Raw genomic sequence first — 119,107 nt, 5'->3', positions numbered from 1 at the left:
GGGCCGCTATTGTTGCTGAAGAGCGGCAGCAGAAGGAGGCATCGGAGTCACCGCGGCGGCTAGATAATGCTGCGAGACAGACGAAAGGCGGGAAGGGAGGGGGCGGGGCTACGGCGCGGAACGAGTATGCTGTCGTCGCGGGGTTCGGAGCAGGATGGAGGTAGTACGGAGTAGGCGTTGCAGTGAACAAGTTTGGAGCGGATCGAGGTTGGGCCGGACCCAGGCGGGATGTGCTGGGGCCAGGGGTGTGGATCTTTAGGGGGACTGTGCGCCAAAATGAGCGGCTAAGTTCACTTTAAGGATTCGAGAACCTGAATTGTCGTGTCTGAAGAATGCAGATCGGGTGACAGCCAAGAGGCTATGCGGGAGCGGCTCGCATGCCTGGAACGCCCGGAATTGAGCGACTTTCAAACCTAAAACCAGTTTCTGTCCTGATCGTGGTGTTGCGCTCGCGAAGGGAAGTCGGCGGGCACCAGGTTGGGTCCTGGACTCTTTGGGTTGTGAACAATACATACAGAGGAGGAACCCGCTAGTGGGGCTGTCTGCAGCATCGGTTTACTTGTACTGTAGTTATGTACGGACGTACTGTAGCAGATTATACATGGTATATCTTACCGGCTTAGTTACTCCGTACCGGGGTGCCAAAACGGACCACTCGGGCCAGCTCCGGTTGTCTCGACCCAACCCCTGCCTTAAGAAAGATGTCACGACTGCAATTGTGCATGCATCCTAGCACGTGGTTCTTCACTGCGTTCATGCCTTCAGGCCTGTTTCTGGTTTTGGTTTGTTTGTTTGTCTTCAACTGTCAGATTCAAGCTGTGCAGTTACGTTACTACTAGGGAGTGCTGAGCTGCCGTAGAAGTGCCCAACAAAGCACCTTACTCGTAGTTTGATATTTGTGGGTCCCACGTTTCGAAGATAACCATGGCGGAACGACATGCCTTACGTCACGGGTATCGTTTCGGTGATAGATTAACCCCAATAAGCATGCCTCTGTACACTACTATAAAGTTAAAGCATGTCTGCCCCGAGTTCGTTAAAGAGGGCCGCTATAAGACCACGGAACGTCCGGGTCTATTTACCTCGGCAGCCTTGAACCGTTGCACGATCGATAAGGGAAGGTTCACAACTCAGGAGAGAAGTAAAAAGATCTGTCCCTCCAACCTCTTCCCGCCCCTCTTTTCCCCCTAGTCCCTTCCCCCATTAGCTCCTTTCTCCCCGTCGCCTCGTACCACATCACTTTCATGTCCCGACTCCCGCCTCGTGCTCCCCTTCTTCTGGCTCCGCGAAACCATTCCCGGAAAGTACCTGGGCTCGTGGCCCGATAGGGAATGCAGTGTCGGGTCAGCAACAGCAGCGACGCCAGCGGCAGGCGTCCCTAGGCCCGGCGATGGGGCCAGCGTTAAGGGGCTACCCGCCGCCGAGAGCTGCGTCTGGCTAAGCGACATGGGTATCCCCGTGAGCGCGGGGCTGCCGATGCCGCCGGCTTGGCCCTCGAGGGCATTCCTCGTTGTCAAAGGGGCCGTCTGTTGCTGCTGGCGCGGATCTGAGATAGGCCCGCCCGTGGAGGCGGTGGCGTGGCCTTGAGTGGTGGGAGCGGGTGAGCGGGGAGGCAGGCCCGTGATAGTAATGGGGTCGCCGGCGACGGAGGGCGTTCCGCCAGGGGCGGACGTGTATCTCTCGAGTCTTAACAACCATGGCGGTCAGTTGATTATTGACCATGGCGACTCAAAAACCAAAGAACAGCAACACTTACAATCTACGCTCCTCCATGAGCGTCTGGTACCGGAACTCTTCCCTCCGATCCGGGACATTTGTCTTGACCTGGGTGTTGCCGCTGCGGCCGGGCAGGTGGAAGTTTGGGCCTAGCCACTGCTGCTTGATCGAGAACTCGTAACCGCTCTGCTTGACCGAATTCTTGGCCAGCTCGCACATATCGACAGAGCTCAGCTTGTAGATCTGAGCGGCGACTGCATACTCCTCAATCAACGGCTCCTTGGTGAAGGCGAACTGCAGCGGGTCGTCCGTCGACAGCGACACGTTCAGCCCGCGCTTGAAGTACTGGATGAACGGGTTTCGCTCATACGCCAGGAACAGCGCGTTGTTGCTCAGGGGCGACATGGCGATGCCGATCTGTTCGAGGTAGAAAACGTACTGCAGCAGCGGCACCTTGCGCAGGAGCAGGCCGTGGCTGATGCTGTGGCAGCACAGCGCCGCCACGGCCAAGTGCTCGCTGTCCCCGGCCTCGCCGCAGTGCGGGCGGAGCACAAACGTGTTGAACCCCCTCTGTTTGCGGAAGTGGTTCAGAGACACCAAGTTGGCATAGAGGTAGTAGATCCAGTAGGTGTATGGCGGGTTCTGCTTCGAATCCCAGACCCTCGGCACCGGGAACTTCTTGAACAACCTGCGCTCAACCTTGCTCTCGTCATCGACGCTGTCGATGCCAATCACCCGCTGCAGGAAGATGTGGAGCTTGGGGTGGCTACTGGGATCCTTGGTGACCTCAAAGAGCGGCTGGAAGATGTTCTTGATGATCTGCTCAAACGTGTCCATCAAGCCACTCCCTTTGTAGACGTCGTACAGACGCGGGATCTGGATCAGCCAGCGGACGTTGTGAGAGAAGATCTTGTTGTCGACAACCCAGGCCGCGAGCTTGTCCCACTCGTCAAGAGCTTTGCCGTAGATGGAGATGCGCCACTCGACCATCTGGTACTTGCTCGACTCGAGATCGGCGATGACCTCTTTTGTAATCTCGGCCAGATACCGACCCTTGATGAAGTTGTCCGTCTTGAGGAAGATGGTCCGCAGCCGCGACTCGCCGATCGGGTTGTACTTGAGGTTGAACTTGTCGAACCGATGGAACGAGTCCTTGTGGGCGTGCATGTCCAGCGTGTCGATGCTGAGATCGTAGGCCGTGAGGTTGATGCTCTCAAACACCTCGGCCAGCGTAAGGTGCTTGCCGTCCCGAAACAGGACGATCTCGTCCGGAAACTTCTTCATCTTGCTCTTGATGAAGCGAAGCAGGTGCTTTTGGTTCATGCACGCGGAATGGTGAACGTGAGTATCGACTTTCCTGACGTTGTAAAAGTCACGGTGTGGCACCTTCTTGCTGTCGGCCGTTTCCTGATACTCGTTGAGGAGGATGTACAGGTTGAACTTGCCTTCCAGGTACTGCAGGCGACGGAACGCAAAGCTCTTGCTGGGGCCATCGGACGAGATGTTCAGGACGTCTTCCAAATCTAGATAGTACTCCTTGATGGTCGGCACCTTGACAAACGGCGTGTCTGCCTCTTCCGACTGCTGGTTCTCGTAGACCTGATACACTCCCATATCATCCATCCGGAAAGTCATCTCACAAGGTCCCGGCACGGGCAGCAAATCCTCCAAGTCGAAGTCCTCGCCAATGTCCTGACCCGGCTTGCGTTTCTTGGCTTTAGACTTGCGTGGTGCACCACCCCTTTGATCAGACGCCTGCTCGTCGGGACGCTGCTTATCAACGTTCAACACCAGACTGTTCTGCATGCTGTTACTGGCGCTGTTGCCCCCCCGGGCAGCCTTCTCCCGATCCTCAGTCCATGCCGGCTCTGGAGGAGGTGGGTAGATGTTCCAGCTCGGATCGTCCTTCGGATTATCGAAGGGTCCCTGGAGAGAGAGCCGGATGTACTTGTTCCGGAGATCCAGAATCTTCTTGATGTCCTTGAAGATGGTGCTCAGCTCGGCGTTGATCTGGGGGTCGGCATCCAGGTAGCTGCTGTTACCGAGACCTGGAACTCCGTCACCCAGGAGCATCTGCTGATGAAGGGCCGCCTCTATTGGAGTCCCAGCGACCGGGCCGGCGCTGTTCAGTTGGGCATGGCTGCCGAGGCTGGCGGCGTTGGCTGCTCCAATGAACCCGGGTTCCTTCCTCAGAGACTGATCGGGCACGGACTCCGGGGTGGCAGCAGAGCCGATGTCTGACAGTTTCAAGTTGCTGAAACTGCGTCCAAGGTTTGAAGAGAGGTCAGGGGACGGGGAGGCAAGCCCGCCGGCCGCGAGAAGCGGGCTGCCCTGAGGCGACATCTGGGAGAGTTGATTAAGCTGGGTACGGCTCTCAGCCTGGCTTCGCTGGTAGAACAGCTTGGCATCGGTCTGAGTCATTTGCCGCTCCGTAACCATGTCATAGAAGGCGGTTTTTGGAGGCATGTCTCGGGGAAGCATGCCGTCCTCCATTTCGAGTTGGTGCCGCCCGCGGCCGTCATCCCGACCTGAACCGGCCTCGATGTGACCCTCGTCAGATCCGTGGGACTCATGCCCGTCTAGCTCGCCCTCGGATCCTGTGTCACCCTGGTCACGGATCCCGTACTCTTCATTGTCCGAGTCGAGTTCTGGCATTTGAGTAGCTGTGATCCTGGGCGACGTCGAGTTTGACGACGGATCATGCAAGTACGGGTGTTCTGGTTACAGCAAATTAACAACGTGTTCCCACGAGGGAGATACCGCGAGGGACGAGATGCTGTCGTGTCGCAATCCGTCGGGTGTCGCAGTATTTCAGCGTTTTTGGTTGGTTGGTTGTGTGTGGGCGGGAGGGACAAATGATGCAGTGAGTTGCTATCAGTGGTCGATTCGAACTCACCAGCCATGATTTGTTGAGGAAAAGGAAAGGACAATCAAGCGTCCCTAAAACGGCAACGTTGAGAAGACTTGCGATAAGAACCTTGATATTAGCTGACACTCTTGGGAAAAGAATAGGTATTCCAGGTTAAAGTTGAACTAGTCTCTTTCTTCGTCGAAGTCAGAGTCATCATTTCGAAAAGACTATTCAAAGAGGGTCTCAAGGATGGTTGGGCTTTCCTAAAGCAGTCCAATGCAACCTTGGCACAGTATACTAGCTACTGGCGTTAACTAATCCTGCATTCTTCCGTTGACAAGGTGCTAGTGGGCTGCACCGTCTGGCTGGCACAAGAGCCCGGAGCTGGCCGCTAAATTCGTTGCCAAGCCCGCTAGGATGCGCTTAATTCAGCGCCCTTGCTGAACGAACAAAGCCCACCTGCAGTGACAGTCCGACCCTAACCGCGCGAACTGAGACGTTGTGCCCAGGAACCCCTGGTGAGAGGCTCATTCAGCCTTCCAATTCCGTACTGTCAAGCCGGGCCGACCAATACTGTGCATACCCCTGGGAATGATAAACGAATCGTTGAACCATCTATGAAGAGGCTTTTCTCGTATTGTATGCTTCCATGAAATATGTACAGTAGAAAGCTACCCTGGCCAAACCCGTTCCATCATTTGGCCGCAGCTCTTCTCTGGGGCGGCTTGCGTTTCCCATCCAGAGAATACAAGCCTCCGGCAAAGAAGACGATAACAGCGCCGATGAGGGTTCCCGTCGCCAGTCGGTTCCCAAACAACCATATGCTCAACAGCAGGCTCACCAGCTTCCGGATATTGAGCACAATGGTGACGGTCAAGGCGGACGACGCCGCCGCCAGCAGGTTCACACCCCGGATGCACGCGTACTGTGTAAGGACGTTGAGCACAAGGTAAAACAGCTGACTCGGGATCTGGATCATCTCCAGGCCTTCATGAATGGCTGGCGACAGATTGGGATAATCCTCTTGGGGGGGGACGGGAAGCGCGAGCGGAGGACTGTTGGCAAGCTTCATGAACTGCTTCGTCAAGGACGACAAGAAGGGTAGAAATAGCGGCAGCGATAGAAGATGAGAGTAGAAGAGATTTTCCTTCCACTGCGGCCCGTAGATGCGGTACGTCTCTTCTGTGTAGAGGCCCATGATGGCCGAGAGAACCTGCGCAATGAAGAGTATGGCGAGGCCGATGCCGAAGCTTGTGCTACCGGTCGACTTGCTCGAAGATGACCCCTGGTGCATGTCAGCCTCTTTTTCGTCGTTGCGATTGCAAAAAAAAGCGGTTCCAAATACATACCTTGGTTTGCGCATCGGACCAGGCCGCAGTGATGACGCCCACGGTGAGCAGGAGCACTGCGATGACCTGGATCCGCGAGTATTTCTTGCCGTACAGACTCCCTGCCAGCATGGTGGTAATGCTGCCTCCAGACCGCAATATGATATGCACCGGCACCGAAATGTCGTAGCTGAACGCGTGGTTATTGAGCACGTTGATGCTGAAGAACAGCACAATGTTGACGAGCCAGCGACGGATCGGGACCTTATTCGGCTTGAGAAAGAAAGGCGGGCGCTTGGGATCGAACTGCGACGGCAGCCCGATGGCGGCGACAAAGAGGAACTGGACAAATGTCAAGAGGGTTCCTGTTGGCAGCGCCCTATCATTAGCCCGCTAATGCTCCTCTCTCCGGCCCCCCCCCCGGCGCAACAGAGGGGGCGCTTTCGCGTAGGTGCACGGCGCGCTTCTGAAGCCACACACGAGACAAGACGTACCGCTCGCCGGTTCGACCTGGATGATGGATTCGAGCGCGAAGACGTTGGAGCAGCAGCCGCCGAAGATCAGCGACAGCATGGCCCCGATGGCCAGCCATTGCGGGATGGTCTCGATGAACACGCGGCCAGCCAGAGCCATGGCGCGGCTGAAGACGGGTCGGTTGTCGTCGATGCCGTACATCTCGGCTTTCTCGAGCGACGGCGCCGCATTGATGACGCGGGGGGATGGTACCGGCATGGCATGCGTCTTGTCGCCGCGATCTTTGCTGTTGGGCGGCGTCTGTTTGTGCAGCGCCGGGCGCCGACGTGCTGTCATGGCCAAGGGGGGGATGTGGCGCGGGGGCCTTCCGCTTCCTAGTCGCTACGGGCACATATAAAAATTGTCTAGGAACCAAAAGTACCTACTGCTGCGGGACGGGCAAAGGAGCGGTACCCAGTCTTGCCGCAGGCACGGAAAACAAGGACGAAACTCGGTTTTCAGGCGCAACCGAGAGCCAAAAAGACGGCCAGGTAGGAAGCGGTCGGTGCCCACGTGGTGGAATCGGACGAGCAGATCGTCTGGTCGTAGCGGGGCTTGGACGAGGCAAGAGATCTGCCCTTGCGTTGATAAGCACGGCGGGAAATCTCAGAAGAGCGAGTGGCCGCAGTGTAAGCTGAGTCTTGCACGGCCCGTCAGGCAACCAACCGCCCGAGTCAACGAGTTAAGTTTCGCGGCCGAGGTTCGACAGCGGTTGCACAAGCAAAAAAACCAAAACGAGAAAAGAGCAGTAGTGTAAAGGTTCGAACAGCGCGCCAATCACTCCCTTATGTGGCGCTCATCTTCACAGGCGCCCGTGCAGCATTTTTCACATGCAGCTGGTCCCAAACGCACAGGGCTACGTTACCTTCCAGATTTCGAACCTGCCGTCGAGACTTCCATGTGGCCACAAGAAAAGGACAGCTGGTGGAGATAGACGCGGTCCACTCTAGCATCCATGAACGGGCGGCGCCTTGTGAATGTGGAGTGCTAAGATTGCGAGAGGACCCTGCTGCCGGGCCACTCGGATGACACGGAATGGCGGATGGGGCGGGAGGCATGGCATGGTCATTTTGCCGGGCCGGAATCACTCTCTGCGCGCCCTCCACTAGTTATACTACACTAGTGTACTGTGTCGGCTGTGCCGACTCCGTGACTGCCAGGGACGATTTTCCAGGTGGGGATGCAACTGCCGGGGTTCACCTGCCCAAACCTGCATGTCAAGATCTTGCTTGAAGCAATGCTTCCGTATCCGGATCTATCTCAGGTACCGTGACCTGCTGCGGAGATTACTTCAAAGTAGGGCAGTAGGTACGGTAGCTTAGGCAGTCCGGTTACTCTGCACGACAAGTCACCTCTACACTAGGTAGATAAGGTACCCTACTGCAGGAGGTACTACTGGAACATACAAAGTGGTTACCTGACATGTGAGCATCGAACTTTCGGTTTCTGCTTGATAGCGCACACCTTACAAGTATGATGATCTCTGCTTAAAAATGGCGCGGCTACCTGAGTGTACCGAAGGTATTTTTGTAACAATATGATTTCGGCCATAGTTGGACAATCAGGGTATCAAGCTCTGCTGCGCAGAGATGCACCCTGCAAACCTGCATGCGTCTCTCTTGCAAGATGGCAGCACCTGGAGGCTTGATCAACCTGATAAGGGTGGAAGGCTCTCCTGGACGAAAGGGGATATACTCTGTACCTGATTACTACTAGGAAGGGAGTTCTAGTTTCGCGCCTCAGCAGGCTGCTGGCTTTCAACCCTAACCCTATTTCTTTACTCTCCTCAGCCCCACTGGCAAGCGGGCCGATGTGAGCAGCTCGCCGACAACACAGGCACATCCGCCGAGTGGGAAGATTGAAGCCGTGATCTTTGGAGTCGCCAGGTCAGTGTGGCCCGCTGACTCGTAGTTCAACTCATTAATTTGCGTCGGAAGTTTCATTTTACAGGAGCGCTCATTTTCCCCTTTCCCCGGCAGCCATGAGATGAAACACCCATCATGTTCGTATTCTTCCCCATACTCTCTCTCAGTCAAGAACCCCCCCGACTCACCATCAAGCGCGAATTGCTAGGACCGTCTTCGCCCTCATTATCATCAACAAGGCGGGTGGCCTGATCTACAACCGGACCTTCCACGAGGGCGGCCTCAATAAGATCAGCACAAACGACTACCTTGTCCTGGCTGGCACGTTCCATGGGTATGATGAGCACTCAAGCCCCCCCCCCCCCCCCCAAACTTTGTGTCTCGCTCAGAACATGACCACTTACCTCCCCTCCTCCCAGCGTCCACGCAATTACGGCCCGTCTCAACCCTCTGAAGTCCGCAAACACGGGCAACCGCTCCTCGACCTCCTCGGCCGCGGGCGGCGGATCCCTCACCCGCCCAGAACTGCCTTCCGGCCTGGAGGTGCTGGAGACGGAGAACTTTCGGATGCAATGCTTCGCGACGCTGACGGGCACAAAGTTCCTGCTTTTCACCGACACGACTCAGGCCAACGTGGAGCTGACGATGCGGCGCGTGTACGATATGTACACCGACTACGTCATGAAGAATCCGTTTTACCAGCTCGAGATGCCCGTGCGCTGTGACCTTTTTGATCGCAAGCTGGGGTCATATATCCGGGAAATCAACAACAGGTAGGACCTGGGCCGGATCGGGACGGGATGGTAGGGGTAGGCAGCGGGGGTGCGGGAAGATAAAGCGCGGAGGACCGGAAATGGGTTTGGGGGAGGCATGGGAGTTAGCGGCGTCCGTTGTCATATATAGTAAAGGGCTACGAGACCGCCCCGCTGTTAATGCCAGGCATCGTCTATGCTCTACAGGCTCGGGGACGATGAGAGTTCGAGCAGCCCACCGTCTCGTCAAGTGTCCTCCCCCACAACTCGACCAAGACCGCCCGGCGACCTGTCTCACGAAGTGTCCATCTTGTCGGCATCGTCCGATTTGCCTCCTTTATCATCGTCCTTCTTGCTGCCGCTCGGCTGCCCATCCTTATCCAGCAGCGGCGCAGACTCGCCCTCCTCCTTGACGGATTCTAAGCTGTTCTTCTTGGCCGCCTCGGCTTCCTCGCGTGCCCTTTTCTCCTGCCGCGCCTTTTCCTCCTCCATGCTCATGCGCAGCGCCAGCGCCAGCTCGGGGTCCTGTGTCGGGTCGACGCCGAACGGGAAGTCCTCGCTCGAGCCACCGGCATCACCACCCAAGCCGCCCGCACCGCCGGCGGCGCCCTCGCCGAGCAAGATCGGCGTCGAGATGAGCTGGTCGCTGAGCAGCCTCGAACTGGGCGGAATGACGACGAGGTGCGACGAGTCGGTGTTGCCCTTGATCTCGCGGTTGAACGCCTCCAACTTTGCCTGGTTCTCCTCGTCCATATCGCCGAACAGCACAAAGTCGACGCTAATGGAGAACTTCTTCATCTTCTTAGCAAGGACGACGAGCTCCTTCTCGCCTTCTTCAATCGGGGAGCAGACGAAGACGACGATGCGCGCCCTTTGGGACTTGTTCTGGCGGTGCTTGAGCGCAAGCTGTTGGGGTCGCGAGTTAGCCCGGGACTCAAGGGAACGAGACGACTTGATCGGAAACGCACGCTAGCTACTTGTATTCCGGTAGAGAGGTGGGCATTTCCCCGGATCTTCTTCTTGGTCTGATGCAAGCCCTCCAGGATCTTGCCTTGGTCCGTCGTGAGGGTCGCCAACACCTCGGGGCCCTTGCCGCCCATGCTCATCAAACCGACCGACGACTCTGGGTTGCCCTGGACGACGTTCTGGAAGATGATATTCACAGCGTCGCACTGCGCGTCATAGCGGGTCGGTGTGTAGTCGCCATTCCTGCTGCTCTCGCTGTTGTCTACCACGATCATTACCGCCTCGAGGACCATCTTGGCGAGCTGTTATCGGTATCCGGAGAGACTCGCTGTGAATCGATGCGCTGGTATGCTCGTTGGAATTGTCGCCCTTGGTCCGTGGAATTCGTGGGCGATGGATCGGGTCGAAGCGTTGGTCCGTTGGTGGTTTGAGTGTTGAAGCGCGGGACCGGAGCTCTGTTGCGTAAGGCGGTTCAGCCTGGTCTTGGCTGACACCCGATCGAGAAGCTTCGCACTGTGCTGCAGTCCAAGCTACTGTGCAATCCGTACAGCACAGCAATCAACTACACTAACCCATAGCTAGGCGGAAGGCCCCACACTACGGATTAACTAACAACTCAAGTACGGAGTAACTAGCTGGTTAATGAGAACCCCCGGCCAAGCTCTCAAAACAAGTGGCCCCGCCGGCGCTTGGTTTGTTTACTTTCAGAGACGCGGACCACTCACGTCACTCAGCGCGCACTACTTTCCCACAATTCGTTCTCGACTCTGCACTTTTTACAACCTCAATTCGTTTCTCGACCTCGGCAGGACTACGCAGCGCTTTGAAGCAGGAACTAATTGCCAAATTCAATTCTGCTATCATTGGGTCTTCTGCGCGACTTCATCACAACCATGCAATCCGTTGGCAACAAGAAACGCAAATCGGATCAGTTGGATATGTCAAGCGACAACCAGCACGTGGTCAACATGTCGAGTCAAAAAGGGGCGGCAAACGGCGGGAGCGGACACCCGCAAGAGGGTCCTCTGAAGAGGCAGAGGGTGGGGATTACGCTTGCGCAGAAGCAGGCGCTCATTGACAACCTGCAGCTCGAGAGTATGTTCCGGCGCAAAATAGGTGATGGTGGAAAACGGGGTTGCTCACGGGTTTCGCAGTCACCGAGCGCACCCGCAAGCTCCGAGCAAACTACCACATCCACGCACAGAGTCTCCGTACGCGGATCGAGATTCGCGTCAACCGCATTCCCCTGTCTCTGCGCAAGCTCACCATGGGGGAGCTGTTGGAGAGGTATTCCGAGAAGTCGCAACAGAGGCCAAACTCGCATCCGGAGTCTGTTAGGGGCCCGCCCGTGCCCGCGAAAGATGTGCCATCCCGGCCACCGACGAGGGGAACGGCAACCTCGGCGCACCCTGTCAAGAGGCGAAGGTATGTTGGGTTCGGGGGAGAGGACACGCCTTGCGCTAACCGTCTGGACAGCCATGAGATCTCCGGCGGAGATAAGGAGAATGAGGTGCAGACTCCTCAGAAGAAGATTCGCCCGCATCCCATCACAACAGACATTGCGCGCAACCCAGCACAAGTCTTGTCCCCTGCCCCCTCAAACTCCTGGTTTGCCCCCCGGACGGCGGCAACCCCAGGCCGGCCAGGCAGCACGGCACGCCCGCCCGTGACTCCCGGTCGGGCGGTAGCGGCTACCAATATGCTTAACAAGACGGTCGACGGAGCGCGGTCGACCGCGCGCCCCGCCACGGCAACAGGAACGCGCAAGGCGCTCGCCTCCTCGACCGGGCCGGGATCAGCTACAGCCACAGCAGCGTCAGTAGCAGCAGGGTCATCGTCGTCATCAGCAGCAGCCGCTGCCGCCGCTGCCGCCGCCGCCTCCGCGCGTAGGAAACGCGGCGCCACCGTCACAGCAGCCGTCAGCGTGCACCCCAACCCCCCTTCCTCGGCCTCCCGCCCTGCCACGCGGACGGCTCGCCGTGCTAGCGGCACCAGCGAGTCCAGCGAGGGCAGCACCTCGACGGTGATCCGAAAGCGGCCCATGACGGCGCCGCCGGGCGCCCAGCCGAAGCCCCCGCCACCCACCCTGCAACAGCAGTCCGGGGCTGCGTCGACGGCAGCGACGAGTAGGCGGACCATGGTGGGAACTGTCAAGAAGAGTGTCGCGGGAAACGGCCAGGGGAAGAAGGCGGTCCCTGCTGGGAAGGCTGCCGCCGCGAGCAACGGAACGGGGACAGGAACGGGGACAGGAACGGGGACGGGGAGGGTGTTGAGGAAGAGGCCATGAGCCTCCGTTGTCTACGTGGTTTGTTTTGTTTTGAGGTGGAGTTTGTATCATTATTATTTTTTTTTGGTGCAGTTTGCCAGCACGGGCTTGTGTTCTTGGCTTTCAACTGGTTGGTTGGTTCGGCGTTCAGGGAGGATATCATCCCGACTGTGGTGATTTGGAGTTCGTTCCGGCCATTTCTGTAGAAGGAAGATGCGCCTCCCAAAAGAAACCAAAGAGATTTGCTTTTGTTGTGTCTTGTGCTCCAATTCTTTTGCATCCAAACGGGCTGTCTCCCGAATTTTCAGTGGCGTGACCTCGTCATCCTCGCTCGATCCCTAACCCGCAGCAGCCTTCTTCTTCTTGTCCTCGACTAATTCGATATTGTCCTCCGGAATCTCCTTGTACTTCTCGAGCAGGAACTCCTCGATCTCTGCGCTCACGTCGCCCTGCACCACAATTTCCTCCCCACCGCTCGGCACCTTGGTTACGGACGCGCCAGTAGCAAACTTCTTCCCGAAGTCCTTGGCCACCTGTTTGGGTTCTCGGTCAGTACCACCAACCCCTCATTGGGACCTCAGCGGAGGGGGGAAGCGGGGAGGGAAGAAGTAGATGAAAAGAAAGCAGGGGATATCGGGATCAACCTTCTTCAGATCCAGCCCAAAGGCCTCCAGCCCATGGACGGCCGTGACGTATTTGCGCTTGTTCCGCTCGATCCGCTTGATAGACACGATGCTCTTGGCCCGCTTGTCGGCCAGCTTCTGCTCGGCTGCCTCGGCCTTGGCCGCCTTCTTGGCCGCGTCCTTGGCCGCGCGCTCCTGCGCCTCCACGGAGAGCGAGGCTGTTGCTGCCTCGAGTGCTTCTGTACACGTCGGGGGACGGCGAAGGGCCGTGACGTTAGACTCGCCGTTGTGGTAGGGAAGCCGGGGAAGAGAGAGCCGGTTAGAAGGGCAGAAAGGGAAGCACAACGCACCAGGTGACCATATCTTGGCATACAGATCGGGGTGGTTCTTTTCTAGCCAGTCCTGACACTTTTTGACGGTACCGCCATATTCGCAGTACTAGGAGGCGGTTGTCAGAGCTCGATCCCGACGCAGCATTTGTTTTCTTTTTCTTTTTTTTTTTTTTTTTTTTTTTTTGGGGGGGGGGGGGTAGAGGGGCGCGAATGTGCCTCGATCTCGGTGGATGCTGACTTCGGGGTTCGTACCTCAGGTGGCAGCGTGCATACTAGTTGAAATGGGAATTAGTTGCTGCCATTTCAGCCTGTGGTATGGTATGAATGTGCATTAGGAGCAGGCGGCGCGGCGGTTTGTGGGTGATGTCACACAAAAGCAGAGAGTGTTTGTACGATCAAAACGGGAAGGACTTACCTCCGCAGTAGATCACCTTGCGACCGACTGGCGCAGGCTCATCCATGCCTGGGTATTGATCTTCAAGCTTGGCTTCACTGGCCCCAAGGTATCCAAGAGAGTAGTATTCAGCGCGTGTTGATGTCGTCCCTAGTCGCGAGTCCAGTTGAATATTGGCCGCGTCGCGCCGTGATGCTGGCCTGCCCCTCCCCTGGAATTGATTGCGGGGTTCCGTTGCTGGCTGCTTGATGGCGGGGCAATTCGATCAGTGTCTGTTGCTTGGGCGAAGATCGCTGGGGCCAATCAGCAATTCACAAGCCCCAGAGTGGGTCAACCTGCCACGGGCTTTTCGAAAGCTGCAACGGCGGCAAGCGGGCGCTTGGTTCGTTCCCGACTTGTCAACAAGCTTTGCTGTGCGAACACGTCGGCGCCACGCGGCTTAGTTCGAGTCAAGCCCAGCGCGTCGCCATCAACAGTGAAACACCGTGGCTATGGTGCGTCATGGCTGTTACCCCGTTGCTTGCTGCGGTTGCTGGCGAGCTTCTTCCGCCGCTCAAGCACGAACTGGCGGCACTTGGTTGGTCATCATGCTTCTCGAGACTGTACTAGGATAGCATCCTGTTGAATGTCGCCTTCTGCTAAAAGTTTCTATCAAGCCAGCAACCATCAGCAGAAAAGCACTGGTTAGATCAAGCCGCTGCAATCATGGGCCTGAGGCGTTAAGATCTGATACACAAAATTGCTCGGCCTCCAGGTGCTGAATATTTTAATATTTACCACTGCATAGAGCAAACACACTCGACTACGACGGGTCGGTGAGATGCAACGTGAGGCAGAATCACCGGTAGACGCTGGCTCCCATGAGCATCGTTTGCTCAATACAACACTTCTTCGGCGTACAAATTCCGGAAACAGGTTGGGGCGCAAGGGCACAGCGTCCGAGGTTGGCCTGATGTGCGGCTGCAGCAACCGATCGAGTTCAGGATCGACGGACGGCCCGCGACAACCGCAGCCAATGCTTCCTGCCTATGAACTACACGGTATTCCGGACATACGAGTATGTGTACGTCCGTATATGGATGTCCAGTACAATACGGATTACGGCACTGAACGAGGAACCCGGTTCCCTTGACGGTTACATTGGATGAACTGCACCACGGTCCCCTCGGCCCGCGATGCAAGCTAATGTATCGCCTGCATTGGCTCGTCCCCGAGATTGACATTTCCGATCATCGCATCCTGCTCGCCGCTGGCTAAGCCTTTTTTCAATGCGCCAGTCAGTTACGCGTGTGCATGGAGACCGACGACAGCGACGGAATGTGTGGTTCGTCTTCTTGGGACGGCGAGCCGGGTCCATTCAATGGCAGCAGCCGCCCGTGTAAGCGCCCTCTCAACCTCCCACATCTGCGCCGGCGGCTCTCATTGGCCAACCATCTAATTCGTGCACCTCTCCTCGTCCCATGAGAAGTCGGTTGGCGCGCGCCTCACCCTCGCATACCACACACATCGACTCGCGGTTCAGGCTGTGCCACAGCTGATTCGCCAGCTGCGCAGACTCGCCACCGTGATGCTGCCCGGCTCATCGCAGTGCTCGCTCTCTGTGCGGCGTCCCTGCATACCGCCCGCCACCGCGCAAGCAGCAATGCTGCTCTCCGCTGCCCTTCAGTCACATCACACCAAGCCTGCGCGGGCCCGGGGACAACGGCATCTGCAAAAAGGCGGGAATTCTGCAGAGCCCGGCTTCTCCTTCGTTTTATATCCCTTCCAGTCACCTGGCTCGGCCGCGGTCTGGCTTCCTCCTTTAGTTATCTTCTCTTCTCCCTCCCGCCTGTCGCACAGCTTGCAACAATAGTGCTTCGTTGACCGAAGCCGGTCCTGTCGTTTCTCCTCTTCTGCTATTCCTCTCTTCTTCCTGGTTGCCGTTGCATTTTTGGGCGCAGGCCGTCTTCCATCTTACTGCAGTGTCTATTTCCGTTCGCGTGTGGCGCCGTGTCTTACTGTCTTGTTCCCTTTTTTTTTTTTTTTTTTGCCTTTTTTTTTTTGCCAGAGAGAACGAACCATGCCCGACCAGCTATTGCTGCCGAGAACCGCGTACCGACCGCCCTCCCCGCTGGGACGGAGGAGGATGGCGCAGACACTTAATCCTATAATGGAGGAGCCCGAGGATACAAGAGACTCGTTCGTCGAGCGGAGGAGGAAAAGGCGGTCCGTCGAGAAGATCGAGCAGTGGCTTTCGCCAATGAGCGACCATTTTCCCACACCGAGAGGCCAGCACTTCCTTGCGGCGCCTGTCTTACCGGCCACCCCCTCCTGCGTGTCGAGCGACGCTGAGCCCGAGCCCGAGCCCGACCTCGACAACGACGACACCAGTTCCCAGGCTTCCTCGTCGATCCCGTCCCTTCAGTGGAATGGCCATAACAACAGCAGCAACCGAGACAGCATAATGACCGACGTGACCGAGTTTGACGATCTTTACGATGTCTCCGATGACGAAATCACACGAGAGCAACGTCTCCAACCCAACGGTAGCAGCCGCCAACGAAGCTCCACGAGTCTCAGGAGAGCCTCGCGGGCGTCCATGGGACTGTTGAGATCCTTGGCTCCCTTGGTGATCCCTGAGGAGCAGGCCCCGGCAGCAGCCAAGAAGCTGATGTCGCCTATCCCCCCGACGCCACCGTCTGCTGTTGCCATGTCGCCCGCCGTCAAGAGCTTTATGGAGTTGCGCCAGGCTCAAGAGACTCCCCGTGTCTCGGCACCGCCTTCCCTCGACGGGAGCATCAACTCGGAGGAGATGGCCCAAATGTCTGCTCCCCCAACGCCCTCGATCGGTGCCCAGGACAACCAAGACGAAGAGTGGGCCGGAGTCCACCTGCAGCCCGGTGCACTCGAGACGCTCCAGGCCCTCTCTGGGAGCGATGCAGAGTACGAGGAGGAACCTGCTCAGGTTATCGAGGTACCACAAGAGATGACCCAAGCACGTCAACAGCTCCCCCGACTCGTTACCGGCGCTGGCGTCGACAGGGCTCCCTCACTCCGACACTCCCTGGTTGGGCTGACAAAGCTCGAGATACCTTCCCCGGGTGGCTTCTTTTCAGAACTGTCATCTGCCAGCCGGCGGACCTGGAATAGCCAGCCAGAAGAGGCCAACCCACCTACTTCGACCACCGCCGAGAACTTTTACAAGACCCCCTGGACAAAACCCGCAGAGAAGGACCCGCCGCCGCCACCACCACCACGGCCCCTGCACCTCGACGACCTTCCAACCGCCATCGTCGAGCGCGTCATTGAGCTTCCCCTGAACAACGATTCCGGGGATCCACCGACGGCCATCCGGGAGCAGAAAACTCCAGTCACTGCTCTTAGAATACCGCCTACTCCGAAACAGCCCGAGGCACCGGGCTTCGGCGCAGCAGCTGAGGAACCCCCGTCTCCTGCCGATGTCGACGAGATCATCGCCGAGTATGATCCTGAGTGCGTCGCCAAGAGGGAGGAAAATGCACTGTCGCACATCGACCGCACTAAGATGTGGTTGGCGGCACAACGCGCCTACCTCCAGGGTATTGTAGGCTTCTCAGAAGAGAGAGAAGCGTCCGAGGAGTCTGAGCCTGAGTCCGGGCCGCACGTGGAGTCCGAGGGGCCATCCGTGGTCGCCTCCCCCGAACCTGAAGGAGCTGAGCCCAAGAAGAAGAGTGTCCGCTTCTCCGAAGTTGTAGCCAAGAAGGATATCCCGCGCAGGTTACCTTCCAAGCTCGCGCGCCAAGAATCTTCCTACTACCGGGCTTTCACGGATTACTCTGTAAGGACTTGTGCCCCGGATGTCTTCATCCACCGCCATACGCGCTTCGAGGCCCTCCAGGCCCAGCGCGCCTGTCTGAGGGATGCTCACCGCAACCAATTGCTCGGCAAGTTCCAGCTGTCGGTGGTGCCCCAGTCGGCAAAGAAGCGCATGAGCGCCAACGTTGTGCGTGGCGACGATGTAGTCGTCGATGATCCCGAGAAACTTCACGCGGAGAAGGAAGCCGAGGCTCTCTCGCAGATGCGCATGGCTACCTGGCATGTCGCCGCCACCAAGCTCCTCAACGGCGGCCGCCTGATCGCCGCCCCCGTGGGCAAGCGTCTGGGCCGCCAGAGCTACATGGCCACCCGCCCCGACGGCACCAGCCGTGACCGCGCGCGCATCCTCGATCTCGGAGGACAGGGCACCTGCGACTGGGCCTGGCACGCCGCTCTGCTGTATCCCAACACCAAGATCTATACCGTCACCACCAAGGCCATTCGTCAGCTCAGCAACAGTAACATCCGCGGCCCGCCCAACCACCGCCAGGTCGCCGTCACCAGCCTTGCCAAACTCCCTTTCGCCGACAACCAGTTCGACCTCATCTCGGCGCGCGAGCTGCACGCCGTGCTCAAGCTCTTTGGCGAGCACGGTACCGACGAGTGGGATGCTTGCCTGCGCGAGTGCATGCGCGTTCTGAAGCCCGGCGGCTACCTCGAGTTTACCCTTCTCGACGCCGATATCATGAACGCCGGGCCGCTCGGCAACGCAAAGGCCGTCGAATTTCACTTTGCCCTACAGACGCTCGGCTACGACCCCAACCCAACCCGATCCTTCCTCGGCCGCCTCCATGCCGCGGGCTTCGACGAGATCCGTCGCGCGTGGGTGTGCCTGCCCGTCGGGCCGAAACACCCCCCGCAGTCCGTCTACACCACCGCTAGCAGAAACTCGACAGCGTCCTCCTCCTCCTCCTCCTCCTCCTCCTCCCCATCATCATCATCCGTCAAAATACACCGTCTCGAAGCGATGGTCACCGGCTCGACCGACAACATCGCCGCCGTCACGGGCATCGCCGCGGGCTGGAGCTGGGAGCGGTGGCTGCTGCGCGCCGAGATGGAGAGGGCCGCCGGCGAACTGCGCCTGGCCGACACCGTCACGCCCGGAAGGGCCATGCGCGAGGCCGGCAAGATGATTGCCGACGTCCATTCCGTGGTCGAGGAAGGGCGGAAGATAGGGTCCTGCTTCAGGATGCTGAGGGGTTATGCGCGCAAGCCGGGGCCGGCGCCAAAGGCAACAACAGCAACAAGAACAACACCAAGAGCGCCGAAGCGAGTGGAAATGGAAGAGGTGGCAGATTCCGGTTTTCTGGACCGGAGCGGATCCATTCGGATTTGCTTAGACACCGAGTCTTTAATGTGAAGATGCATACATGGTGGCGGAGATTGGGGGGGTTGTACAATGGGATATCCTAATTCTTCTCTTCTTTTGTCTTGAGCGAGCACAAGTCATTCATAGGCTTTTTTTTTTTTTTTTCAACTGTCATACACAACATTGGATAGCCATACACATCTCCCTGAAGTTTAAAATCAAGGTTGATACCGCGAGATATCGCCCTATAGCATTGCATTAACTGGTGTTGCGAGTTCTGCTGCACTCAGTCGTTGATACAAGGAGCTGTCGATCAGCCGCATTAATATCTTTTCAATTCTCTTCCCGTGCCTCTGTAGCCCCCCCCCAAACAAAAAAAAATAAAAAATGAAACAAAGGCCATTCCTAAAACCAGGCACAGACGTACCAATCGGACAAGCGCAAGTGATTGCGCATAGCCCATCCATCGAGCAATCTAGTCAACTCCGGCCCCTTCCCCTCATATCCACCTCATGATGGGAAAAAAACATCATTACCTCCAACCCCAGACCCAAAAGACTAAACGCCCAGGTATATCCCCATTCATATGTGCACCTTCATCTTCATCCAAGTTCTGCGTCCTCTTAAATCTTTCCTAGTCCCATAAGTCAGACATGCTTGGGTCTGCACCTCCATGACATGCGAGGCTCAAGAACTCGGCAACAAGAGTAACTAACACTAATCTGGATCATTCCGAATTTTTTAAAAAAATGAAAATAAAAATATAAAAGGTGAAATAAACGAGGCAGTCCACGCATGTATGCTTGTTGTGCACGCCTGAAACGTAGGGAAACCAAAGTGAATAGAACTCGAAGGTCATTGATCATCAGGGCCCTGCCTCCTCGACTCTGCCCAGACCTATCAATCAAAGCAGCAAAATAACAGAGGGGCAATAGCCTGGCGACGGCATCATTGTGAGTCGGTATCCATTACATCTGGCGCCGGCGAGCCAAGTGTCACTTCAGGACGCAGCAGCTGGTCGCGTTTGATTTCTGGCATGCCCCTATGGTTTAGAGGCGGCTGATCAGGTTCCTGCGACTGTGTCTGGTTACCGCTCTCGCCTGCGCTGGAGCTCCGGGATCTTTCAAGATCTGTGGCTTCCTCCTCATCCCGATGAGAGACGGTGGTGGCGACGGCGACTTCGATCTCGGCTTTTGGTTCCGGCTCCGAGGATGTCGGCTCGAGGCTGATATGCTGCTTCTCCTGTGTGTTGGAAGAAGCGGAGCGGAGGGGTGGGATTGTTGAGTTTGAGACTTGTCGCTCAGAACGCTGTTCTTCTGGGCGTTGTTGCTGTTGCTGCTGGTCTTGCTGGTCGATTTGCATCGCGTCCTTGTCGCCCAGAAAGGCACCAAGGTACTCCGGTTGTTGCTGGGTCATGCTGTGCTCGCGGTCCATGGCGTGTGCTCTCCCCATGCCGACATCCTCGTGGCGCTCCCGCGAGTTCGTGGGCTTTTGGGAGTCCCGCGTTTCTAACTCCATGTCAAGCTCTTTGCCCTTCTCGGTGCTCGCAGTCGTCGGGGTCCTCGTAGAGTCCTTCCTGGTCATAGAGCTGCCCCTTCCGCTGCCGGCTGTCTGGGGGGTGGAGGGAACGATAACATTCAGCACGCAGTCGTCCAAATGTTCGTAAAACTCCTGTGCCGTGCCAAACTGGCTCTGGCAAATGTTGCACTTTGCACCGGTGCCTCCAGCTCGTCCGGCGCCCGACGGAAACACCATCTTCCTACTGTTGGGCGGAGTCTGTTCGACGTTATGCACCGCCGTCAAGTGGCGCTTGAATACGTCCGCTCGATTGAACGCCTTCTCATACGCGGTTCCGGCTCCCGGGCAAAACGGACACACCATGGTTCCCTTATAGTGCGTCAAGGCATGCCGGTTCTTGTCATACTTGCGCGCGAATCCCTTGATGTGATATTCGCAGGTTTCTATCGGACACTTCTCGGGCCGCTCTTCCATGTGGGTTAGCATGTGGGCCGCTAGATCCTTGAAGACTCGGCCGCATTCCGGGTGGGGGCAACGGCTGCGAGCGGAGGAGGATGAGGAAGATGGCGGCGCATGGGGCGGCTCGTCGGCCTTGAGAGTCGAAGTAGGTGCTATAAACGCTCCCTGGGAACTCTGCATCATTATCGGCGGAAGGCTAACAGAATTCACTCGGTCGACGGAAGGTGCCAACAGTGGCGGGCCCTGTGTCTGTTGCGGTGCGGCGGGGGCTGGTGCGAGACGTGGGACGTCCGGGACGGGAGACCGTCGGTGCGGTGGCGCGACGAGTTCGTGGACGGCCTTGTAGTCTTGTGCTTCGTCGTCGCCGCTCGAGCCATCGTCTTGATCTTGCACGTCGATCGATTGTCGCACCTCCCGCATCCAATCCTTCAGGATGGACATAGGAGGCCAATCTCCGCTCGCCTTGCCGCCACGGTGAGGGTTGAAGTGAGCTCTTCGGAGATGTGCCGCCGCGTTATAGTAAGCCCCGTACCGCTTCTGGGTCACGCATGCCTTGCACTTTGCCAACGGTATAACCGGCTGCGGCGAGCCGGAGGGATCCGGCGGTTGCGTACATACCCATCTCTTGACCAAAGCGGCATGCTTCGCATCGTTGTGTCTCCTCAGCTCATGCTCGCCACGGAACCCTTCCGGATACTCGTTGCACTTGGTGCAGTAGACTCGCCTCAGTGGCGGTCGTTGGTAGGAGGCCCGCATTCTCGGTGTGGGGACCGGGGACGTCAGCACACGGCTAGGTTGTCTGCTGGAAGTCGGGCTCTCGGCGACTGTATGTCGCCTCCCTGGATCTATGGTTTGCGGCGATGCGAGCATCCTTTCGGGCTCCCCCTTGAAGACGTACACCTCCCTATCTGGTTGGCCCGGGGGCACTGCGCCCCAGCTAGTGATGAGTGGCCGCATGTCGGGCAGCGGTTTCCTGGGTTCCTCGGCCGTCCTGGTGATTGGAGGGAGGACAAACGATCCCTGCCTCGCTGGCGGCCGTGGCTTGATGAAACCGTGATAGTAGATGGCCTCCGTCTCCCCGGCGCCGAGGAGCATGAGAAAGTCCTTGGATGATGCGATTCCACGCTCGGCCCATGCGCTCCTCCCGAGAAATATCCCCACAGAGAGGAGCAGCTCACGGTCATCGTGACCGAGCTCCCTATCCTGACCATCTAGCAGCATCGGCGTGCACCACGCAAAGACGCTCACGAGAGCCTTATAGACGGCGTGCATGGCTTGTATATTTGCATGAGAGGGCGAGTTGAAGCGAAGATGCGCGGCCCTGTCAACGAGGATGGTCTTCACTACACTGAAGATGCAGAGGGCAAAGAAGCCAGCCAGCCAATGCTTCGGGTCGAGCGTGCCGGGCCGCGCCAGGAGGCTGTCAAACGACTGCAGAAACTGGACCACGCAGTTGTAGAGCACGTGAAAACGCCCGTATGAGTCGGCATCGTCGAAAATCACATGAGGGGCGGGGCTATTTGGCTCAGGTTGGATGGCGGGATCGGCTTGTTGGAAGTCGTAGAAGAGCGTTTCTCGAAGCAACAGCTTGGCGCGGTACAGGACCGGGAAGTTGGCGAGTTCGGACTCCCGGCTGTCGGAAAGCAAACCGGTAATCTTCAAAAGCTGCCAGAAGCTGTACATGGTCTGCTTCATGTTCCAACTAGCTGCAAGGACATTGAGTGTCGGCGGTGGTCTTTCAATAGCATCTTTGCGAAAGGAGGCCCGGCTCGGGTTGGATGGCGGCAGCATAGCAAGGTCTTCAGTCCACCAGAACCCGTCGTCGAAGTCTAGATGGGTCTTGACCATTCTCGAGATCTCTGGCGGAACAACAAATGCCTTCTCCAGGAAATCGTTCACGTTGCGACGGACGGCGAGGGGCGACGTCATGGGCGTCTGGGCGCGGCGAGGAGCCATAACGGCTGGGTGGGACCTGGTCAGCAAGAACGGACGGGATCGCTGAAGGGACAGGGACGTTTACCGGGAAGCATGATATCAGCAAAGGCGGTGAGGGGACCGCGCTGACAACCAAGGGTGTCCCAAAAGTCATTGCCGGGGGAGGTTGCGGGATCGGGACAGAGTCTACAGGGGTCGTTGGAGTCGCACTACGAGTGTCAGCGGGGAGGGAATACTTGAGACTGCCAGATCTCCTACTCACTGGTCTCTGCAGTACCCTGCAGCGCAGACAGGGGCCGATCTCATGGAGGAGGCGGAGTTCCCCGATGGACTCGAGGCGAGGCTGTCCCACGCGACTCCGCTTCAGGGGCGGCAAGAGCGGGTCGACCTCTGAATCAACCGATCCACGGGGCTTGGGGGGATGTTCGGGAACAAATGAGTAATTCTTCAGCGAGTCCCGATGGTCCTTGACGTGGCCGCCGGTGGCCAAGGGGGCCAGCTGGAGACTTGCAGCCGGGCGGGGGAGGTAAAGAGGGGGCGAGGTCGTCGGTTTGCTATAGTCGGCGCCATACGTTCGGCTCGAGTGCTCGCTGAAGGATAACGGCGGCGTGCCTCCGACGGAGAGCCCCGAGTCCCTCTTACGGGGCATGACATGCTCCTTGGAGTGCTGGTCCCTGTCGTCTCGATGGGGATAGCCGTAGATGTAGTGCATGCACCGGTCATCCCAACACTTGAACGAGTGGTTGTTACGGAACCCGAGCGGTAGACTGTCTTTCAACCGCAACGCCCGGATGACTGGGTCGTACTGGGCAAAATTTCTGTCCAGCCAAGCAGCATATCCTTCAGGAGCCTGATCTCGGTGGTAGTGATGTTTCAAGGGTTCGAGGAACCTGGGGTCTTGGAGGTCGATGCCTATCAAACGGGAGAGCATGAGACGGGGTGGTACAGTGAGCAGGGAGCGAGGCTTGCGGCTTACCTTGCTCAAGGCAGGCCACCTCGATGCACTCGCACTGATACTGCAGCATCCTTGCCTCCTCAATCTCCGACAGCGGGGTGATGCTGCCGGATATGTCTAGGTTTAAGAGGATTAGACCGAGCGGGACCAAGCAAGAGGGGGTTAGAAGAAGGAGACAGCGCGAGAAGCGAAGGGAACAAAGACTTGAAGGAAAAACTCGGGCGGCTCACGGTTGTCGTCAGCGTATGCGCGAAGCACGCGAAGTTTGTGACGGAGCATTTCGAGCTCCAGCTTGATGTTGGGCCCATACTTGTGGGGCAGGAGGGCGGCCAGTCTCGCCTGGATCTCGGCTTGCTGATCCAGCAAATGCTTAATGGTGGGCTCGAGAGCCGGGTCATACTGCTGGGACAGGGTGGTGGGGGTCGGCGGCGGCAGGGCATTGGAGCTGACGGGCGCGGTCGCGACCGGAGAAGGCGCCGTTAACGGGTCGCGGTCCGGCTGAGAGGACCGGGCTGGCATGGGAGGCGGCAGCGGCAGGGCCGGAGGTGCGAGGTTCTCGGCAGCCATGGCGACCTAGCGTCGCCCGCGGGAACGGGGAGGCGTGGCGGTAGACCGGTAGGGAGACCGCGGGCGCGGACTCGGGCGCGGACTCGGGCGCGGGTGCAAGTGCAGGTGCGAGTGCGGTGGCGAAGGCGAGGGCGAGTGCGGGAACAAGTGTCCGGGGCTGGGCAAGGGCGCGGTCCGGCGTGGCACGGCACGGCACGGCACGGCACGGCACGGCGGCAGTACGAGATCGGGATCGGCCTTGATCTCAGTCTCCGACCGTGAATGACGAGCCCGAATCCAGTCGTGCGTGCGCGCCGGCTATGCGCTCGGCTGTCGGAGGCCCGCGGCGGGCGCGGGGACGGGGACGCGGACGGGAACGCGGACGTGGCGGCTTGCTCGCCCACCAACCAGGCTCCAAGAGGTTTTCCTTTCCTTTCTTCCGTGCATCAACGACAGGGACGATCTCGGGCCAGCACGCACGACATGGTAAGGGCGCGCAACTCAAAAGTTGGAGGGGGTTTTGCAGCGCCGAAATGCATCACAAGGCCATAGTGCGGGGCTACGAAGGGGCGGTTGTTCGCAGCTCAATCTTGAGAAAGGGCTAGCTCAAACGGACCTGGAGCGAGCGTTGGAGCGGTCCGAAGGCCATGAAGGTGTGAGCGGCGACGAGAGTGTCTGGCGTCGATTTCTGGGGCAGTGGACTGCGCTCCTCACTTTTTGGGGAATTATTCGACGGCCAAAGGGTCAATTGGAGAAGAGTGGGGCACTACCTACCGAGACCACAGGACTTGCAAGGCCTGTGGGGACGGAAGGCGTGAGAGCGCGAGGCGGCAGGAGCCCCATCCGCCCCATGTGCCAAAAAGCTGTCGAGCTCAAGGCCCGGCCACCGCCCGCGAAGTGACCTAGACCAACGACAGAGTATGTATGTACGGATGTCGCTACCAAAAGAACTGGCTCACCGCCTTTCTGCACGGACCATGCAAGGTCGCTAAAGTTTTAGAAGGTATCTTCACTAACAATCGGCCACAATGCCTAGACTTTAGTAGCTATAGTGCTTTGCCCCACTGTACTTTATGGTGCTTCTAGCATTTTCATTCTGCCGGTCAAATTTGGCGGTGAGCCAGTTCTTTTGGTAGCGACATCCGTACATACATACAGTACCTACCTGAGCCCACACCGCACCTGCCCATTTTTCCGCGTTGACTGGGATTCAACAACGGCGAGCTCTCCCAGCCTACACAGTAGGTTCAGGGATGTACTGTATGGAGGAAACTACATACCCAGGCTGCCAGGTAACCTGGAAGGCACTACTGCACTACCTGACCTACTCAGTCGGTGCACGCAGCGAACTAGCGCAGCCGCGCTTGCTGTTCCCGCCTGAATTACAGTAGTAGTTTGTGATTTCCGTCCCTTTCTGGGAAAGTTGCCTCTGCCCAAGATGCTTCGCACCCTCCCACTACACTGCACTGCACCCCCCCAAGCACTCCCCACGGCACCACGCAACCCGACTCGCAGCCCTCCTCCCGCGGCGCATCGAGACATCAGCGCCCCACAATTCTGGATGAGGCATAAGTCCGCACTTTACCAAGACAGGCTTAGCGCACTGCCCTAGACCCGCAGGGTCTCGAAGACCGTTGGAAAGTGGAACTTGGCCGGGCCGCTGTGAATGAGTGACAAAACCAGCGCGCGTACGGAGTTCAGTGGTTGGATGGAGGGCGGCTGTAACGAGGCCGTCCCACATCCTTTATTATTATGATTCCTTTGACACAGTTTTCCGCGGCTCCGTATCTCTTGTCAACCCGCTTGACCGCTCGACTCCTTTCTGTCCCCCGTCTTTTGATTTTGCCATCGATAACCGCCGCCGAAAAAAAGCTTATTCTCTGGTCCGAAACCATCATGACATGCTTCGTTCCGGCATCGCAAACGGGCCGTAGACCCCGCGGTACCTCCGCTCAACGGGCATGGGTATAACCAGCTCGGACCGAACGGGGGCAAAGAGCTGCCGTCATCGCGACCAGGAGGATGCAACCTTCACCTCACAAGCAGCTCGGACGACCGTCTCCTCAGTCATCAAGGGCGTACGCCGATCAGCCAGCAGCTCATTCGCTCCTGGGGCCATACTTGGTATTGCTGCGGGGACTGATTGATTGAAACGAAACCACGGCATCCCGCTTCATCAGAGAGTCAAACTCCGCCGTAATCCCGTCTTGGTCTTGGTATACTCCCCTGCCATCAAAGGCCTTTTGTTGGGTCTCTCGACTCCAGGCTCGGACCAAGCCGTTGGGGGCCGACGATTGGTCATGATCTTGCGCGGCCCGCTTTCGCGACGACGTCGTTCATGCTCTTGGTCTCGGTGCCCTGGACGTGGTGGACTCCACGCCTTTTCAACAGCGCAACATCGGGCGTAAACCGTGATTGGGGGTACCCACTTGCTCTCCCCGCCCCGTGTCTTCAGCCTGGCGTTTGCAGCTCCTGCAGCTCGGAGTGACCCGCATGTGTACGACCAACTCCCATTGCCCGAGCACGGCATGGACAAACACCGGCCAACGGGGCCGCATGAGGAGCAGGTGTCTGAGTAAGATCTCGTTGCGAATATGCTACGGTCAAACATGCCTCACTAAACCAGCCCGCCCAGTTTCAAGCAACTGGAGACGTGCCCGATGCTCGTGGCTGGCCAGTGTCTGACAATCTTTAGGGCGGTGGCTTGACAGGTCCAATTGCGCAAACTTGTTGTTGGAGAGAGGTTGCCTCACAGAAACTGGTTACCCCTCCTCTGCAACTGCTGCCGGGAATTGTCGCAATCAATGTGACTGGAAGCTTGCAGGTCGGTGTCACCGGCGCCCATCTTCCAGATCAGCAGCAACTGACAGGTGGGGATCAGCGACCCAAGGACGCGACTCTAGCTTACATCTGCACAAGCTCTTGTTGACGAGCTGCATATCAAGAGAGGGAGCCAATGTGCTCCGTCGCTCCGACTTTGGGAAGGCGCTTGTCCAAAATCCCACCTCGTCTCACTCAAGAAACCACGCACGGCCCCTCGGTTGATGGCGCACGAGGGGGCGCTCGCAAATCGCAGACAGCGGCCACCCTCCATCACAACCAGCCGGCTCTGGCGCGTTATCAGCTCGCCATCTTGATGCTCAGTGGTCGGGTCAGGTGCGGGAAACAATTTAACCCTTGCCCTTCCGGCCACCCCTCAGAGCTCGGACTTGCGCGGCCCAATGAGCCTTGCGGCTCGGGCACTCTCGTCTGGCTGATTGGGCGCCCACACAGCCCATCTGCTTTGGGATAAGACTAGGCCGCCTTGCTCCTCAGCCCTGTTCAGCCGGTTCGCCCTGTCCTCTTCTTTCGAGCGCTCGCAGTTATAATCCCCTGTCCAGATGACGTAAAGGTTGAAAATCTTGACGTTCTCGTGCTCCATGCCTGTTGTCAGTTTCCATATAACCTCGCAAAATTTTTGGTTTCCTATGGCTTGTACCTCTATCGCAGCCTCCTACTCCCTCTAGTTGTTGTGGCGCTCTTGCCTTGGTGATGCTACTTACGCCAAGTGTAGTCTGAAAAGGGAGGGGGGGGGGGGGAAGGGAAAAGGGTTTGGGCGTTCTGGAACCAAACTAGCTCTCGTCGCCGCTTAGGCAGCGGTACCTCCTCTCTGCAAGAAGCTCTGTACATACGTGTACGTGGTCATTCACACTTGGGATACGCCTATCTGTCCTATCTGTGGAATGAACATATATAAGTGAGCCGTCTAGTTAGCTTCGTTGCAAGTGAAGGCGTGTATACATGAACCAGGAATCTCTGTGTACAGCGACAAATGGTTGCCAGCATGTCTTTCCCTGCGCCCTTTCTCGTCCATCATAGCCTGCCGGTGGTTGTCATGGCCGTCATTCTTGTCTGGGCTGCTCTAGTGCTTGTGCCCCGCTGGCGCAGGACAGATCCAGCGAGTATGTGCCTACGTTCCTCAGCTGCTCTTTTCTCCTCTGTCGCCCTGAGCATCGTTGATCTCCTTCCTGCCCCCGCTTGCTTCTGCCTCGTCTCTCTCTTATGCATTTGAAGGCTCCCATGTTTCCGCTTTTCTCTTTGTCCTTCCTGTTCGCCCTCGTACCACCATCGCAGGAAACTCGGCAACTAACACTTCCCTAGCACGCAGCCTGACCCTGAAGCCGCCCTTAGCAACCGATCTTGTCGTCTCAAGACCACAAGGCCCGCCCGAGATCACGACCGCAGCGGCGGCCACCCAACCGATCCCCACTCCCACTTGCAACCCCCACGCCCGCGACCGCACTCATGCTACCAACGACACCAGACACAGTCACTCCACCACCTCGGCTTTCAGCTTCGGATCCTCCTCCCCGGACTCCACCCGAACTCAAAGCCACCGACCCCGAGTCCGACCAAATGCCACGGGAAAGGCCATGTCGGTCTTCCCTTGGCGCTCTCCGCCCTACAGCCTCGCTCTGCTCCCACAGCACCATCGCCTCCGCCGCCCCCGCCGCCCCCGCCGCCGACACCTCGTCCGGCGGCGTTCAGGCACTCCGGCGGCAGAACACTCTGCGCCCGGAGCTGTGCTTGTCAACAAATCCTGTAACGATGACCAACGAGGGCAACGACGGCGGCTCCGGCTCCGGCTCCGGCGACTCGGTATTCGCCCAGAAAGGATTGTCATCATCATCATCATCATCGGCCGCCGCCGCCGCGGCGACCGTGTGGTCACGGAGCGGGAGTGGGAGTGGAAGCCCTGACGGTGACGGGTCGGCTGGCGGCGGCAGGGGCTCCTATTCCGAGCAGGTGCTGCTTGTCGGGGTAGGCGGCCAGTTCTAGCTCTAGCAGGCCCTCTCCTCCCCCCTCCCCTTTTTTTTTCTCTCCCTTTTCCTCTCGCCGGATGAAGTCGCTGGTCTATCTTGACCTGACTTGGTGGCAGCTGGAAAGCGTTTGAGCTGTGCCGCGGCGAGGGTGGTGGTGATGTTGGCGACGGTTGTGGTGGTCGCGGCGGCGGCGTTGAGGTAGAAGTCGGGGCTGCGGACATTGTGGTCACCGAGAGACGATTACCAGAGGGAAAAGGAGAGAAGAGAGAAAGGAAAAGAAAAGAAAAGAAAAAGGGGGGTTGGGAGGCGAGGTAGGTAAGCAAAAGATAGAGCAATGATATAAGGCAGTAACCACAAAACCAACAACTTTCACGAAGACATATGTGGGAGTGTGGTTTAAAAGAGATGACAGGAGGAAAGAATAGAAGTACGGGGCGTGAGACTGCTTAGCGTCTCAAAACAAACAGAAGGTTGTGACGATCGAGGCGAGTGAAATCTGCTAGCTCTCTGTCGGCTGAATCATGCTTGTTTAATGGCGTGCTTGCTGGGCCTCGTGTGTTTACTGTGCACAACATCATCATGGTTAGATGTGTAGTGAACATACAGTTCCGTCCCAGTTGCTCTTTACACAACTGCTTACCGGCTTCACCTCTCCTTTACGAGGCTTGTCAAAAGGACGGTCTGTCTGAGGCTCTCCTGACGTTCAGCTTTGATATGGAAGCGAAATGGCTGGTCGAGAGACTCTGGAACATGTCCTTGCTTTTAAGTGAAGAACCTATGTTTGTCAGGCTACCCCTGAAAGCTCGTGGGATTAGGCGCCAGACGCTCCCAGCGTATCCGGGAGAAGTGTTGTACCAGTTGAGCAGCCGAACCTGCTAACGTTGAAGGGAAAGCTGGGAGCGTCTGAGACGGGGTTAGACAAGCAAGACGATGGTGAAGGGCTGCTCAGGTCTCAGGTTCTCCAAAGTCGTGAGCTTGAAAGTGCCTTCATGATCACAGTTTCCCGGCAACAACAACAACAACAGCTCTACTCGGACGAATGAGTCCTGTCTCGGTTTGAACCATGACACTTTGATACATGGGACTTGTCGGTTGCGAATAATTGGCTTACAGGCAGCGCATTTCATGATCAATACAAGATACATGCTCGGGGTCGGACGATTGGACCAGTGGTCGGATGGGGATGCGCGAGAAGAGAAACCTTGAACCCTCCGTGAGAGGATTAGGGTTGCCTGGATTGAGAATTGGCAGGGCAAGCGAGTATGGCAATGTGGCCGGTTAACCATAGGAAAGCATCACAGCGATGCGCTCGGAATTCCCTCAAACGTACGGCTGGATAATCTAGCAACTAGCAATGAGCAATCACCGGACACGGAGAAGAAGGAGTCCGTAGATGCGGCGCTGGCTGCATAGTGATGTTTTTCGAATGAGGAGAGGAGAGGAAAGAAACAGGAACTCTTGCCTCGAAAAAATTTCGTACTAAGCAGCGAGGAATCGGACACAGTGCGGGTGTGGTTGAAACTGTTAATCTACATACTACATACTGTGTGCCAGCCGTTTTCAAAAGAATGGCGCAAGTACCGAGGACCGATGTGAACATACCTGACGTATCATGTTGTGTACTCTACGTATCGTATTAGAAATTGTGCTGCCATAGATATGCACATATGGTGCGACTGATCAGTGCCGGGCGGACTTGACGTTGCCAGTAGCATCTCAACGCCCACAAACACAAGGAAACGGGGGATCAAAGGGGTACAGAAACTGACCAGCAAGGCAGGCAGGCTACACTAATCACTTTTGGTCTTGCTGCACAGTGACACAAACGGGCCCTCTGTATTCTGTAACTCTTCAATGTGTTCCCTGATCCGCGGGCCGTACGGAGAACCTTGATGGCCGTGGTGCCCGGTACCTTATCTCCACCCCCCCCCCCCCCTTTTCCACCCAAAGCTGCGTTTTGAATAGTTATTGCGTAGTGGGCATTGGGCATAGAACAGAGAGCCCTTTGTGGGCTCTGGAAGCAACTCGTGATTCAGATATCACAGCTTAGTGGTCAGCCGCAGGGGTTCTCGCTGTGCATTCGCATGCGTCACCGACGCTGATGCAGCCGTTCAAACGCGGACAGCCCTGACTAGCTGGAAGCCGCCACAGCGTCATCTGAATCGCCTGAGCAGTCCCACCCGACCTTCCGCCGGAACCGACGGGAGAATTCCTTGAGCTTCGGTCTCCAGTTGACATTAATGCTGAACTTGCCGAGATTTTATCGTCTCTCTCTCTCTCAGCTCCTTTCATAACATTGCGCCCGATCGGGCCCTTGAAATTGTTCACAGCCATGCAGAGGTGCAGCCTGCAGTAGCGACGGCTGAGTCCCTTTCTATTGGCGCCTGGACCGCTTGCATTCTGCCGGCTGCATGATGTTTGTTGGACGCCTTTTCGCTGGGGTGGTACTCTGGCATGGCGTCATAGGCGGACCCCTAAGCCCCGCGGCAGACGGGAGCGCGGCAGCAGCGCGCTCTGCCCCGCGGAAGCTGCACGGGAGGTTCCTGCACATCACGGGTGCGTTCTTTGCTCCGACTTCCTCCCCGTTCCATCGCACGAATCGCAGACTGACGGCGCCCTGGGGGCTGCGGCAGACATCCATCCCGACGAATACTACAAAGTGCACTCGTCCACAGATGAAGATGCCGCGTGCCACAGGGGCAAGGGTCCCGCGGGACTCTACGGCGCCGAAACGACGGACTGCGATAGCCCCTTCTCCCTCGTGAACGCGACCTTCGAGTGGATCGAGGCGCACCTCAAGGACACGATCGACTTCGTCATCTGGACAGGCGACAGCGCCCGCCACGACCGCGACGAGAAGCTGCCGCGCAAGGCCGACCAGGTGCTTGGCACCAACGCGTGGATTGCCGACAAGCTCGCCGACCTGTTTCGCGATGGGAGCGGCGAGGGCATGGCGGTGCCAGTGGTGCCGACCTTTGGCAACAACGACATACTCCCGCACAACATCCTGCTGCCGGGCCCCAACAAATGGCTGCAGCGATACGCGCACATCTGGCGCCACTTCATCCCCGAGGAGCAGCGCCACAGCTTCGAGTTCGGTGGCTGGTTCAGCGTCGAGGTCATTCCTGACCGCCTGGCCGTCTTCAGCCTCAACACGCTCTACTTCTTCGACCGCAATGCCGGCGTCGACGGTTGTGCGAGCCCCGCGGAGCCCGGGTACAAGCAGATGGAGTGGCTGAGGGTGCAGCTGCAATTCCTGCGGGAGCGCGGAATGAAGGCGATCCTGATGGGCCACGTGCCGCCCGCGCGGACCGAGAGCAAGAGGCTGTGGGACGAGACGTGCTGGCAGAAGTACTCGCTGTGGGTGCACCAGTTTCGGGACGTCGTCGTGGTCGGGCTATACGGACATATGAACATCGATCATTTTCTCATCCACGATACGGACGACATCGACATCGCAGCCCTGGCGGGTTCGGCTGAGCTGGGAGTACGCGAGGCGGAGGAGGAGGATTCGGAGGACGAGGGAGTGTCGGTGCGGTCTGCGTCCAATTACTTATTGGAGTTGCGCGCCGACTGGGCTAAACTCGCGCCACCGCACAAAGCCGGCAAAGGGATAGATAAGGTGGGCAAAGGGAAGAAGGGGAAACATCCGCAGGACCCCTGGGGCGAGCAGTACTTTCTCTCCCTGGTCAGCCCTAGCGTTGTGCCGAATTACTTCCCGACACTGCGCGTCCTGGAATACAACATCACTGGTCTCGAACACGCCTTGTCGTGGAAGGATGCGCCCAAGAAAACCATTTCCCAGAAGACTGCGGACGAGTCCCGGAAACACCTCGAACTCCGCGACCTCCTTATCGACAATGTCGACGACACGGACTTCGGGCTGGAAACTAACGACACAGATACTGCCGGAAAGAAGCACAAAAAGAAGAAGAAGAAAAGGAAGCACGGCAAGAAACCGCCCTCCAAAGGCAAAGACCCCAACCTCCACGTTCCCCTCCCGCCCTCGGAATCCGCTCCTCCGGGGCCAGCCTACTCCCCCCAGCCGTTCACCCTGACAGGGTACACGCAGTATTTTGCCAACCTAACACACATCAACAACCTGAACCTAACCGACCCTTCTATCTCGTCCCCGAAATCCTCCCATCAACGTACACGAAAAAGCGAAAATGACGATGAAGGAGAAGGGTTCGGTGGAGACGGGTGGTGGGATTGGGACTGGCTCAGGCGCTGGAGAAAGGGCAAGCACGGCGGCAAGAAGCCAACGCGACCGCCGCAGCCGCGCGAGTTTGCGTACGAGGTCGAGTACAGCACGTTTGAGGACAAGGTGTACCGGCTGGAGGACCTGACGGTGAATAGCTGGGTGGAACTGGCGTATCGGATGGGGGCTGCTTCGCGGGAGGTGTCGGGACCCGACGTCTACGGGGATGACGGTCCTGAGGAATGGGAGGAGCTTCGGGAGGACGAGGACGGGGAGAGTTGCGAGAGTGACGAGGACAGTGAACGAGATGACGACGACGTTGACGACGACGATGTTGATGATGATGAGGATAGCGAGGTAGAGGCAGAGGGGAAGAAGAAGAAGAAAAAGAAAAAGAAGGGAAAGAATAGAAAAGGTAAAAAGGGCAGAAAGAAGAAGGGAAAGCCGAACAATACGTGGATACACTTTCTGAGGCACGCGTTTGTCAAGACGATGGACGAGGACGAGCTGGATGATCTCGCATGAGCGGACAGCGATAGGATGTGATTATTTTTTGGCTATGTACAATACCTAACCTGACCTGGGAGGATATAGCTAGGCATCGCTGGCGTTGTGCTCTCAACGAAAGGTCTACAGAGTCTTGGGAGTTTTAAGAATAGAGAACTTAGTTCCCCTGGCGGGTGAAGCTGTGGCTGTCAGGATAAACAGACTAGAGTCTAATCAAATGTACACGATCGGGTACGTGATCCACCGCTGAGAGCGGACTGTTATCTCGGACCCCTCCGCATTCCGCGCAGTGGCTGAGGTGGGATAAAACAGTGGAGAGGTTTTTGGCTCTGTTGAGTGCTTGGCACAGGCGATTGTATTCGTACGGGTTACGGAGGTACTGTACCTAGGTGTTACACAGTAACGTAATCCGTACTTTTTAATATGTTTCACAAGCTCGGGTGCCTGGGTGCCTGGCCAATGTGCCCCCGGCGAGCCCCTGAAGAGCGTTACATCGAGGTTAGGTTAGTTAACTTATGGTGTTATCTTATCGGAGCTGCTTACTTCCCCATCCCAGCTTCTATCCCAAGTTCCAACCCAAGTTCCAATCCTACATAATCCAATCCCAGGTTCAATTGCACTCCCAACCACACATGGCTACTCTGTAAGCCAATGCCTTCCCAACAAATGCTATCGTAAAGACTTTAATCCTTTTTTTTTGTTCTTTTAAGTACCCCGAGGAGATGTTGCGTTCCCTCCCCCGTCTCCGTCTCCGTCTCCGTCTCCGTCTTCCGACCGGTCGCCGTCTCCGCCGCCGCCGCATGGCTACTCTCGTCCTCCTCCCCCTCGTCCTCTTCCTCGTCCTCTTCCTCCTACCTCTATACGCGGTCTACAAGCCGCCCTCGCCGCTCCTCCGCTTCCTCTCCCACCGCTGGACCGACGTGCTCTTCCGAATCTGGCTGCCTCCGTCCAAGCCGCTGGTCGCCCTGACCATCGACGACGCGCCGTCGGATCACACCCGCGCCATCCTGGCCGCCCTGGCCGCCAGCGGTGCCCACGCCACCTTCTTCGTCATCGGCTCCCAGGTCCCCGGCCGCGAGGACGTGCTGCGCGAGATAGTCCGCGGCGGCCACGAGCTCGCCAACCACGGCATGCGCGACGAGCCCGCCCGGGCCCTGCCCGAGGCCGAGCTCGAGGCACAGATCTCCCACGTCCAGGCCCTCATCGAGGCCGCCTACGTCGCCGAGGGCAGGCCGCCGCCCCCCGCCGGCAAGGGCCGCTACTACCGGCCCGGCTCGGGCTTCTTCAGCGAGCGCATCCGCCGCGTCACCCGCCGCCTCGGCTACCGCGTCGTCCTGGGCAGCATCTACCCGCACGACGCCCAGCTCCCGTGGGCCTGGCTGAATGCCAGGCACGTCCTGAGCATGCTGCACCCGGGCGGCATCATCATCTGCCATGACAGGAGGTCCTGGACCGAGCCGATGCTGAGGAGGGTCCTGCCCGAGCTGAGCAGGAGGGGATTCCAGGCCGTTACGTTGACCGAGCTGCTGAGGGAGGTGACGGGGTGACCGGACACCATGGGAGAGGAGGAAAGGATCCCGATGCGTTTGGAGGCTCTGCTCCCAGTCTGAAGGCTGCCTGCCCTGGCCCGCCCGGGAGGGTATGAATGTTTACCAAAGCCCCAGCTCACTTAGCCCCCAGGCTCGAAACGCCGGATGGCAAGATCGGCGGCAAAAGGAGAAACATAATAAGCCTAGGTCACGCTGTGGCCGTAAGTAAGTGACGGACGAAAAGTCCTCTTCAAGTAACAGGCCGAGGGGTGCCAGCAGGAAGCAGCCAAATCGTGATTGATGGAAGAAAACGGCTCGCTGCATATCAAATCCAACCATGGCGATGTAATGATATGCAGTCGGACAAATGCGAGAGCGCGTGGCCCCTTACTTTGGCCGGACCGGCCCCTTGGCCAGGATCTCGAGTATCTTCTTGAGTGGCAGCTCCGCCTCGGGCGTGCAGAGGTACAGCCTGAGCAGCCGCCTCTTGCGCGACCATGTCCAGTCGACAGCCGGCCGGCCGCGTCTCCGGGGTGATACTCTGCCGCCGGGAGCGACACGCGGCCCGCTGGTTCTGCTCTCGTTGGATCGGTGCATTTTGGGGCAGGGTGAGGATTGCATCGAGCCGAGCCATCGGGGTAAGGGCGTCTCAGGGGCTGCTTAAAGCCCGAGAAACGGTTGCCGGAGTATCACATTAATCGGTCCCGTCGGTCTGGGGGTCCGCGCCATGGTTTTGTTTGTTGGATCGGTGTCTCCGACTCGAGCTGCATATCCCACCACATTGGCTTCCCAGGCTCAATCAAGCATTCCCGTTAATTGAAAGCGTGAAAGACGGGTTACCTTCCCTCAGAAAGAAACGTCGGTCAAAGCCAGTTATGTTCCCCCGCTCACGCCTCCGCCACCTCCCCAAAAAAAGAAAACAACAAAACGGTGTTTCAAGAGCCTTTGTAGCTGAAGCCTTTCATACATTGCACCACAGCCTTCCTTCCTCTTGCGTCAAGGACAGAAGCTTCTGTGCAAAGCTTCGAGTCGGAAAAAAGGCCGAGGCGCCTACGTTATTCATAGCTCGACGCCGTTTGCTTCTCTGCGGTAGCCTCCGGAGTCTAGATCGACCACTCGGAGGTGTGCAAGCGGGCCCCAGCCCGAGCTGTCTTGCAAACATTCAAGAAGCACTGAAACGCATAGTTAGACGCCACGGCAAAGCACGCAGATGGTCAACTTCCTCCGTAAAGTGGCAAGCCGCATCGGCCCGACGGCGTTAAGGTGGTGCTGTGCGGCGGCACCGGGCGAAACCGAATGGAGACGGCATGTCCTGGCCAGACCCTGACACCAGGATCATCGACTCGATATCTCTCTAGAACGCACACGAGAACAGGGTAGTGGGGCTCTTTACGGAGCCTCGAGCGCCCTTGGAATGACGCGAGCGACTAACTATTAGTTACTGGATGCCGAGCGATGGAACCACCCCGCGCCGATACTGTCCCCGATTGAAATCCTCCCCATTTTCCTCTCGGTTATAATGCCGGCATAAGACAACAGCGACAGAGAACAACAGCAATCTTTGTCCTTGTTGATAAGCCGCCGGGGTTCTTTCTACCTTGCTGACCCTTCTGAATATTTTTTTTTTCTATCATAAGGCTAGCTGCACGAAAAAGAGACATGGTCTCGAACAGCAAGATCGAGAAGAAAGCGGACGGCGCCAGTCCGGACCAGCTCACTGCCGCTTTCGGCAGGCAGTTGTCGTTGGCTTCCCGCTCCATTCACGCAGATGACTACACCAACACTCATGTAGCTGTGGCGCCGCCCATGCACGTCTCGACAACCTTTCGGTACCCAAGAAACCCTGACGAGCTGGTTCCCTGGTCCGATGTCGACGTGAGTCCCGCCCTCCTTCCTAACCCCCAGCCAAAACTTCCCGACGTCTCTCGTCTCTCGCTTCTCGGGGGCGCAGGGTTGCTAGCAGCTGGCTGACCGGAGGTTAACACCATCCTGCAGCCCGACGACTGGGAGGACTTTTACATCTACTCCCGTGAGAAGTCGCCAAACACCACGCGGTACGAGGCCATCCTCAGCTCGCTCCTGGGCGGCCCGGTCGTCTCGTACGCGTCCGGGCTGGCCGCCTTCCACGCCATGATCGTCTTCCTCAACCCCAAGCGGGTCGCCATCGGCGGCGGCTACCACGGCTGCCACGGCATCCTCAAGATCATGAAGAAGCTCAACGGGCTCGAGCAGCTCGAGCTCGAGGACGACGCCGACCTGGCCAGGCTGCAGCCGGGCGACGTGATCCACGTCGAGACGCCGCTCAACCCGACGGGCGAGGCGCGCGACCTGGATCACTACCGCCGCAAGGCCGACGAGCTGGGCTGCTACCTGACCGTCGACGCCACCTTTGCGCCCCCGCCGCTGCAGGACCCGTTCCGCCACGGCGCCGACATCGTCATGCACAGCGGCACCAAGTACTTTGGCGGCCACAGCGACCTGCTCAGCGGCGTGCTGGCCATCCGCCCGGACCGGGCCCTGCCCGCGGACGGCCGGCCCGGCTGGCTGGCCGGCCTGCGCGAGGAGCGGCTGCACCTGGGCGGCGTCATGGGCAACTTCGAGGGCTGGCTGGGCGTGCGCAGCCTGCGGACGCTGGAGCTGCGCGTGCGGCGGCAGAGCGACAACGCGGCGCGCCTGGTCGGCTGGCTGGCCGAGCAGAGGCGCGCCGGCGGCAACGTCGTCGCCGACCTGGTCCGCCAGATCCGGCACTCGTCGCAGCAGCCCGAGGCGGCCGACCCGGACTCGTGGCTGTCCCGCCAGATGCCCCACGGCCACGGCCCGGTCTTCTCGATCCTGCTCAAGTCCGAGGAGCACGCGCGCCGGCTGCCCAGCAAGCTGTCCCTCTTCCACCACGCCACCAGCCTCGGCGGCGTCGAGAGCCTGGTCGAGTGGCGCGCCATGAGCGACTCGTCGGTCGACCGGAGCCTGGTGCGCGTCAGCATCGGCGTCGAGGCGTGGGAGGACCTGCGGGACGATCTGCTCCGGGGGCTGCAGACCCTGAGCGAGGAGCTGAAGGATTGAAGGCGAAGGACGTATCACTAACATTAGAGATAGAAGAAGAAAAAAAAAGATAGAAGGAGAGAATTGAGGAAAAAGAAACGTTTAAAGCGATTGGCATTGCCAATGATTAACTTTGTAACTCGTCATTACTTGCTACCATTAAGTCGTGATATATATGTGCGTTTGTGTGTGTGTGTGTGTCGATTCGTCCAGGGACCAGGCCCAGTCCACCATGCCCGTCATGACGGCGCCATGGCGCCCCCCCTTATTCCCTGCGTTGCAGCCGGAGCGAGGGAAGAAAATAGAATCTCAAAATCATACCCAAATCGCTGCTCGTGTGGCGAGCCGTGCAATGTATGCAATCCGCCCCTGGACCCCTTTAGCCAGAGCAGAACGTCATAGCCGGGTGGTTCCCGTACTGCATGTACGAAGCAGGGCCATCCGCCTGATTCCCCGGGCCCCCTTTGTAGATGCAAAGCAGCCTCCATACCCAACAATAAACACTCCGGGAGCTTGAAGAGGGAAGGAACAAAAAAAAATCCTCAAACCTCGACTTCCTTAGCCTGCAACCCCTCCAAGCCGGGGGGAGCAGTAATAGCAGCGGCAGGGCCGTCCAACCGCGAAGCAGCCGGCATGACGCCCAACTCGGCCCCCTGCCCGCCGCTCTGCGCCCTCTTCCTCCCGCCGCCGCCGCCCAGCCCGGGCAGGAGCCTCGACACGACGGTGCCGGTGGTTCCCCCATCCGCGGGGTCGTCAGCGCCGTTTTCGCCGACGCCGCCGCCGTCGCCGCCACCAAACTTGCCAAAGAGGAAGAGCCCCTTCTTCCGCGCGTGGGGAGCTTGATGCGGTTGTGACTCGGGCGCCTGCGGCGCCTGCGGCGTCCCGCTGGCATCTCTATCATGGGAGAAGAAGAAGGAACTCCCCTTCTCGCCACCGCCGCTCCGGCCATTCTGGTCACCCAGCCCGACGTCCTCAAAGCTCGCCCCATCGCTGCCGCCGGCGACTGCGGCGCTCTCCTCGGGCGTGGGCGGCCCCCGCCACCGGCGCGCGTGCTGCTGCTGGTGGTGGTGGTGGTCGCTCAGCGGAGAGCGGGGCGGGAAGCGGGCCGGGCGGAGGGTGGCCGAGTCGAGGGACTGCCGCGCCATGACGGCGGCGTTGGTGGTGATGGGGTGGACGACGGGGCTCCTGGCACAGATGTCCTGTCGCGCGCGGCTTCTGTCAGCGTTTTGATCGAGAAGGTACAGAGAAAGAGAAAGAAAAAAGGGAAAGCATACAAAAGACCGCCGGTACGAATCGAACGACTCGCGCGAGATGGGAAACTGGTCAATCTCGCCGCTGTCTCTGTGAGCGAGACTGCTGCTCCTGCGGCTGGACGTGCGCGATAGGTAGCGGCGCGGCCACGAGGCTTCTCTCTCAACCGGCGACGGCTTGAGGTTCTTGTTAGCACCTCTGAAACAGCGCGAAATTCTTTGATGCCGTGGCGCCCCCCCGGGGGGGAATGCAAAACAACTTACTGGAAGGTAGATACCGCTGTCGTTGACGACTGTAATCGAATGATTCCCCCAGCAAATCAGCCGTCAGGTTCCACATACAACAGTCTTGCAGTCGTCCAAGGGCGAATTGATAAACGCTTGAAGTATTCTATGAAAAAAAAAAAAAAAAAGAAGAGACAAAAAAGAGGAGGTTCGGATTCCGTATAAGCTAGACCTACCACTCATCTTGTACTCGCCCGTGTCATGACTCCTCCTGCCGCTGCGGATGCTGAACGCCGACGAGGCCTTGGATCCGACAGTGTCTACCCTCTCGAACCCGGCGGTGGGCGCGGCGTCCGCAGCAGTGATGGTTCCCGCCGACGAGCCGGGCCGTTGGTTCTCGTCCTGAACGGCGGCGGCGGCGGTACCGGCACGGCGTGCGAACGGGTTGCGGATTGGCATTGTCAATCAAAGTGCCCCGGGGGGGGGGGGGGGGGGGGGGGGGGGGGGGGTGGGGGGGGGGGGGGGGTGAGCGGGGGTGTGGTTTGGTTAGGTGCGCCGAAGAGGATAGTGTAGTAAGCGCTGTCAATATGCGGTGTTTGAAACAAAAGCAAAGAGACAAGCGACTGCCCCAAAACTCTCCAGGGGGGGGGAGTAGGGGGTATCCGGGGTGGGTTTATGTATGTATGTATCTAAAGCCTGATCGGACGACTTGCAAATACGGAATAAGTGGGATGAGACGAGATGAGAGGGAGAAAAAAAAAGGGAAAAGAAAAAAAAAGGGAATCAACCCCGGTTCCCTGGATCTGGCTCGGTGGTCTAGCCAGCAGATTCGGCGGGAAAGTGGCGCCAGAGGGGCTCCGGTTGGTCCTGTAAGAGTAAGTAGCTAACGAGCAACCCCCCGTACACCGTAGGTACTGTATGTATGTATGTACAGTACAGTACACGCTAGTTAATGGGTCAAGTGCAGGTGCGTTTTGCTGGGTTTGCCTAACTAGTTATTCCAAATCCTGCCCACACCGGCACCGACCGACCCAGTTTCCCGCCACCAAGGAGATGCCGCCCGCCAGGGCGTGGCCGGCAGCTCGGCTCGGGGACGCTCCCCTTCCGGATCGACGAACCACATGCGGATGCGACGAACTCCGCTGCGTCATTGACTCCACTCTCGCCCATTCCCTCATGGCCCCTTCTCGCCCATGTGAGAGGGAACTTCTCAGGGCCTCGGTGTGCCCGGTTGCTGCAGCGCCACGTCGGGGTGCAACTGCGCCCAGATCTTCTGCCCTTCTTCTCGTGCCTGCGTACTTTTCCAGGTGCGATCCCGAGCCCTTGGACATCCATAAGTTGCGGATTCGATACGAGTCAGAAGATGGTTTGCCACCACGCCGGTCGAGCTTTGGGATCGCAGCAGCTAGCACTCAAGCCGGCGATCGTCGAGTGCACCCCGCAGCTCCCTCGAAACTACCGGACAGCCCCGAGATGGGGAAGACGGGCTAGCGGGGCCTCAAGGCTGGGCAATTCTGGAGTGACGCATCCGAGCGAAACAAGGACTCTCTGCCGAGAGCTCGATCGGCTAAAACGCCCCGACGCCCGATGCAACAAGGTCAATCAAGGTGAGGTCTTACGAAGAGTAGCATTGGTTCGAATCGAAATCATCCACCCTGAGTGAGTGTTTTCTCCAGAAGACGAGCCTGCCAAGTTCATCAAACATGTTACTGCGTTAACTGCGTTGTCGCACCCCAATCCCCCCAGCGTCCCTTACCAGCGGCCTATTCCGAGTCGCTTGCCTCGCTGCTCGAAAAACCGTTAAACTCTTCCTCCGACTCGTCCTCCGGCACCCCGGCACCCGAGCCCTCGGCGCCGTCATCCTTCTCATCCGGCGCCTCGTCCTGCTCCTCAATCTCGAACGTGGCGCTAATGTCCCACCGGTCTCCCTTGGCATTGGCGCTGACGTACTTGACAAAGCGCAGCGTTCCGCTGTCGCGGAGGACGATGGTCATCTTGTTCCACGCCGCCGCCTGGAAGAACAGGATGTTGTCGTCGTCGGCGCTGCTCTTGTAGATGGCCGCATCCTCGTCGCCGTCGTCGTCGCCCGCCATGTACACTTCGTGACCGCCGACCTCCCCGTCTTCCTCCTTCCCTTCTTCTTCTTCTTCTTCTTCTTCCTCCTCCTCCTCCTCCTCTACGTCCTTCTCAACGGCCTTGCCCTTGCCCTTGTCCTTGGACTCGCCGTTGACAGCAGAAGCGGTCCCCTTCTTACCATTCTTGCCAGTAGTCTTGCTGCTTTCCTGAGCCTCCTCGGATTCGGATGAGGCTTCGGAGCTGCCGCCGTCGTCATCTTCGACGTCGCCCCAGCCGTCCGTCGGGGTGAGACCGATATTGACCTCGAGCCTCGGCTTGCCCTCGTGTCCGGTCGCGAGCGTGTAGTCCTTGCCGCGACGGAATCTCCGCGCAAGCACGTCGTAGCTCTCTATGCGCGAGCGTGTCGCCATCTGCAGCCAGAGGCGGAATTGCTTGGACGGCAGGAGGACCTCGAGAAGTTCCTGTAGCGGCGACGCCTCGAGCTTCTCCGGGCCGGGCTGCAGGAAGAGATAGCGGTGCTTGTGTGGCGGGCGGGCGACCTTCCACGGGCCCTTGTCGATCTCCTCGCTATCCTCGGGCAGCGGCTGAGCCTCCTGGGATTCGACATACTCGCGCAGCTTGGCGGCGAACTTGGGATGCAGGATGTCCGACAGGGTGATGCTGAACTCTTCCTCAAAGTGGTCGGCGACCCGCTCGATGGTGTCCGGGGTCAGGTACGTAGGAGCGATGTACTTGAGGAGGAACTCGAGGTCTGCCTCGTCCAGGGGGAACTCGTCGCCGGCCTCGCCATCGCCAGGCTCGACGGGAACGGGCTTCGCCCGGGGCCGATCGTGCTGGTCGGGGTTGCCCTGTAGCTGCATCAGGCCGCTCTTCTGGGCCGCCCTCTCCTCGGCTCCCTCTACGTAACCGTCCTCCCCGACCTGGGGGATGTGGAACCAGCCGCTAATGGCCATGCGGATGCGTCCGCCGTTCTTGTCGAGCTCCTCCTTGGAGGAGGCATGGTAGACCTCCTCGACGTCGTGGAAGGACTCCCCGGGCTGCACCGCGAAGAAGGAGAGCTGGTTCCACGCCGGCGGGATGACCTTGACCACGTCCGGCAGCGGGGTCTTGGCCACCTCGCCGTCCTTGCCCTCGCGGTCCACCACGGGGTAGAGCCGCAGGGCGCCGCCCCACTCGGGCTGCCAGGGCGTGTCGGGGTCGGTCAGGTACAGGATGTAGCTGACCTTGCGAGAGCCGATGACGTCGTCGTGGCACAGGAGGTAGCAGCCGGGGGTGTAGACGTTGATGGCCATGTCGGTCTTGCGCCCGCTCAGGGGCCCGCAGTTGGTGATGTGGGAGACGTAGTCGCGGAAGGTCTGCGAGTAGAGGGCGTCGCGCAGGGCGAGAAGCGAGGGGAGCTTGGAGAGGGCCTCGTCGTCGAGGCCGTCCAGGTTGGCAAGGTCGCCGCTCTGGTGGATCTTGTAGATGTCGGTCTCCTTCGGAGTGAAGTGGACGTTCGCCTTGATCTCGGACCGGACCTTGCGCAGGAGGTCGTCATCGATCAGGCCGCTGATGACGCAGTGCTTGTAGGGACTGGACGACGCGTACTGCGACGTGTACTTGTCGAGGACCTCCCTGTCGAAGAGGCCCTTCCGGAAGCGAGCTTTGGCATCTTCTCTGCTGAGAGCTGCTGCGCGCGTCAGCAGAGTTGCGCCAGATCAAGGCTACGTACGAGGGGAGGTCCATCTTGAGTTCCGTACTGTTCTTGGGTCGCTTCTTGGCCGGATTCTTGCCGTCGGCGGAGCCAGCCGCCTTTCTCTTCATTGTGAATTGTGTAACCTTTCGAATTGGCCGCGGGGCGATTACCAAAGACTGTCTGGGCGGGCGGGATACCGAGAGGAAGGAGCCGTAGAGAAATGGGCTGATCCCGAGTTGAAATATTGCGGTGTCGTGTGGCAGAATCCGCTGAATGTGGGTCCCCAGACATTTTTTGCTTCCCGCACATTCACGCGGTGGACGGGGGTCCCTGTGCGGATTACACCTCCTCCAGGATAAATAATCCTAGTACGATACATGCCCCATAACTAACGCAAATCAGAAAAGTAGCCAAGAAGTCTAGGTACAATTAAAACAGTAGAAATTTCTATAGTACAGAAGTATCAATACCCAGTCTCCCCCCCCTGGTTTTCAATTACCTTTGCAAGCCGTCGGGGCATTGAGTGTGCCAGGCACTGAAGAAACTCAGGGGGCACTGCCTCCCACGCCTCCAGAACAGCTAGTCGAAGCCCTGTAAGGCTCAGCGATTGAACATCGTAGCGCTGTTCAAGCCAATCCTTCATCCAGTGCTATACATTCTCAATAGGGCTCAAATCTGGGCTTCGAGCCGGCCATTATAGGACCTAGATTCCTCTACTCGAAAGGATATCCCTTGTTGACTTGGCTACGTGGGGTGCTGCATTATCTTGTTAGAAGACAATATCACCAACCTCCCCTTAAACCTCCATACAAAATGTATAGACCAGAGGGACAATGTGATGTTGGTATTTCTAGGCTATGATACCCCCGTACTCCTTCTCCCAGAAGAATGAGGGCCCCTTTTTCTTACCTGCAAATGAACCCCAAAACATCTAGCTATATAGCTTTTTACGGATAAGTGCCCAGGTCTCTGGATCTTCTATCTTATGTATCGTAACCTATTGCTTCCACATTGGGTTATTCGTTGCCCAGGTTTCATCAGAAAAGAGGACTGTCTCCTAGTCCTGTGGCTAAGGACGTAAGGATAGTTGCTCGCGTGCGAAGGCAAGTCGGGCATCCTTGTGTTTGACCGTAAGCTTAAGTTTCCTTGATCGTATTGCCCTTTTATATCCTATTGAGCGTAATGCTGTCGTGATTGCCTGTATACTGAAGAGCTCAAAACCAGGGATATAGTACCGTAAATCGGCCTATGGAAGCTTTCTGTTCATCGGATCGGTACGAAGGAATTCTTCAAGTCGGTTCTTCTCGGGGGTCTTCAGAACAGGCTTTGCCCCCCTACGGTTCCGTCGGGGGGTTAGCGGGCCAGAAAGAGCATCTTAAACTTGGTGGTATGTCTTGCCAGTCGCTTGAGCAATACTCAAGTAATCCATCTTGCAATACTTGCGAAGAGCGCGTATCTCGATCTTTTCGTCCCGCGAAAGTGGCGTTGAGTGCCGTATATGTAGATCTGGGCCAGGGTGCTTGATTCCGGTCTTCTTGACTTGTAGGTAGTAGAATCGTTGCGCGGTTGGCGAATCGTATATATCGCTCTTGGAGTTAAGTAGAGTATAGATATCCATGTTGAACTATAAATATTAGCTCAAATTCTGGCTCAAAAACTGGCTCGAATACTGACTTGAATACTGGTTCAAAAGTGGCTCAAAAACTGGCTCGAATACTGGCTCGAATACTGGCTGAACTTGACTGTGTTGACTGGCTTGGTTTGTCTGTAGATACGTCTTTGTGGGCTTGTTCTAGCTATTAACCTGGGGATTTTATCTGTAAGTACCTTTGTATAGAAAATTATTAGGAGAGTGACATGGTGTGATAATTGTGTAAGTGGCTTGCAGAAATACGAAGAAAAGTGGGGCAAGTATCGCACTAGGATTATTTATCCTGGAGGAGGTGTACTGTGTACTCCGTAGATGGGCTCGTTTGGCGCACGCTAAGTGGATGGATTGCACCCTACTTAGCATGCATGGACGGATAACCCGCAACGATGGACATACGGACTTGGACAAACGCATGTCAATTCTCATCCTACTAGCGGCCGAAACGGCGACACCGGCGAGAGGCGAAGCGCTCACAATGCACGCCGCTTTAAAAGCGCCTGGTTACCTGCATAGGTATGCCTTCCAGCGACAATTGGACGCCAACGCGCCTCTGTGCAGCAGTGGATCTGAAGAAGTCCGGGCCGTTTGCACGCATGCTCAGATGCGAACCGCAATCACGCGGTTGCCGCCAGTCGGCCAGTCGGCCACGCTGCTCGAACAAAAGGGACGCAGCTGCGGCAGCGGCTATCTACCTTAGCCATCAAATCAAGGCTGCAGGAGCAGTTTTACACCCCGTGTCAGGACGAAACTCACCAATCTGATACGGAACCCAACCTACTTGCCGACAAAGCCGGGAGCTTGATTTCTGGACGCCCCTATGCTCTCAGCTCGCACAAAGACCAGTCTGCCAGCTCGCCATGTCGATGATTATGACGGGAGCTGGCCGGACCGCCACCCGCGTACTCGGACCCTGTCTCCACGCTTTCCCCGATGCCGTGGGTCCCCGCCCGGCGACCAGGTTGCTTCGGCTTGGAAACCCGTCATCCGATCTTGTCAGATGTATCCTTTTCGGCAACCTGCCGGCGCACTATTTCCTCCTCATTTCCCCCTTTCTTTTTCTTTCTTTTTTTTTCTCCCTCTGTTATAGTCCTTACTCCTGTTTCTTTCCAAGCACCCTAATCGGACGTGGTCATCATGAGTTCCGCCCTGGACATGAACGCGGTGAGGGGAAGCTTCCCCGCATTGGCCGGAGAGCAGGTCTACTTCGACAATGCCGGTGGAAGCCAAACTCTGGGGGCGGTTGCTGAACGGTATGAAGCGCGCTGCGGCCGGGAAGCCGGGGACGCCGAGTTGACCAGGACCATCTTAGCATCCGGGACTACCTCCTCAACACCAATGTTCAGCTCGGGGCGAGCTATGACACGGGCAAAAAGGCCACGGAACGCTATGACGCCGGTTATAGAGCCGCAGCAGAGTTTATCGGAGCCTCAAGAGAGGAAGTCGGTATGTGCTGCCCCTCTTTCCAGAAGACGGCCCGGGGTGTCGCATGTCATGCTCACAAGAAACTTCCCCTTTTTGTCCCCTCTCTCCCCTCCAGTGCTCGGCCCATCCACGACCCAGCACTTTCGCAACGTCTCATATGCCTTGAGCTTCCGGGAGGGCGATGAGGTCATCATCTCGGCCATCGACCACGAGGCCAACATTGCTCCGTGGCTGGACCTAGCCGAGCGCCAGAAGCTGGTGGTCAAGTGGTGGAAGCCCAGTTCGACCGCCACCCCTGAAGCCAAAACCAACCCGAAACTGCTCGCCTCGGACCTGCCCGCCCTCCTCACCGACAGGACTCGGCTCGTCACCTGCACCCACGCGAGCAACATCCTCGGCACCATCCACGACATCAAGGCCATCGCCTCCACCGTCCACCAACACAGTCCCGAGGCCCTGGTATGCGTCGACGCCGTCGCATACGCCCCGCACCGCAAGATCGACGTCAAGGACCTCGGCGTGGACCTGTACTCCTTTTCCTGGTACAAGGTATCATCCCTTTTTTTAACAAAAAAACAAATTTCCTTTTCTCGTCCATGTTCCCGACTGTTTTTCCTTTCCCTCCTGGCGTGGAATGTCTACCCTGTGTAATACAGACAGGAGGTGGGGGGAAAGTGAGCGGGGGGGGGAGAGGGGGGAAAGAGAGGAAGAATCTGTTATTGACCCGCATCAGGTCTACGGCCCACACCTCTCCATCCTATATACCAGCCGGCGGGCCCTCTCGGCCCTCCGCTCGCTCGGCCACTTCTTCAACCCGCACGCCACCGCCGAGAACCGGCTGGGCCTCGCCGCGGCCAGCTACGAGCTTGTCCACGCCCTGCCCGCCGTCACCGCCTACTTCTCCTCCCCCTCTTCCTCCTCCTACGGTGGTATCAACAACGGCAACGACGGCAACGACAAGTGGGCCGCCGTGGCCGCCCACGAGGAGGCCCTGCAGGCGACGCTGCTGGGCTGGCTCGGCGCCCGCGCCGACGTGACCGTGTACGGGGAGCGCTCGGCCGACGCGGCCGCGCGCGTGCCGACCGTCAGCTTCACCGTCCGCGGCCGCGGGTCCAGGGCGGTCGTCGAGGCCGTCGAGGCCGCCAGCGGCGGCCGCATCGGCATCCGCTGGGGCGCCTTCTACTCGGAGCGGCTGGTCAGGGAGGTCCTGGGCCTCGCCGGGGAGGAAGGCAGAGAAGGAGTGGTGAGGGTCAGCATGGTGCATTACAACACGAGTGAGTCGATGCTCTGTTTTCTTTTGTTTTTCTTCTTCTTCCCCCGTTTTCCTTTGTCTGTGCCGGGGCAACAATGCGAGTGAGATCGCAAAAGACTGACAGTAGAGTGTAGTTGACGAGGTAAAGAGGTTGATCGCCGTGTTGGAGGAGGTGCTGGGAGACGGGAAGTGAACGAGTAGGTTAAATGTGCGAGGAGGAGGAGGGAGAAGCAAGTTGGTCCGGGGGCGCTGTTGCGCGGCGGAGCGGAAGTGAGCTCGCAGGTAGTGTTGAGACTCATGATGACCTTGAGGCGAGGGTCCGTTGATGACCTGGATTCTTGGATTTTACCCTTGCCACCATCAGATCAAGGCCAAATGGCTTGCCAAGCATCGATAAAGTGTTTATGCCGCTCGCAGCACCAGATATCTATCAACAAGCAGATCTTTCGCTTCTTCTCACATGTATGTACAGTAGACAAATTCACGCTCATCCAAGCATTCTACACCTTCTCCCAACCTACAACTTCTCGCCCCTCTTGGCCACGGCCTCCCGCAGCAAAGAGATTACCGCGGCCGGATCCTTAGCCCCGAACACGGCGCTCCCCGCAACGATCACGTTCGCTCCGGCATCCGCTGCCTGGTCGATGGTGCTCGGCCCCAGCCCGCCGTCGACCTCGATGTTCAGATCCGGGTACCGCTGCCGCAGCGCTTGCACCTTGGGCAGCTCCGACGCCATGAACTTCTGCCCGCCGAAGCCGGGCTCGACCGTCATCACCAGTACCATCTGTAACCCCATGACTTTGTCAGCGTCCATCCGTAGCAAGCAATCAAGGTCGGTGCCGAGTCTCAGAAAACAGCAAATCAGAAAAACACCCACATCTGGCCGCTCCGCCGGGTCGGAGCTATCCAGCACCTCGTACAGCACCTCGGCCTTGGTTGCGGGCTTGATGGCGATGCCGGCCAGCATGCCCTGCTCGTGGATGTAGCGGATCAGCTCGCGGGGGGACGTCTTGAGGTCCGAGTGCGCCTCGGGGCTCTCGGCGGCGGTCGAGTTGATAGCAGCCTCGTAGTGGAAGCAGTAGAGGTCGCAGCCGGCCGCCTTGAACTCCTTGACCCATTTCTTGGGCTGGTTGGGTGGGCAGAGAGGGGTTAGCTTTGGTTGCGGTCCTAACCTGACTGTCACCTGACAGGGACAAGTGACTGGAAAGAGAAGAAATTGCAAAGGGGAGGAAGGGAGGGGGGAGGAGGGGTGTAAAGACGAGATGAGAACGCACCTCTGCGATCATCATGTGGCAGTCAAAGGTGCCCTTGCCATAAGACTCGGTTGGGCGGTCGACGTGCGAGCGGATCTTAGCGACCACGGGGGGGCCAAAGGTGAGGTTTGGGACGAAGTGGCCGTCCCTGACAACAGCTGTGAGTATCGCGTATCCGGCTCGTGTTCCCGGGCACTGTCCAGGCGGGCGCTCGCCGCAACCTACATGATGTCGACATGGAGCCAGTCGGCGCCCCGCTCGATCGTTCGCGAGCATTCCGCGCCCAGGTCGGCAAAGTCCGCCGAAAGAATCGACGGAGCGACAATCGCTTTCGGTGCCATCGTGCCTGCTGCTGTTGGCGTGCTTTGAACGTTCGAAGAAGGGAGCTAGAGTTGGGACGAGAAAAAAAGAAAGGCTCTAGAGTAGATCAATCTAGTAAAACGCTCGAGCTTCCATCCAAGGACCCGAGGTTTAGGGATGCTTCCATGGCGGGGGCGGGGGCGGGGGCGGGGCCCATTGACGGGGCTCGGCCGGGGGCTCGCAACACTGCACCGACAGATTACACTAAACCTCATTAGGGGAGCGGCGATGCTTGGCGTGGGGCTTCTCAGGGTAGCTAGGTTGCAGCCGGCTTGGTCCTGACATCACTCAACCCTTTTCTTCCGTCAAAGCTCCCCCCAACAAACGACGGGATCACGAGATCTCGTCACCGCGTCGAGATCATCGAAAACTCAGCTGCACAGCTTCGACATTTCAATGAAGCAACCTGCCTGTGGACCCAACCGTTTATAATGACCGCGCGTAAACAATAAAATAATGGCTTCGTTTCTCTCGTACGTGCCGCTGGTCAACCGACTGGTGGCTCCTCGCGATGAGCCCACGACGATTTCTCTGCCGCCCGTCGAGGTGCACGCCCTCGAGGGCAAGAAAGACAGGAGGCCGCGCACGCTCAGGCACCTCCTCAGGGCAAACCACATCAACCACTCCATCCTCTACCACGACCTGCAATTCGACAACCACTTGCCCCACATCCTCTGCTCGGCCTACCATCTCGGCGCCACCCCCGAGCAGCTCTACCACATCTACGACGTTGAGTCCAAGACGCTCGAGCCATGGACGGACTCGCCCGCACAGATTGCCGAGGACGATTGGCGGGATTTCCTCGGTGACAAGCGGTACCAGCGCGCCTACGTAGACTTCTTCGAAGACGCCCTCGCCATGAAGCACGCCTACAACTGGAAGGAATTGATCGAGAAGTACATGTTCGGGGGCGATGAGCCCCTGGTCAACGGTCTCGTCGGCGGCCGTACGCTCCAACCCTTGTTTTCTACAGCTCCCACATGAAAGCCGCACCAGACCGTATCGCTAACTAATCCCTCCCTTTCTTCTACTCCTCTCCTCTCAGTCGGCCATCCTCTAATCCACCTCGGCTACGCCTACGAGTTCGACAGCCGAGAGATCGCCACCGAGGCCCTCGGCTTGGCCGCGACTCAGTACAACTTCTTGCACAGATACATCGACGATCCTTCCTACACCCGCCCGGCCCCTTTCTCTTCCACATCCCCACTCGAGCTCCTCGACAGGCTCGCCTCGGACACCCGCTTCGACGGACTCTTCCGGGAGCCGGGCTATGCCAACATTGAGCCCCTCTTCCGCGACCACGAGGACCTCTTGCTCGAGTACTGGAACGCCTGGGACCTGCGCCCGTCCGGGTCGGGGTCCGGGTCCGGGTCCGGGTCCGGGTCGGCGGGCGGCGCGAACGCGGACCCGCCCGCCCTCTTCCGCGCGTCGCAAGAGGCCGCCGTCGCCCTCCTGGTCGCCACCGTCCGCCCGGGCACGCACGCCTACAACTTCTTCCTGGTGCACGTGCTGACCACCAGCCACGCCGTGCGCATCCTGCTGCCGGTGCTGCCGCCGCGCTTCCACGTCCCCGTCGTCCGCCAGTGGTGGCTGCTCGCCCTCGCCGTCTACGTCGCCGTCCTCCGGCCCCGCATCGACCCGGACTACGTGCCGCGCGACCTCAAGGGCAAGAGCTGGCGGTACGTGGAGCAGCGCGCGCTCGCCTCCGAGTGGGCCACGGATGCCCATTACGTCAAGGGTGAGTCTGTTCTTAATTCTCTCCTTTTGTTTTAGCTCTTCTGTCGGTAGATGTGCGGTGCGTTATTCTTGCTGACATGAGATGGCCAGCTATCCGGGCGATGAGGGAGGCCGCGAGAACGTGGGGGGATGTTCACGACAACTATCTCGCCGCAGCCGTGCGGTTTGCCGATGACTTTGAGGGTTGGGTGCATTGAGCCCCTGGGGGCTGGACGGGAAGACGGAGACTGGCAGGTGGAAGCAAGACAAAACCAAGAACGGGCTGGTTCCAACTGCTCTGCTTGGAGATTCATGGCGGGAAGGCCCAAGTAGTGGACTCATCTGGTTGCTGTTGGCCAAGGCCACCGTGCTTGCAGGTTGCTTGTCGTGGCAGCTGTGTCCGCAAACAATCCGCATTACTGCCGGTGCTTCGTTCTGTTTCCCGTTTTATTTCTCTGTTTGGGCTGACGCCGGAAGCAGAGATGCTTCTTTCCCTGGCGAGAATGCGCGGAACGAGCAACACCTCTCTCGATTGTGTAATTATATCTACGACTTCTGCTGTTTTGGGTGTACGAGATTGTATGGATGTACGATGGTTTGGTCTACCAACAAGGCAAAAGCAATGGTATCTTTCCACCTCTGACTGGGAATCTGGTGTGTCACCACGGTCTTATCTCACACATGTACACTTCGCTGCAAGTCTTGCTCCTATATCGACAGGATAGTTTCTGGGTGCTCCCTGTGATCAGCCAACACCCGGCTTCCTACCGCTGAGGAAGGCTGTTGCTTGAAGCCTGCAAGCGGTTGGTGACACTGGGTCGCCGTTGGTTGGAGCCACAACCACTGCGACTCCCTCCGTAACAGAAAACCTTCACTGCGGCGTCTCTTTATTGTATGGTTTGGTCACCGAAAACCAACAAATGGCGCCGCTCCCACTTGTCTTGTCGGCAGTTGGCGCATTATGTGGCTGCTGCTGCTGTTGGGTTGATTTTGGGGGCCGTTGGACTTCGATTCGCAATGCACGTACATCGGAACAACTTCTTACTCTATAGATACGGTCACGTCCTGCGGCGACGAATCAGCCGAGTCTGGCCGGTTCTGGCGCATATCAGCCATCATCATAACCGCTGTTGCAGAGAGGATGGTCAAGGTCTGGCGTAGTGTGTATGTCCCGCAGAAACACAGCAAGCAGCCTAGGGCCGGAAAGGCTGTGCCGTCCAATAATATCTGGAGCGGCAAGACAGGGAGAAAACGGGGCAATACACGCGGGCAGCCCAGGGAGGACAGAAGGCCGAGAGAAGACAGACAACAAACAGACGTGTGCTGGGAAACACCATGTCTGGCATGCCTCGGTCCTCTCCTTAAGAGTGATGTTCTCCGGTAGGAGGTCCCTTCCCCCTTCCATCATCCCTCCCTCTCCTCCGAGCAATGACACGGTCTGCAATCCCACTCTTCTGTCTGGAGCGCGTGTGAGAAGATCTGCTGGACCGAACACCAGCCATATAGACGAACACCTTTGAGGAGCGTAGCAAGAACCCAGCCGCCTCACCCTGGCTTCTCTTCGTCTCGTTGGCTCGGCGAAGAAAGAACGTTTTCTCCGGCGTTAGGGAAAAAAAAAGGGGAGAGGGGTGTAGTGAGTGAGGAGAGGGTGAGGGGCCGCAGTACTCCGAATCTTCTCGGAACTTCCGTCTCCTAGGAGTCCTCCTAGTATAGGCTGACGAGAGAGGCGTTTGAACGGGCCAGCCTTCCTGTCGACACCTGTCCCGCCGGTCGATCCCTCTTGGCACACAAGGCAGGAGAGGCCTGTCTGTTTCCCGTCGAGCTAGGCGCCTCCCACGCGGGTCGCGTCTCGGGTTGCCGCTCTCGACACACAGCCACGCAAGGCCCAGGATGTTCCGCTGACGGAGGAGGAGGTAGATTCCCGAGTCTGTCTTGGTGGCCCAGCAGAATCCAAGGGGTCCCCTCCCCCTTCGCCCCCGTGGTGTCGAAGTTTTTCTGGAAGACGGATCATCGTCCACCGCCGCCGGCGCCGCCGGTTGGCTGTAACTTTAGTTACGCCTCAGACTCGTTCATTGCCGACTTGAAACAGTGCCAACTGCAGACTGTTAGAGAACAACTGACAAACAAAAAAAATAACAAGACAAGACAAGACAAAAAAAAGAAAGAAAAGAAAATTAGCTCTGCCACGGCCCACACTTCAGAAAGGCAACAGCATGCTCTCGGAAAGGTTGGTCCCGACCTGGTGTTTGTTGACAGTGGTCCGCGAATCTTTGCAGGGGAAGAAGAAAAGGGTCGCGGCGGCTCCGCTATTCGGAAGGATTGATTCCTCCCGCACCCTGTTTGTACCCTGCCCTGCTTCATCATTGGCTCTAGAGAAACGGGCGGTTGGAACGGTGCGGCTTCTTTTACAGGATTAAGGGGAAGATACGATCTCAGAGAAGTGGTGGTCGTCATGGTTCGGGGCAGAACGAAACCGAAGCCATCGCGCCTTCTTAACCGCGTATTTGACCGCGTATTACTATACGGAGCATGCTCCCCAACATAGCATATTCAAGTTTCCTTTTTTTTCCTTTTCCGAAAATAGGTGTGACCCCTGAAATGACAACTCAGTCACCATCTAGCTTGGATAAGAACAGAGGACATGCGGGATATTGCGTGGATGGTTGTAATGTGTATGAGAAAGGCGGAGAGAGAATACTCAGATACACCAAGGGATCACGAGTCAAAGAGTCATTGTGGCCGGGTTTGGGCGCCCTTATAGCCCACCATTCTGGCCGTGGTTTCCTAATGGGAGCCGGTTCTCCGTTTTGGTTCCGATAGTCATCCAGTTTCTCCCGAGTAGGTTTTGTTTTACTTATTATTACCATCTTTCTTCTTCCCGTCCTTGACCTTCTACACCACATATTCCACCCCGATTATAAGCTACACAACAGCGACAAGCGGACTGAAGTGCCAATCCCCGGTTGGGAACAACCCAAACCGTAGTCGAGACTGACTAGCGTTTCCAATATGATCTTGGCTGGCTGGTTGCTAACCCCATTGCAATTAACCGCGCGTGCCAAAACTAGGTCAGCCGCTAGTTCGGAAGGTTATTTTCTTAGTAGTGTACCTCTAGGTGGTCCGGAGTCGTTGCAGTATATGCCGAGCCCACCTGTCCACCAGGTCTCGAATCCTTCGAGCCAGGGGAAGCAGGGACAGTAGGATTTGGGGCGAAATATTTGCGGGAGGCACAGGATGTAGCAACACGTTACTGAGTTAAGTCTCTTCAGAACGAACAAAGGCCTCAAACAATGTGGTGCGAAAAATCAGAGGAAGAAATAGAGAGATAAAAAAAGAAGATCAGCAGAAGTTGAAAGCTACCGGACGAGGGTTACGTAGTAACCTGGAAGAGGGGGGGGGGGTTCCCAGAGTTGTCAGATGTTCTGTCGGCAACAGTTGCAGATGAGGACTCCAGTCGAGCTGCGTTTTGGGCTTGCCTTCGCCTTCTGAAGTGAGCAAAGGTGATAGATCTGTAAGTGTTGCGCTTCACGCCGCTCCTATGCCCTCTTGGTGCTTGATCAATGGCCGTACGGTAGTAGTCTCAGGCAAAATGCGCCGGAAGGAGCTCGCCTTGATGGGCACATAGGGAGGCTAATCCCGTTTGGCCTGAGGAGAAGAACATATGACTGCAGCAGAGTGCCCGGACAATCATTGCCGAGCGCCGCATCTATCCACGCACCAATACCATACTTCTTTGCTTTGCCTTTCCCCTTGGCCCCTATTCAGTGCATGTATGTACAGAAACGGTGCACACCTACCGTGAGGTGGTACCATGACAACGCGTCATTCGCCTCGACCAAAGATGCTCTGACGGCTCGCTTGTTGTTGCCACGGACTTCACCGCGGACTTCCCCGAAGTTTTATTCTGGAAAACACACACATTTGGCGGGCCCAGCCTTCGTTTCCCAGGCCAATCTCTGACACTTGCCATGCCCTCCTCCAGTCCCTCCAGTAGCTTCGCCCGGAACCCAGCTACACGCTCGCTCGGATTGACCGTCAGCCAAAGATAACTAGAAAAAAAATCCGTTCTGTCGCCGGCCTCGCCGACTCGCTGCCGGCTTTGTGACAACGATGATGTGAGGATAACGCCGCCCTCACCCCCCTTGTCCCCTGTTTCCTTCTGGAACGCTCCCCACGCCGCGCCGTGCCGCGCTCCTGCTTTGCCTGTCCCCAAACAGAACATGGCTCGAAGCGCGCAGTGAACCGTACGGTGTACAGATACGGCAGGTAGGAGATAACGTACGCAACCTTGTCTCCCGTGCTCATCACACCGATCTTCTCTCTGGAAGAAGGAAAGAACGATGGAGAGGCAGAGGAAAGAACACCGGAAGGGAGCAGGCCAGAGAGTGATATAAAGAGACAACAAGAATCGGGGAGGTCGGTCTCCGTTGGTCTGCAGGTTCGACCGAGATGCGCTGGGTTTGCTTGTTCGGGAAAGAAGCTTAAACCTTTCCAGTATTCTCTCTCGGGTCTTCCTTTCCTTCCTTCCTTTTTGGCCAGGGCGAGGAGGCAAACGAATCGGGAAAGTACTTCTCGGCCGAGAGCTTAATCCCGCGAGAAACCTCCCGTGACGAACTCACTCACCTCAGTAGCACCTACACAACCCTCGGTCCCGAGAGATATTATCGGCATGGTGCTCTTGCAAGGACGGCTGAACCTCGGGACTGCGTCGTTCTGCGACAAAAAAGGATAGAAGGGAGGAGAGAAACGAGGGGGAAAGGGGCAGAGAGCGTGGACCATTGCCTCTGTGGCCGCGAACGCGAACAGTGCTCGTGATTGTCGCAGCGGATAGATCGCCAGGGATAGGATAGGATTGCCTTGCAATCTGGCTACGTGCACTACACAAGTCCAATGCTTTCTTGGAGAGGGATACCTAGTCATGTGCTCTGCCAAATCGCAACGTTCGCATTCACCGATGGCGTCGTGGCCCTTGCTGAATGCTACCCAGTCGGTTGTTTCATGACCCCTTACGTGTACTTCAGAAAGCTGACGGTAGAGGGCGCAGCCAACCCCGGTTTGCGGGGAGGGGAAGGAAGACGGTTGGGGAACGGGGTTAATCCCGTTTCCCGCCTCGCCGCGCGGAGAAAGCGTGTTAAGATGATGTTGGATGAGGGGGTGTGGTGCTTGACCACAATTTGAGAATCGAAACAAACACACTGGGCAGATCTCGTAATCTGATAAAGCCAGTAGCGGCCGAGGCGGTAACGAGACAAGGCCATCTTCCAACGCAAAACACCTCTAATTCGGACCAGGTGGATGGTGCACAGCAGCATGCTGACCGTTCCTAGCGGCAAGGCAGTTAAAACGCGTTGTGGTGGGCTCGGACCTGGTGAGATAAGCACTATGCCCGCCCCCCCCCCCCCCCCCCAGGATTTATAATTGTCGCAGCTCGACTCAGACCAGGCGGATATACACTTAGAAATAGAGTCAAATCATGATAACAGGAGTGACGTCCGTACAATCACTGGGCTCTCTCCGTCTGACAAAAGGGGCCAGATTGCAATGCCAAGTCCTTGATGGCCTGAAGATGCTTCGGCCGAAGCGCCGGCGTGTTGGGCTCGGACTCGACCTGGTACCAGCTCGGACTTCGATTGACGGTCAAGACGGCGCAAAGCCACTGCCTGAAACCAGCCAGCCTCTTGACCAAGGGCACTCCCATATATCTGAACATCCATAGGTGTATAAGGAAGGTATATTAATGTGTATAATAATATAAGTATCTTTGTATGTGAGGACAGTGCGGATTACTTTGTTCGGTAATCCGTACACTTGGATGGCTCTGTTTTGGAATGGCCGAGCCCCGCCCGACCGCTGCAGAGCGGATGATTTCGGTGATGGGGTTCGGCGCGTCGAATCTTCCGTACGCGAAGAGAAGCAGGCGGGTTTCAGGAGATTCCGCAGCTTTGCCTTGGTCCTGAGACAGCCAAGGTACTATAGTATTTGATCTGCCCTCACCTCGCTCCAACCAAGATGCAAGACCGGATGGTGTGGATGGTTTTCACCAAGCCCGGCGAACCCGGATGTGATGCTCGGACGACTTTGTAGCCCGGCAACACGCCCACCACGGCCGGTGCGGCATCGAGATCGCCGGCGACATCTGGGAAACTGCTGCGTCACAAATGACAGAAGGTTACGGATGGCGACTAAGTGACTGCAGCACATGCATATCAATGGCCACGGATGGGGACGGCTGATGGACTGTGGAAGTACGCAGAGCCTGTTCTTTGGACGCTTTAGGCTCGTTCGTTGACCAGCCGACCGAAGGGGAGAAGCATTTGGTCACTCTTCCCGAGTATGGCTCCTGCTGCCCTACAGGGCTATAGGTAGGACTGTGATTAAGCTTCTGACGCCGGCCGCGCGGGTCACCGGGCAAGAAAGAGCATAGTGTTCGCCTGTTCAGCTGGCCGCCGAGGTGGTCGTGCTGTGGTGCTTTCTGCCGGCAGGCTATGATGGAAGCCGTGCCTTGTGGTCCTGTCGTGTAACCAACCTATCGACGGTACGGGTATGATAACCATAACCCTCATCATGCACACCTTATGGGGGAGGAGGAGGAGAGAAGGAGAGGGAGGCGCGCGCAGATGGGCCACGCGGAAGGGACGGAGATCATGTTCGCGGCGACGTTGAGATTCTGCTTTGCAGCCCCGGGCCCGCTTCTCACTCCTTCTTGAGCGAGAACACAGGGTGAGATGCCGTCATGCTCAAGGCGGTTGCGTGCCACAGATCGCCGACGGAGCCGTTGCGTTACCGTCGCAGTCAGTGCGGGGTGTCGGCCCCGCTTCCCACCGCTGTCTGCAAGCACTCTGCAGATTGATGCTACTTCGTTGCTGCTAGTCTACAAAGTAGGGTTCAAAAAGTCCGCCGTAGCAAGAGTCGGTGAAGCTAACAAGCGCAAGCGATAAGCGGCGAACAAATCACGGTTTGGCGCGACTGGGAACCGCGCACGCGCCAAGTTTTGCTGGCAGCTGATACGACCGATAATTCGTGTCAGCGAGCAAACCCTGGGCTCGCCCATCTGGCTTTGCCACTTGGATACTGCTTTTCGTGTTTTTCAGTCTATGCATCTTTGATGCAGGCGTGCGGCGCTGAGCGTGCGGAGAAATGACGGTCTGTCACGATTCGTGCTGCGCCATCGGACCGAACAGAAGCATAACTGTGTATGTGTAATCTGACGAGAGACCTAGTGCTCGCCTGAGAGCGTAACTACCGTTGTCGATGGCGGAGGCCGATTGCCGGGCACTGCTGGGTCACGGGGCTTGCTTCAGGTGAGCGCGGCCGACGGGGGCCAGTGAGACAGGCCGTCGTTGTTGAGGAAAAGACGGCAAGAAGAAGAAAAGTTCCCGCCGAAAATGGCTAGGCTCGTCGCCAGTCGAACCTCCACTAATAAGGTCAGGAGTCGTCAGCACCACAAAGCAAGACAGATTTGACGAGCCAAAGAAGGCAATTGGAGGGCTCGAAGTGAGGAAATGAAATGAGAGCGACTGGAAAGGGAATCATGGACTTCCCTGTTTTGAAACCACAAAGGCAAGAGCAATCGGGCTACGGACCGGTGAGTTTCTGCGCACTGCAGTTCAAAGCTGGAATTGAATTTTGGGCTTTTCGCGAACGCTGAAACTAGCACCGGAACCGAGACCATCTCGGATCCGGAAACAATGGAAAACCGCTAGCCGTCACTTGGCAGCCGGATCGGATCCAATCGGAAGTATTACAAGCTTTTCAAGGCTCACGCCATGCCCGTCCCGGAAAGCCCACTAAACTTGATTGCCCCCACAGTCCGCTTACCTTGGCGGCGGAGTTGTCGGAGGTGTGGGAACCCTTTTGGCCGCGCTTGCACACTACACTACTTAGTGCATAGTTACACTACGGAGACTTGCAACATCACGGGATATGTGTACCGAGAGTACGTACATACATACACAACACTACGCAGTAGTTAGTGGAGTGCACTCTCTGCGCTGCACCTTGCGCGGAGTCCTCCACAAAGCAGATCGCGCACCCGCGCAGTAGGTTGCGTTCTCCTCGCCGGAACTCGTGGGCGATGATCCCGCGGAATCTAAGGCTCGCGATGCCTCACCACCTCGCAAGTACTTGTAGAAGCAACAGACCAATAGATGCACAACTTCATGATGATAAGGAAGATGGTGGTTCAAAAAGTTCGACCTCGGGCGTGCCTTTCGGCCGGAAGCCGCCCTGAAACGCGCGCTTGATTCGACGGTCGGCGTTCGCGAGGCTAGCGCCATGCGTTCAACGTGCGCGTCTGGGTGTCTGGATGGTGTGTGCTCAGCTGCAAGAGACCCGAGGCCAACTCGCCGCGGATGCCATTGGACTATTTAGCCGCCAGAATGCAGCCACCACATGTGTATGCGACGCCGCACACCCTCTTGCAGACGCCATGCGGAGAAGTTGGAGACGACATGTAATTCGTGGTTGTAGGTCAGCCCTGCGGAATGGCCGACAGAACCGATCGAAAGGGTCCCTTCTTCTTTGGGGGAGGAAGAATTGATTGAGTGAGGGGGAAAACCGCTGTCCTCACCCGCTCGCGCCCCCTCGCTCAAACCAGCGGGTGCTGGCCGTTGGTGAATGGGGCCCTGCGGCTTCCGCGGTCTGAAGCCAGCACAGCCATTGAGTGGGCGGCGCAGTGTCTGTTTTCAGCAGATAAATTGGCAGGCGCGATGAGCCGTCATAATCCCAAGATATTGGGTTCTCACTGGCGCCGTCCATGCCGAGTCCGATTTGAGATCGGCTTCCGGGACGGTGCCAAGTTGGTGGCTCAAGGGTTGGAAATCCGTACACTAGTGTACATTGTTAGTGTACATCGTTTGCCAGCAGGCAGCAGAATTAAAATGCCGCTAAACCCCATGAGTTGTGGCGCCCCTGCACCGGCCCTGTCACTCGCAGAATGGGAATGGGCTGAGGCTCCATCTGTGAGCTCATCTGGGGCGGGCCGGGGCCCACCCAAACCGACTTATTTGCGAATACCTCCACGGATACGCCGTTGTGCGGTGCCACATCCAAAACAAATGCCCGCGCCCCTGGTTCGTGTGCACCAGATGCGGCACAATACCCGCCGAGAGGTTGGCGCGACTCTCGTCAAACGAGAACCCACTGCTTTAGTGTAAGCTGTTCGCTGCAGGTGCTCTTGTGGCGCCTGGAGACTGGAAGAAGCTTCCACTTCCGACCTGAGGCTTGTTTTGCTGACATAAGGTAGTTAAGGCAGGCACTTACGTTGATAGATTAGGTTTGTACGTATTGTGTCCTGAGCGGTGATTGCATGTACGTATGTACAAGTACCACATACCGTCAGTTATAGCGTACTGTGTACTGTGGTAGAAACGACGCTAGTAGCACGGGGTACTCGATGACACTAGCGCGGTCCAGTGGGTGCCCTGCTGTACCGGGAGCACGGTTGGGGGGGCCGTAGTGCAACGTCGCGGTCCCATGGCGATGGTCGGTGGCTTGCAAGTCGGCCGATGAATTAGAGCGGGGTCTCTGTTCCTGAACCTTGACCGCGTATCCGTATCCCCACCGACAGCTGGAAAATGAGTCTCGCAAAGAGGAAGTACGCAGTACGCTCCATACCAGGATAACGCCTTGAAGCAAAGCATGGAATATGGCGGCCCCTTGCACACATCAGCCAATCAGTACCTCCTCGCATTAGACGGCGTAGCATCTCAGCAGCTTCTGACTCGCTTTACAGTGTACACACTAACCAAGTTCCAGCAGCCACACAGTGGAGTGTGCGCGGCAGTGTGGTATCGGATCTGGTTTCATCGACTTCTCGAGTTAGCGAAGCTCAAAGGGGCGGCAAGACCAAGAGAGCAAAATCGGCATACTCTGCTTTCCCTGGGTTTCCGATGGTGAAGTCCAATTACGATATGTGTCGTCTCCTCTGCCTTTGGAATGTAGCTACAAGTGAGCCTTAAAAAACTCGGTGCTTCTCCGCACCTGCCAGGGCACCGGTCCCCCAGTTGGGCTCTCTCAGCGACTGCGCCCACGTGCTTGATGCGACCCGGCCGCCCTTTCCCCGTCCACTCCCCCTTCCCCGTGGCGCATTGGGCCTGGTCCCGGGAGGAGCAATAAACGGCGGATGGCAAGCGCTGGCGCTACGTGAGGCGTGTCAGACGGTACTCGTCAGGTCATTGGGCATATGCTGGGACGTCGATGGATGGGTCATGCATGTGCTCAGCATTGAACGTTGTCTGCGGTATTCTCAAGTCTTTCCGTGTTAGGAAGGTCGACCACTCACTTTTGCTCGGATTTAGCTTAGTGGACTGAACGTGGAGACCTGACCGTTCAAGCTCCAAGCCAATGCTGCACCGTCCGTTGTCCGGACCGCGCTCCGTCGCCAACCACCGACGTCCCAGCGTTCGTCTCCATGTCCACTCTCCCACGGTATACCACATGTTGTTGATCAAATCTCGGTTTCGCACAAAAAGCCGTCACGAAAAGGCGCAGCCAGTCTCGTTCAAGAGGTCGATATTGTAGGCTCCCCAAGATACAGGCGATGGTGACTCCAGGAAGTTCAGTAGCAGCGGAGTAAATGAAGGTGCCTTGGGAGGGGCAGATTCTCTGTCTGGCACGCTGTGCCAGAACCTGGCAGTCGCTGCTGGCTTCCAGAACAACGGGAGAAATTGCCGACGACTACACTACAGCAACGCCAATGGCAGAGCATTATCAAAATTTGAGTGCTTGGCATTGCCTCGACTTAGCCGTCAGGGTAACCCAAGGTGTCGACGCTCGGGGCATCATTGTGCGCCTCTGCGTCCGGGGTTTCTTTCTCAGCGTTCACCTCGGCGACGTTGCTTTGGACCTGTTTCAAGCGCACCGCGCCAAAAGAACCCCTGGGCGCCCGGGGAGACCGCACTACACTACGGAGTAGTTACTATGTAGCTTCGCGGAAAAGTCGCCGCCTAGTGTGCACTCGCTGCGCCTACCACTACCGCTCAGGAAAGAAACGCGCGGGCCCTGTGTTGTGACTTGGGCCGCTTGCCGCCACTGGCTCGTGCGCTGTATCCACTTCCCGTTGTGGGTGACTCGTGGGCCGGATAAGGAGAATGAACTTCTTTGCTGATACGGTAAGTACCTGACCACGGTAAATATTCGTAAACAGAAGCCATGTGCTTAGCAGGTAGTTACGTCGGGATTAGTTAAGAGCAACCCGACCCGACGACAGGGTATGGAATCCTTCGCCCGCGCCAATCTGGCAAAACCCGGGCTTCATTTTCTTTCCAACCGTACAATTACCCTCCGATTGTTTTGCTCGCCTCCCGAAATGAGTTGATCGCCCACCTTGTGCCTAGCATTGTGTGAGAGGTAACGTTAGTCCCTTTCCCTGTTTATCTTCGTACTTGTATTCTGCTCGCTTCTTGGGTCCCAAAAACGCGCCCCAACTCAGTTCCGTTGGCGCCCTGCCTTCTGGGGTACCTACTCTGCCTTGGGTAAGGTACGGAGTAAGGTATGAATGTACTGTACCTCTTCCCAGGTTTCCACACAGTACCACCCTTCCCAACTACCAACACAACGTTGGTTAGCGTATTTCTGGGCCGCCCCCAACCTGCTTGGCGACCCCTGCTGGCCCCCAATCCTGCACCGGGAAGCGACTGCCCCTCATGCCGTTCACACTTCTCGATCATTCCCTATCCGACCGAATGAAGCAGCTTCTCACAAGGCATTAGGTGCCAACGGCCGGGAAAGGGCCATGAATGGTGCTGAGATCGCTGAGATGTGATGGCACGAGCCAACACCAGCCGCGAGACTAACGGCGAACAGCCGCGAGGGGACGGTTGGACGTCGCTGACTGATCGCTTTTTACGCTTCTAACGTTACTGGGGATCACACACACTCCCGAGTTTGCGCCAGGCTGTCGGAAAAACGGCTGAGAGCCGCGCCATCCCTGTGCGAACAACGTGCAACACTTGGGGGGGGGGGGGTGGGCGCCAGGGTTGGAGTGACATTTTCAGAGGTTCCTCTTACCGCTACCGCCACACGCCTGTCCCTGTACTTCCTGTTCGGCCACGGCACATTCGACTTCACCTGTTCCAAAGCACAGCGAGCGGCGCAGCTGTCCACCGCGAGCGTGAGAAATGCTGGAGCCTAAGAGCAGCCACCCCCCGCCACTCCGCCGGCCTTCGCCCATGTTCCTTTCGTTCTAGGCCAGCGCTCGGTCAACAGCCTGCTATGCTGCTTAAAATGTCGAGTGACAATCAGTGGACAGCGAACAAAGCCCCTGGACCGGAGTTGATGTACGTACTCGTCCGCACCTGATTCATCAATACAGCATTGCTTGTGCTGCTGGTGCGACTGTCTCCCAAACAGGCGAACCAAGGCGGACCCAACTTAGAAAGCCTGTGTATGTACAATACTGTACTTGGCCGTCTGCGAGATAGCGCTGCATCATCTACACACGCTATGATGGCCGACCAGCACCACTGTGCCCAAATCTTCAGGTAAGGCCGTTAAAGCCGCCCAGACAACGATGGGGTTGGGTGAGGAATTGCTGAGGGGCGTGGGGAACCACCCCCCGGGTGGCCCTGGACCCCCCCCCCCCCCCCCGTTACAACGCCCAGTCCAAAGACCCTGGCTCCCTTGCCCTCTCTTGTTGTCCACTTACATGCATGTTCCTTTGACGGCCATACACACTCTATTTCCTCTTCTCTCCACCCCCCCGGCTCGACTAACAAGGCTGTTGTTGTCTTTGCTCATGGCCCCTCCCCTTGCACCCACAGCACCACCATGGCACTGTGGGGATGTACTGCCTCTCTGGACTTTATAAGCTTAGCTCGCCCGGAAGTGTCCCTCACGACTTTTGAGGCTGAGATGCGTTTGACATCAAGCTACTTGACCCCAAAGATAGATCTAGGGTGTCGTGGACATCTCGTTACCTGGCCGCCGCGTTTCTGATACGGCTCATCGCCAACCTTCGGCCCATCTCTTATAAGTCGTCCCACGCCTCCATTCGACGACCATCCCTGACATCACTTAACCGTCCACGTATGTACCTCTCCAAAAGTTCTTCCCAGTCCGCCAGTCACAGCACATACGCCCGCCGTCCCAGGGGAAGAAGAACATGGACTCGACCTGCACAAGCCAGAGCTTCGACGACAGTTGCTCACGCACACCTAGGTCCAGAGCCGGAAGTGGAGTGTTGACGACGGAAGGGTTGCTACAGAACCTGCATCTCGCCGAGACGACATCACTCGAGACCGCGTCTTACATCACCAGCAGACCTCCATCCTCTCAGGGGTTGGCCTCGCCGGCATATCTCAGCCCGAACTTGTCCCACTCGCCTGGGTACCTACCTTCTCTAACCCAACACCAAACGTCCTTTTCGCCTCTTCCATCTGAAGCGGCGGCCTCGGGCCAAGAGTGGTTTGAGACGGAGCAGCCGCAAGTCCAAGGTGCGCCCCTACTGAGGCTACAACCTGCGTACGACGAAGCCGGAGCGTCAGCACCATCACCTCCGCTGCCCTCTACCGAGACAGAAGCTATGAGGTAACCACTATTGCCTGGACTCTCCGGACTAGCCCTCTCTCCCTTTGCTTCTCTTCTCCACGGCTGCTGACCGAGGGAATAGTACCGTCGCCGTCTCGTACGACCCGGCGTTTACCATGGCCACCCGATCATCCTTCACCTGGCCAGGTACGCTTCCCCGCCGCCCCGACCCTCCCGGGGGTCGCGCGTCACATTTGTTCTGCTTGGCGAGTTCCGTGCTCAACAGTCACCAGTGATGGAATCCAGCAGCGGGCTCATGGCCCCCCATGATCTCGGCCCCTACGGCTCAGACGCCAGCCTCACCTCGCCCGGCCATTCGCGGTCCGTCACAGCAAGCCCACCTAGGACGGCGCTCACTCCGGAGCAGAGGGAACTGAAGCGACAGCGAGACCAGGCACGACACAACTCCAAGATTCAGGCCCGCTCGAGGAGGACGGACAGCGTTGCTTCTTCTTCCTCCTCGGTCTACTCTCCACCCGTCACCCTGGCCGACATGACGAGCGGTGCTGCGAGCATGCCCGTCTATACCACCACCTCGCCCTCTCAAATGCCCCTGCTCGCCGAACCCACAGCGCAGCAGTACCTGCCCCCTTTCTCGCCGCCGCTACAAGACCAAAGCCAGGCGGCCATGTTCACAAACCCTTACCCGTCGCAATCTTACCTTCCCGACTACTCCTATCCGCCATCGACAGCGCCAAGTCTTCCGTCCCACTATGGGTACGTTATTTTTTTCTTTTTTTTTCTTTTTTTTCTTTTTTAATTTAAATTATTTATTTTATTTAGATCGATGTCTATCTATATAAATATGCCCCTGCCCAGTCAAGGAAGTGTTCCCTTGAGCGCTAACATCTGGAACCCTGGTAGCAGGCCACTCGTTCAGGACCCGAACCTTGGGATGTACCCCGTTCCCCCAGTTCTTCCCCCGGGGCCCCCAGACGCGAGCAGGCAAGTCAGAGTGGTGCACAGCCGGCCAAAGCCGCAATGCTGGGATCACGGCTGTAACGGGCGGCAATTCTCGACCTTCAGCAACCTCCTCAGGCACCAACGAGAAAAGTCGGGGCAGACGGCCAAGGCGACGTGCCCATACTGCGGCGCCGAGTTCACACGGACGACGGCGAGGAACGGCCACGTCGCCGAGAAAAAGTGCAAGAGAATGAAGGAGTCCCCCAAGCAAGATTGAGGGCCCGAAAAAAGGGAGTTGAGGAGGAGTGAGGAAGGTGAAGGGAAACAAAAAAAACTCTGCACCCCCACCCTCCTCTTTTTTTCCCCCTCTTTTTTACTTTCTTCATTCCAGTTCTTTTTTCTTCTATTTCTCCCAACATTGTACAAACTTTCTACATGGGAGATATTTTATCTCGGCCAGCCGGTGGGCTGCCTTTCGCTTCGGGGGAAGTCGTCTTTACTCGGTTTTGGGCTCTACTGCTAGACTTGGATGGTTCGACATTGACTTCATTCAGTTCACGGGGGATAAACATGGGAGCCAAAGGAACATGTCACTGCAGGCATATTGGGGGCAAAAATTCGCCGCTTGTTCATATTTGCTATTCTTGGTTTTTCTCCGCGGATACCACGGCGTCACGACTGGGCATTGGGGGAAATGGGTAGGATGAAGTATCGTTATTAAATTAGTCAATCAAAATTCATTGACGCTGTAGAGATGAGCATTTCTCAAGGTGCTGATAGATAACCTAGGTACCTAAGGTACTAGATATGTACTTTCGAGTACGACTAAGTCAAGCCAAATGGCCTAAATCAAGAAACGTGGAAGGAGCAGGCCTGTGTTGTTGGTTGTGCTTTGCGGGTTTACCGTGGAAGGGCCTCGAGATCCCGGCAAGAGGTGCCTGCCCTCCCACACAGTTCTGAGAGGAGCCACAGATTCGCATGATTTCTTCTCGAGGCCCGAGGATTCTCAGGCCTATGTTAGGCGCCTCGGGCACCTCAGGCATCCCATCGGACTGATCAAGCACCATCCGTAGGTCACCTTCACACCAGACATGCCTGACAACGGGGCCGTTTGCTTGAACGTGCTCCGGATTAAAGGCATGTACGTACATTTTACCAACATACGAGAAGAAACGACCCTGCTAATGCCTGGTGAGCCCGGCGATGATGGCTCGTCAAGGAGCTTCTCTCGCCAAACGCTTCCTGGTTCTCGAGGTGCCGTGATACAGAAACATAACCTAACGAGGAACGCATTGGCGACTTGGGGTGGTCACATGAACCCAGTCGAGACAGCGCCGCGCCACTCTCACGATTCTACGGGAAGACAAGCTTGAAGATCGTCGGTTCCAAACACCGCAACTTCTTACCAACGAGTGGCACTTATCGCTACGCCATATGCAGGGACCACGTCGGAGCGAGCGACGTCGCTTCAGTGCTGCCCACGTCATCCTGCTGTCTCAAGCTCTTTCTTGATTGGGATACTACACCAGATTTCTTTCTTTGTAAGTAAAGTGGCCAGAGTCCAAGAAGCGTTACAATGTGCATGATACAAGGATACGCTGGTGTCGATCCGGGGGGCACAGAGACAAGACGCCTCAGTCGAGGCACCATCGTTAGTTACCCCGTGTTGAAGTCGACATTGTGAAGAAGAGCTTGAGTGCGCCCTGCCGAATGAGGCTCATCGGGAACCGCAGGGCTGGGAAGGTCGCATTGACCAATGAGGACTGAGAGAATGCTGTTGACTGAAATCCGCCACCAAACAAGGCCGGGCAACTTCTGTTTCAAAGAAAAGCACTTCATCTCGCAAAAGCAGCCAGATCTCTGCAAAGTCGACCGTGCGAGCAAACACAGCCTCGCTGGAAATAGCACATTGTCTTGGCTCAGGGCTGCCATGGGTCGGTTCCACTCATCCCGTCCAGTTCGGCAGGTACCTTACAACAACCGTACTCAAGTGGTACTCGAGCAGTATTCGTGGTACCTGACCTCGACTACGGAGTAGTAGGTTTAAGTTGTCCGGGCAAGAAAATCAGCCACTCACTCTCTGTTTCTCGCCGAACCTTCCGAACCTTCCCCTTCAGATGTACCTACCTTTTTTTTTTTTTTTTAGGCCACATGTCGGAGCGCCTCGTCAGAGCAACCAACAGTGCAGTATGTATGTACGTACATATGGTACATACATTATCTACTATGTACCTTAGGCACGGCAGGTTAGGTAGGTCAGGTATGCATGTACTCTCTCGTTCACCGTTCAGCATACACTAAGAGACGCTCGGGACCGGCGCGGAGCTTGTAACTCCGCCCCGGCACTCCGATCAATTCCCGTCTCGAGAGCCGGGTTTAGTGCCACCGCCGGAAATCGCGATTAGGGGCAAAAGACATCCCGGCAGGAGGACGAGAACGCCCATTGCTTCTACGTCTGGCGTTGATGCTGCTTCTGGCGGAAGAGGCGTAGTTGATTAGGTTATCCGCTTCAAGATGAGGTCTTATCAATGCCACAACCATCACGGCTTGCCCCGGCACTTTAGCTATCAAATCTCATTTGACTGCGCTAACTACTCCGTATCCCGCAGCGTTATCACACAAAGGAGAAGAGGGGGGGGGGGGGGGGAAACGAAGATTGCTGTTTTCAAGCAAAGCCAGGGCCAAACAAAGCTTCTATTCGCACCGAACCAAGACACTGTCGGGGCGCTTCAGGGTACTGTCGATTCGCGTGTCGTGCCACAAAGACAATTTCTGAGACTCGGGTGGAAGATTCCCAATAACTACGGTGTCATGTGCTTTTATGCCCGACCATGCCTTGCCAACATGAACTGACTTTGCAAACTTAGGTGGTCGGCGCTTTCTGCAGTAGTAAACTAGGGTAGTGTATTGAGTGGTGTTAGGACTCTTTTGTGTGCGGACCCATACAGTACAGTAACTACTACGGTAACTGAGGTAAGTACGGATTTCGTTTCCTTGACACTACACTACTAGCGCACTGGGCAATCCGCACCAAGCGGCCGTTTCTCTGGGGCTGGGCGCTTTTCGGTTGGCCCAAATTTGCCCCCACCGACTAGAAGATTGCAGCCCCCTCCCGGGGCGCCGATCCCAACCACTCCCATGGACTCGGATCGATACATCCATGCAGGGAGCCAAATTTGATTGCGCACGGCCCAGCTGCAGCGTTTTCTTGGAACAGGGGGCAGGCCCGCGGCCCAGTGAGCGCCGACCACAATTTGGTTGTTACGCGCAAACCTGCTAAATGCCCTCAACAACGCTACCGCTGAGGTTGGCAACGAATTAAAGAGGCACAGATAACCGGTGTGTGATTGACGGGTTACAGTATGTACATGCACATGGACGTATGTAGTGTACGGATTACTCCGTGCGCGGTACGCAACCAACTACTACTTGTAGGTTCTACACTCTTCATCGACTGTGGTCAGAACTTTGAAACATGTGCCAGCTGACTCGAAACAACGGGGACAGCTGCCGTGGCTTCTCTTCCGCGCCAGCGGGAGGCGCACCCCCTTCTGGAAAGCCCGCGCCGTAGTCGGGCGTCTGGCGTCCGGCCTCCCGGCTCCGAACCCAATCAGACAAGAGCGGCGGCGCCGATTTGGGATTGCGTTTCCCAAGGCGGTAGCGTAATGCAACTGCTTGTAGTATCGTTGCGCCTCTCGAGAGCTGTGCAAAGGAGAAAAAGACATATCATGTGCCACCCGCAGCGATGTTGAGCTGTTCCCGCCCCGGTCAACCCCTTTCAGTAATGGCCGGCAAGCAAGCGCCACTCGGGTTTCTCGGCGACTAGACTACTTACGTCCGAGGCCGTGGGGGACTCGAGAGTCGTGGTCAGTGGAATCCCCTCTGGTCACAGAATATACACTACTACACTCCCTACTCGTCCTACGTATTTATATGTCTGTAGTTTGAAGATAGAGACAAAGTGTGGTTTGAGTGTGTGTCTACGTATTGCTAACACTATACAGCATAAGAAAGGGGGTCGAAGCCACAGGTATGAACACGGTAGGATTCGGCGCACGCCCTGAAATTACGAATACTACACAACGGCGCATCCGAGACACATAACAATCGGCCACATGCACTGGGACTACGCTAGGGACTACGGGCTAAGCATGGTATCACCTTGGGGACCTCTCTTCCAGCCCGTTATGTCCGAGTGGCCGCCTCAAGATATCCGTACACGTACTCCTCACCGTTTCTCGCCACTCCGTGAACTCCGCGTCATCTAAACATTCTCTTGGATCGGCGATACTGCCCAAAGACCGACGACACTCCCTCCTTGTTGGTGTACGCTTGATAGTGGGCATTGGAGATCAATGATTCATGAGCGAGCCGACGGTTCAGGACGTGGTAGGGGAAGGGAGTTGCCCAACAAAACGAGCCTGCGCTCCATACTGGATCCGGCAAGGCTGCCATTACCTAGCTACCGCAGTAGTTATAGTCTACGTCCGTACACTAGTGTGGTGGAGTGTAGTGTAGTGGAGGACGGGGATGAAGCGGAGCTTTGGCCGGCGTCTGTTTGCCGGGATTGGCGGGACCGGGACCGGGACGGGCGGGAACCGGGGACCGGCGGTTTTTTGCATTCCTGGAAAATAACTTATAACGGAAATGAACCCCGGAAATAACACCAATGCTTCGAGGTTCTGGATGTGGGCTGCGGCGACCCCGTCTCCGGTTCACCACTGGACTTCAAGTTGCACGGAGATATTGTATGTACGGAGTAACTACTGCGTAGACTCTCTACGTATTGATTCCAACTATAGTAGTGTCATTGGATTTGGACTGATGCAGGGCCTTGGGGTGCCTTGGGATGGGCCTCTGTCGGCGTTTCGATACCATGTTTGGTCAAACATGAATGAACAAAATTACCCGAGGTAGAAATGTTGTTGGGGGCAGAATATTTTTTACCTGGTGCCAACGCAGTCACAACTTGCTGTGTTCAGTTACAGTACGGATACTCTGTAGGCAATATGCAAGTAGACGGACCTTCATGACTCAATGCAGGATTGCATCTACTGAAGTCCGTACGGAAGGACCCCATGTGCGGGTTTGAATTCCCCGCGCCAACTCACAGGCGCGCGTCACCGCGGCTAATTTGTGGTTGTGAATCGCGGGTCCTGCAATCCAACAAGCGCGTAATCAGTGTCCACAACCATCGAGGAATTTTGGGCTGCAAACTTGCAATGGTCGATCGCCCCATTGGCCGCTTCCGCGTGCAGCTTGAATCCTGCGAGCGCCTAACCTGCGCAGTACTGTGGTAGCCGTGAAACCATCGCGGCAGCAGGTGCGTCCCAGTAATACGGATGTCACCTTGGCCGCAGCTTCCTTTCAGGCATCCCTCCCGCATCGAATGTTCCACGAGAGTAATGACCTTGTCCTGATCTTCGCTTCCCTTCTGGGGTAGAGCTGCTAAACACACGACCACACCTACGCTAAGCATTCGCACAACACCACCACAACCACTACTCCTACTACTAGGTACCACCACCACCACCACCACCATTACCGCCACCTGGTCCGTCGCGGCAAGCCGAAGGATCTGGGGAGAAGCACACGCCACGCCGTACTCTAGGCATTATTCGTCATTCAATTCCGCTCCGCCCTCCCCTCCCCCTCCTTTGGTTGTTGCGTCGACGCTGTTCACCCGAGTCGGACCGGCAGATGACTCGGGCCTGTCAGGACTACGACGCTGCAAGGTACTGCGCTAGTGCGGCGCAGCAGTCAGTTTTTCGGTTTCTCCGCGCATCGACACCACTACACAGCAAGGCGGGGCCGCGTCACTTGGCGGTCAACAGACGCCTCAAGCAGAGCCCAAGCGAGGCGAGGAGGACCCGGACGACCTGGCACACCACCACGTGCCCCCGGTCGCTCCCGACTTTGTCAGTGTAGTGCAGGGTCGCCATCTGGGCCGCCGCTCCAGCCGCCCGCCTTTAACGCCAGCGTAGGTCTGGGTCCCACGGTACGTGCTAGGACAGCTCCCACGCGACTCAGCGCACACTCGGCGTGCGGAAGATCCGACGCCTGCTGACTGGCCCAAACGATCTGCCGGTGGCCTGATCTGCCGGCTTGGAGGGCAAAGCGTAAAGAAGGAAAGTGGCTGTTAGTGAACGGCAGTACTAGGTCCACTGCCCGGCATCCGGCGCGTGGTGACACTCGCGACATCCAGACGGCTTCTCCCAGCCCGCGCTGAGCACACGCCAATAAGACCATCAGCCTGGGGGTTCAAGAAGCTTGGAAAAGGGGGGGTGTCTTGAGGTGGTGACGCGACAATGCCGGCTGCTGTAGCATCCCACTGGAGGGAACGGCAACAGCGGGTGTTCCAGTCCGTCTTCCAGACGGATGTCGCTCAGCCCACGCCGCAGTCTACAGCAAGCAACCTGTTTCCGGAACTTGGACAGCCATGCGACAGACCCGCCGCGTCCTTGCTTGATCAGCAAAAACATACCTCCTCAAGCCGTGGCCACCCTATCAGAGAAGAAGGCTCCTTTCAGAGAAAGGTTCTTGATCCCTCCCTTCACACAGCCTCGCAGCCACCCCTTCCCTCCGCTGCAATAGCAATATCAGACGATCAGGCAGCTTATGACCGCGCCTGGCACATCGTAACCGCCAACATCGCCCTCCCATCATCCGCCACAGCCGACAACTCGTTCCGCTCCTCCCCGATCCCCACCACCACTACCACCAATGCCATCAGTCCTGCCCCTGAGTTGCAGCAGCAGCAGCAGAAACAGCAGCAGCAGGCATCGTCCAGAAGAAGACGCGGCCGGGACCGGGACGTTACCACCTCCACCTCCGCCTCCGCCTCCTTGGTTCCAGACTCAGGCCTAGGCAGCAGTGACTTCTACGAGGCCTTTGCCCTCCTCGTTAACCCACGCGCCCTGCTGCCCCATGCCACCCGCACCGACGACATCCTGGCTTGGCACGTCCGCAAGGTGCGCGCCCACTTTGCCCAGCACGTGATCCCCCTTTTGGCGGGATGCGCCGATGAGGTCGGTGATGGTGTTGATGATGAGTCTGGGGATGGCGATGCCGGTGACAGCGAGGGGCAGGGGGGGGAACAAGGCAGGGTTCAAGGCAGCCGCCGTCGGCAGATGGGGAGGAAAGAGAAGGGGAAGGGGAAGGGACATCACTACGAGAAACACATGGTGATCGTCATGACCAGTATTCGAACGCTCGAGTCTGCGCTACGGCTCTATTTCTGCGGCATGGACCAGCTGTTGTCGGGGTTTGACCGCCTAGCGGATATCGCCCCGGATGCTGCTAGGGAAGCCCAGATGATCAATGCTCGCTTTCGTCGGGACCTCCATGCCCTTATTAGTGGCTCGGTACCGAAGGGATTGATGAGGTCTGTCAAGGCCGTCCTTGTACGTCTTGCAAGCACGATCCTTGGCATTCCCACTCGGGACGAGTCTCGTGCGGATGGCGAGCCAGCAGCGCGGCCGGCGGCCCCAGGCCCGGACGACTTAAAAGTCCAGGCCGCCAGGGAGCGGCTGATTGAGCTGGTCCAGCAGCTCCGCAACGTGGGTTTGACTGGCGAGCGCTTCCAAGTCTTGTTTGCGGAGGTCATGGACGCCTTGATGTCCGAGTTCGTCGTTGGGGCTTACGCGGGTCTCTGGTCTGCACCTGACGCTCGCTCGTCCTCCGCCACCATGGACACGATATCGCGGGGCGCCGCGCAATCTGTGGCGTCGCCCTGCATCGCGTCTCTCAGCGACTGGGTCGAGAACCACTTTGCACGACTGAGCTTTGAGGTGCTGGCTTGCATCGCGGTCAACCCCCAAGGGACGTTGCCAGTGACCCTGGCCGACCTCAAGACATACCAGTCCCTGGCCCTCGGCCGTCTGGCAACTCTGCGTATTAGGGAGTTGTTCGACATCGTCTTGGCGTGGCCGGAGTCGCGCCCGGCGCTCGACGACCTTCGTGCCACTGTTACGACCTCCACTCGCCGGAAGCAGTTAACGGATAGCTTCTCTCGCGATCTGCAGACACGTCTGCTGCATCCGGGCTGCAGCACGCTCGAGATCCTGCGAACCTACATCTCCATCATCCGTACGCTGTACGCTCTCGACCCCAGCAAGGTGCTCCTGAGCCGGGTTGAGCCGGGTCTCCGGCTCTATCTCTGTCAACGGGAGGACGCTGTTCGCGTAGTTGTGGCAGGCCTGCTCGCCAGCCCGGAGGAGATGCGTGAAGCGAGGAAAGCAAGGGAGGTCCGGAAGGGGCAGCGCGAGGACACCCGCCCAGACGACGCCGCTGGCCAGTTCCACGACCTCGAAGAAGCCGCCAACAACCCCTTCGGCACTTCGGGTCCCTTCGGGGCCACTCCCCGCGAGCAGACTCTCGAAACAGAGGTCGCCTCCGGTTATGCTACAAAAACAACCTCAGCTCCCGCCAAAGACGTCCGCCACCCGACAAAGCTCGTCGAGCTCGCTCTCTTCCTCAACAACGACCCGTCTATCCAACCCCAATCCCGCCGCAGCCGCGCCGCACCAGCACCATCCTCCGACGATGCGGACCTGGATTGGAACGACCTCTCCTGGTTGCCCGACCCCATCGACGCTGGCGCAAACTACAAGCGGCCGAAGCGCAGCGAAGACGTGGTCGGCACGCTCATCTCGGCACTCGGCAGTCAGGACGTCTTTATCAAGGAGTTCTCCGCCGTCGTTGCCGAGCGGCTGCTGGCTCCGGCAGACGCCGAGCAGCGCTTTGAGCAGGAGCTACGCGTGCTTGAGCTACTCAAGCGCCGCTTCGGCGAGGCCAGCCTGCAGGCGTGCGATGTCATGATGCGAGACGTGCTCGTTGACTCGAGGAGGGTGAACGCCGTCATCTCTGGAGGAGCTGGGCGTGCCGCGGCTGCGCGGAAGGGGAGGGAGGCTGCTGCTGCTGCCGGTCCTGGCGCGTCCACGGGCAGTGGAGCGGGCCAGGAGGAACCGGAATATCATGCTCGGATCCTGTCGAGGCTGTTCTGGCCCGGTCTAGAGCGAGAGCATTTCCTGCTACCCGCACCTGTTGTTGAGCGGCAGCAGAGGTATGAGGCGGGGTACGAGGCGCTCAAGTCGCGGCGGAAGTTGACGTGGTTGAATCAATTGGGTCAGGCGAGGGTCGACATTGAGCTGCGGGATCGGACCCTCACGGTGGATTGCAGCCCGGCCGAGGCGACGGTTGTGTATGCTTTCCAGACGGATGACGGTGCTACTGGCGAGGATGGTAATAATGATGATGCTGACGATGGTCCGGTGGTGCAAAAGTCGGTGGAGGAACTCTACGAGCAGCTCCAGATGGACGAGGATCTGATCACAGCTGCGCTGCAGTTCTGGGTCGGCAAGGGCGTCCTTCGCCGTGTCGGGGGAGCAAGCAGCAGCACTTACGCCGTCGCCGAGACGCTCAGGGAAGAGCCGGACCCTGCTGCTACGGCTGGAGGCCCAACCACCGAACCTACCGCAGCTGATCATGCCATGGAGGAAGAGCCCACTGCTGCCACTGCGGCCTCCAGCCAGGCTATGTCGGCAAAGGAGCGCGAGCGCCGCGAGATATACTGGCGCTACATCCAGGGCATGCTTACCAATGCTAGCGCGACTATGCCGCTCACACAGATGGCGATGATGATGAGGATGCTGATTACCGACGGGTTTCCCTGGAGCGACGAGGAGCTGCAGGACTTCTTGGCAGAGAAAGTTGCCGAGGGGCTGATGGAGCTTGTTGGGGGAAAGTATCGGCTTGTTAAGAGGTGAAAGCCCATACGCCCCTCTTCGTCGGGCTAGGAGAGATTATCCTGCCACCCTCCTTCGGGGGCGCTTTCTTTGCATGATGAAGACTTATCCAATGTATGGTCTACATAATGATGACGATGGCGGGTAGCACTACGATCACAGTCGTCAACAGGTACCCCGTATTGCTCAGCTGTACGATGGCCAGGTGTTTTTGTAAGAGATGAACCCGTTGATGGCATCCAGTCGATAGCCTGTCTGGTTCGGCTTCAAATACAATATACATCCGGGAAGTGCGGCGACATTGATATTGACGAAGCAGCGAAAACCAGCTCACACAGGCTTTCATCTCGCCAGATGCGTAGATCTGGTGACACTTTCAATACGATGAGACACCCATCAATGCCGTTAGATGGGCCGGCTCTCTTGGATCCTTTGCGAACTCTGACCTTTCAGATCCGGAGCCCAAAACTGTCGTAGCTTCGCGCCCCGAAAGATGTCACCCTCGTGAACAGCAGGGCGGCAGCGAGTGACGATTCCGGACTTGGCGAGGGTCTCGCATGACTGATGGTCTCTTGAAAGATTTAGGACATGTCCTCTCGAGTGATATGCTGCTCTTTTTTTTCTTTCTTTCTTTCTTTCCTTCCTTCCTTCCTTCCTTCTTCTCTCTTTATCTGCTTCACTTTTGGCTTCTCTCATTCCTCGTCCGAAGGCTCGGTGAAAAGGAAGTAGGCCGCTCGACTAGATCAAGGATGGACAGAGCTGGGTGAAAAAAATGACGTCGGTGTAGGGGCTCCCGGTGGCTCATCGTGCAAGGGCCAAGCCGAGTTGAGCAAAACTAGCGGCCCCATTAGTTCGCGGCGATGCTATCTCATAAACTCCACCCGGCACTTGCCCCCATCTGATCTCGGTCTGCTTCGCGGGCTGTTGTGCAGAGGATAAAGTGATTTTAACCAGGTGATGCTCGGGTTCGAATTTCTGGATACGGGGCCGCAGCCCCTCGCCTTTCTCTCCAGGATCCGGCGGTGTCGTAGATTGGCAGCAGCGGGACGGCGGACCCCTCTGCCGATCAAACAGAAAACTTGAAAACAAGAAGGGGAAAAGAAAATAAAACTTATTTGCTTACCATAATAAGCTCTACCGTGGTCGGCGTGATGAAATGCAGAGGCTCGCTATTTGGGCGGAAACAGGCCTGGGATTGCAGTAGAGTGTGCTCGAGTGTCTGCGGTAACTGACGTCCTTGGGGATTCCCCCCCCCCCGCCCTCTTCCTTCCTTTTTTCTTTTTTCTTTTCTTTCTTTTTTCCCTTTTTTCCTTTTTTTCTTTCTTCTTTCTTACCCCTCTTTTTGCTTGTCGAAAAGATTGCATGATGGTCCCGTATCCGGCGCTAGTCATGCCCATAAGGGGTTACTGTCCAAGACTAACTCGGTCTCCATACGGCGTACCACGGCCGGGACGCTGCCTCCGCGGAGAACCGTGGAGCCAGAGGCAAAAAACTCCAAGTCACGGTTCGACGGCAGGGGTGAATGCAGTTACAACTTAAATGTATATATGTACATTACATACATACGACGGTAATGGAATGAACCAGCACCCGTCCAGTCCAGTCCCGGTTCGCGATTCCGTGGATCCGCCGGAGAAGAGGACCGGACCTGGCTCCACTTGTCGCCGTCCCCCAGGTCAGCCGCCAGAGACGGAAAGTGTCGGGTCGGATTGGCCGATCCGGTGCCCGAAGGATTGTTGGGAGGGTCTCCAGGCCGAGCGCTTATTGGGACCCCGAGTTTCAGGGCCGAGTACCGCTCGAGTTGACGGGACATGAGAGAAGCGTCTGTTCCGCACTGTGGCACACGAAGTTGGACGGAAAATACGGATTACACGGCAAGTTGTCTGGCGACGACAGGGGGGAGAGAGGGGGAAAAAAGGGGGGGGGGCGCGCCAACAAGAATGCTGTCATGGTGGTTCTTGCGCGGAGGGGGGCGGGTCGATTCCGTCAGGTGTTGGCGTCATGAAATAAAATAATAATGATAAGTCGCGGGTTGCGACGAGAAACTGGCCGGTTGCACATCATTTTCGAACCACTGGAACCCTTTCTCCAGTCTCTTTCTCTTCCTCTCTCTCTGTCATGCCACCACGCAAATCATCCCGTGACGAAAGGGAGCGAGGCTCCGATCCAACCGCTGGGTGGTCTCATTGCTTTGTTGCCGAGAACGACGGGCTGATGCGCTACTCGCTGCGGGGATGCGGTGCTGGCGTTGGGTGGTGGCAAAGACAGCTGAGGTGCCCGAAGACATTGGTGTGGTTCCAGGTCGTTGGATGGTGCTGGGCCAGACCGAAGAGGGGAGGAAAGAGGGGGTGTGATACCGTGCGATGTACGTCCGTACTCTGTAAATATGTACGTATAAAAAGGTAATACATGATTCTCCCCGCGGGACTGTTATAACTAGGCCCCGGAATAGGAGCGCAACGAGTCCTTTCAACAACCGACTCGGGCAACGACGTCCCCCCTCTCTGTGCTCTCTGTAGCAGTGAGATTTGCGCTTTGGGGCCGATATTTGAGAGCCAACCGCCCGCAGTTGGGATCCGACTCCCGCGTGAATTGCGTCCAGGCAAAGAGCATGCGCCGCCGTCCAAAGGTTTCGGCACGTGGACGTGTGTATATAACTACATACGTGCACAGTAAGTCGCCTGGTGGCTGGCCGGGGATGTTGAGAAGAAAGGTTGAGGATGGGCGGCGAGCTTGAACTATGCCAGACTCGGTACTGGCACTCGTTTCTGCTTTGTTTTAATGATTTTATTTTTACTATTGTGTTTCTTCTCTATTATTTTCTTTACTTATATTTTTTGCTGGTATCAGAAATCGCCCGCTGCTGCAGCGTTGGCCAATGTGGTGCCAGGCAGGAACCGGAGCCAGCAAGCGTAATCATGAAGTAGCCATGATCAAGATCTCCTCTGCACGCTGGTCATTCGCGTCGCCGATGGGACCACCGCTCTCAACCCGGATTCTTGGTGGCCCGGCCGCAGGCCCCGTCTGGCAGCTTAGAGTTGTGTTCTAGGCCCATCAAAGACAGAAAGAGAGGGGCTGCGGAGGGGTAACGTTGTCGTGGTTGGGTATGAGCACCAAACGAATCAGTGGCAGCACAGCGCTCCCATCGGCGCCTGGGCACAATCCATTTTCTGCAGCGCACATCCCCATGTTATGTCAGCATTTGGTACTGCTTCTGTCTTGACTGTGCCCATCCTTCTTGCCTTGTCCCGGAGTAAGTTTGAAGCCCGAATACCAGGTGCGTCTTTCGTCGTCATCATGGAGGAACGGACTCGAGCTTGTAATGGCGTGCCGTTATTTCATCATTTCGAGCAGAGGAGGGCGATCAGCGCCACGATGTCGAATGCTTGAGCAAATCAAGGCAACTCGAAGCTGCTCAGATGGTCCACCCAGCCAAGAATCACAACTCCATGACAAGCTTCAGATTGAACACCCTGCAACTTGGGTAACAATACGTATGTAACCTGTACAGTACATGCTGCCCTGTAATAGCTGCTCTGTAAGTCAGGTACTTCGTTCAAGGTATTTCAGGTCACCTGAACTCCACTGGTGCAAACCATGGGACAGCTCCAGAGCAACCTGCAAAGTCGCGAGCCTTCCTTGGATATTGTCCGAGCCACCGTACATGAAGCTGGGATTAGTTTCGGCTAACGCGTGGGAGTTACAACGCTGGGTCCTCGGGACAAAAAGAATAACAAAAAGACGTGAGCCGACAGAATCTGCGGGCCTCGACAACCTCAGAGGCACGAAGTCGAATAAGAGCCAGACGCCTCGGCCGTGATCATAATCTGTCCAGCATCGCACATCGGCGTGCCGTGAGTAGGGGAGGGTACTCGGCAAGGCCGGAGGAGGAAGCTCCAAGGCGCCAGTACGCACTTCGCGGTACACATTACACGTACAGTACATACATACCTTACATACATACATACATATAGTACGTTGGCTTGCGTTGATCGGTCGAGGCTGAGTTCCTTTGGATCACGGATCGCGATCTTGTTGAGATGATCGAGGAGAAAATTCTGCTCGCATAGTCCCGATTCGATAAAGCATGATCGGGCAACGGATAGTCGGATGTTGGATAGGGATTTTTGGGGTCAAAGATGGGTCTTGGAAGTTGCCTGTTTTGGCTGGCTTGTTTCGTCCTGCAGAAGGAGCAATGCTGTGATCTCGGAGAGCCCGATAATTCTGGGCAGCTGCAGGAGTTAAGGCACTTGCCACAATTCACTCCTCCAACTCTTCATAGGGAATTAGGACTCCAGCTCGTTATACAGGGCATCTTTTGAAATTCGTGGCAAATCATGGGGTGCTTTTCCCCCTTCAAATTCCTCCGAAAGGCTTGGAGCCGGAAACCCTGAACGCTCGTAAAGTCAACCTTGGGAGCCCAAGAACCCCGGCGGCAGCGTGGCGTCCAACTTGGTCTCTGAACCGATACGGAGTACGCACAGCAACCTGTGAAAAGTCCTTGTTGCCCCGTTTATCAACATCTGTGGTCCCAGGGCTTGTCAGCACTCAGCCCACATTCGACGCCCCCCGTCCCACGCCGTGCTTAATAACACGTAAGCTGATGCTGACGCCAATACCAAGTTTTTACGCACTCTACCAGGCATGCGTATGGATACTGTTCCAGTTACCGGCTTACACTAGGGCAAACACAGCATGAATGAGTGTATATGGCAGATGAAGCACACGGAAGCCCGGAAGCGGTCTTCCCTGACGGTCTTTCCTATGATATAGTGCTCTTAGGTACGTACTGTATGTATGCACATACCGTAGTAATCCGTACATTGCGTTAGGCCTTCCCTTCAAGGCGTTGCAGCTATGGAAGTGCCCTCCAGGGGCGCCACCTCACAGCAGCAAGGCCATTTCCGTCGAGTCGCTGTTAAGACAATAAAGACGCACCATGCCTGTTGCATCCCGGCTCCTCTGGTCTCGCTTGCCCCTCCCGCCCAACGCACCGCAAACCGCAGTATCCAATCCGACAGGCGATGCAAGTCTTGACCAAGGTTTTTTTTTTCTTTTCGCGTTGGCAAGTGACACGTCCCGGACCGCAACCACGGGCTCTCTTTGTGAATCGAAGCCCAAACATGGAACCCGATCGAGAGAAGCAGGGCGGAACACCGGGGGAATGCAATGGGGATTCCAGGCGGGGTGCAAACGCCCAAACATGTCGGGCGACGACGCTGAGGGCCCGCTTCAAGATTCCGTCGCCTTTTATCCACGTTCGATTTGTCCACGAGAACGCGAAACGCAGGGCGGCCCAGCTAACGTAGCTTGGGCATGGCCGACACCTGATTCCGGAAAGGAGGCGCCCGTGATGGGTGACCTAGGGAGACAGGGAGTGAGAAGCGGCACACAAAAGAACCGACGCGACGATCAAGTGGTTCAAGGTTACACCACCTGGCAATACGGTAATTACACGTTCTCCACTCGACCCGCCTGAGATCGCCCCATCATGTTGGCATCGCCTGAAACGGGGAGTGCCCCTCTGGTGCATCCATCCAGCGCGCCCAAGGCCGTTCCAGGTGCGTTTCGTTCCTTACTCGGAGTGTATGCTGTACGTGCATACAGCACGTACCTAGTGGCTCCAACGTACGATACCGGTACCTATCACATCACCCTTTCGCTATCGTAACAGCTGGATAGGTTGGGTTGGGTTGGGAGGTACGCCAGTAAGGTAAGAAAGAACCTACCGCAGTACTGCGATAGGTTACGTAGGGATTGCCGAGAGTAGCTTGCTGTGGCGCTCCCACTGGTCGCTGCTCTGGCAGCTTCGGTCTTATTGTTCATGTATGTATTCCGTACATACAGGCCGACGCCACACGAGCAGGAAACACAACCGGGACGGTTACATAGGTAACTATCTTCTCGCTTTACTTCGCTACCCTCGCGCCTCGGAGGCTGCAGCTGGGTGGCCACTGGGGCCGTCACTGAACTCTTCTCACATCTTTACGAGCCGTGTCCCCCCAAGTCGCTCGTCGCATTCTCCACCAACGCCGCAGCCCGCGGCCAGCGGTCACCCCGGCAAGCGACGCGAGACCTGGGGAGGATCCCTCGAGCCGTAATGGCTGTAACCCGTAATATAGAGCGCCCCAGGGTTCAGTGGCTGCACCTCGCTGCTTGTCGGTGGCCCAAAGCGAGTTGGCTTTCGGAACCTTGGAGAGTTGGTTGCGGCTCGGTGACCTGGTTGTGAACGGGGCCTGACTTGAGTGAGATGTGAGTGCCTTGCTTTGCTCCGCCCTGGGCACCCCCTCCTCCCCCCATGCTTTTCCGGGCTGCTTAATGATACAAAACCGACGCCATCCCCCAACCTGGCGTCTTCCTCGTCTCTTTCCCTCCCCCTTCCCGCTCCCCCCCCAGTCACTCTGGTTTTTTTCTCAACACATCGCCCTCTTTCCCTTGCCAAGCAAGTGGCCCTGCACCACGTCCCCGCCCTCGGCCGGCCATATCTTATCGGGCGTTTATCATCACCATCCCCACGTTCACCGAAGGACTCCCGAGCAGGACGGCATCTAGTGCGGAACAGGTCAGGGGAGCTCATTTCTCGAGAGAGATCGTGTGGGTTGAATGAAAACGTAACAATTTGTTTGCTTTTTTCTTCTTCTTTCGCTTGTGCTTCTGCAGCCGTTCTCTGGAGGCGTGGCGTGGGCTGCCAGCTTCACCATCGCTCCAGGCGGCGGATCAGGGAACGGAAAGTCGCCTCAGTGGCCCAGCAAGCGGATGCACCGAAGCTGTCGGACCGTCTCGGACCCCGAGTCTTCTCTCTTGTGTTCCGGCAATACGGGTGCTCCCACTCTCCCTTCGATCCTCGACCGACCGTCAATCCCAACTCTTTCTCCGCACGAGTGACTCGGCTCAGGGGTTCGGTCGTGGAAGTGATTGGGCTTCTACTAGGAGGCAAGGCGGGGGAAAGGGTGCTGACCCGGGTGCTCATTCGCCGTGTACGCTGCGCACCGCCTCGTCTGCTCGATATCATTTAAGACAGGACGACAGGAGGCCAGAAACAAATGAGCCGGTGGAGGAGATAGCGTCGGAAAGGAGCAAAGGGAGCATCACATTCTTGCCTGTCCTGTCCGTGCAAGCGAGAACGCCAAGGAGGACAACAGGAGCCGAGAACGACGGCAGCAAAGCGGGCCAGATCTTTTCTGCGGGCAGCCGCAGTGAACCGCGGTGACAGCAGCTCAGCCGTGGACTGGCCGACGAGAGAGTACTGACTGGTTCTGGGGAATCTCGGCCCAGGGCGAAGAGAAAGGCCAGCCAGCAGCTAGTTTGCAGCTAGTTTGCAGCTAGTTTGCAGCTAGGAGAGATTGGGTTCACCGACCGTGTCCGCTGGAATCACGAATCCCAGGGACAGTCACTATGGCCGCCTTGGACCAGATGGATTTCCTGATGCATCAGGCCGACCCTGCGACCAGTGCGGCGCCAGGCTCAGGCTTCCACGGGCTACCGCAGCACCAAGGATGCCCGTACTTCCGTAACCAGCAACATCTCAACGGGTCGAGCCTTCCTCCTCCGCACTTTGACCCGAATTTTCACCCCATGCCGCACCAGCTGCCACACCTCTCACAGCTGTCACACAGCACAGGGCATCCTTCCTCCGCCCAGAGTCGGCCATTTCACTCACCTGTGGATGAAAGCCGGGGAAGTCGCTCGCAGCAGCAAGAGCAACAGCACCAGCAGCAGCAGCAACCTCAGGCCCAGCACCAGCCACAGCTCCAGTCCCAATCACGCTCTCAACCACAGCAGTCGCAGCAACCTCAACAACCACAACAACCACAGCAGCAGCAGCAGCAGCAGCAGCAGCAGCAACTCCCTCCTCTCCAACCACCAACTCTTCCGTATCCGCAGCCCTATTCACACCCGCATCACTCTCACTCCCAATCTCACCCGCCTTACGATCCGGTGCACGCCGCCAGCGCCGCATGGTTCCAGGGTTCGAGTCAAGGCAGCACTTGGTCCGCTCCTCCCTTCCACGCCCATCACGCGCCGGCCACCCAACCGCCACATCTCAGGCCACCGGCCGCTGAGGCGCACTTTGGCGGTCCCGCAAGCGGGTCAGGCATTGTGCAACAAGGCCCCGTCGGTCCAAGCCAGCAATTTCTCCCACACCACGATCCCTACTCGCCCTTTAGTTTTCCCGGATTCCACCGTCCCGTGACCTACCCGCGCTCATCGATGGTCCTCCCGACTCCTCCGCAGCTCTCCGGCCACCAACAACACCAGCAACACCCGCAGCACCAGCAGCAGCCAACCAGACAACAGCATCACATGGACGAGACCCAGCCAAACCAGCCAAACCAGCCAAACCAGCCAAACCAGCCGGGCCAGGCTACAAACACTCACTCCCCGCAAGCTGCCATGAGTAGCGACCGAGGCGCCCCTACGCCGGGTCGGAGCGCATTTGCGCTACCGTCCCTCAGCCCCAGCTCACATCAGCCTCCGACAGGTTCGCAGCCGCATCCACAGCCAGCTGCTGCCTCGCGAGAATCGAGCCCGCATGCCTCGGTCGCCGCAGCTGCACCAGCTGGCCCAGCCAACCGTACGCCCGTCTTCCGACATCCGGACGGGCCCTTAGACACGTCCAACCGTGGCGGACCTGCAGAAGGCGGCCCCTCGTCGGCGGCTCCCGCGCCCCAGCTGCCGCCCCCTTCAGATTTCCCGACCACGCATGCTAATCAATCGGAGGGCTTCTTTAGAGCCACGCAGCGGACCTTGCCGCCCGGCCCTGGTCAACCACCACTCGGTTCTTCGAACAGCGCCGCTCCAGGCTTTTCCAGCCGGCGCCGCCATAGTCTCGCGCGCCGTCTGCAGCAGTCAGACCACGATAGTGACGAGGATCTGGGCTCGTCGGCAGACGAGGAGGAGCAGATGATGCGTTACATAGACGAGTTTGGCGTCAATCCAGCCCACTTTCGCTCTCTGATGGCCGAGGACCACATCCGAGCCACCCAAATCATCCGCGGCCAGTTGACCAACAAGCGGGTGGCGTCTAGAAGGGCTATTGCCCAGCTCCAGAGTGTCGAGCTGGACAGCCTGCCCGAGACGGAGCGAAGTGAGTCTTCCTCGGACTACCTTCTCCCCCCTCATCATTCCCTTTCCGCCCTTGGACGTTTGCTAACGCATTCTCCTCCGCAGCGTGCGTCATCTGCTACAACGACTTCGGCCAGAAGAGCCCAGAGGGCGTGATTGAAGCCCCGTTGCGTCTACCCAAGTGCCAACATGTTTTTGGCGACCACTGTATCAAGAAATGGTTTGAAGAATCTGACAGCTGTCCCTACTGCCGCGACAAGGTTCCATCGGAACTGCAAGTCGTCCCCGGCGTCCGGGCTTTCCACAACATCTTCCGCATGCGCAACCGCATCTCTGCCGGAGCCGCACCCAATCCTAAGTAAGTGCGCATCCGCGCCCAACCCCCCCCCCCTTTTTTTTTTTTTTTTTTTTTTTTTTGCTGTGTCAGCGATCCTGCTCACACCGGATAGCGATGATTCGATTTTCCGCCTCATCGCGCACCAGGAGTATCATGAAACCGCCGGTGGCCGTCTTAGAACCCAACGGGAGGGGGCGTCGGACACCACGACGTCTACCCCGAGACCCCCTCAACGGAGATCCCCTCCCTCGGAGGCCGAGAACCGGAGGAGAACACGTGTCCGTCATAGCAGCTTTCAATCCGGATACCCCGTTGGCTTGTATGCCAGCCCCGCGGCCAATCGTTCCTCGGCAGGTGCCTCGGCACCGGCGCAGCAGAGCCCGACCCGTGAGCGTGTAATGACCCCTAGCCATTTCCATTGGCCTGGTCTGCCTGCGGAAGGTCCGGATATGTTGCTGACTCGTTACCTTGCCGGACAGTTCCTGCCGGGCACGCAGCGCTACTTCTACGCCCCTATTAACCCGGCGAACCCCTCCAACGCGACCCTCCAGCACGACCAGCCCATGCCAAATACGAACCCGACTTCCTCGGGACTTCGAATAAGCAGTGGAACCCCCGTACATAGTTTCCCAAGCAGTTCTCAGACGTACTACTCCAACATGTCCTTTGGCAATGCTCCCCCAGCTACGTTCCCGCAGCAGCTGCCGCCGCTCAGTGCGTCGGGTTTCCAGAACCCCGCGAACAGCGGCACCGGTGTTCCCAGCACCGGTGGTACGGAGAACCAGATGCAGTAGCAGGGCAACTGGGACACAACACAGCAGCCCCCGGACGCTGGGTTCCAGACGTGTACTTTCGGACCAGACGGGGGTGTGCTTCATCGGCGAGAAATCCTGCTCCGTCAGGGGTTGGCTGGACGCCGGCTGCTTGAGCAAACGCTGCAATTTCCTACAGGGCGAACATTGAGAAGGGGGTTAGGAAACGGGGACGTTATACGGGAACAGCGGTCCACCCTGGCACCGCAGACCTTGGTTATGAGTGAGGAGGATGGAGACACCGTACAACAGAGGACTTCAGCCTCGACACCCTGGAACCCTGGCGCGAGTTGGGAGGTCGGGAATCGAGCGCCGCAACAGTACCCTGATTCCACACCGCAGAGCGGCTTGGAACAACAGCCACAGCGGCAGACTTCCAGATTTTCTCGACGAACAGAGAGCGGGAATACGCTGCAGTAGGATGGCAGGAGATTTATCCGGTTACCCGGGAGCTGCACCACGCCCAACAACTTTCAGTCAAGGGATAGGGAGATGCCAGACTGGGACGATCCATTCTCTTAGGACCGAGGCTTACGGCATGGCCGACTCGCAAAAAAAGATGGTCACCTTAGCATCGCGAGAACAAATCATACACAGCACTGCACTGCACTATAGACCGCTTGCTTGTTCATTTTCGGCAATTTTCCGTTTTCGCTCTCGGCATCTGGCGCAGGATTGATGGGGTAGTCAGTCAATTGAGGATTGCATGGATGGTATGAAATGAACAATAATGCGGGTCCGGCGTTTTTAATATGGGCGTTTTGTTTGCGGGTTTGAAGGCAAGAGGTTTTAAACCAGACAGCGGGAAGAAGGGGGAAGGATTGCCTTGCGGAGGGGTTCGAGTGGTGGTGCCTTTTCTCAAGCTGAACCCGGCTTCGACCCTCAGGGCCATGGCTCGTTCTGGATGCTTTCCACTGTTGCCATGACGTTGACCGGGTCTCTTTCTTTCCGGCCGTTAACTTTCAACACATGCTAGACCGTGGTAGCGGCACGATTCGGGTCTAAGCTGGGAACGACAAGTGAAGTTCTGGAACAGAGCGATGGAGAAAAGAACACAACGTTCCGAGTCGATGACCAATCTCCTGTTAACCGTCAAGGTGGGCAGCAGTTGAGGGTCTTCTGCCGCACGCGCACCATCCGCGCTCGCCCAGCTCCTGGTTTCGCGATTTGTTACTACGTGCCATGATACGGCGAGGGGAGGATGGGATAGGCTGGATAGATTGGGTGTGCCGACGCCAGACAGACAGGCAGGCAGGCAGGCAGACAGAGAGACAGACAGATAAGCAGACCGAGCGATGGGGCAGACGAACGGACGGACTTGTGAGACGTGAGACTGGAAAGATACTGCTCAGCATGCATGCACGAGTTGAATCTAGCTTGAGGGCTTGCATTCTCTTTTCATTTTTTTTTCTTTTTGGCAGCGAAGAGGTACCGGTTTCCGCACGGGGGCCTCTTTTTCTAGGTAGTTCGCCGAGCGGGAACGGGAAATACAATAAATGAGTCGCACATGTTAGGTGTGTTCCCTCCACCGCTGCTGCTCAACGTGGCCGCTGGTTGCCACGATATAATCCGCCCTGACCTACTGCTATCCTCTAGGTGGAGCTGACAATATCATGCATGTTATGGTATTATTACGGGCGAGCAGTCGGACAGATAAGCGTGCGAAGGTAGTCGAGTGGATGGTAAGAACGAACATCGCTGCGGGCGGCATATAGTATATTTTACGTAGGAACATGCACTTTGTATGTCTGTAGGTCTGTTGATTTTTGTCTTGTTTGCGTGCGTTCAAGCGCGCGCACACACAGTGAGCTGCGACCGCCCTCACCCACTTCCGCCGCCCCCGACGTCAATCCCGCTTGTGCTTATACGATCTTGAGCCGTTGGCCAACGGCATTATGTATGTATGTGTGTAGCACAATACAAGAAATGGACGATTGCCGTTTGCTTTCCCGTCTTGTACGCTTTCACGTACATGTTGCTCCCTAGGTTCTCCCCCTCTGCCCTTCTCACAGACCGGGGAAGGGTGGAGGTCAAGAAGGAATGGGACATGTCTTGTAATAAATGCTTGATACAAACAGCTCAGGGGAGTAGATACACAGACATCAACCATCACAGCTTCGAGTCCCTGCCTCTCGCTGCACCACCGCCACCACCACCACCGCCGCCGGCACCGCGAGCGGCCTTTGCGCTCTGCACCAGCTCCCATGCGAATTCGGCCAGCGGGTTCCTCGCGTCGCCGTACCGCCTGGCCTGCTCGCTGCTCGCCTGCCGCCCGGCCTGACGGGCCGCGATGCCCTGGCAGATGGCGGCCAGCCGGAAGATGTTGAAGGCCTGCGCCCACTGCAGCTCGCGGCGCCTGTCACTCAGGTCTTGGGTGGCGGCGGCGAGGGTCAGCTCGAGTGAGGAGTCGCCTGCTTCTCCCGTCGAGGAGGAGGAGGAGGAAGAGGGGGAGGAAGAAGGAGAAGAGACAACGCTGAAGTAGAGGGTCGTGATCTCGTCCGGGGTGGGCAGGCCGCGGGTGGCGCGCGGGAGGAAGCCCGGGTGGACGTTGACGGAGCGGCGGGGGTCGAGGCGCGCGGTGAAGTAGGGGGTGAGGAGGTTGGAAATGTCAGAAAGGGGATGGCCTATTGTCGACATTTCCCAGCTGTGTATGTTGGGGGGGGGGGGGGGGGGGGGGGGGGTTTTTTTTTCGGTGGGGGGGGGGGGGGGGGGGGGGGGGGGGGGGGAGAGATGTGTTAGTTTCGCGTACGGGGCAGGTGGGTACGGACGAGAGGGAGCGAGAGCAAGGAACTTACTCGAGAATGCCGATCACGCGGGGCTCGGTCTTGTGAAAGACAAGATTGTCAATCTTGAAGTCGCCGTGGATGAGGGTGCCGCGGTCGGCGGGCTGCTGGCGCTCGTCGGCAAAGAATTCCATGAGCTCGGCAAAGTGGGGGAGTTGGCCGACGGCCTCGCGGGTCTCGACGTCGCGGACGGCGGCCTGGGCGTCGCACACGGCGCGCCAGGTGTTGACCTGGCGGGTGTAGAAGCCCGTGGGCTTGCCGAAGTTCTCGAGCCCGACGGAGCGGGGGTCGATGCGGTGCAGCTTGGCGAGGGTGCGCACGGCGTCGGCCCAGATGGCGCGGCGGTGGTCGGGCAAGACGCTCGGGATGACGGGGTCCTCGAAGATGCGCCCGTCGAGGAACTCCATGATGTAGAAGGGCGTTCCAATGACGGACTCGTCCTCACACAGGCAGTAGGCCTTGGGCACGGGAACGTCCGTCTTCTCGAGAGCGTGGATGATGCGGTACTCGCGCTCGACCTTGTGGGCCGTCTTGGACACGAGCGGTCCTGGCGGCTTCTTGCGGAGGACGTAGCGGGTGCCGTCGGCGGCGGTCAATTGGTAGGTAGGGTTGGACTGGCCAAATCCAAACTGCACACAATAGAGGTCGCGTCAGTCGAGCGTGTTCATGCCCGAGGGTCAAAGGCCTGTCAAGAAGTCCGCCGTTGCCCTGCTCACCTGCTTGACGTCCAATGGCACCTCGATCAGGGGCACGTTCTTGGAGATCCATTTCTCCAGAGCCCGAGTATCGATGGGCTGGCGCACCCGTCCGGCCATGGTTGCGGGAATTCTGGAAAAGAGAAATTCTGGAAAAGAGAAGTTGGGGGGAGGGTGGGGGGTGGTTTGGGGTGGCTCGTCCGGTAATGAGTCTCTGTTTCGATGGCAGTGTTGTGGAGGTGATGGTGGTGTTGCGGTTGTTGATGCTTCCTTGTCGCTGAATGCGTCGGGATATGAGCCGTCGGCCAAGTAACAACAGCCCCGGATTTCAAGGATCCCCGCCACCACTTCACCACTTCACCACTTCTTGGTTAGCCCTTTCCAGCCGCAGCCACCAATGACAGCGGCCGCCTTGATGCCAGATCACAGCGTCCAAGCACTTTGCGCAGAGCCAACGAGCGCGCAGCTCATGGTGCTCGATCCGAGGCCGAGGCAGGGCGGTCTGAGTGTTGCCCTGGGAGCCGCGTCCGAGCCGAGGTTTGCACGGATCTCTCTGGGCCGAGAGGCGGTCGCGGGTTCAGTTTCCGACCCCGCACGGCAGGGCCCGCCCTGAACCCCGTCTCTGGCAATCGAGCTTCTCCATCCTAGCTACTAAGTAATCCGCACGGAAACACACTGCCGAGTCCTCTCGGCCAGAGAACAAAGGGCCAAGCTGGGACCTAGTGGCATATTCACGGTGGAAGGCTCTTCAAGTGCTGCAATCTGAAGGTCTAAAAGGGCAGTGAGCGAAAGTAACCGTGCAAGCTTTGGCGGCATTCAAGGTTGGAAAAAATGGTTGTGAAGAAAACAAAGAAAATTTGTTACGATGAATTCTTAGCCTGATAATTAAATGAATTCAAAGACGGAAGTCGCTGTTGTGTGTGCGAAATGGAGGTTGCGGGAAAAATAAAAGTAAAGAAAAGAAAACTGCAAAAATGAGAATCGAATCTGGGAGACCCAGAGAGGTGGTTCCAAAGATTGGGAAATGGAGTATTTTAGGCCAACTCACGGTCACATCCGGTAAAAGGCAGGAAATGAGTTCGGTCTGAGCGGGCCTACTCCAAGTTATCGGACCACAAATCTAACCTTATAAAGCTCTCATCCTCCACTGAGTGCCGCTTATCGTTATCTGTTGTTATCTTATCAGTCACCAGACTACCCTGTAGCCATCAGGGTTCCCATTGACACTCGGGCAAGAGGGTGCGGTAGAACATCAATGCGACACATTTATCAACTGACAAGGCATTTCTATATCCAAGCCGTGTATGATTATTTCCCGAACTTAGTCCCTACTTCCAGCCTGGATTCGCCAGCCCTCGCCCGTGCCCAGTTCGCCAAACCAACGCCTTTTGATTTTTCAACGCCATACATACTTGGAGTCTGGAGCAAGCGGTGTTCGCCAAGAATGATGCATCCCATGCATGACCAGACGCATCTGTTCCTAATCATCCTCAATATCATCATCACTAATCACCAGACTCTGCATGGGCAGGCCGGGTTCCTCCTCCCCCTCATTCCTTCCGCGGCCCGTCCTGCCGCTCAGGATTGCGCCGAGGCCTCTCCTTTTCCGCGGAGAACCCTCTTCCGTAGGTTTGTCTGTGGCCCAGGATTCGGCCAGGCCGAAGCTGCTACCGCTCTCCTCGTCCGCCGCATCATCCCCCTCATCCTCGCCCGCGCCGAGTGGACCAATTCCCTGGAAGGAAATAATCTTTTCGAGGTCTCTGATCTTCATCGTGCCAAAGGAGCACCGCTTGCCGCGCGCAATCTGTGCCATGTATGGCAAGCGCTCGAGGAGCAACTCCTGTCGTGCCGCATTTCCGAGTGAGAGGAGCGGCGGAGGATTCGTCTGAGCCTGCCCGCTAGTTTTGCCCACCTGATGCGCCGTCGAGGACGCCGGGGCCTTGCTTCCGAGAGCTCCATTGCTACCGCCGGCCTTGCGAAACGCAGAGGACCCGTCCCTAACAAACCCCTGCGAGTGTGTCGATGACGGTGGACCAGGCGCACCATCCTCCCCCCTGAGCATCTTGGCCGCCCACAGATCAACTAACCCCTCCAGCTCCTCCTTGGTGCGCCACAGCTTTAGGTACGTAGGGTAAAACATCTTGAAGGCGTCCCCGCCGCGGCCGGCAGGGTGGCTCTGCCGCTTCACCGGCGACGGCAGCGAGAACAGCAGCCCGCGGACGGCCACCTGGAATGCTATCTCATCCTGCCGCAGGATATGGCTGGCCGAGTCCTTGCCCGTGTAACCCCCACCAAAGCCCTTTCCGCCAAAGAAGACATCCCAGGACGGGCAGAGCAAGTCGCTCTCCGAGAGGTAATCGAGGCAGCCGTTGATGTAGTCCAGCGAGGAGTTGGGGTCGAGCGGGCCATTTCGCTCGCAGGAGAGCGCAAAGTTCTCGTGGAGCGCAGATATGAACGTGTGCGTATCGGTGCCAATCTCGTCGATGAGCGTATCGACAGAGACCTCGGAAGGTTTAGGGCGGGAGAGGTGTAGCATGTAGTCCGGAAGACTCTCGGCTGCTGCTTCGACGGAACCCGCCGGAAACTCGCCACCTCTCTTGTTGTACACGACCTTGCCGACCGCGTGGAAAATCCCGAGAGTGGCTTCTCGCTGCGACACCAGTTCGAGGCTGTCCTGCTCGCCTTTCGTCATGGCTGGGACGCCCTTCGCTCCTCGCTTCGGCTTGATGAACGCAACTCTAGAGCCCCAGTCCGCCTCGTCGTCGCCTTTCAGGCAAAGGAACTCAAGGGACGATATCGCATTCCGGATATCCCCAATCTCGCCTAGTCGCTGAAGCACGAGAGGCCCAGGAGTCCGTCGCCTGCCCGACTTTCGAGCTTCTTTCTGGACCACCAGCTCCAAGGCTTTGGCGAGAAAAGTCGGGGCGATTGGGTTGAACTCTATGACACCCGTTCCCGGATGTCTTAAGATTTCGGGGCCGAGCAGCCGGTGGGCGGTAAAACTGTCTGCCGAAGCCGATGTCGTGGTAAGCAGCGTCTCCGATATGACCATGACGATGGGCGTGACGGGCTCCGAGTTGTAGCCGAACCCAAACCCAGCCAGTGCCGGCGTATTGGCGGCCAGAAACTGCAATATCGCATTTCGGAACCCCACCAGTCCACTTGACGACCGCATGAATGTGTTCGGAAACTCTTCCACTAGCATCAGCCTCCTCTCTGTTGCCTTGCCCGCCCCATTCGCAGCGGCGCCCGAGGGCGGCGGCGGCGGCGGCGGCATCGGCTGTGGCGTCGCGTCATCCGACTCGACATCCAGCTGGCCAAACCTCCCTCCTCGTCCAAGAAACTCCTCGAATTGGGACGCAGCTGACTGATACCCATGGCCAGTAAGCCCGAAGGAGTTCGCCGGGTTCTTCCACTCCAACACTTCGCATCGCATGTCCCGTGCTAGCAATCTCAGCGTCGTCGTCTTTCCCGACCCAGCGGGACCTTTCAACACCAGGAGCCGCTGCCTCAAACGGCCGGAGAGTACGTCATCCAACCACCGCCTCACGTCCTGCACCTTCCTCTTGTGCACCGCCAACTCGTCCAGGCTAACAGGCGCAAACCGCTCCGACCAGGGCCGGGCATCGTCATCATCGTTAACACTCGCACCCGTCCTCGAGGCGCTTGATTTCGCAGAGAGGAGGAACCTCTGCCCGCCGGCGGCCGCCTGTGTCCCACCGTCTCGCTGGGATGCCCCGCTGCCGGAGGAGGTCGCGAACCTCTTCTGTGCCGCCTTGGCCCTCCCCACCAGGCTCGACGCGGCAGCGGACGCGGAGGACATCATGAGCGGGACATCGTCCTCGTCCTCCTCCGCCCCGTTATTGTTGCCCTCCGAGATCGGATCGCTGATAATATCGTCCAGCTTGCCACTGCTTAGATGGATCCTGTCACCGCTGCTGCCATTGGTACCATTGGTGCCATTGGTGCCGACCGACGAAGAGAGGGCCCCGTTGATCGATGATGAGAAGCATGGCTGGGACTGGAGCTGCGACTGGCTGCGCTGTGCTTGCCTGGAAAAGAGAGTCGGCAGATCGGCGGATCGGCCGCCCTTCTCATCCTCGCCCGCTCCTGCCCCGGAGGCTGATGCTGCTGTTGCGGCTGCTTTCCGCTTCTTCTGCGTGCCTGCTCGCGTGCGAGATTTGAGTGGGCTCGTGCTCGGACTGCGGGTGGCGCCCGGGGTTGGTTGAGCAGCTGTTGATGCGGCAGCGATTGCGCGGGTGGTGCGTTTGCGGACCGGGCTCGGCGAGAGGAGCGGAGAATTGCTCGAGGCGGCGGCGGCGTTCGTGGCGTCGGCTTTGTCGGGGGACTTGGTCTTGTCGGGAGACGAGAACAGGAAACGCTTCAGGGTGTTTCTGTTTTGGAGGGCATCGTCTTCGGAATCGTCGTCATCCACGATGGCGCGCTTGCGTCGCTTCGCGGGCGGCGCCATGGTGGGCGATGTTCTATTAGACAGGAAGGGGGCATTTGTCACATTGGAGCAGTTGAGAATGGAAACGTGATTTTGTTTGACGGTGCCGGCTTGAAAGTGTGTTTTGTTGCAGGAATTGATGTCGTTTGTTATCGATGGCAAGCCAATCCAATGCACTGCAGGCACCAGGCAGACAAGGGGGGGGGGGGCTGAAAGTGACTGCATTCAGCTGCGACAGGGCTAAGTTAACGCAGCGGTACTCCTCAACTCGGAATGATTGAGCGCCGACTCTCGTCGGAACTAACCCTAAGGTGGGGCTCCTATCGCAGTGCTTTCTTGCTGAACTACTGTGTAAATCTACCAAGAGAAATGGAGTCTCTTACGCAGTATTCAGTAGCTAGATCAAAGAAGTAACAGGTATACAAAGATATAAAAACCCCGAGTACAGCATATGGTAGTCCTCTGATCACAGTGGTAGAGCACTGTACGCAGATCAGAACGGTACAAGGCGTCCGGCGGCATTATCCCTCTGGTGAAGTCAAAACGATTGAATCAGGTCTAGAACAGCATAGGCCCCTTAGCCGTTACATGTGTTCGGACAAGTGATTAGCAAGCGATGTTATGACTCCAAGACGTCGTATGATCTGTAAGAGGTAACACACTATGCAAAACCGCCCAGGTCCTTCGTTATCCAAATAGCTACTGGAGTTAACTAGTTCCTCTTGGAGGATGAAAAGCGGGGAGAGAAAGAAGAGGGGAAACAACTACCAAAAGTCATAATTGGATAAGGCAAGTGAACACAAATAATTAGAACGAACCACTCAGTCCTTATGATGCTCAATCTGTCCCCTTTTTTCTAGGGTGGAAGAACAATATACGCCCTATTACCCTGCAGGGAAGATCAATGTGAAGGTCGAAGGTACTGTACCTTGGACATGAAATGAGACGTCTGATGAGACAGCAATGGGGTTTACCCTAAAACTTGCGCATCAGGTAGGGTATGATTTAAGCCAGAAGAGGCGAAGATGTGTTCACGATGGACAATCACAGAAAGCAACGAAGACAACGTCATTGGCGCAAATCATGTTGCTAGTTGAATGTGGTTTTGGTCCTGCATTCCGAGAGTTTCTAGATACCTTTGATCATGGGTCGATTGATCTCAATAGAAGGTTGTTGCAATGCTACTCTCCCGAATCTTCGTTCGGAGATCTGCCCAATGAACTATAAACTCGTACACCCCACCACCGGTTGCTGGGGTTGAATTTGTAAACAACAAGTCCAAGCCTATATGGCTCGGAGATGGAACCCTGGAAAGGAACAGGAAATGAGGAAACAGCAAAGGTATTAGAACGTACTAAGAAGAAATAGACTTGGAGGCGAAGTAAGAAGGACATGAAAGGTTCTGTCAACTTCTTTTGGGAGGATACAATCAGGGTGTATCTCATCAAAATCGTACATAACCCGAACACCACAGATTGTCAATAGGCTGCTGTACAACCTCAACTATGTCATACATTCCCTCCATCCGATCCTCGCCATTCCAGGTCCGTCCCACCTGGGCAGCTGCAGGCACTTTTAGTGTTTTCTTTGCATGCAAGCGGGAACCCCGCCGCACACCCCACGTGGCTCGCCAGACGGTGGTCGCATGAACTGATGGACAGAAGAAAGAGCTGGAACGGGAAGGCACTAAAGAAGGTATTTAGGTTTTTTTTTTTTTAAAAAAAAAAAGTATATCTGGATTGGAAACTACATATCCAGTAACACTTCCTGCCTTAAGTATTAAACCTAGTACCTGGAACTTCTGAATCTTGCGTAGATTTGGGCGCAAGGTTTCCCGGCAGATTGGACCGGAAACGGGTGCTTTCCGAGTAGTGTACGCTCTCGAGCGATCAACATGGATCAGTCAGGCATACTGCAAGGAAAGGTAAATACCCTGGAGGCGGAAAGCGCGTCTCGCCACCCTACTCGAGCAAGACGGCCCCCCGCGTTCTTTTCGGGCCACCTCGAGCAAACCCCTCCCCGCCGTTGCATCGTCTCTTGCCGGGCACCAAGGGACGACAGACAGCACAGGGACCCAAGTTCCGGCGCGGATAAAGCGCCTCTGGACCATTAATATCTTCATTAGATGATCCTGTGATCATCATCGTGTCTAGTAGGATTAGTCCTTTTCGCGATTCTGAGAACGACCGCCCCCCGTTCTGTGCATTTCTTGGGTGTTCTGTATGAACTAAGTTCTCTGTGGTCAGGTACCTGACCGACGGATTACGGATCCGTACACCCTGAGGCTTGGCACGGCCGGGCTCCCGGGGCGGGCCATTTCGCTCCTGGTCATCGTCGCGTTTCGTCATCTCTGCCCGACCGCATCGCATCGGCCATCTGTTGCAGCTTGCAGTTTGACACGCTGTTTTTTTGGGCGCAAACGAACAAACACGCTGCCTAAGACCAGGGTGGATTTTGTGCTGCGCGTGTCCTCTCACAATAACTATTGCGGCCGTGTCATGCGCATGTCATTGCCAGGTTTTCATGTAGGTCGCCTGGCCTGGCTTTCGGTCGGCTGTTTATAATGGCCGCGCTTTCCGTACCCCGTGATTCCCACGCTGACTGGCACCGCCCCTTGCAGCCGACGCGAGCACAACAACTTTGAGAGACTCGCATCTCGAAGCCCTAATACACCGTTACAACATACTGCGATTCCTTTTGCTGCCTTGCAAAACACCGTCGAACCTCCAAAACACTAGACAAGCCGAATCTGGGAACCCTGATCGAACGCTTTTGAGAAGCCATGGCATCGTTCATCGAAGGCCTGTGGCAGTCCATTTTCACCCCCGGCCCGACGCCGACGCTCCTTGTCGCGACCAACGCGACCTTCGCCGCGCTGCAGGTCCTGCTCGCTGTCCTGCTCCTCGCAACCTACAGCATCCACTTCCTGGTGCTCTCGGTGCTGTGTGGCGGCCTCTGGGCCGCCATCAACTGGTTCGCGCGCGAGCTCAAGGCGCACCAGGAACAGGAAGAAGAAAAGAAGCGGCGTGCACTCGCGGCTCGCCCGCCGCCTCCCCGACCAGCGTCGTCGTCACCGGATGATAGCGAGACCGAGGTGGAGGCGACCAAGTCGACGCCGAGCCTTCGCAGGGCCCCAAGCCCGCCCGTGGTACCGGCAGCAAAGCCCGCGGCGGTCAGTACCGTGGTAGAGCCGGCCGAGCCGCAAGGGGAGCTGAAGCAGCGAGTTGCGGAGGAGCTGCTGCCGAGTCCGAGCCACGGGCATAAGAGCGGCGTCAGCACCGAGGATGAGTGGGAGAAGGTTTCGGAGAACGAAAAGGATAAGTAACGTTGGGCAAAGGCGCGGCTGCGTCAACTCTTAACGCTGTTTGTCTCGTGGAGACGACGAGCATTTTGGGATGGAGCACGGCGTGGTTAGCACTCGGCCGGGCATGGTGCAGGTCGGAACCCGCCCTCCATGCTTCAGACCATCACTTGCGCATCGATGTTTTTGTTTTCTGAAGCTTGTCTAGACAACCATCCCCGCCCCAGTACTTCAATATATGCTACTAGTTAACTGGGGTGGGCTCAGCCGAGGTGTTCAACCCACCTCCTAAAAACGCACGATTTGCATATCATGAGCCAAGCTTCTGTGTGACATCATTGCTGGGCTTTCCTAACTCGCAAATCACCCAAATCACCGCTGTGTTGGCTCGGGATCAGATGGCGGGGTTAATGTTTCTCGAGGCGACCCACCACCCATCAAGTAGTCCGTAATTACTGTGTATACGGATAGAGCACAGCCCAAGTCCGGAGCTAGCCACGTGATCTCAAATTTCAGGCTTGGCGGCCGACTCGTGCTGGAGCTCCAACAGCCTCAGCAGTATCGAGGAGCGATACTGACGACCAGGCATCAACCAAATTAGCCATTCCCCGACCATTACCTTCAATCCCCGGATTTATTTTGGAGCAGGTTGCCTGTCTCCCCTAAATCCGCCAAGATGAAGCTGGTTAGGTGAGTCGCTCCATCGTGACTTTATATCTTTTTTTTTTCCAAACAGAGCAAAAAGGTCACCGCGACAGCACGCGATCGAGCATGATGTGAATGCGAAGGAAGAAACCAGCCAGCCAACGGCTGCGCACTTTGCTTCTCCGCCCAAACATCCGCTCACCCCAAAGGGGCTCTGAAAAAAAAAAAAAGGCAGCATGCTGACCAATGGCCCCCCTCTCGGCCCCGGCCGCAGATTCCTCATGAAATGCGCCAATGAAACGGTCACGATCGAGCTCAAGAACGGCACCATCGTGCACGGCACCATCGCGTCCGTATCGCCGCAGATGAACACGGCGCTGCGCAACGTCAAGATGACGCCGCGCGGGCAGGACCCCATCCCGCTCGAGACGCTCAACGTGCGCGGCAGCACCATCCGCTACTTCATCCTGCCCGACTCGCTGCCGCTCGACACGCTGCTCATTGACGACGCGCCCAAGCCCAAGAACAAGGCGCGCAAGGAGGCGGAGCGCGGCCGCGGCCGCGGAAGGGGGCGCGGGATGGGCAGGGGGAGAGGCAGGGGCCGCGGGAGGGGTTAGGAGGATCGGTCTTTGAATCGACGGCTGGGACTGGGGAAACGGAGGACTGGTTGCCGCGGAGCATGAAGAGAAAAGAGAAGCAAAGAATATCAAGAGACAAGTCGGGGATCGGGGACTGGCGTCTGGTTGCGGCATTGGGTCGGGTCCCTTTCTCTCATCATCGACTGGACTTGTGCCTTGGGAATGCAGGATTGGTCGCGGGAAGGAATCATGGCATAACGGCCAGAACAGACGGAGACTTTTACACGACCATAGAAGGGCCGGCAATCCGGCCATGGCCCTGACTCAGAGAGACGAGGAAGAGGGGGCTAGCCATACCCACGCCGGTGCGGGCTCGGTGAGGATGGAGCTATACCTTTTTGTCTTTGTTGATCACCTCGGGGTACGGGTACAGCACTCAATCAGTATGGCGTTCTTAGGACGGACGAAAATGCCAGGGGAGATTTTTTTCGCTTGCTTATGGCAAATGGCGAAGCACGTAGCAGAGTCGTGGGCCATCTTGCCCTCCTCCACCCCCTTCCCCTCTTACCTATAGGAAGGTGACAGAGCAGCAGCAGCAAAATAGTATTACCCAGACAAAAACATCCACCTAGTCATTCCTTTTATTTTTTTCTCACCCTCGCACACACTGCGCTTTGGGCCCGCGCTATGTGTCCCCCTCCCCCCCCCCCCCAAAAAAAAAAATTTCTTCCTACTCCCGCCATATCCTCACAATCTGCAGCTTCTCCCACCCCGCCCGCCTCCCGCTCGTCCCGACCGTCTCGGCCCTCCACGGCCCGCCCGGCAGCCGCCTGAGCCTGCCCTTGACCTCCTCGGGCTTGTTCTGCGCGCAGAGAAGCAGGTACGCGACGCCGCGGGGCGACAGCACCTCCGGGAGCGCCTCGATCAGCCGGTCGGTGACCTCCATCCCGTCCCGGCCCCCGGCGTACGACAGCGCGAGCAGCCTCGAGTCCTCCTCGTCCGAGGGCGCCGTGGCGGCCTGCTGGTGGTGGTGGTGGTGGTGGTGCTGCTGGTTGCCCTCGGGCTGGACGGGTGGCAGCTCGGGCGTCGGCACGTACGGCGGGTTGAAGACGAGCACGTCGACGGTGCCCGGCCGCACGGCCGTCGCCAGGTCCCCCTGTGCCGTTCCGAGGTGGTACCCCGCTACTCGTCGTGGTTGTGCTGCTGCTCGTGGTTGTGGACGTTGTGGTCTGCTGCTACTGTCTTCCCCGTCGCCGTCGCCGTCGCCGTCGCCGAACCCCCCCGATTGCTGCTCGGCTTTTTTCCCGGTGGTTGCTTCTGCCGCCTCTGCTTCTGCCTCTGCTTCCGCTTCTTCTACCGCCTTGGCGACGGTCTCGGACGTGGCGGCGCAGGCGAAGCGGTTGACGTCGATACCGAGCGTCAGGATGTCGCGGCGCGAGAAGAGGACCTGGGCGTGCGCGGTGAGGAAGGCTAGGACGACGCCCGAGCCGGGACCGACTTCGAGGACTAGCGGTGCGGCTGAGCGAGAGTCTGAGCCCGAGAGTGTTTGTGATGAAGGTGAAGAAGAAGAAGGAGGAGGAGACGACGAAGGGAACCGAGCGGCGAGAAATGCGGTTTCGCTAGCCGAGGACAAGGTGTCGAGGAGGAGAAAAGAGTCCTCGGCCGGCTCGTAGACGCGAGCATAGGGGACGTGGGAGGTTGAAGGGGTGGGGAGCATTGTTGTCATTTTTCACTCCTCTGACGGCATTTGGTGAGTCGGCTGGGGAGGTAATGGCGATGGCTTCACTTTTGACGGATTTGGCGTTGAGTTATGCAGGAACACATGAGTGAGAAATAACAAACCCAGATTTGGAGCACCATGAGTGGGGCACGTGATGAGAATGAGAATCGAGATGAAGATGAGATTCATTTCTATTATTTCTGGTCCTTGGTCGGGAAACGAGCTGGTGCTGGGCAGTAATTGTCCACCCCAACTTGTGGCCATCGGCTGCGCTTCACAATCAATTACCACCTCGGAACCTCTTCGTACTTTGACTGTCGCGCCAGGAAACGGAAATGAACACGTGGGCAAATGGGCAAACCGTTCCACATGGTTCAGCTCCCATCAAACAAGAGGGGCTGTCTTAGCCGCATCCTGGCAGCTAGAAGTCTGAATCAGTCTTCGTCTCGTGAGATAATCACTCCCTGCGCTCTTCACCCCTTTCACTCCGCCATCCCAACGCCGTTCACTCAACCCCTTCACATGACACAACACACAATGTCGCATCCGGGATCCGTCGCATCCGGCCCAATTCCCCAGCGGAAGCCGTACTGAATCTTCTTGACCATGCGCGTCCTGTTTCGATCGTACTTGCTGCCGAGGTCGCTATGAGACTGTTAGCCATCGTTATTCTTTTTTACTATTTTTGCAGTCTTCTTTCCCCTGCCCTCTCCTCCCTTCCCATATTGCCGATAAACCGGGTCTGGCGAGTGATGGAAATAGACAGACAACGCACCACTTTGGACACTTCTCCGCCTGTGCAACGAGTCTCGGCGGCAATAGCTTCAGTCGCCCATTGACGAACTCGGGACATGTGTCGAAGCCGGCGCCGGGGTAGCAGGGGACGGTGATGGTGGCCCAGCGGTGGCCGCAATGGAAGTCGCGGTAGTGAGTGACGAGGCACATCTTTCTTCTCTGTTGTTCACGCTTGTTCTTTACGCTTGTTCTTTCATCCCTGCCTTGCCCCTTTTTCTCCGTTTGGTTTTCTCATAAAATATTATAATTATGCAAAGGGCAGAACGATGACGGCTTCGTGTAAGCTGGAGCACACAGGGAAGGTGAGATAGACTCAACTGGAAAAAAAAATACCGGACTCGATGCTTTTAGGGAAGGTGTGAGTTTCCACCGGACTGTAGGTTAGGAAGCGGAAACAGCGTGTTGTGCGATTCTTTTTTGATCCAAAGTTTCGAAAGTCAAAAATCGTTCAAGGACTCGGGAAACAGAACAATTCCTTTCTGTGATGTGCTTAGTGTAAAGAGAAAACGAGCAACTGGGTCCCCTCCAACGTCTCGCAATGCAGGAACCTATCACGCTGTTCTCTTTCTGTTCTTCCTTTCCTTTCCTCTCTTTTTTTCTGTTCCTTGTTCTGTTACGCTTCCTATCATCCTTCTTTACTTGAGTACGCCCAGAGAACGCTTACTTGTTTGTTCACTACTCCTCCGCAACCCGATTCAGCTCGGCCAAGGACAACCTCCTCTGCCCCTGCCCCTCCCGCTCATCAGCCCCTCCCGCATCGAGTACCTCGCCCCCGGCACTACTCGCAGCCACGCTCGCGCTTGCGCTCGCGCTCGCGCTCGCACTGCCCACCAGTTTCTCCAGCAGCCCCTGGATCCGCTGGATGCCGTCCTCGAGCGCCTCCAGCCTCGTGGTGATGTCGCTCACCTCGTCGCTCTCGCTCAGCACCCCCTGCAGCTCGGCCCTCAGCCCCGGAAACGGCCCGATGCTGTCCCTCCGGGTTGTCAGTCGGGCACCCGGAGGTCCTCCCGGCTGTTGTTGCCGCTGCGGCTGCTGCGGCGACGTGGTTGTTGTTGTTGGCGGTGGCGGTGGCGGCGCTGGTGCAGTGGCAAGTGGTCCTGCTTGGCCCGGCTTGGCCAAGAGCGGCGACACTGGCTGCTGCTGGTGCTGCTGGTGCTGCAGGTGTTGGTCCCCTCGGCTGCCTGCGACAAACTGCCTGCGGATCAGATGCCGAGTCATGTCGTCGTCGGCCGCGATCTCGGCGAGCACCGACTCCGGCACGGGGACCTCGAAGACGGTCTCGATGTCGCTGTGCGTGGTGATGCGCCACCTGTCCCAGAAGCGGCGGCGGATGCGGATGGTCGGGCGCGTTTTGGAGATGCTCGGCGCGGGCGAGAGCGACGGCAGCTTGTGTTGGGGCGCGAGAGAGCGGCGCTCGGCGAGGGCGATGATGAGTAGGATTGGCAGGTTGATGAGGCGCACCGAGAGGACGTGGATCTTGTGGAACCACCGCGGGGAGACGAAGAACTTGAGGGGCACTAGGAGCAGGATGGCCAGGATGTTGAAGGGCGGCGGGTAGGCGAAGATGGCGTCGCCCTTGACGCCCTCGAGGGTCATGACAGCGCGACGGAACTGAATCTCTGCGGGTGCGTTGTTGACGATGTGGCTGAAGGTAGTCGACAGTATGGAGACGAGGATGGTCAGGAAGAGGGTGTTGCCAAGGAAAGCGAAGGTGATCATGAGGGAGGGCCCCAGGACTTGGTGGAAGTCGGACTGCGCTCGTCAGCGGGTGAGGCAATGTTTTGTGCTTTTGAGATCACTGACCGAGTGTTGGATGCCTGAACCATCCAGCCCAAACCATATGTATATCATCCATTTGCTGATGGTCCTTGTTAACCGGTCAGCAGACTAGTTACCGTTGTGCTACCCGTTCATACCGAGACAAGAATATACCTACCCAGCGCTGAAGTGGCCGTTGCCCAACCACACCAGCGAGAGGAGGAAGCCGAGGAAACACCATATGGCCAGGGCCGACAGCAGCGCAAAGTCGGACATCATAGACCGCAGCGAGAGGAAGACGAGGTTGTCGGAGAGCAGGTTGAAGGCCAGCCGGGGCACGAGCACGGGGGCGCCCATGGCCAGGACGTCCAGAGCCTGCTGCCCTGCAGCCACGCTTCCCTTGGCCCAGCTGTAGAGACGGATGACGAGGTAGATCCAGTAGATGACGGCGAACGTGACGTCCAGGAAGGACCACAGGTTCTGGGCATACACATCCCTAAAATGTATCCACCAGTCAGCCAAGAAGAATCAGCTTTGTGCATAGGAGCGTGCATCCCGAGGGGGACGTACCAGCCATGCCCCAACAGCGTCGCGAACTGGTCGAGAACCCAGCCCATGGCGTAGACGGTGAAGCACATCTCGAGCTTGGTGATGCGGCTGCTGTCCCGCTCGCTCATGAAGGCGAGATAGAGGGCCAGCAGGATGATAAAGTGCATGATCTCGAGGATGTTCCTCGTCCGGGGCACGAGCAGGCGGTAGTGGTTGAGCAGGGGGGCCTCCCTCGGGTTGTAGAGCGAGATGGGCAGCTGCTTGTACCGGTCGGGCAGGATGTCCATGAAGCTGGAGGGCGTGTAGACGACCCTCCCCTCGTAGATGGCATCGACGCTAGAATCCCCCAACGTTATTAGAATCCCAATGATCGATCGCTCGTTATCAACCGTGGTTCTCTCTAACTCTCACAGTCCCTACGCACCTGCGTACATCCCAGCGGTTATTTCTTTGAAAGAAAATAAAAAATAAAAAATAAAAAATAAAAAAATTAAAAAACTGCTCACATCTTCTGGCAGCTGGTGCTCGCGAGGAACACGCGGCTCTCGCTCAGGATGGCGACCTCGAGGGCGGGCAGGGTGCGTTGGCGGGCGGTGGAGGCGCCGACGGCGGCGCGGATCTCGTCGGGGGCGTTCTGGAAGGGCTCGAAGCCGGCGATGAGAATGTGGGCGAGGACGAGGAGGTTCCGGGGCCCCTCGTTGTCCTCGTTGAAGCGGCGGAGGATGCGGGTGGCGATGAGCTCGCAGAGGGCGGCGCGCGTGTAGTTGACGTTCTGGCGGTTGCTCAGGTGGGCCTGCTCGCTCAGGAACTGGGCGCGGTTGACGAGCAGCGCGTACACGATCGAGATGTCGTCCTGCTCGTACAGCTTGTCGACCAGCGGCCGGATCACGCTCACGTTGAGCCGCAGGTCGCGCAGCTGCTCCAGCGAGAGGTAGTCCTCCACCACCGAGATGATGTCGCGCCGGATGCGGTGGATGGTTGTGTAGACGGGCAGGTGCCGGTAGGGGCTGCCGCCGCCATTATGGTCGCCGGCGCTGGGGTTGTCTGGGGATGATGAGCCGTTGCTGCTGCCGTAGATGCGGCACGAGAAGACCTCGTTGTCGAGGTTGTGCGGGAAGGCGGCGCGCTGTGCGAGGAGCGGGCGTCGCTCGGGCGGTTCCTGGATGCGGATGGCTTGCTGCCGGAAGCCGGTGATGGAAGGCGATGCGGTCGGGGTCCCTGTCGATAATGGACCGCCGCGGCCGGCGCCAGCTGCGGCTCCATCCCGGGACTGTTCGTGGTTATTCGTGATGATGCTGGAGACGGAAGCGAGCCCTGACTCGGCCGGTCCGTCGCCCATGACCCGTTTCCCCGTCTTCTGCTTGGTTCTCTTCTTTTTCTCTTTTGCTCTCTCTGTCCCTCTCTCTCTCTTTCCTTCGCTTTATCGCAGGTCGATGATTAAATCCAACACTCGATAACAGCGGCTGCCTCGGAGCGCGTGCGGTTTCACATCAATCCTAGGCACACGCCGGCGATGTGTACGAGATTGCTTGGCAATTATACTTCCAGGCGACTCTTTAAAATATACGGGGGTATGTCTAGATTCCTGTGGTTGACTTGTATTGTAAAATGATGATATCATTGCTGTCTCGGTAATGTGTTGAGGGACCAAGGATCATGTCGCTTGGACTTCGTAGCCTCCTGTATCAGGTTCAAACAGCACGGAGCGCATGCAAGCAAGCTCCCAGCACCCCACTCTCTCTAGCAAAGAGGGGGGGAGGAAAGGCATTTTGGAATCTGAGTGCAAAGCACATTTATCTCGATAACCCGCAGGCATCAAAACTACTGGCCACGCGAAGGAGGAACGAGCTGCAGAATGCGCTCAGGGAAGGCGAAGGACCCTCATTGTCTGGTATCCTCAAAACGTCTTTCTACGGCTTGCAAGGCATGCGCAGAACAAAACCTGCGCCAATTCTCATCGGACAAAGTGGTCATTCTCTCCGGCTAGGGTGAGGCTGGCAAGCCTCAACCTCGGTAAAGGGTTCTCGGACTCAAGATTCCCCTGCATCTCGATCTTCCACCCTAGCTTCCTCCACCATTGTGTGGCAAGGAGAGTTAAGTGGTAGCCTGCACGTTTCGAAAAGAGATGAGAGAGAAGAACCGAGCAGCAGCATGGCCAAGGTGTGGACTAAGGTAGTTTTATTGGCACAGAGGTGTGTATAGACACTGGTACAAAGGGAATCTCGCGTCGCAGCTGTCTTGACTAGCCGTCTATTGAGCCTTGGAAGAGACGATCCCTGAGTCGCGTTAGCTGTGTTTTTCCCGCTAAAGAAAAAAAAAAAAGGGTTCAGATCAGAGCCTACTCTCAACATCCGCCACGCTCTGCTGCAGGATCTGCTGCAGCACCTTGGGGTTCTCCAACTCCTTCTGCACCTTGGCGATGACGGCCTGGGCGAGCTCCTTCTGCTGGCGCTGCTTGACCTGGCTCTCGTAGCGCACCCACGAGTCCAGCACGGCCTTGGCCTCGGCAGCCAGCGCCGTGCGCTGCTCAAGCTCGTAGGCTTCGGCCTCGAGCTTGGCGGTTTCCTGGTGGAAGAAAAAAAAAAAGATCAGCAAAGGTTCGGAATTCTACAAGCATCGGTTCGAGCCGCCCACCTTGGACACCTCGAACAGGGCCTTGGTCACGTCAACGACGCTCGACATCTGCTGGACGTCCTGGATGCGCGACTTGACGGCCTGGGTGTGGTCGGCGCGCGCGGCGTTGAGGATGTTCTTGATCTTCTCGTTCTGGCTCTCGGCCCACTCGCGGTACACGGGGCCGCCGAACTTGATGAGCGCGGTCCAGACGCTGAGGAGGCAGAAGGCAACGACCGTCTCCTCGTTCATGACGTAGTACTCGTTGCTGAGCGCATAGATGGACAGACCGGCAGCCGACGAGAGGATCGCCGTCTTGGAAAGCAGGCTGCTGCCGGGCAGGGCATCGAGGATCGACTGGGCTTTGGTCTTGGGGTCGGTCGAGGGCACGTTCGAGTTGTGCCGGGCCGTGACGAGGGACGAGATGGCAGGGAGAGCGCGCGGAGCAATGCTCGGTCGCAGGCGGGCAGCCCCTTCGCATCGCACGCAACGCAATTCGGTCAGCTCCCTCGCTCTGCACTCAATTGGCCGCGCAACGCTGCTAATCTACTCACCGACAGCACTTCTCGCCAAGCGGGACGCCATTGTAAGGTGCGGGATAACGAATGCGTGACGGCCTGACGTTGTCGGAGCTTCGCTGCTGCCAAGTGCGAACGAATTGAGGTTTTAACGGAATGCTCAGGCCCGGGTCTTTGCCGTAGATTGGTCACGTGATAGTTACTCCAACTTGACGATTGCTAACCGTGTGTCCCGAGACAGAGACAGGGCCAATGCTTCCTCCTCTCCGGCCTTGGCTGCTTGCCATGCCAGGGTCCACCAAGCAGCAGCAGAGATAACCTATGCCCCACTATAATTTTTGCGATACGGCGAGACCCCGAAAGCTCGAAACCGCGACCGTGGACAAGAGAGACCGTTGAGGGCCAGCCCAGCACATCACATTCCTTCGTTACGGGGCGATTGTTCACAGCCGTTGTGGATAAATATTTATATATCGAGCAGAATGCCGTCCGTCGTGGATGACGCGGCAGCCAAGGCGGCGGGCAAGAGGAAGCGCCAGGAGAACGGGGACGCGAGCAAGAAGAGGAGGAAATCTGGCAGCGGCCACGGCGACGGCGATGGCGACGGCAACGGCAACGACGAGCACGATTTCCAGGCCACAATCGAGAGGCTCGAGACGGAAATCCAAGAGTCGAAAAGGCACTACAACAACATTGCGACCCTGATTGAACTCGCACAGAAGCACGAGGTCGAACCCAAACCTGCGCTGCCCGCCTCCGAAGCGCTATGCCGCACATTTATCCGGCTGTTAGCCGCCGGTAGTCTGGTCAAGAGGAAGGATGTGTCGGAGAAAGACGCCACTGTCGTCAGCTGGCTTCGTGCCCGTCTGGCCGACTACCGTGGGGTCCTCCTATCCATGTTTCGGAGCAAGAAGCTGGCGCCCAACGCCCTGATGCTGGCCATGGCCCTGCTGAAAGCCGAGGCCCAGCACCTCACCGACCGGGAGGAAGCGGTGTTTCCCCGCCTTTTCTTCTCGGATATCGTAGCTACTCTGCTCGAGTCTCCCGTCGAACCGCTGCTGGGGCAATTCTCCGAGAGGTTCGTCGACGAGTATCACGACATTCGCTTCTACACCTTCGAGGCCATCAAGTAGGTTTTTTTTTTTTTCTCCCGCGGTTCGTGGCCTAACCAACATGCTGACGATAAAGCAGGACGTACTTGGCAGAACGGGACAACACCGCTGACGAATCGATCCGGAATGCCGTGTTCAACCTCTTGATCAGCATGGGGGACGTTCCCGGGTCCAGCGATGAGCTGGAGAAGTTCTACGTCGAGCCGCCCCAGAAGAAGAAGCACCCTCTGCGTTCTCTGTCGCAACACAAGAAGCAGGCCCAGGAGGCGTGGCTAGCACTTATGCATCTCGGATTGAGCAAGGAGCAACGAAAGAAGGTCCTAGAGGCCATGTCGACCTCCATTGCCCCTTGGTTCACCCAGCCAGAGATGCTCATGGACTTCTTGACCGACTGCTACAATTCGGGCGGCTCCATATCGCTGCTCGCCCTGTCGGGAGTTTTCTACCTCATTCAGGAGCGCAACCTCGACTACCCGGAGTTCTACACCAAGCTATACTCCTTGCTCGACGCGGACATACTCCACTCCAAACATCGCTCGCGCTTCTTCCGCTTGCTCGAGACCTTCCTCGGCTCATCACATTTGCCCGCAGTGCTAGTCGCCAGCTTCATCAAGCGTCTAGCCCGCCTGGCTCTCAATGCCCCGCCCAGTGCCATCGTGGCCATCGTACCATGGTTCTACAACCTCTTTAAGAAACATCCTCTGACAACCTTCATGATGCACCGCGTGCCTCGGACCAGGGAGGAGAGGGAGTTGCTCGAACGCGAGGGCCTGGAGGATCCATTCCTTCCCGATGAGAGAGATCCAATGGAGACTCGTGCCATTGACAGCTGTCTCTGGGAGATCGTTCAGCTGCAATCTCACTACCACCCCAACGTCGCCACCATCGCCAAGATCATCTCGGAGCAGTTTACCAAACAAGCATACAACCTGGAGGATTTCCTGGATCATTCTTATGGCAGTGTAAGTGCTAACACGGAAAGAAATATCCGGCAGAGATCAGTGCTGACGAACTCCTCCAGCTGCTCGAGGCCGAGATGTCCAAGGAGGTTAAAAAGCCTCCTGTCATCGAGTACATGATTCCCAAGAGGATATTCAGCAAAGCCAATGCTCCCGAGGAGTCGGACAGTCTGCTTGTTAGTTTGTGGGACTTTGGCTCGTCATAGGACTTGTTTCCGCCAGCAGCTTCGCCATTTCCTCCCCTTCCTCCTTTCCTCCGCTGTGGGAAGAGTGAGGGCCCAAACATGCATTTTAGACACGTGCTGTTCTCACACGGTGATTCGACCACCGTCCCGGCAGAACATGCAAGACGCGTCCATTTGAGCCCCGAAAGCATCGGGCAGAGGCAGGGCTTACAACCATTCATGCCATGAACGTTTCCGACGGTTCGCACAGCCTGCTGTGGTGCGTGTTCCAGATGACGCGGCCCCCGCCCCAATTGAAAGCACGGGACTACTTCACTGGCCCTTCCCCAGCGAACGAGCCTAGGCGGCCCCCCCCCCCCCCCCTTTTTCGGATGAAGATCTGGTGGCACACGCTAGCTGTTGGTCTTCTGCAAGTGCCACACTCACGCCTCACTTTTCTTTGGTGGGCGGATTTGTGGACGGTACCACAGGGGTCTCGGATGTGCCCTCTTCTGCTCCCCAAGTCGAAGGTGTAGCACAACCATCAACAGGTCGTGGAAAGAGTAGTCTCTCTGCTGGATGGTCACACAGCTGCTCTGTAGACTTGGGGTATAGTCATGTTATCATTCAATCAAACCTGAGCGCCCTCGAAAGATCATCTCAACCGCACACAACTGGAGAATACGTTATCTATGTTCGACAGTGCTGTATTTCAATGTGCTATTTTTGCTTCACCTTGGCTCGCTGACCCCCTGAGTACAGTACCTCTCCGTCATGGGTTCACATGACTGACAAGCAGCCCCCTTTCTTTTCACCCGAAACCGCTGGGCCTGCTCCCCCAGTTTCTCAAGTCAAGTTGCATTACTGGGAACGTTCCTTCTCATCGAACCAAGCACAGCATTAAGCTTCCTACCTGCATGCGCCTGCGTTGCGTTGCGTTGCGTTGCTTATTCCGCTCAACGAAGCAGAGCCTCACCTCAAAAAGTGTTCGAGGACTCTAACATCTAGCATCGACTTGTGGCCCCAAACTGCTACCGTAGTGTTTGTTGTCGCCCTCCGGACTCTTATGGAGGCGGCAGAGAAGAGCTTCTCAAGTTTTACGACGACGTATAGCAAAAAAAAACCTCGGTGAGCAAAGTCATCGCGTCTTCCCGACAGACTTTAGAGGACCTCTTCCTCCAACGCGTCTCCCAGTATCATCTTTCCGCTGCCTACTACGCCTCCTTTGTTTTCTCACGAGTTTTTTTAGCAGCCAATGTTGGCATCGCTGCTGCGCCCCCCCTTCCTCTTAGTTGGTTGCTAAAATCTTCATACACGGCGGGTGTATCCTTCTCCTTCTCACCCCCCCCCCCCCCCGTCCGGGGACAATGGCGCTGACCAGGCATGCTTGAAAATCTCCAGCACTTAAGACTAATTTTGTCAGGTTGTCAGCCTCCTCAAATATTCACGATTGCCTCGCTTTGGACCGCGAGTCCCCCCGGCAATGCCCGCTCCCTGCCAGGTGGGGGGGGAGTCTCGGTCCTGCCGAGATCTCTGATCCTCGATGCAAACGGGCAGGCATCATCCGGTCGAGGTGAGATCGAGATTGCAAAAAAGGATCACTGGACCTCCCGAATTCTCTCGAGCATAACAGGCGGTGAACCAGCCCAGCAGTTTCGTCCCAAGAGCCGAGGCACCAACTGAGGGATATGGGATAGGGAGATGCGCAAGGCACCAAGATGGCACAGCTGTGTCATCATCATGTCGAAGGCGCAGCAGCCCATCCGGAGATATGTATGCTGTCGGCACAGTTTGGCCGTGTGTTCTCTCTTTCTCTCGCACGGCAATGCCATTCCCGCCATTTTGTCGCATGATCAAAACGCCGCCGTGGTTTTTGCAAGGCCCAGCCAGCAGGCAGCGACGTCTCGTTGAACACACCCCCTCCTCCCTTGCTTCCCTTCTCATTACGGCATGCCGACGTCCGACGTTCAATTCACCTAGATCCCCCACAACCCACGAGGATGTCCACTTCGGGAACCCCGCCCGCTTCACCCCTTTCCAACCCATCGACACCGACTGCCTGCTCCGTTATGAATCCCTCTCCGTCGGGGCTCCCCCCCCCCCCCGCGCCACACCACAGCTCCACTCCGATCTCCGTCTAGCAGCCTCCATTCGGGCTCCGGTGCCCGCACTCAGGAAACCTACTATCTTGGCTCGGAGCCCGGGACGGGACCGGGGGGCCCCAGCTATGTTGAGCTTTCAGCTGAGTGTGCTCGGATGGCCGGGCATGTTCGAGTCGAATGAGGTGGAAAGTTTGCAAAGTAAGCCCAAGGGCGGTGAAGGGGTCAGTCAGCCCAGACTCTTCTGTTCCGGATCTATCCTTCATCTCCTCTGTCCTCTGTCTGCCTCTCCGCCCGCCACACTCCAACGTTCACCCGCTCACCTCCGATATGGCCTTGGATCCTACGTTCCAGCTTTATCCATCCGGCCCGAGCGAGGTCTTCGATTTATACTTGGATGTGTGTGGCAGTCCCCTGTGATCCGTAGTGTAGCGTTTACTGTTCGGGCATTGTCAGCGTTCCCGCTCCCACTGTTTCACTGGTTCTGCTCGTCTCAGGCAGGAAGGGATTCCACAATCACAAGAACGACCTGGATGATCTGACTCATCCAACTCGTGTGTCGAAATCTTCCGCGGCAAGGAGGTCTCAATATCGAACACGACCCGCTATGCCTCCGCCATGTCCATCCAGAATAGGGATAGCGGTAGCGTAGCAGTATCTTACTGTGTAGATCCGATCTGGGTAGGCTGTGCAAACCCGAACCAGAGACCACCCTGGTTACTGACCAGGACATGGAAAGAAGTGGAGGAAGGTATCAACGTTAACGAAGGGGAGATAACCTCAAAATGGTCAAGAGGGAAAATCCACATGGTATCAAAACCGATCCTTGGGATTCCTTGGCCCCGAGGGTGGAAACGTCGCCGAGTGTTCGGGTCGGGTGTTGGAGTTCCGGATCTTCTTCACCGCTACTTGTAGTTACTCCTTGCCCGCGGCGCACAATGTCAACAACATGGGTCACGAGTGGACCTTCACGACGACGAGCACCTGAACTAACTACGGATAATAACGGAGGTACGGAGTACCACTCATCCAAACGGTCCAGAATCGGTTAGAGGCAGAGCGAAAGCCCGGTGACTCCGCACACCTCACATCGTTCTGCCACAGCCCTGGTAGTGCTGCCGTTGTTGCTTTCCAAATGGACTGTGCCATTTCGAAATGACGTTGCCCCCGTCCCTGGGCGCCTCTATTTCGGCCAGAGCAAACAGAGGGCAGAAAGAAGTTGCAGAACGGACAGCCGGATCCGATCATGGCAGGCGATTGCGGGAGAAAAAAACACCGCCGCTTACACCGCGTCGGCACCGAACGCGTTTGAAACGCCCATCATAGCGCCGCATTTGCGCTGCGCTGCGCTGCATGTTGCACATTGAAAAGCTGCAGCTCGCCGCCAAGCAGGACGAAAACTGACTGGCGCGCAGTCCCATGACCCCCGTTAAACCTGCATGTTTTTTTTTTTTTTTTTTTCCCACAGGCTCCAGAAATCGCCGAGACCAACGTCCCAGACTTGCGGGATCGAGGCGCCGAATCCACGCTTGTGAGACCATCTTGGTCAAAATTGTCTGCAAATTCGCCATGCCGTTTGTTTGCGGCTTCACCGCCTGAGCATTCGCGACGACTGGCTCAGCATGAGAAGTTTGACGTCTCCTTCACGAGCATGATTTCGGTCTGCTGACAAAGACTGCAGAGCTTGGCTGGCAGTTTGGTAGAATGGACCCTTCCTCGTGCGTTTCCTGGTTTCAGGTTTCTCAAGGGTCCTCCCCCGCTTCAGACGGATCGAGAATGAGTGAAGATGCCAACGGCTCTGCGGCCGATGACGAGATTCCAGCTAACTAACTCTGATCAAGGCTCGCTCGCAGGCAACAGTGGGTAAATTGCAACTTACCGCTCGCGAGCTCCTCCGTCAGAGATATCGTAAGCTTTTAGGACTATGGTCTGCCTATTCAAGGAATTTGACAGGCGGCCCATAGAAGGAAGATAGATTCCCGCTAATTAGGCTTCTGCACTGTGGAGGAGGTCCGTGTAACTGCGAAACACGGGAAGGTGTGGGCGTCCCCAAACTTTGTGCAGCGTCCAACCTGGGGTGAGTGAAGCTGTGCAACCGAAGACACCGGGGAGGGCGGTTCTCCCTGAGACGACCGAGGGCGTTGACAAGTATGAGTCAGAAGATGAACGGCCCTCGGATCGTTTTCCGGGTCATCTAACACGACACTTTGCCCCAGAATAAGCAGCAAATAGGATTATTTCTCCTCATCCCCTGGCGAGGCCGCCGCCCTAGCATTCCCCATTATCCTGCGACGCGCATGTGGGCATGCAAAGGGGTTCTTGGAGGCACTAGATTGGCAGAACCGTTCCGTTGGGCAGGAAACCGACAGTTGCTTCGACCTCGTCAAATCCCTACCAAAGTAGAGATCGATCGGATGAAGTCCCAGGTCCTGAGCCACTCAAGTTGGGCCTTGACCGCTTGCGGAGTCAAGCCTGTGGGATTGCATGCATGCAGCTCGAGTCTGATAAGCCAGTCGCGGAAGCAGACGAGGTGTCGTCCATGACCTGCTGTTTGTGATGACGCGCCAACGTCAAGGGTTTTGATTGCACCTCAGTTCGAGACAACCCGGAGGGGTCAACGGGTCAATCGGCGCAGGAGTTTTGTTTTCCCCAGAGCACCGGAACCGCGGTGTCACGCGGGAGCCACTCTGAACCCGAGCCCGGTGATATCGGAACCGTTAACTGTAGTACGGTGTGTGACAGCCTCGGAACAGTGTGATTGGTTTCAAGTCGAACTCTAAATCTCGGACCGGATGCGCAATGTTTCGCTGCTAGCTTTGCTCGCCCTGGATCAGAGAAGGACTGCATTCTCCCTTATCAGATGGCTCGTAAACAAAGTAACGCGAATGAATGCCGCCAGAGAGGTTGAATAATCATGGCGGCTAGGGCGGCAGTGTTGACCAGGCGACCCCCCGAGTCACCCGGCCGGCCCGCTGATTTAGGAGCTGGTTATCCGTGGTCATTCGGGGTCACATCCCGAGTGAGGTGAGGTGAATTGTCGCCTGCACCATTGGGTGTTGGATGTAAAGAGCGCCGGCAGGCGAATCGTCGCCAGGTGATCACCGACAGCCGGGAAGTGGACGAAACGAGAGTGGAGCGTCATCATGGGCTTGGCGACGAGTGAGGTCGTCGTGTCCAGGGGCCGATCCGGCAGGACGCGTTCTCTCGTGTTTGAGAGCAGAAACACACCGACTCTTAGTATTGGGCAGGGACGGAGGGACGAGGCTTTGTTTGGGTCGACATGGCGCGGGCCTCGAATCTGCGGCCAGGCTCACACCGGGTCTGGGCAGGCGCCCCGAGTGGCCAGTCGCTGTGTTAGCTGCTGCAAGCGCTCCGTTCTCCCACCAGTGGACATGCCAACTGACGCGAAAGGACGAATAACAGGCGAAGAGAGCGACAGTGAGTGGAGTTGCTGGAATGTTGACGCGCTGCAACCAGCCACCGCTTTTTTTTGGCTTGTTGATTTGTGTATTTTTTTGGGGGCGACTGTTTACTGTTGCTGTCAGCCCGTTGGCTAAAGCCCTGCCCGTTGGGAGCGCGGCATTCGAGAAGAGGAAATACGCGATAAAATCAAAACAATGCACAACTGAGCAATACGGAGTTGTGGCTGTAGGAGCAGGTGGGAACCCGGCAAGGTGTTGACGGAAGCTTCGTTGCGGGCGTGGCGGTTGTTGGGGTTGAGGAAGAGGAAGAGCTCGACGACCGCACACACAGTGGTCGGATGACAAACCGAGGCATCTTCTCGAACGTTTGCTTGAAAGCACGGCAGCAACTGTGCTACTAGTACGGATTAAACTACTGGGAGTGTGGTGTTCGTCTGTGCTCTGAGTTTATCACGTGACCTGGACGTTTCAGGTTGTGTGACCGTCTGCGTGTGGAGAACGTGCAACTTCGCGTTTTCACTTGAGACCAGGCACTAAGAAAAATGATTGGTACGCGGATGCAAGGACGCAACCGCAAGGGCCCGGCCTCCCCCGCTCTCCCGTCCCATGGAGGACCCTGTCTGCTGAAACAGACAAGCGGATGGGATTGCCCTGTCTTCGACTCTTGCACATTCCGAACTGGTACTTCGTACAGGTTACTGCGCAGTGCACTGGACTCGCTTTCCGTCGATGGAAGGCGACGACGAGGGTAGGTTTGCAGGTGTGAGAAGAGTATGTCTTGCGCCGCGTCACTCGCTGGCAGCAGGCGAAAGGCGGTCACCACTTACCTCACCCCGCGAACCTAGGTGTAATTATCTTCCCGGCTCAGCCCTCAACACCACCACGCCGGGTCGTTATCATAGTCTGTCGCGGCGAAGTCACGCCCATTCAGTCCAACGCCGCGAAAGACTGTAACTTCTACTCCGTAACGCACTAGCAATGACTTACCTTAGCATCCCGGGCTCTCTCAAGAGCGCGTTCACTACATCACCCCACTCAGCGCAACTGCTGCGCAATGTGATGCTTCGCCGTCTCGGATAGTGGCTGAATTTAGGTTGGCGCCGTGACTCCCTTCTGGTTTGCCCAGACGCCGAAACGGGGATCCTTCTCACGACTCTGCTCACGAGGCTCGGCCCAGACCCCCGGCTTGGAGGATTGGGGGGGGGATGGGGGAGGGGGGAGGGGGGAGAGGGGTGGGAGCAGCCGCGAGTCGCAGCAGACTACCCTCACCCATCGCCCTTGGGTATCGATGCCCCCCCCCAAGGGCCCATTTCTGCCCAACATGCCCGCCGGGGCGGTCATCCACAACCGCTTCTCCTGCTAGTCCAATTAGCAGAGGAGCATCCCTCGTCCTGCGCTCGCCTTCCATCAACAACCCCCCTCCCCCTCTCCCTCCACCCCTCTCTTCCCAATACCTCCGTTCTGTCTCCCCGGCCGGTACTCAGCACTCTTGTTACAGAGTACTCTTCCAAACGAGGGTTCAAGCCTCGGTCGACACTTTGGCAACCCCCCCCCCCCGTCGATACATCCACGCAGTTGGGCTACTCCACAACGGCAGCTAAACACCTTCGCTGGGATCTGAAGGTCGATCACTGATTTGATCTCGGATGCTGCCGTTTTCACTATTGTCCAGGACTTCTCGCTCTATAGTCGACCAGCGTGACAGCCCGCGGGAAACACCACTATAATTCCTATTGGAGGTCACAGTGGCCTGATCGCCATCTTCCAAACATGAGCGCACGCCTGCTCGCGCTCCCGTTCGCGTACCGGCTCTGTCACGGGAAGTCTCTCTGAAACGGAGACTGCAAGCAAGCGATGCAAGACGCTGTGCTCCGTTGTAGAAACGCTCCTGGCGGCGGTCCTCCAATCCCAGCACGAGCCTCGCTTCTCCGTCAAATCTGATTTTCTCAGATCGGAACGTCTCTGATTACACCCCCATGCCAAGCTAACAACAATTCACCCCTCACTCCCCGAAAATGGGTTGGCGATCCGTGATTCCCGCGCAGGGCAAATGCTCCGTAACACCCACTCGAGGTACATACCACCGGCCACAATACCCAAGAGCCCGCTTCACTGCAATTGGGCAAGCCGCGGATGCGCTCCCGGTTTCGTGAGGGTCTTGCAGAATCGGCCTGACCATGGCCGGAGTACAAAACATAGAGGAGCCCGCATCCCATCTGCCCCCCTCTCAAGTCATCCAACCTCAGAGAACCACCAGCACTCCACACGAACTCTTCGACAGAAGCAGCATTGAGTCTGCTTGACTGAAGAAGAAATCTTTTTCTTCTATCTTTTCCCCCATCTAAGGTGCTTCACGTTGTGTCGTAGAAGCTCACCTCTCTCAGCGGAGCCCCTCGGTTCCCGTTCCTCCCACGCACCATCAGCTCCCACAATTTTCCGGGTTCTGGTCCGAACTACCCCTCCTTCCAGAATTCTGACCACGGCTTGTGCGACTGCCACCACAAAGTGTAAGTGACACTTCACGTTGCTCTCTCGCTCAAAACCCTGCCCTTGCCTCCCGCTCTCCCCGCTCCCGGTGCTTCTCCACCTACCTCTCATCAACCCACTTTTACCCTTCTATGCACCGAACGCCATCACGCTCATTCACTGAGTGCATGAAGCGCTTCGTTCTCAAAACAAAAAAAAAAGCAACACAAGCTATAGTATCAAGATTTTCTCAAACACCAACAGTACGCACCCCGGGAGGCTTTGAGAACCTTCTGCGCCGCTTGACAGAACCCCACAGTTCCCAGAGCTCCGTATCCTGCCTGCATCCTACCCCGGCCTTATCCGGAAAAAACCCTCACCGCTCGTTCCGTGCCCGACCACTAACACACTTAATAGGATCTGCTCGCACATATTCCCATCCTCACGGGATCTCAGCCTTATCAAACGCCTGCACATTCAACCACATACATACACACACACAGTGGCCCACCATGGTCTCAGCATTCCAGATGCCGTCCTTCTACAGGGCGCCGTTAACAGTCGACACCACCAACGCTCAGAAGTTCTTCGAAGAGGAGGACGCGAATATCCTCGACGAGAACATTCTTGACCACAGCGCCCTTGACTCGGGCTTGGATATGTCACCTCAGATGGTAGAGAGCAGGAGGGACTCTTTCGGCGTGACGCCCTCGATCTTCTCACCGAAGACGGAGGAGTGGCAGCCGGTCGACATGCAGTCTGTGCCCTCGAACAACCCTTTCTTCGATCAGCACAGCAACAACCCCTTCCTGCGCATGGATCAGAGCCAGCAAGCGTTGTACCAGAACCATGCTGCATGGCCCATCACCACCTCTGGCTCCGCGACCCCGCAACTCCAGGCCTTCGACGGCCTGCCGGTCGAGTATGACTCGACCAACCTCGCCGCCTTCCAAAGGCCCGCCACGATGCAGACTCCGACTCCCTTCACTGCCCCTCCCAACCCGGCCGCCATGTTCCAACAGCTCGGGCAGGCCGCCCCTCAGTCGATCCCGACTTCCCCCCAGAAGGATGCGTGGATGGGCCAGGACCTCAAGGCCCAAGGCATGAAGAGGCCTCGGCCAGCCAGCCCCCTGATCCGGTCGCATAACGAACTCAGGAGGGGCGATGGGATCCGCAAGAAGAACGCCCGCTTTGACATTCCTGCCGAGCGCAACCTCAGCAACATTGACCAGCTGATCGCGCAGTCGACGGACGAGCAGGAGATCAAGGAGCTCAAGCAACAGAAGCGCCTGCTGCGCAACAGGCAAGCAGCGTAAGTTTACTTTCCGCCGAAGAGGGTCTTGCACACATGCTGACAACCGTCCAGCCTGGACTCGAGACAGCGCAAGAAGCAGCACACCGAGCGGCTCGAGGACGAGAAGAAGCAGTTCACCGAGCTCATTGCCCAGATGGAGGAGACCATCGCGAAGATGCAGAGGGACATGCAGAAGCTCACCCTGGAGAAGCAAAACTGCGAGTCGTACATCCATGAGCTCGAGAAGAAGCAAGAGGAGTTGATCAGCAAGCACACCATCGAGACGGGTGAGCTGCGGAAGAAGATCAGCGTCCTGACCAACGAAGTGCAGTCCATGGGCCGTGCCTCCAACACCGCGTCGGGATTCTCCGGTGCTTTTAGCGACATGGATGGCATCAACATGGACTGCTCCTGGGACAACATGCCCATGTTTGGCGACTTCTCCATGGAGCAGAACACTTCCGAGGTCAAACAAGAGATGCAGATCGTACCGGCCGCCAAGAAGCCCGAGGTGTCGCTGCCGACGACCGCCGACTCCGAGAAGCCTGCCCAGCAAGGCGGGCTCCTCTTCATGCTCTTCCTCGTTGGCGCTTTTGTGCTCTCGAGCCGGTCGTCGACGCCCAGCATCCCGCGCGTCTCCGAGGATGTCCGCGCCGCGTCCGCGACCCTCCTGGAGAACGTGCTCAAGGATGCCGGCGTGTCGCAGGTCGCCTCGGGCCTCGGGAGCGCAGCCCCGCAGCCCTCGGGCACCACCTGGTCCCAGGCATCGCAGCCGTCCCTGTCCATGGCCACGCCGATGGTCGACAACGTCGCCCCGTCGACGCTGGGCGAGATGGCGGATGCCCTGACGCGGCCCACCGAGCAACAGACCAACGAGCAGATCTTCTCGCTGTCGGCTGAGCAGTATAATGACCTGACCTCGCAAGATTTCCTCCAGGCTGCGCCGCCGGCCGAAAGGTCGACGAGCCAAGGGAGACGCAATCTTGCCGAGGCTCTGGCCAGCATGCGCAGCTCGACCAAGCAGTCTGCCGCCGAGGTCTACACTCGGTCGCTACTCTGGGACCAGATCCCGAGCGACGTCGTCCGGACTTTTGCCAAGATGGTTGCGGAGAGTAACAACGCCGCTGCCAACGCTGGCGAGGAGAACCGGGCGTAATGACCCCCCATCTTTTTGTTTTGACGATGTTACGACCCCTTGATGACGGCCACTTGCCACGATCATGATCCATGAGCGAAGCATGATCCCCACGAAATGGAACGGAACAGCATGAATGAGAGGAGGCATGCAACAGCACTCGAGCGCTTGGTTTTGACCTTTTCTGTTTTCTTCCTCGTCGTCGACTCTTGTTTTGGGCACACACCATACACTTGATCCGCTCCCGCGACCCCTCACAGACATCGGCAGCTCACGCACCGGAAGTTTGTTGCTTTCTTGCGGCACCTGTCTCGCATCCTGGAGCCGCTCGCCGCTTTTCTTATCTCAGTTTGGTTTCTCTGGTTATTTCCTCTGCTTTTTGGGTTGATGATTTCGGAAACTTTAGCAAGCGAGCATTGGCTTTTTGAGTTTTTTTTTTTTTTTTTTTCAAGATTATTTACTCTCAGTTTTTTCTTGGCAGCGCATCTCAGCTCTAATCATGTTGTCTATTTACGCTTTATCTCTCTGCTCTTTGGCGCT

At 57.4% G+C, this 119,107-nt stretch overlaps 36 protein-coding genes across 36 annotated transcripts in view; 17 read left to right on the top strand and 19 right to left on the bottom strand.

Moving 5' to 3' along the window:
* Positions 1-551, bottom strand: part of P884DRAFT_281092 (uncharacterized protein) — a gene marked incomplete at both ends in the record, with an annotated part of 4,566 nt that extends 4,015 nt beyond the window's left edge. Inside the window, one exon of the mRNA XM_069443499.1 lies at positions 516-551. Coding sequence (XP_069293546.1) covers positions 516-551 — 36 coding nt within the window. The remainder of the gene's footprint in view (positions 1-515) is intronic.
* A 636-nt stretch (positions 552-1,187) lies between these two features.
* Positions 1,188-4,371, bottom strand: P884DRAFT_303540 (uncharacterized protein; the record flags this gene model as incomplete). The annotated part of the gene is made up of 2 exons (XM_069445043.1): positions 1,188-1,686; positions 1,757-4,371. The coding sequence occupies 2 exons, from the start codon at positions 4,369-4,371 to the stop codon at positions 1,188-1,190; spliced, it is 3,114 nt and encodes a 1,037-aa protein (XP_069293545.1).
* An 890-nt stretch (positions 4,372-5,261) lies between these two features.
* On the bottom strand, positions 5,262-6,705 carry P884DRAFT_303539 (UAA transporter family-domain-containing protein; the record flags this gene model as incomplete). The annotated part of the gene is made up of 3 exons (XM_069445042.1): positions 5,262-5,852; positions 5,917-6,260; positions 6,390-6,705. The coding sequence occupies 3 exons, from the start codon at positions 6,703-6,705 to the stop codon at positions 5,262-5,264; spliced, it is 1,251 nt and encodes a 416-aa protein (XP_069293544.1).
* Positions 6,706-8,177: 1,472 nt separating this feature from the next.
* On the top strand, positions 8,178-9,158 carry P884DRAFT_232574 (Sybindin-like protein). Its single transcript, XM_069439856.1, has 4 exons — positions 8,178-8,294; positions 8,346-8,410; positions 8,482-8,607; positions 8,693-9,158. Coding segments are annotated over exons 2-4 (486 nt in total). The 5' UTR covers positions 8,178-8,294; positions 8,346-8,408; the 3' UTR covers positions 9,051-9,158.
* A 203-nt stretch (positions 9,159-9,361) lies between these two features.
* Positions 9,362-10,284, bottom strand: P884DRAFT_170074 (uncharacterized protein; the record flags this gene model as incomplete). The annotated part of the gene is made up of 2 exons (XM_069437303.1): positions 9,362-9,931; positions 9,994-10,284. Coding segments are annotated over 2 exons (861 nt in total), but the record flags the coding sequence as incomplete, so codon positions are not given.
* Positions 10,285-10,712: 428 nt separating this feature from the next.
* On the top strand, positions 10,713-12,448 carry P884DRAFT_332870 (Borealin N terminal-domain-containing protein). Its single transcript, XM_069445815.1, has 3 exons — positions 10,713-11,086; positions 11,146-11,416; positions 11,468-12,448. The coding sequence occupies exons 1-3, from the start codon at positions 10,885-10,887 to the stop codon at positions 12,276-12,278; spliced, it is 1,284 nt and encodes a 427-aa protein (XP_069293541.1). The 5' UTR covers positions 10,713-10,884; the 3' UTR covers positions 12,279-12,448.
* P884DRAFT_295193 (translation initiation factor SUI1) lies at positions 12,449-13,910 on the bottom strand. Its single transcript, XM_069444319.1, has 5 exons — positions 13,628-13,910; positions 13,465-13,484; positions 13,231-13,318; positions 12,902-13,119; positions 12,449-12,790 (listed from the first exon to the last, which is right to left on the bottom strand). Exons 1-5 carry the CDS (start codon positions 13,671-13,673, stop codon positions 12,596-12,598), a joined length of 567 nt encoding a protein of 188 aa, XP_069293540.1. The 5' UTR covers positions 13,674-13,910; the 3' UTR covers positions 12,449-12,595.
* A 1,755-nt stretch (positions 13,911-15,665) lies between these two features.
* Positions 15,666-18,800, top strand: P884DRAFT_281085 (uncharacterized protein; the record flags this gene model as incomplete). The annotated part of the gene is made up of 2 exons (XM_069443498.1): positions 15,666-18,266; positions 18,303-18,800. 2 exons carry the CDS (start codon positions 15,666-15,668, stop codon positions 18,798-18,800), a joined length of 3,099 nt encoding a protein of 1,032 aa, XP_069293539.1.
* Positions 18,801-19,697: 897 nt separating this feature from the next.
* P884DRAFT_303533 (uncharacterized protein) lies at positions 19,698-24,183 on the bottom strand (the record flags this gene model as incomplete). Its single annotated transcript, XM_069445041.1, has 5 exons — positions 19,698-22,687; positions 22,747-22,870; positions 22,924-23,573; positions 23,638-23,733; positions 23,847-24,183. The coding sequence occupies 5 exons, from the start codon at positions 24,181-24,183 to the stop codon at positions 19,698-19,700; spliced, it is 4,197 nt and encodes a 1,398-aa protein (XP_069293538.1).
* A 3,752-nt stretch (positions 24,184-27,935) lies between these two features.
* P884DRAFT_100060 (uncharacterized protein) lies at positions 27,936-28,281 on the top strand. The gene has a single exon (XM_069437016.1). The coding sequence runs from the start codon at positions 27,974-27,976 to the stop codon at positions 28,211-28,213; it is 240 nt and encodes a 79-aa protein (XP_069293537.1). The 5' UTR covers positions 27,936-27,973; the 3' UTR covers positions 28,214-28,281.
* A 3,097-nt stretch (positions 28,282-31,378) lies between these two features.
* On the top strand, positions 31,379-33,690 carry P884DRAFT_212219 (Metallo-dependent phosphatase-like protein; the record flags this gene model as incomplete). Its single annotated transcript, XM_069439136.1, has 3 exons — positions 31,379-31,520; positions 31,598-33,381; positions 33,451-33,690. The coding sequence occupies 3 exons, from the start codon at positions 31,379-31,381 to the stop codon at positions 33,688-33,690; spliced, it is 2,166 nt and encodes a 721-aa protein (XP_069293536.1).
* A 782-nt stretch (positions 33,691-34,472) lies between these two features.
* P884DRAFT_303530 (carbohydrate esterase family 4 protein) lies at positions 34,473-35,219 on the top strand (the record flags this gene model as incomplete). Its single annotated transcript, XM_069445040.1, has 1 exon — positions 34,473-35,219. The coding sequence occupies one exon, from the start codon at positions 34,473-34,475 to the stop codon at positions 35,217-35,219; it is 747 nt and encodes a 248-aa protein (XP_069293535.1).
* A 185-nt stretch (positions 35,220-35,404) lies between these two features.
* P884DRAFT_303529 (uncharacterized protein) lies at positions 35,405-35,798 on the bottom strand (the record flags this gene model as incomplete). The annotated part of the gene is made up of 2 exons (XM_069445039.1): positions 35,405-35,414; positions 35,593-35,798. The coding sequence occupies 2 exons, from the start codon at positions 35,796-35,798 to the stop codon at positions 35,405-35,407; spliced, it is 216 nt and encodes a 71-aa protein (XP_069293534.1).
* A 1,020-nt stretch (positions 35,799-36,818) lies between these two features.
* On the top strand, positions 36,819-38,378 carry P884DRAFT_252073 (pyridoxal phosphate-dependent transferase). The gene is made up of 2 exons (XM_069440716.1): positions 36,819-37,076; positions 37,197-38,378. The coding sequence occupies exons 1-2, from the start codon at positions 36,861-36,863 to the stop codon at positions 38,259-38,261; spliced, it is 1,281 nt and encodes a 426-aa protein (XP_069293533.1). The 5' UTR covers positions 36,819-36,860; the 3' UTR covers positions 38,262-38,378.
* Position 38,379: 1 nt separating this feature from the next.
* P884DRAFT_265090 (uncharacterized protein) lies at positions 38,380-40,222 on the bottom strand. Its single transcript, XM_069441911.1, has 4 exons — positions 39,952-40,222; positions 39,755-39,783; positions 39,515-39,667; positions 38,380-39,439 (listed from the first exon to the last, which is right to left on the bottom strand). Exons 1-4 carry the CDS (start codon positions 40,172-40,174, stop codon positions 38,783-38,785), a joined length of 1,062 nt encoding a protein of 353 aa, XP_069293532.1. The 5' UTR covers positions 40,175-40,222; the 3' UTR covers positions 38,380-38,782.
* A 961-nt stretch (positions 40,223-41,183) lies between these two features.
* On the bottom strand, positions 41,184-43,672 carry P884DRAFT_288111 (Oxoglutarate and iron-dependent oxygenase degradation C-term-domain-containing protein). The gene is made up of 2 exons (XM_069443921.1): positions 43,531-43,672; positions 41,184-43,457 (listed from the first exon to the last, which is right to left on the bottom strand). The coding sequence occupies exons 1-2, from the start codon at positions 43,592-43,594 to the stop codon at positions 41,479-41,481; spliced, it is 2,043 nt and encodes a 680-aa protein (XP_069293531.1). The 5' UTR covers positions 43,595-43,672; the 3' UTR covers positions 41,184-41,478.
* A 1,046-nt stretch (positions 43,673-44,718) lies between these two features.
* Positions 44,719-45,221, bottom strand: P884DRAFT_319314 (uncharacterized protein). Its single transcript, XM_069445352.1, has 2 exons — positions 45,141-45,221; positions 44,719-45,090 (listed from the first exon to the last, which is right to left on the bottom strand). The coding sequence occupies exon 2, from the start codon at positions 45,082-45,084 to the stop codon at positions 44,842-44,844; it is 243 nt and encodes an 80-aa protein (XP_069293530.1). The 5' UTR covers positions 45,085-45,090; positions 45,141-45,221; the 3' UTR covers positions 44,719-44,841.
* Positions 45,222-46,033: 812 nt separating this feature from the next.
* On the top strand, positions 46,034-48,345 carry P884DRAFT_319312 (pyridoxal phosphate-dependent transferase). The gene is made up of 4 exons (XM_069445351.1): positions 46,034-46,367; positions 46,427-46,560; positions 46,655-47,088; positions 47,273-48,345. The coding sequence occupies exons 1-4, from the start codon at positions 46,252-46,254 to the stop codon at positions 47,894-47,896; spliced, it is 1,308 nt and encodes a 435-aa protein (XP_069293529.1). The 5' UTR covers positions 46,034-46,251; the 3' UTR covers positions 47,897-48,345.
* P884DRAFT_252064 (Ribulose-phosphate 3-epimerase-like protein) lies at positions 48,212-49,501 on the bottom strand. Its single transcript, XM_069440715.1, has 4 exons — positions 49,270-49,501; positions 49,066-49,192; positions 48,669-48,917; positions 48,212-48,575 (listed from the first exon to the last, which is right to left on the bottom strand). Exons 1-4 carry the CDS (start codon positions 49,383-49,385, stop codon positions 48,309-48,311), a joined length of 759 nt encoding a protein of 252 aa, XP_069293528.1. The 5' UTR covers positions 49,386-49,501; the 3' UTR covers positions 48,212-48,308.
* Positions 49,502-49,860: 359 nt separating this feature from the next.
* Positions 49,861-51,338, top strand: P884DRAFT_212252 (uncharacterized protein; the record flags this gene model as incomplete). Its single annotated transcript, XM_069439139.1, has 3 exons — positions 49,861-50,350; positions 50,450-51,142; positions 51,232-51,338. The coding sequence occupies 3 exons, from the start codon at positions 49,861-49,863 to the stop codon at positions 51,336-51,338; spliced, it is 1,290 nt and encodes a 429-aa protein (XP_069293527.1).
* Positions 51,339-56,620: 5,282 nt separating this feature from the next.
* On the bottom strand, positions 56,621-57,932 carry P884DRAFT_295181 (uncharacterized protein; the record flags this gene model as incomplete). Its single annotated transcript, XM_069444318.1, has 4 exons — positions 57,693-57,932; positions 57,115-57,267; positions 56,927-57,073; positions 56,621-56,822 (listed from the first exon to the last, which is right to left on the bottom strand). The coding sequence occupies exons 1-4, from the start codon at positions 57,764-57,766 to the stop codon at positions 56,621-56,623; spliced, it is 576 nt and encodes a 191-aa protein (XP_069293526.1). The 5' UTR covers positions 57,767-57,932.
* Positions 57,933-59,609: 1,677 nt separating this feature from the next.
* Positions 59,610-59,877, bottom strand: P884DRAFT_332856 (uncharacterized protein; the record flags this gene model as incomplete). The annotated part of the gene is made up of 2 exons (XM_069445814.1): positions 59,610-59,760; positions 59,865-59,877. Coding segments are annotated over 2 exons (164 nt in total), but the record flags the coding sequence as incomplete, so codon positions are not given.
* A 4,345-nt stretch (positions 59,878-64,222) lies between these two features.
* On the top strand, positions 64,223-65,827 carry P884DRAFT_212165 (uncharacterized protein; the record flags this gene model as incomplete). The annotated part of the gene is made up of 4 exons (XM_069439133.1): positions 64,223-64,647; positions 64,730-64,857; positions 64,881-65,364; positions 65,467-65,827. 4 exons carry the CDS (start codon positions 64,223-64,225, stop codon positions 65,825-65,827), a joined length of 1,398 nt encoding a protein of 465 aa, XP_069293524.1.
* A 6,865-nt stretch (positions 65,828-72,692) lies between these two features.
* On the top strand, positions 72,693-75,583 carry P884DRAFT_265075 (uncharacterized protein). Its single transcript, XM_069441910.1, has one exon. It carries the CDS (start codon positions 72,732-72,734, stop codon positions 75,315-75,317), a length of 2,586 nt encoding a protein of 861 aa, XP_069293523.1. The 5' UTR covers positions 72,693-72,731; the 3' UTR covers positions 75,318-75,583.
* A 6,919-nt stretch (positions 75,584-82,502) lies between these two features.
* On the top strand, positions 82,503-85,618 carry P884DRAFT_99794 (uncharacterized protein). The gene is made up of 4 exons (XM_069446230.1): positions 82,503-84,384; positions 84,468-84,720; positions 84,812-85,094; positions 85,179-85,618. Exons 1-4 carry the CDS (start codon positions 82,692-82,694, stop codon positions 85,491-85,493), a joined length of 2,544 nt encoding a protein of 847 aa, XP_069293522.1. The 5' UTR covers positions 82,503-82,691; the 3' UTR covers positions 85,494-85,618.
* Positions 85,619-87,433: 1,815 nt separating this feature from the next.
* Positions 87,434-89,247, bottom strand: P884DRAFT_99776 (kinase-like domain-containing protein). Its single transcript, XM_069446229.1, has 3 exons — positions 89,011-89,247; positions 88,307-88,923; positions 87,434-88,155 (listed from the first exon to the last, which is right to left on the bottom strand). The coding sequence occupies exons 1-3, from the start codon at positions 89,107-89,109 to the stop codon at positions 87,621-87,623; spliced, it is 1,251 nt and encodes a 416-aa protein (XP_069293521.1). The 5' UTR covers positions 89,110-89,247; the 3' UTR covers positions 87,434-87,620.
* A 1,020-nt stretch (positions 89,248-90,267) lies between these two features.
* On the bottom strand, positions 90,268-93,538 carry P884DRAFT_265067 (Rad17 cell cycle checkpoint protein-domain-containing protein). Its single transcript, XM_069441909.1, has one exon. The coding sequence runs from the start codon at positions 93,458-93,460 to the stop codon at positions 90,470-90,472; it is 2,991 nt and encodes a 996-aa protein (XP_069293520.1). The 5' UTR covers positions 93,461-93,538; the 3' UTR covers positions 90,268-90,469.
* A 2,521-nt stretch (positions 93,539-96,059) lies between these two features.
* Positions 96,060-97,138, top strand: P884DRAFT_265066 (ER protein Pkr1-domain-containing protein; the record flags this gene model as incomplete). The annotated part of the gene is made up of 1 exon (XM_069441908.1): positions 96,060-97,138. A coding segment is annotated over exon 1 (539 nt), but the record flags the coding sequence as incomplete, so codon positions are not given.
* Positions 97,139-97,416: 278 nt separating this feature from the next.
* On the top strand, positions 97,417-98,002 carry P884DRAFT_281070 (uncharacterized protein; the record flags this gene model as incomplete). The annotated part of the gene is made up of 2 exons (XM_069443497.1): positions 97,417-97,430; positions 97,660-98,002. 2 exons carry the CDS (start codon positions 97,417-97,419, stop codon positions 98,000-98,002), a joined length of 357 nt encoding a protein of 118 aa, XP_069293518.1.
* Positions 98,003-98,693: 691 nt separating this feature from the next.
* On the bottom strand, positions 98,694-99,905 carry P884DRAFT_288101 (methyltransferase domain-containing protein; the record flags this gene model as incomplete). Its single annotated transcript, XM_069443920.1, has 3 exons — positions 99,321-99,905; positions 99,241-99,259; positions 98,694-99,148 (listed from the first exon to the last, which is right to left on the bottom strand). The coding sequence occupies exons 1-3, from the start codon at positions 99,687-99,689 to the stop codon at positions 98,694-98,696; spliced, it is 843 nt and encodes a 280-aa protein (XP_069293517.1). The 5' UTR covers positions 99,690-99,905.
* Positions 99,906-100,057: 152 nt separating this feature from the next.
* Positions 100,058-100,687, bottom strand: P884DRAFT_288100 (uncharacterized protein; the record flags this gene model as incomplete). Its single annotated transcript, XM_069443919.1, has 3 exons — positions 100,459-100,687; positions 100,220-100,328; positions 100,058-100,081 (listed from the first exon to the last, which is right to left on the bottom strand). The coding sequence occupies exons 1-3, from the start codon at positions 100,626-100,628 to the stop codon at positions 100,058-100,060; spliced, it is 303 nt and encodes a 100-aa protein (XP_069293516.1). The 5' UTR covers positions 100,629-100,687.
* A 466-nt stretch (positions 100,688-101,153) lies between these two features.
* Positions 101,154-104,124, bottom strand: P884DRAFT_303512 (uncharacterized protein; the record flags this gene model as incomplete). The annotated part of the gene is made up of 5 exons (XM_069445038.1): positions 101,154-102,230; positions 102,282-102,345; positions 102,415-102,732; positions 102,807-103,121; positions 103,292-104,124. 5 exons carry the CDS (start codon positions 104,122-104,124, stop codon positions 101,154-101,156), a joined length of 2,607 nt encoding a protein of 868 aa, XP_069293515.1.
* A 911-nt stretch (positions 104,125-105,035) lies between these two features.
* On the bottom strand, positions 105,036-105,983 carry P884DRAFT_303511 (uncharacterized protein; the record flags this gene model as incomplete). Its single annotated transcript, XM_069445037.1, has 4 exons — positions 105,036-105,061; positions 105,128-105,350; positions 105,420-105,871; positions 105,953-105,983. 4 exons carry the CDS (start codon positions 105,981-105,983, stop codon positions 105,036-105,038), a joined length of 732 nt encoding a protein of 243 aa, XP_069293514.1.
* A 303-nt stretch (positions 105,984-106,286) lies between these two features.
* Positions 106,287-108,523, top strand: P884DRAFT_295170 (CBF/Mak21 family-domain-containing protein). The gene is made up of 3 exons (XM_069444317.1): positions 106,287-107,045; positions 107,108-107,990; positions 108,050-108,523. Exons 1-3 carry the CDS (start codon positions 106,399-106,401, stop codon positions 108,191-108,193), a joined length of 1,674 nt encoding a protein of 557 aa, XP_069293513.1. The 5' UTR covers positions 106,287-106,398; the 3' UTR covers positions 108,194-108,523.
* A 1,125-nt stretch (positions 108,524-109,648) lies between these two features.
* P884DRAFT_174818 (uncharacterized protein) lies at positions 109,649-109,834 on the top strand (the record flags this gene model as incomplete). The annotated part of the gene is made up of 1 exon (XM_069437318.1): positions 109,649-109,834. A coding segment is annotated over one exon (186 nt), but the record flags the coding sequence as incomplete, so codon positions are not given.
* Positions 109,835-116,650: 6,816 nt separating this feature from the next.
* On the top strand, positions 116,651-118,588 carry P884DRAFT_212188 (uncharacterized protein; the record flags this gene model as incomplete). Its single annotated transcript, XM_069439135.1, has 2 exons — positions 116,651-117,450; positions 117,505-118,588. 2 exons carry the CDS (start codon positions 116,651-116,653, stop codon positions 118,586-118,588), a joined length of 1,884 nt encoding a protein of 627 aa, XP_069293511.1.
* Between the last annotated feature and the right edge of the window lie 519 nt (positions 118,589-119,107).

Source organism: Thermothelomyces heterothallicus, assembly GCF_042370625.1.
Source record: "Thermothelomyces heterothallicus CBS 202.75 unplaced genomic scaffold P884_scaffold_40, whole genome shotgun sequence".
Classification (NCBI taxonomy): Eukaryota; Fungi; Ascomycota; class Sordariomycetes; order Sordariales; family Chaetomiaceae; genus Thermothelomyces; species Thermothelomyces heterothallicus.
The sequence above is the reverse complement of the archived record's forward strand: the minus strand, read 5'-3'. Positions and strand labels throughout refer to the sequence as shown.

Bases quoted from the DNA above. Each gene is read 5' to 3' on its own strand.
- P884DRAFT_232574 (XM_069439856.1), top strand. The intron at 8,608-8,692 runs GTATGATGAGCA...CCCTCCTCCCAG, and splicing joins CTGGCTGGCACGTTCCATGG to CGTCCACGCAATTACGGCCC.
- P884DRAFT_332870 (XM_069445815.1), top strand. From the start codon at position 10,885: ATGCAATCCGTTGGCAACAAGAAACGCAAATCGGATCAGTTGGATATG. The intron at 11,087-11,145 runs GTATGTTCCGGC...CGGGTTTCGCAG, and splicing joins TGACAACCTGCAGCTCGAGA to TCACCGAGCGCACCCGCAAG. The intron at 11,417-11,467 runs GTATGTTGGGTT...CCGTCTGGACAG, and splicing joins CACCCTGTCAAGAGGCGAAG to CCATGAGATCTCCGGCGGAG.
- P884DRAFT_295193 (XM_069444319.1), bottom strand. From the start codon at position 13,673: ATGGATGAGCCTGCGCCAGTCGGTCGCAAGGTGATCTACTGCGGAG. The intron at 13,485-13,627 runs GTAAGTCCTTCC...CATTTCAACTAG, and splicing joins CAAGGTGATCTACTGCGGAG to TATGCACGCTGCCACCTGAG. The intron at 12,791-12,901 runs GTTGATCCCGAT...GAACCCAAACAG, and splicing joins TTGGGCTGGATCTGAAGAAG to GTGGCCAAGGACTTCGGGAA.
- P884DRAFT_100060 (XM_069437016.1), top strand. From the start codon at position 27,974: ATGGTTGCCAGCATGTCTTTCCCTGCGCCCTTTCTCGTCCATCATAGC.
- P884DRAFT_252073 (XM_069440716.1), top strand. From the start codon at position 36,861: ATGGTCTCGAACAGCAAGATCGAGAAGAAAGCGGACGGCGCCAGTCCG. The intron at 37,077-37,196 runs GTGAGTCCCGCC...ACCATCCTGCAG, and splicing joins TTCCCTGGTCCGATGTCGAC to CCCGACGACTGGGAGGACTT.
- P884DRAFT_265090 (XM_069441911.1), bottom strand. From the start codon at position 40,174: ATGCCAATCCGCAACCCGTTCGCACGCCGTGCCGGTACCGCCGCCGCC. The intron at 39,668-39,754 runs GTAAGTTGTTTT...AAGAACCTCAAG, and splicing joins ACAGCGGTATCTACCTTCCA to CCGTCGCCGGTTGAGAGAGA. The intron at 39,440-39,514 runs GTATGCTTTCCC...CGCGCGCGACAG, and splicing joins ATTCGTACCGGCGGTCTTTT to GACATCTGTGCCAGGAGCCC.
- P884DRAFT_288111 (XM_069443921.1), bottom strand. From the start codon at position 43,594: ATGAAGAGAAAGGCGGCTGGCTCCGCCGACGGCAAGAATCCGGCCAAG. The intron at 43,458-43,530 runs GTACGGAACTCA...CGCGCGCAGCAG, and splicing joins CAAGAAGCGACCCAAGAACA to CTCTCAGCAGAGAAGATGCC.
- P884DRAFT_319314 (XM_069445352.1), bottom strand. From the start codon at position 45,084: ATGGATATCTATACTCTACTTAACTCCAAGAGCGATATATACGATTCG.
- P884DRAFT_319312 (XM_069445351.1), top strand. From the start codon at position 46,252: ATGAGTTCCGCCCTGGACATGAACGCGGTGAGGGGAAGCTTCCCCGCA. The intron at 46,368-46,426 runs GTATGAAGCGCG...GGACCATCTTAG, and splicing joins CTGGGGGCGGTTGCTGAACG to CATCCGGGACTACCTCCTCA. The intron at 47,089-47,272 runs GTATCATCCCTT...GACCCGCATCAG, and splicing joins ACTCCTTTTCCTGGTACAAG to GTCTACGGCCCACACCTCTC.
- P884DRAFT_252064 (XM_069440715.1), bottom strand. From the start codon at position 49,385: ATGGCACCGAAAGCGATTGTCGCTCCGTCGATTCTTTCGGCGGACTTT. The intron at 48,918-49,065 runs GTGCGTTCTCAT...CCACCCAACCAG, and splicing joins GCCACATGATGATCGCAGAG to CCCAAGAAATGGGTCAAGGA. The intron at 48,576-48,668 runs GTGGGTGTTTTT...ATGGGGTTACAG, and splicing joins ACCCGGCGGAGCGGCCAGAT to ATGGTACTGGTGATGACGGT.
- P884DRAFT_265075 (XM_069441910.1), top strand. From the start codon at position 72,732: ATGGTGATCGTCATGACCAGTATTCGAACGCTCGAGTCTGCGCTACGG.
- P884DRAFT_99794 (XM_069446230.1), top strand. From the start codon at position 82,692: ATGGCCGCCTTGGACCAGATGGATTTCCTGATGCATCAGGCCGACCCT. The intron at 84,385-84,467 runs GTGAGTCTTCCT...TCTCCTCCGCAG, and splicing joins CCTGCCCGAGACGGAGCGAA to CGTGCGTCATCTGCTACAAC. The intron at 84,721-84,811 runs GTAAGTGCGCAT...CACACCGGATAG, and splicing joins GGAGCCGCACCCAATCCTAA to CGATGATTCGATTTTCCGCC.
- P884DRAFT_99776 (XM_069446229.1), bottom strand. From the start codon at position 89,109: ATGGCCGGACGGGTGCGCCAGCCCATCGATACTCGGGCTCTGGAGAAA. The intron at 88,924-89,010 runs GTGAGCAGGGCA...TATTGTGTGCAG, and splicing joins TGCCATTGGACGTCAAGCAG to TTTGGATTTGGCCAGTCCAA. The intron at 88,156-88,306 runs GTAAGTTCCTTG...CAACATACACAG, and splicing joins CGCGTGATCGGCATTCTCGA to CTGGGAAATGTCGACAATAG.
- P884DRAFT_265067 (XM_069441909.1), bottom strand. From the start codon at position 93,460: ATGGCGCCGCCCGCGAAGCGACGCAAGCGCGCCATCGTGGATGACGAC.
- P884DRAFT_295170 (XM_069444317.1), top strand. From the start codon at position 106,399: ATGCCGTCCGTCGTGGATGACGCGGCAGCCAAGGCGGCGGGCAAGAGG. The intron at 107,046-107,107 runs GTAGGTTTTTTT...ACGATAAAGCAG, and splicing joins TACACCTTCGAGGCCATCAA to GACGTACTTGGCAGAACGGG. The intron at 107,991-108,049 runs GTAAGTGCTAAC...GAACTCCTCCAG, and splicing joins TGGATCATTCTTATGGCAGT to CTGCTCGAGGCCGAGATGTC.